Raw genomic sequence first — 144,179 nt, 5'->3', positions numbered from 1 at the left:
TCTGAGGAAAACACGACACGACAGGGCGATACACAAACACAGCACGGTGAATTCTAGACAAGGAACCGACAGGACAGGAACGGAACACAAAGGAAGAAATAGGGACTCTAATCAGGGGAAAGGATCGGGAACAGGTGTGGGAAGACTAAATGATTGATTAGGGGAATAGGAACAGCTGGGAGCAGGAACGGAACGATAGAGAGAAGAGAGAGCGAGAGAGTGAGAGAGGGAGGGGGAGAGAGAGGGATAGAAAGAGGGAAAGAACCTAATAAGACCAGCAGAGGGAAACGAATAGAATGGGAAGCACAGGGACAAGACAAGATAATAAATGACAAAACATGACAGTAGACCTCTCTGTTTACATCACATACACTATCAAGCATTTCACACATTATTTAGGTACTGACTGTTAGCACTTGGTGGCCTATAGCAACATCCCAAAATAAAAGGCTTTAAATGTGCCAGGTGAACCTGCAACCACAACACTTCAAATACACTTGACATAAGATTTTCTCTAAGCATTACAGGGATATGGCTCTGAATGTATACAGCAACACCTCCCCCATAAGCATTTCTGTCTCTTCTACAGATGTTATATCCTTGTATTGCTACTGCCGTATCATCAAATTAAATATCTAAGGGAGTCTCAGAAATGGCTAATATATGAATGTTATCTGATGTTAGCAAGTTATTGATTTCATTAACCTTATTTCTAATTCTACATATATTAATATGGATTATTTTCAGCCCTTTCCTTGGTAGCTTATTAGAGATAGACATAAAACTAAAAAGAGCAAACAAAGCTAAATAGAAGAATATACATACATTCAGCAGTCCATTGATCAATTGGTTTTGTGTGTGTGTGTGTGTGTGTGTGTGTGTGTGTGTGTGTGTGTGTGTGTGTGTGTGTGTGTGTGCGTGCGTGCGTGCGTGCGTGCGTGCGTGCGTGCGTGCGTGCGTGCGTGTGTGCGCGCTGTGAGGTTGAAGCTACGAACCCATAGGCTTGGCTCTCTCATCCCTTCCAGGCTTCTGGGAGGGAGGGTGGACAATGAGCCTGTCCTAGCGGACGTAAGCAATGTTCCCACGCGCTCTGGCGTGGTGGGCATTACCAGTCGTTAGTTTAGTGTTCTAGGTGGTGGCCTCTACCAGTCATTAGTTTAGTGTTCTAGGTGGTGGGCTCTCCCAGTCGTTTGTTTAGTGTTCTAGGTGGTGGGCTCTACCAGTCGTTAGTTTAGTGTTCTAGGTGGTGGGCTCTCCCAGTTCGTAGTTTAGTGTTCTAGGTGGGGGGCACTACCAGTCATTAGTTTAGTGTTCTAGGTAGTGGGCTCTCCCAGTCGTTAGTTTAGTGTTCTATTTGGTGGGCTCTACCAGTCATTAGTTTAGTGTTCTAGGTGGTGGGCTCTCCCAGTCGTTAGTTTAGTGTTCTAGGTGGGGGGCACTGCCAGTCATTAGTTTAGTGTTCTAGGTGGTGGGCTCTCCCAGTCATTAGTTTAGTATTTTAGGAGGAGGGGCACTACCAGTCATTAGTTTAGTGTTCTAGGTGGTGGGCACTACCAGTCGTTAGTTTAGTGTTCTAGGTGGTGGGCCCTACCAGTCGTTAGTTTAGTGTTCTAGGTGGTGGGCTCTACCAGTCATTAGTTTAGTGTTCTAGGTGGTGGGCACTACCAGTCGTTAGTTTAGTGTTTTTGGTGGTGGGCACTACCAGTCGTTAGTTTAGTGTTCTAGGTGGTGGGCTCTAACAGTCATTAGTTTAGTCTTCTAGGTGGTGGGCTCTCCCAGTCGTTTGTTTAGTGTTCTAGGTGGTGGGCTCTACCAGTCGTTAGTTTAGTGTTCTAGGTGGTGGGCTCTCCCAGTTCGTAGTTTAGTGTTCTAGGTGGGGGGAACTACCAGTCATTAGTTTAGTGTTCTAGGTGGTGGGCTCTACCAGTCATTAGTTTAGTCTTCTAGGTGGTGGGCTCTCCCAGTCGTTTGTTTAGTGTTCTAGGTGGTGGGCTCTACCAGTCGTTAGTTTAGTGTTCTAGGTGGTGGGCTCTCCCAGTTCATAGTTTAGTGTTCTAGGTGGGGGGAACTACCAGTCATTAGTTTAGTGTTCTAGGTGGTGGGCTCTCCCAGTCGTTAGTTTAGTGTTCTATTTGGTGGGCTCTACCAGTCATTAGTTTAGTGTTCTAGGTGGTGGGCTCTCCCAGTCGTTAGTTTAGTGTTCTAGGTGGGGGGCACTGCCAGTCATTAGTTTAGTGTTCTAGGTGGTGGGCTCTCCCAGTCATTAGTTTAGTATTCTAGGTGGAGGGGCACTACCAGTCATTAGTTTAGTGTTCTAGGTGGTGGGCACTACCAGTCGTTAGTTTAGTGTTCTAGGTGGTGGGCCCTACCAGTCATTAGTTTAGTGTTCTAGGTGGTGGGCTCTACCAGTCATTTGTTTAGTGTTCTAGGTGGTGGGCTCTACCAGTCATTAGTTTAGTGTTTTAGGTGGTGGGCTCTACCAGTCGTTAGTTTAGTGTTCTAGGTGGTGGGCTCTCCCAGTCGTTTGTTTAGTGTTCTAGGTGGTGGGCTCTACCAGTCATTAGTTTAGTGTTCTAGGTGGTGGGCTCTCCCAGTTCGTAGTTCAGTGTTCTCGGTGGTGGGCTCTACCAGTCATTAGTTTAGTGTTCTAGGTGGTGGGCTCTCACAGTCGTTAGTTTAGTGTTCTAGGTGGGGGGCACTACCAGTCATTAGTTTAGTGTTCTAGGTGGTGGGCTCTCCCAGTCCTTAGTTTAGTGTTCTAGGTGGGGGGCACTGCCAGTCATTAGTTTAGTGTTCTAGGTGGGGGGCACTGCCAGTCATTAGTTTAGTGTTCTAGGTGGTGGGCTCTCCCAGTCATTAGTTTAGTATTCTAGGTGGGGGGGGGCACTACCAGTCATTAGTTTAGTGTTCTAGGTGGTGGGCACTACCAGTCGTTAGTTTAGTGTTTTTGGTGGTGGGCACTACCAGTCGTTAGTTTAGTGTTCTAGGTGGTGGGCTCTACCAGTCATTAGTTTAGTGTTTTAGGTGGTGGGCTCTCCCAGTCGTTAGTTTAGTGTTCTAGGTGGTGGGCTCTACCAGTCATTAGTTTAGTGTTTTAGGTGGTGGGCTCTACCAGTCGTTAGTTTAGTGTTCTAGGTGGTTGGCACTACCAGTCGTTAGTTTAGTGTTCTAGGTGGTGGGCACTACCAGTCATTAGTTTAGTGTTCTGGGTGGTGGGCACTACCAGTCATTAGTTTATTGTTCCAGGTGGTGGGCAGTACCAGTCATTAGTTTAGTGTTCTAGTTGGGGGGCGCTACCAGTCGTTAGTTTAGTGTTCTAGGTGGTGGGCACTACCAGTCGTTAGTTTAGTGTTCTAGGTGGTGGGCAGTACCAGTCGTTAGTTTAGTGTTCTAGGTGGTGGGCAGTACCAGTCGTTAGTTTAGTGTTCTAGGTGGTGGGCAGTACCAGTCGTTAGTTTAGTGTTCTAGGTGGTGGGCAGTACCAGTCGTTAGTTTAGTGTTCTAGGTGGTGGGCACTACCAGCCATTCACTTTATTTGATTTCAGAAACGCATTGATTTAAAATATTCGAACAACTGTCATGTTTTGGTATTAATATATTTACATCCTTTCAGATGTATGATGACCAAGGTGATTAAAGTTTTTTTTAAAGACGAAAGGTATTGAATTATCTTAAACAAAAACACTCAGACGTGATTATGCTCCAAGAGACCCACCTGCTGGAAAATGATGCTTCTCGGGTGGGAGACAGATGGCTGGGCAGTGCTTACCATAATAAATTCAACCAAAAAAAAGAGGTGTCTCTATTCTATTTTCCAAAATTATACATGTTCAAGTGGAAAAATAGTTTAAGGACAAAGATGGACTAATCTTGATTTTACTTGTAAAGATTTCAGGACAAAATATAATATTGGGAAATATTTTTGCTCCAAATAAGGAGGACCCAGACTTCTTCCTTCAGCTTAACAAAATAATACTGGATTTCGGTGATTTTCCTCTGGTACTAGGGGATTATAATCAGGTCCCTGATGCTTTTTTAGGCAAATCCAAAACTGGTCTAACCAGGACCTCAAAAACTCAAGAAGCAATTAAAAAACTGTGTAAAAATGCTGGTCTTTATGATATATGGAGATTGATCAATCCAACTGCTCGCGATTATGCATTCTTTCGAATAGGCACACATATATTCACACATCGACTACTTCCTGATCTCACACTCGCTCATAGATAAAGCGTGTGTTTGCAGTGTGGGCACGATAGCTATGACAGATCATGCACCCATTGATCTGACTGTTGGAATAGGAGAAGAAAGAGACATTTAAATGTTGTTGCGAATGAACACCAGCCTCTTACAGGACAAGGTGGTTTGTGAATTTCTTAAAACACACATGACGCTGTTCTTTGAAACAAACAACAATAGTGCGAAACAGGTATATGTCTGGGAAGCTTTTAAAGCTTACATACGCAGAGTAATGATACAACGATCAGCTACTATTAAGAAATTCGATAAACAGAAAATTGATCAACTTGAAACAGAGCTCAAAACGCTGGAGAGGGAATATTGGTCCAATCCTAACAACATTTCTCTGGTAAATCTGATGAAAACCAAGTACGAGCTGAACACCTTATTTAGTAAAAAAGCTGAATATTCCCTATACAGGCTGAAGCAGAGATGGTACGAATTAGGTGAAAAGGCAGGAAAACTGTTGGCCAGTGGGTGGAATCAGAAATAAGACAGGCAAGCTGATTACCAGTCATAAAGAAATAAACATAATGTTTCGAGACTTCTATCAGGAACTTCTATCAGACGGTCCTTCTATGCCCAAATTTCAGAATTTGAACCTTCCTAAACTAAGAGGAAGACCGGAATTGGCTCGACCGCCCTATTAATTTGGAGGAATTGACCGAAACTACAAAACAGGCACCCAGTGTTAAAACTCCAGGTTTGGATGGGATACACAGTGATTTCTATAAAACGTTTGTGTCACAAACGTCGTAAGAAGCGGACCAAGGTGCAGCGTGGTGAGCGTGCATATTCCTCTTTATTAGAATGTCGCCAACAAAACCAATGAACAATACAAAACGACCGTTAACAGGGGCCATGATGCCTCTAACAAAGTTAACTACCCACACTGAAAGGAGGGAGAAAGGGCTACCTAAGTATGATTCCCAATCAGAGACAGCAATAGACAGCTGTCCCTGATTGAGAACCATACCCGGCCAAAACATAGAAATAAAGAAACATAGAAAACATAACATAGAATGCCCACCCCACATCACACCCTGACCTAACCAAATAGAGAAATAAAATGGCTCTCTAAGGTCAGGGCGTGACAGTTAGCAGAGCAATATTGAAAACATTTAACACATCGATTGACACAGGTGAGCTCCAGCCTTCTATGAGTGATGCAGTAATTACCCTAATCCTCAAAAAGGGAAAGGATCCCTATGAGGCTGGGAGCTACTGTCCGATTTCTTTGATAAATTGTGATGGAAAATTGTTTACAAAACTTCTGGCCATGAGGGGGAAACATATCATGAAGAAAATCCTCAATCCAGACCAGGTGGGATTTGTGAAAGGCAGAACTTCATCTGATAATCTTAGACGCCTATTGCATGTCATCTGGAAGGCAAAATATTTGGACTGGGACTACCTGCGTTATATAATACATTAATTTGGGTTTGGACAGGGCTTTAAGAATACTATTAAACTTATGTACAACAACACCAAGTCCATAGTATTCACTAACAGACTACGATCATCTCCATTTTCAGTGGGACAAGGCACGAAACAAGGGGACTGTCTCTCGCCTCTCCTTTTTATTATAGCATTAGAATCATTAGCTGAAGCCATTAGGCTGCATCAGTCAATCAAAGGGGTTAATATGAGAGGTACGTGGGGATCGCTTTAAATCCTGGTTTAGAGAACATGATTTCTGAAAACCTTGACCCACTATTGAACAAAATTGAACTCCATTTTAAGAGCTGGGATAAACTACAAATCTCATTATGGGGTAGGATACAAGTTATAAAGATGGTCATAGCTCCTAAACTGAATTACTTCGTCAACATGTTACCACTATCCGTACCTGTATATACTTTTAAATCCAAAGACAAAATGATTACTGGGTTTATTTGGGCCGGTAAAAGGGATGAATCTAGAGAGATTACAGGCAAAAGCCTGAGAAGGGAGGATTAAAGCCCTCTAACATGCAATTATATCAAGAAGCCTCTGTAGCTGCCCAAAAAGGCTCTCTATTTATTGAGAACTAGACTAGGCAAATTTGGGTGGACATGGAAGAGGAACTTAATGCCACATTCAGAGCATCAGGTTATATGAGTCAACAAAATGTGGGACTGCAGAATCCAATAATGTCCCACACAACAAAATATATGGAGTCAGATTCATAAGAGAGAGTGAGATCTGCACCTTTCTTGACAAGCTCTGCTTCAATATGGAACAACCCTAAATTGAAAATAAGGGGACACTGGAAAATAGGGACATTAGGGTTTTCTGGAAAGATTGGTATAGTAAGGGGATAAAGAACATTGGTTGTCTATATCAAGAAAACACTTTTACCTCTTTTGAAGATCTAAGGTCCAAGTATAATTTACAGAAATAATACTTTTGGAGATATCTCCAGCTTAGAGATTGTATGTTTAAGGTAGGACAGAATTCCCAGTACAGTCTGATATAAGTGTTAAGATAGAAATCCTTTGCAAATGACCACATACTGCAGGACTTATATATAGCCACCTTATAGGTGGATTTAATGGAACTTGTAAGGGCCTAAAGTCCGTATGGGAAAAAGACTTGGAGGTAACATTTGGTGAGGAGGAATGGAATATAATAGCACAACAGATGCTCCTCCCTATGAGAGATGCCCGGTCCAAGTGTTCAATAGGATTTATTGGACTCCCCTGAGGATGAACAGAATAGGTTTGAATGAATCCAACCTATGCTGGAGATGTCAGTCAAGTACATTTTCAAGGGACATTTTCTCTCAGAGATAAAAAGAGAAAACAATATGTCAACTTTTTCCGCATTTTGTTGCGCGTTGCAGCCTTGTTCTAGAATATATATATTTTTTCTCATCAGTCTGCACACACCTGAGTTGCTGTCATTGTTGGGTGTTGTGTGTGGATTGATGAAGAAGGTTTTTTATTTGGTCCGTTTTGGAGTGGGGCTGTGGGGGGGTCGGGGGTCTGGGTGCTTTCCGAATGTACTGTATACATTTATGTCTGTCAAGTTATTGTTTAATGCCAAATGTAATTAATTTGCATTGTTGTTATATATTTATGTAACCGTTACTGAGAATGTTATTGTAGTTGAAGTGGTCTGTTGGTTTATTCTGTAGGTTGGACTACTTTGAACATAATCCCTGCCTGATTTAAAAGTGAGTGAAGGTGACAGAAGTTGACAGAAGTTGAGGTGTCAGAATACTTTCAAATGCACTGTATACCGTAAATCAGTTTTTTACCTTTAACATTGTAAATTTGTGTCAATGTTTTTTTCAGTGAAAACTGTGAGAATCCCCTAAACCCAGAAAGAGAAATTATACCAAACCACTTCCCCTAATCTTCTAAATATCTTAATTTTTTTACAACTTAAAATCACAGCTTTTTAAAATGTTTTTGTGGTGAACTATTTGGCAAATTGATTTTTAATGCTCAGCAATGGGACCCAGGTGAAGCTAAAGTGAGAGCCATGGGTTCAATTATGTGGTGGGACACCGAGACACGTTTAGACGAAAAAGAATAGCTGTGGAAATCGATAATGTACTGTATCAAATGCAACTAAGCAAATAAGCTGGGTAATTCAATGACACACTTTGAAAGAAAATAAATGATAAGCAGAGAGTTCAATTGAAGTACTCTGCACAATCCAAACGATTTTCCTCCACCGACTCTCTTGTTTTTCTTTCTTCATTAAAGAGACTGTCACTCCACATCTGTGCTGGAACGACTCACTGCCTTCGAAAACCTCAGCGTAGCCGTTTCTAATTTGTCATTCCTTACATGTTTTTTAAACTTCACCAGCAGGCTCAAAGAGAATAGGGGGTAAGGAGGGTGGATTGGGCGTGGGATGGAGGATGACCCAAGGCAGTAATAAGCATCCAGTGCATGTCTTCATACTTGTTGGACTCCTCAGTAAGAAGGTTGCAGAGAGACATGTCCAGATGTTTTTTGGTTTATCCCTCTGCTCACTGCTATGCCTTTTCAGACACAAACAAGTGGTCTTATTGCGTATGTTAGTGTTTGAATTTGCCAGACCAAGGGTATCTTAGTCAAACAATGGGGCACGTGGCAATTGAATAACATTAAATGTAACATGTTTGTTAAATGTTTTAGTTGACGCTAATCACTTGCTGTTCACCTACATTTGAAGTCCTAACACACACATGTGAAGGCTACAAACAGTTATCTAAAATCCTACAAGTCCCATTCCATTACCAGTGCAATTCAAACCCTTGCCCATTGGCAATGTAAATAAAGTACATATACTGTAGGTGATGAAAAGCCATACCCAGACTTGGTGGTGAGCTGTGTAGAGTCAGTGAAGACATGTGCCTGGGTTTAAAGTTCCTGACCTGGCTGAGATACCCTTGGTCTGGCAGGTGCCTTTCCTCATCCCTCAGAGGATGTCTAGGGGCAAGCGCTCGCTCTCCCAAAACTAAACATCCTGACCATAAGTATACCAAGGGCCTATAATTTATTTGACATGGATGTCAGCAATACTATAATATCCAAAAAGAAAATTACATTGAGGGTGGAGTGCTGGACTAATTCTAGAAGTGTGAGAAAACCGCATGCACCACCAGAAGGCTTGACTACATTCACCAGGCACAGAAATCTACCTCACCTCCTGTTTTGTTAAATGTAATGTCAAAATGTAGATTGACGCCTAAACAGACATACCCAAAAGTCATTATTTATCATGAGCTGGCCATAGACATGATATAATACCTATTAATGCTTATATTTCCACCTTTCTGGTACAAATAGTTATAGATTACTGAGGTGTTGTCACTTTTGAGGACACAAGCTCAAGTACACAGTACAAATATGTGACCGACCAGCTTGATTCGGTCTTATGTAGCAACATTTTTAATTGTGTTTTTTTACATTGGATAAAATTAGAGACTCAGATCTAGAATATTGTATATCATACACTACAGTTGAAGAACAATGGGAAAGTATTTCTGCTTTGAAAGTTGATAAACTCATATCCTCACTTTTGAGAAAATGGCCTTTGAATGTGTTGGTACCTACTGGAGAGCTCTTCTTTGTCTACACTTATTCAGTATTGTTCACACTCTCTTAAGCTTTATCCCCACCAATCTTTTTAAGGGTTGATCTGGGCGTTCTGTCCTAACAACACCAGCTTGCTAGCTACTTCCAGACACAAATGAGAGAGCAGCTCACTGACCATTTTACTCGCTCTAGCAGAGCTGGTTAGGCTGTTTTTATGTTATCCAGAGCGTTGGTGACTGCAACTGTGCTGCTGACAACAATTTAAGCTTTTTTGCCAACATTTACTGACCCCGGCCATATTCAACGGGTGTTCGTAAATTCGTCAGATATTATGCGCTCTGGCACACTGACGAGAGAGCTCTAAAATCAGAGTAGACAGCCAGAGCGAATTTACCAACTTTTACTAACGTTAGCTAGCTAGCTTACAGTACAGTACACTAGCTAGCTTACAGTACAGTACACTAGCTAGCTTACAGTACACTTGAACTTGAAATGAAAAAGACTAGGTATCATAATGTAATTCCATTGATTTCAAAACTCGGTCCTCCAGAAAGTGGTGAGCAACACTTATGCAGTTCTACTAATTGCGTTAGACAGGATTACCTACACATACTGACCAGCTCAAATAGACAGAAGTGAGCTACATGGCAGAGCAATCCGAACTCATCTATCAGCATGTCCGGCCCACTCATTATCTCAGCCAATCAAAACCTCTCCTGTCATGTTGTGACACACAACATACGCTTAGTTTCCTGAAACGAGTCACATATGATATAAGTATGAAAATATGAAATATTATATATGTATTTCCTATTCAACAAAATTGTATGAATAAGGCTTGACATGACATATGCTTTCTAAATATAGTACAATTACATTATAAAATGACTAACTATAAGATTTCACCTTCCTTATAACTTAAAAAAAAACATATTTGTATCTTTAGTGTTAGAGAAAATATGCATATCTTCTAACGGTCTCTCTTTTTATTAAAACTTCTGCCTCCACCCTTCTGAACATCGGACAGGGCTCTAGCTTGGCTTCAGTGGTGTCATGCCCTTAGGGGCACAAAGGCACGTGCTACCTCAAATGTGTTCTGTTTTTATTCCGTAGATGTTAAATGAATTACAAAATAAATGTAAGCCCACTTTTTATCATAATTATTTATAAAAAGATCGGTCAACGGTATTTTGAGAAGGTGGCACACTGACTGAACCAGGGAAAGAGTACCCCCCTATTCTCCCCAGTAAGTGGTTCCTTCCAAGGTGCACAGAGCAAAGATATGCCTAGGCAGGACCCTAAATCTCTAGTGAGTGAGGCAACGTCCGTGGAGGAGGGGAGTGAGTGTAGAGTGACACACACAGCGTTTGATTTTAATTTTAGCTGTCGGTGATGGGCAGGAGGTATGTTTGTAAATTAATTTGATCAAGCTATGTAGCCTACTGATTCCTTCTTGATTAATAAAGAAAACTAAATGTTTTGTTGTTTCTCTGTAATACTAGCCACCTACAGTAGCAATTTTATGAAGTTGGAAATTCAAAGACCGTAACCAGGTTTCCATCCAATCTTTTTATGCAAGTAAAGTACGTTGGATAAAAAAATGTCACGACAGGCCCGATGTAAATTTGTCGTTAAAATACACTAGACAATGTGGGATCGTTTTGTGTCTGGAAAATAAATGATGCGAGAAATGGTGGTGGAAAAAAATGATGTGCAAATATTTATATAATAGCCATCAATATCAAAGTAAACTTGGAGTCACGCGATGCTCTGTTGTGTTAGCACATTCTGTTAGCCTGACGACTCACACTAAATTCTTCTGCTGCTATGATGTTTGCTATAGTAACGTCTGTGGGCGTGGCATAGCAATCGGCCGGAGCAAGGAGTGTGGGTAGCCAGGAAAATGTTGTGTGGTCCTCCCACTGCGAAACGGGAAAGCATGCAGTTCATTAGACTATAGATGAAATAAGCTATGATAACCTTCACAGGGTGGTGAAAGTGCACGGTGAGCTTGACGATCCTTTCCCGTATGTTTCGAAGGTCTTGTGACTTGCTCTTTTGTCCATAATAATTATCACGACTCAGGATATGACCTAGATGCAGACACAGGTGGCAGACAGTACAGTTCTCAATCATTTATTATAACACGGGGCAAAGAGCAGGTCGAGGACAGGCAGTCAGGCAGGTACAGGACAGCAAGCAGGCTGAGGGTCAGGGCAGGCAGAGATTCATAATCAGGTCAGTGTCAGGCAGGTACAGAACGGCAGGCAGGTTCGGGGTCAGGGCAGGCAGAATGGTCAGAACCGGAAAAAATGGGAAACAAACACTTGAGAAACAGGAAAACGGGAAAGCACTCTAGTAAGACCTGACAAGACGAACTGGCAACAGACAAACAGAGAACACATGTATAAATGATCAGGGGATAATGGGGAAGATCGGCGACACCTGGAGGGGGTGGAGACAAGCACAAAGACAGGTGAAACCGATCAGGGTGTGATGTCGGTAGTCTGACCGCACTGTATCTGCGAGCGCAGGTGACAATCCCAGAGTGGGCACATTCGCTATATAACAAAAAACCTTTTAGGACAAAACCATCAGTAAAAATGTGATGGAAACATATTTAACTTTTTTTTGTCAGTACATGGGAATTTAACCGCAAAAGTTATTTTTATATGCACTACATTATCACGCACTGCCTTTTATCCCCAACAAGTAAATTTGATGGAAACACATATCTGATGGGGGGGGTTGTACAGATTTTTTAAATATTTGCATGTAAATCTGTCGCCAGTTGGATGGAAACCTGGCTTGTGAAGTCAAATTCACTGTCTATGAATTCATAGTCATATTCCACTGTGTAATTCATAGACAGAGCTGTGCATACACAGATTGGCAGACATTTAGATTGTTATTTACAAACTCAAAAGACAATAAATAGGTACACAACTGACATAAATTGCTTTGAACTCTTAGTTTAAGATAGCATATACCAGTGTAGCAGTTGTACTAAACCACAAAGGCATAAAAGTTCTTAAAGAAACCATGTGCATAATTTATTAAAATGACAATTAAACAGGTAAAGAGGTATGCTTAGATAACCTATGCAGAAAAATATACATGTTCTTTTTAGGAATTGGCCGTCCATCTCAAATTTATCTTGTCCGTCAATGACAAACAAACCGTTTTTTTGTTTCAAGTGCATTCATTATTTTAGATTACTTTGATAAAGTTGGCTATAAATCGATACAACCACTCTCTCCTGCTGCGCTAGAAACCAAGGATTGCAGGCATTGTCACGCCCTGACCTTAGAGAGCTTTGTATGTCTCTATTTTGGTTTGGTCGGGGTGTGATTTGGGCGGGCATTCTATGTTCAGTTTCTATGTTTTGCATTTCTTTGTTTTGGCCGGGTATGGTTCTCAATCAGGGACAGCTGTCTATCGTTGTCTCTGATTGGGAACCATACTTGGGTAGCCTTTTCCCACCTGTGTTTTGTGGGTAGTTGTTTTCTGTTTAGTGTTCTGCACCTGACAGGACTGTTTCGGTTTTGTTTTCTCACGTTGATATTTTGTTCTAGTGTTCAGTGTCAATAAAAATCATGAACACTTACCACGCTGCGCTTTGGTCCGATCCTCCTTCATCAGACTGCCGTGACAGGCATGTACTTTATCAATGGCTGTGATGTAGCATTCGGACAGGATTTGATGGACAGTCGGAAGACATCATAGCTTAAAGTGGGTGTCAGATTTCACAGCCTGAATCACACAGGCTGAAAAGATATACTACAGAGTCCGTGAAAACTAGGGCTATCGCTGAATGCAATCCATTTCGTAAAGAGAGAGAGAGAGAGAGAGCGAAGCCAGCTCTATCTCATTGGAGTCCATGTAGGGTCGAGCAGGAATGAGTGCAGCCCCGTGACTGTCCCACCATGTAATAACGCAGAGGTTGTAATTCTGATATAAAAAAGCCCACAGCTGTTTGATAATGTGGTAAAACCACAAGGAAATAAACTACTTTTAAGCTCTCTGGAAGGTGTACTGAGTTCAGGCAAGATTTGAATTTGTTTTATATGATTGTCCTCAGAATCCTTGCATTAAGAGTATGCACACATTTTGTGCTCTTTGGTATTTAAGCATGCACGGTTGTCCAATCACAGATGTGGAGAAGTGATGTGTTCTCTCTCTGGTTCTTAATGGAGTTGCATGCTGCTATGGACAGGTTCTCACTAGCTAACAGTACAAGGTCCTCCGGACACACCGGAAGATGATTTTTAATAATTAGCCTTACATGAAACCAAACCGGCTGCGTGGTTATTTGGTCCCCCTACACCAAACGCGATCATGACATGCAGGTTAAAATATCAAAACAAACTCTAAAACCAATGACATTAATATGGGGACAGGTCGAAAAGCATTAAACATTTATGGAAATCTAGCTAGTTAGCTTGCACTTGCTAGCTAATTTTTCCTATTTAGCTAGCTTGCTGTTGCTAGCTAATTTGTCCTGGGATATAAACATTAGGTTGTTATTTGACCTGAAATGCACAATGTCCTCTACTCTGACAATTAATCCACACATAAAAACGGTCAACCGAATCATTTCTAGTCATCTCTCCTCCTTCCAGCATCACACAAGAGGGGCAACAGCGATGGTTCAAGATGGATCACAGCAATTGTCCCCGCATCACAGGAAAGGCCTTGCCTAATTCTCAACGAGAGACCAGCGCAAGAGTGATGTCCCCTCTTTCATCCTGGCTTGGTTCTATGTTGTTAGACATCTGAACTTTCCCGCTATGAATATGTCAACGTGGTAGACTGCTAGACAGGCCATTAGGTTTTTCAGGTTGTGGATCATGAACAGACCCATGGTTTCTCCTTATAGAGTAATATACACCATGGGACATAATTCCTTAACAGTGACTTATAAAGTCCAGAGATTTTCCTCAATGTACTCACATGCCAAACAAATGTGGGTCTGTAGTCAATCTAACCTAATTAGTCTTGTCATAGGTAACGCAACATCCGTTTTTAACAGCCAAACGAACACAAGCATTATACAACTACATACTAACAATACCCCCTGATGTGGAAGGAAAAGAAGTTGGTCAGCTAAACAAAGCACTGCCTCAGTGCCTCCACAGCAGGACGACAGTCCCAAAATAGTGTTTTTCACTGTAAAGGCTGTCGTGGGTTGAAGAAGGTGAAGAGGACCAAAGTGCAGCGTGGTACGTATTCATAATAATTTTAATAAAGATGAATACTGAACAAAAACAACAAACTGACAAACGAGCAGTTCTGTAAGGTGCAACAAAAACACTAAACAGAAAATAACTGCACACAACCCATAGTGGGAAAACAGGCTGCCTAAGTATGGTTCTCAATAAGAGACAACGATTGCCAGCTGCCTCTGATTGGGAACCATACCAGGCCAAACACATAGAAATAGAAAACATAGAACATAAAACATAGACTGCCCACCCCAACTCGTGCCCTGACCAAACTAAAACAGAGACATAAAAAAGGAACTAAGGTCAAGACGTGACATTCACAAATGTCTACAGTTGGGCACAACGTGACTGTAATCAATGGTCTGATTTCTCTCTTTTTTTTAGCAAGGCTTTGACCATTTATAGTACAATATTTACACATGTATATGCTCTGGAGATACACAGTAGAGTAGTGTGGGGGTAGATAACTGAGAACAGACAACACATGGAAAACACTTCCACCTCCACTCATGTCAAACCTGCAGAGCCCCTACATAGTAATGAAGTATTAACTATAGTTAAACCTGCTTGCACTGTATCCTGCTACTGGTATGACCTCAATAACGCTTTGTGTGATCTGAAGGAGCTGCATCCTGCTACTGGTGTTAAACGGATTCCCTCCAATGTGGGTACAACGTGTGTGTGTGTGTGTGTGTGTGTGTGTGTGTGTGTGTGTGTGTGTGTGTGTGTGTGTGCGTGCGTGCGTGCGTGCGTGCGTGCGTGCGTGCGTGCGTGCGTGCGTGCGTGCGTGCGGGCGGGCGGGCGGGCGGGCGTGCGTGTGTGTTTTGTGACAGAGAGAGCGAGAGGAAGAGAGGAATAATGTAGTTGCACATTTGCTCAAGCATGCATTTACAATGCATCAAACATGAGTGATACGTTGAAATAAATATATATTACGTGGGTGCAGCAGCTCACTTCACAAATACTTGTTCATCCCACAAGAGAGGTCACCCTTGCCTCTCTAAAATATACATTAGCTCATTTCTGAAGGGAGCTGGTGCCTCCTCATGCTCCTAGGGCATTCAAGATATCATCCCTTCAGAAACGTTTCAGAGTGCTGTTGTAAACATCAGATAAGTATAGACAAGTATTTATCTGAGGGCAAGCATGGCTAATTCCAGATGCCACTGTGTTCAGAAGACGCACCAGATTAAATTATTTTCAGTTATCCCTCAAGGAGATGTGTCAGCTCCAGTCAGGTAATGTTCGTAACAATGGACTGACTCATGTTAAAACTACAACATTCATATGCATCATAACGCTGCGTTTGGGATTGATCAGGTGTGAAAACATGCGATACCACTGTCCATACTTCATGGTGCACTGTGTACGCCTGAAGCAGTATCACCATTCTAGGTTAACTGAATATTTCTCTGAGGATGAGAGGCAGAGAGCAATAAATATCAAATCAAACGCTTTACTCTAATTTAGTACTGTATGAATCATACATCACTCCGTTTGATTTATTTTACAACCCAGTGTTTAAATTCACTCTGTCATCATTCTTAAACACTAATTGATACACTTTGTGTCACAGCTGGGATGCTGGTATGATGTTCTGGTACCAATGTACTCATTTAATTGGATCTAATCTTATGATTGCAATAAACGTGTATTTAGGTTTTTAGATTCCTGAATCACAAAGCCATCTGGCCATTTCAATGTTGTAATTACAAGGGTTTACAGCAGCATGGGTTCATTACATGCTCTGGATGGACCTAAGTCACTTAGTAATAAACCCTGGTATAGGGTTGTAGCACCGTAAAATGTGGTTGACAGTGGAGGGGACATCTCTTGATCCGGCTTCAAGTAAGGAAACTCTCTATTAGCTTTTATAAACTTTCTGTGGTGCCGTGGAAATCTGACCATTATGAAAACCACCCGTGGGGTTTTGTAAAAGCAATTAGACAGTCACTGGTTGGAGTCATCCATCTTGATTCAGGTGGCCGACGAGATTCATCTGCGCTCAAAGCCACAGTGGTAGTTGAGTGGTAGTTGCTACAGACAGTTGCTACAGCGCAACAGCAAACAAATGCTCCCGTCATTAAAACTGACGTGCCCTGCAATTGGAAGGATTAATCAATATCCAGTAGATATAATTAGAGAACGCAATATTTAGGATGATATCTTCCTAAATTTAAACCTGTCTCACAAAAGAGTGGAAACATATGGTTTTACTTTTGAAAGACTGCTTACCTAGTAAACAGGCAGTCTGGTGAGGCCTTCAATGTGTTGTGGCATTAATCAAGATACTCTTGCTGCAGTATGTTCGCTAAGGGCTGGATTCAATCTGTATCGCAGAAGTATCGTGGAAGATCCGCATTATAGCTTGATTGAAATTTAAAGGCTATGTTCCTGCGTTCGCGGAGACTGCATTCACGTTAAACGCTGGATATGTTAGCTCAATCGGAAATTACCTTTACATTTTTACGCAAATACGGTCCAAGTGACAATGGCTACGTACAACTGACTACAATTCCTGGCAGGCATTGGAAAGTGCTAACACACCCCACAAATGCCCTCACCAAACTTAGGCACACACACACACACACACACACACACACACACACACACACACACACACACACACACACACACACACACACACACACACACACACACACACACACACACACACACACACACACACACACACACACACACACACACACACACACACACACACACACACACACACACACACACACACTTCTATGCTCTTGCTCTCTCTCCCTCCAATAATTTCAGCGTCTGATTCAGATGCAGTTCTGCTCCTCTCCTGCTCCTTGGCTGTGCCAAATACTGTCCTAGGTGCCATCTTTCACATGCACTCTGCATCCAGGGGACAAGTGTCCTTTTGTCCTCAGGCTAACAGGGAGCACTGCTACTCACTGTGCCCTGTTAGAGATACTGCAAATACGAGTCCCAATTTGGATTTAACTTAAAGGCATCTCCGATGGACATTGAAAATGTTTGCATAGGGTCAGGTCCCCCATAGCACATGCACTACCTGATCAAACAAAGTGGCACAAACAGAACCCAGCTCAGCAACATTATTTTGCCTCTGGCTGGATAGTCATTTTAATGTGGTGGGAGCCATCAAAGAGCCCCGAGACTGAACTATACACTATTATTTGGCTGTTGGTGAAACAATGACCGCAAACTAGTCAAATGGGGAGGGATGTTTGTCTTTCTCTGACAGGGCAACCAGATGCATGAGGTATTCATACCTACTCTCAACTTGCTCAATTTTCACATGATTTATTACAAGATTTAGTTGAGGTTTAGGGATTAGTGAATGATTTGTCCCAAATACAATGCTTTTAGATTTTGAAATATGTAGGACTAACTTATTCCTTGCCACCCACTCTGAAACTAACTGCAGCTCTTAGTTAAATGTTACCGTCATTTCAGTCACTGTAGTAGCTGACGTGTATAGTGTTGAGTCATCCACATTACTCAAAGCCAGTGGAATGTCGTTAGTAAAGATTGAAAAAAAAGTAAGGGACCTAGACAGCTGCCCTGTGGAATTGCTGATTATTCATGGATTATGTTGCAGAGGCTTCCATTAAATAACACCCTCTGTGTTCTGTTAGACAGGTAAGTCTTTACCACATAACAGGGGGTGTAAAGCCATAACACATACATTTGTCCAGCAGCAGACTATGATTGATAATGTCAAAAGCCGCACTGAAGTCTAACAAAACCGCCCCCACAATATTCGTATAATTTGTGTATGTGCTGTGCTTGTTGAATATCCTTCACAGTAAGCGTGCTGAAAGTCTGTTGTCAATTTGTTTACTGTAAAATAGCATTGTATCTCGTCAAACACAATTTTTTCAAAAAGATTACCAAGGGTTGGTAACAGGCTGATTTGTCGGGTATTTGAGCCAGTAAAGGGGGCTTTACTATTCTTAGTTTCTTCTTCTTTTTATTCAGTTTAATCACATGATTTCACAATTTGCAATACATTTGCCAATCAGTTGCGCAACCAGACTTATTTGCCATTCCCTTTACCTCTTCCCTCTCAAACATAAAAATGTTAAATTCATCATCAATCCAAGGGGATTAAACAGTTTTTTACAGTCATTTTCTTAATAGGTGTATGCTTCTTAGTAGCTGGAATAAGCAATTTCATAAATGTGTTAAGTGCAGCATCTGTTTTCTCCTCATTACACACCAAGGACCAACAAATATTCTTTACATCAACAACATAGGAATCACTACAAATCATATTGTATGACCTTTTATACACTATATTAGGTCCTGTCACAAGATTCCTCCTGGGAAGGAGAGGCACACCAAAATGCAGCGTGGTTATAACTCATGGTTCTTTAATAATGAAACTATACATGAATAAACTACAAAACAAGAAACGTGAAAACCCGAAACAGTCCCGTGTGGTACAAACACTGACACAGGAGACAATCACCCACAAAACCCAACACCAAACAGACTACCTAAATATGGTTCCCAATCAGAGACAATGACTAACACATGCCTTTGATTGAGAACCATATCAGGCCAAACACAGAAACAGACAAACAAGACATCCAACATAGAATGCCCACTCAGATCACACCATGACCGAACAAAACATAGAAACATACAAAGCAAACTATGGTCAGGGTGTGACAGGTCCAGCCTTTGGAACTTGAGTTTTCCTAGATATGGCTACTATATTGTGATCACTACATCCGATGGATCTGGATGCTGCTTTCAAGCAAATTTCTGCAGCGTTAGTAAAGATGTGATCAATAAATATTGATGATTTCCTTCCTGTGCTGTTTGTAACTACCCTGGTAGGTTGACTGTTAACCTGAACCAGGTTGCAGGAACTGGTTAGTTTGAAGCTTTTTCTTGAGTGGACAGCTTTATTGAAAGCCATATCGGCTATTTTGAGCACTTTTCTTCCGGGATGATTACTTGTTTTCATTGCTTCACTGGGAAGCTTAGCAGAAGTAGATATGCTCATGTTATTTATGTTAGTGCAGGGTGAGCAGCACACAGTGCACTTCCAACTAGGGCACACCACCTTAGTGCTAACAGCATAAATCTGGTTCAAAGGCACTGCAATACAATCCCTGTAGGATAAGCAGAAGCATTTGGGGCAGTTAGAGGGACATACATTAGGTTACTTACATTGTGTCTACCAAAACCCCTGGTATAATGTACATTTGCTGAAGCATTATGACAACACAGCATCACAATGGTAGTGATTAACTGAGCTGGGTTTGGGTCATTAAGTCATTGTCTCAACGCAGCCTTAAGATGCTGTGAAAAGTGATTTGGGTGGATCCCATCCTCCTTATACGACATGTTTTGTTTCCAAAAGGTATCAAAATTGTCCACAAAAGTTACACCCATTGAGCTGCAATAATCACGTAGCCAGTTGTGAAGAGAAAAAATCCTGCTAAAGCTGTCATGTTTTGTCTTATATTGTCTTGTCATTTTGCTTTTCCTTCTGTTCGTTTTCCCCCTGCTGGTCTTTTTAGGTTCGTTCCCCTTTTTCTCTCTCCCTCCCTCTCTCTCTTCTCTCTATCGTTCCGTTCCTGCTCCCAGCTGTTCCTATTCCCCTAATCAATCATTTAGTCTTCCCACACCTGTTCCCTATCTTTTCCCCTGATTAGAGTCCCTATTTCTCCCCTTGTTTTCCGTTTCTGCCCTGTCGGATCCTTGTATATTGTTCACCGTGCTGTGTCTTTGTATCGCCCTGTCGTGTCGTGTTTCCCTCAGATGCTGCGTGGTGAGCAGGTGTCTGAGTCTGCTACGGTCAAGTACCTTCCCGAGGCAACCTGCAGTTTATTATCGAGTCTCCAGTCAGTTCTCGTGATTACGAGTGGAATTGTTTTTTATGCTTTATTTATCGCTCCGATTTGTCTAGGAGTATTGCTATTTCCTTTAACTGGATTAAAGACTCTGTTTTCGCCAAGTCGCTTTTGGGTCCTCATTCACCTGCATAACAGAAGGATCCGACCAAAGAATGGACCCAGCGACTACAGACGCTCGTAACACTGCCGTCGAGATCCAAGGAGCCATGCTCGGCAGACACGAGCAGGAATTGTCTGCTGCTCGTCATGCCATGGAGGACCTGGCCGCTCAGGTTTCCGACCTCTCTGGACAGTTCCAGAGTCTTCGTCTCGTGCCACCTGTTACTTCCTGGTCTGCCGAGCCTCCGGAACCTAGGGTTAATAACCCACCTTGCTACTCCGGGCAGCCCAAGGAGTGCCGCTCCTTTCTCACCCAGTGTGATATTGTGTTCTCTCTCCAACCCAACACATACTCTAGAGAGAGAGCTCGGGTTGCTTACGTCATTTCACTCCTTACTGGCCGGGCTCGAGAGTGGGGCACAGCTATCTGGGAGGCAAGGGCTGATTGTTCAAACAATTACCAGAACTTTAAAGAGGAGATGATTCGGGTTTTTGACCGTTCAGTTTTTGGTAGGGAGGCTTCTAGGGCCCTGGCTTCCCTATGCCAAGGTGATCGATCCATAACGGATTACTCTATAGAGTTTCGCACTCTTGCTGCCTCTAGTGACTGGAACGAGCCGGCGCTGCTCGCTCGTTTTCTGGAGGGACTCCACGCAGTGGTTAAAGATGAGATTCTCTCCCGGGAGGTTCCTTCCAGTGTGGACTCTTTGATTGCTCTCGCCATCCGCATAGAACGACGGGTAGATCTTCGTCACCAAGCTCGTGGAAGAGAGCTCGCGGTTCGGGTGTTACATGCAGTGCCTTGATAGACTCTGGGGCTGAGGGTTGTTTCATGGACGAAGCATGGGCTCGGAAACATGACATTCCTTTCAGACAGTTAGACAAGCCTACGCCCATGTTCGCCTTAGATGGTAGTCATCTTCCCTGTATCAGATTTGAGACACTACCTTTAACCCTCACAGTATCTGGTAACCACAGTGAGACTATTTCTTTTTTGATTTTTCGTTCACCTTTTACACCTGTTGTTTTGGGTCATCCCTGGCTAGTATGTCATAATCCTTCTATTAATTGGTCTAGTAATTCTATCCTATCCTGGAACGTTTCTTGTCATGTGAAGTGTTTAATGTCTGCCATCCCTCCCATTTCTTCTGTCCCCACTTCTCAGGAGGAACCTGGCGATTTGACAGGAGTGCCGGAGGAATATCATGATCTGCGCACGGTCTTCAGTCGGTCCCGAGCCAACTCCCTTCCTCCTCACCGGTCGTATGATTGTAGTATTGATCTCCTTCCGGGGACCACTCCTCATCGGGGTAGACTATACTCTCTGTCGGCTCCCGAACGTAAGGCTCTCGAGGATTATTTGTCTGTGTCTCTTGGCGCCGGTACCATAGTGCCTTCTTCCTCTCCGGCCGGGGCGGGGGTTTTTTGTTAAGAAGAAGGACGGTACTCTGCGCCCCTGCGTGGATTATCGAGGGCTGAATGACATAACGGTTAAGAATCGTTATCCGCTTCCCCTTATGTCATCAGCCTTCGAGATTCTGCAGGGAGCCAGGTGCTTTACTAAGTTGGACCTTCGTAACGCTTACCATCTCGTGCGCATCAGAGAGGGGGACGAGTGGAAAACGGCGTTTAACACTCCGTTAGGGCATTTTGAGTACCGGGTTCTGCCGTTTGGTCTCGCCAATGCGCCAGCTGTTTTTCAGGCATTAGTTAATGATGTTCTGAGAGACATGCTGAACATCTTTGTTTTTGTCTACCTTGACGATATCCTGATTTTTTCACCGTCACTCGAGATTCATGTTCAGCACGTTCGACGTGTTCTCCAGCGCCTTTTAGAGAATTGTCTCTACGTGAAGGCTGAGAAGTGCTCTTTTCATGTCTCCTCCGTTACTTTTCTCGGTTCTGTTATTTCCGCTGAAGGCATTCAGATGGATTCCGCTAAGGTCCAAGCTGTCAGTGAGTGGCCCGTTCCAAGGTCACGTGTCGAGTTGCAGCGCTTTCTAGGTTTCGCTAATTTCTATCGGCGTTTCATTCGTAATTTCGGTCAAGTTGCTGCCCCTCTCACAGCTCTTACTTCTGTCAAGACGTGTTTTAAGTGGTCCGGTTCCGCCCAGGGAGCTTTTGATCTTCTAAAAGAACGTTTTACGTCCGCTCCTATCCTCGTTACTCCTGACGTCACTAGACAATTCATTGTCGAGGTTGACGCTTCAGAGGTAGGCGTGGGAGCCATTCTATCCCAGCGCTTCCAGTCTGACGATAAGGTTCATCCTTGCGCTTATTTTTCTCATCGCCTGTCGCCATCTGAACGCAACTATGATGTGGGTAACCGCGAACTGCTCGCCATCCGCTTAGCCCTAGGCAAATGGCGACAATGGTTGGAGGGGGCGACCGTTCCTTTTGTCGTTTGGACAGACCATAAGAACCTTGAGTACATCCGTTCTGCCAAACGACTTAATGCTCGTCAAGCTCGTTGGGCGTTATTTTTCGCTCGTTTCGAGTTTGTGATTTCTTACCGTCCGGGTAGCAAGAACACCAAGCCTGATGCCTTATCCCGTCTTTTTAGTTCTTCTGTGGCTTCTACTGATCCCGAGGGGATTCTTCCTTATGGGCGTGTTGTCGGGTTGACAGTCTGGGGAATTGAAAGACAGGTTAAGCAAGCACTCACGCACACTGCGTCGCCGCGCGCTTGTCCTAGTAACCTTCTTTCGTTCCTGTTTCCACTCGTCTGGCTGATCTTCAGTGGGCTCACTCTGCCAAGTTAGCTGGTCATCCCGGTGTTCGAGGCACTCTTGCTTCTATTCGCCAGCGCTTTTGGTGGCCGACTCAGGAGCGTGACACACGCCGTTTCGTGGCTGCTTGTTCGGACTGCGCGCAGACTAAGTCAGGTAACTCTCCTCCTGCCGGTCGTCTCAGACCGCTCCCCATTCCTTCTCGACCATGGTCTCACATCGCCCTAGACTTTATTACCGGTCTGCCTTTGTCTGCGGGGAAGACTGTGATTCTTACGGTTGTCGATAGGTTCTCTAAGGCGGCACATTTCATTCCTCTCGCTAAACTTCCTTCCGCTAAGGAGACGGCACAAATCATCATCGAGAATGTGTTCAGAATTCATGGCCTCCCGTTAGACGCCGTTTCAGACAGAGGTCCGCAATTCACGTCACAGTTTTGGAGGGAGTTCTGTCGTTTGATTGGTGCGTCCATCAGTCTCTCTTCCGGGTTTCATCCCCAGTCTAACGGTCAAGCAGAGAGGGCCAATCAGACGATTGGTCGCATACTACGCAGCCTTTCTTTCAGAAACCCTGCGTCTTGGGCAGAACAGCTCCCCTGGGCAGAATACGCTCACAACTCGCTTCCTTCGTCTGCTACCGGGTTATCTCCGTTTCAGAGTAGTCTGGGTTACCAGCCTCCTCTGTTCTCATCCCAGCTTGCCGAGTCCAGCGTTCCCTCCGCTCAAGCGTTTGTCCAACGTTGTGAGCGCACCTGGAGGAGGGTGAGGTCTGCACTTTGCCGTTACAGGGCACAGACTGTGAGAGCCGCCAATAAACGTAGGATTAAGAGTCCAAGGTATTGTTGCGGCCAGAGAGTGTGGCTTTCCACTCGCAACCTTCCTCTTATGACAGCTTCTCGTAAGTTGACTCCGCGGTTCATTGGTCCGTTCCGTGTCTCCCAGGTCGTCAATCCTGTCGCTGTGCGACTGCTTCTTCCGCGACATCTTCGTCGCGTCCATCCTGTCTTCCATGTCTCCTGTGTCAAGCCCTTTCTTCGCACCCCCGTTCGTCTTCCCTCCCCCTCCCGTCCTTGTCGAGAGCGCACCTATTTACAAGGTACGTAGGATCATGGACATGCGTTCTCGGGGACGGGGTCACCAATACTTAGTGGATTGGGAGGGTTACGGTCCTGAGGAGAGGAGTTGGGTTCCGTCTCGGGACGTGCTGGACCGTTCACTGATTGATGATTTCCTCCGTTGCCGCCAGGATTCCTCCTCGAGTGCGCCAGGAGGCGCTCGGTGAGTGGGGGTACTGTCATGTTTTGTCTTATATTGTCTTGTCATTTTGCTTTTCCTTCTGTTCGTTTTCCCCCTGCTGGTCTTTTTAGGTTCGTTCCCCTTTTTCTCTCTCCCTCCCTCTCTCTCTTCTCTCTATCGTGCCGTTCCTGCTCCCAGCTGTTCCTATTCCCCTAATCAATCATTTAGTCTTCCCACACCTGTTCCCTATCTTTTCCCCTGATTAGAGTCCCTATTTCTCCCCTTGTTTTTCGTTTCTGCCCTGTCGGATCCTTGTATATTGTTCACCGTGCTGTGTCTTTGTATCGCCCTGTCGTGTCGTGTTTCCCTCAGATGCTGCGTGGTGAGCAGGTGTCTGAGTCTGCTACGGTCAAGTACCTTCCCGAGGCAACCTGCAGTTTATTATCGAGTCTCCAGTCAGTTCTCGTGATTACGAGTGGAATTGTTTTTTATGCTTTATTTATCGCTCCGATTTGTCTAGGAGTATTGCTATTTCCTTTAACTGGATTAAAGACTCTGTTTTCGCCAAGTCGCTTTTGGGTCCTCATTCACCTGCATAACAAAAGCGTTCAATGCCACAATTCAGAGGGCCAGGGCCAGATATGATGGGTCTTTTATTAGGGTCTAGCAGAGAGTCAATTAGCTCTTTGAAATCCAGTTTCAACTGTTCAGAGCTACCTTTCATAATGTCATTAAAACCCACATGGTCTACGATAGACTTGATATTCATGTCCTGACGTAGTGCATTCGGGAGCAGCTTAGTAATGCCATTTACTCAAGCTCCGGGATAGGACATTATTGTTGCACAAGGAATGGTCACATTCCTTACCATGGAGCCCCCAAAATCATGGCTGGTGAGAAGGACAAGGAAATCCACCCACTCCCACGCTTCACAGGATTCAGAGAACCTTTTATGGATGGGCGAGAGGCAGGATAACTTGAGCTCGTTGTACCTGGCGCCTTGTGAAGGCCTCCGACAGATGGAGAAGCCGGGACAGAAGGTTGTCGACATCGACTTTGAAATCGTAGGAGTAGGCATTGCTGCCACAGACACAGGTACCCTCACCGACGAAGATGCCGGAAGATCAGGCTCCAGGACAGAGAAACGATGTGTTGTTTGTATTCTCTCCGGGCCTCTCGTTATGTGTGTAGATTGCTTTGCGGGACATGCGACCATCGTTGATTACCTTGCTCCTCTTGCTGTGCTCCTTTGACTCTGCTATCAGATGGGGAAGCTCCAGGCAACAACGGCCAGTCGGATAACGACAAACAACAATGCCGGAGATGCATCCAACAAGTAGAAAAGGTAAACATTCCACTCTGCGTTTTCCAGTTTCTTCCGGACACGCAAATTAAATTTAGGAACCCATGTAATTCAATTATTGCACCCACACTGCTCGTGCGCCAACGAGCGTCTGCGACACCAAGGGCTAAAATAGAACTCATTCCTATTTCTGACGCAGATCGCGCTGAAAGTCCTGCCTCTCCCATCTCCTTATTGGTATATAGAAGCAGGTACCCACGTGCCATCTCCTCATTGGTTATACCCACGTGAGTGACTGAAAGACAAACTGTTTTGCCGGTAGTCGTGGTAATACAATGAAAGTTTAGATGCGATCACCATATAAATTAAATGATGAAAAAGCCTGGAAGGAGGAGAGATGACTAGAAACAATTTGGTTGGCCGTTTTATGTGTGGATTAATTGTCGGAATAGAGGTCCTTGTGCATTTCAGGTAAAATAACAACTCAATGTTTATATCCCAGGACAAATTAGCTAGCAACAGAAAGCTAGCTAAATAGGACAAACTAACGTTAGTTAGCAAGGGCAAGCTAACTAGCCATACTTGTTTCATGATTTTCGACCTGTCCCCATATTTGATATTTTAACCTGGGGAGGGTGTTCCGTGTTACGTAGGCTGGCGACCTGCGTGATCAAGGGAGCCACCCCAAGCCTATAAACCTCTGCAAGCAAACAGTTTGGGAACTTTAAGTGATCCGGTTTGTCCCGAAACAAAGCGTAGTAGAAACAGCTCCTACATCGCTGGAACCGTTCATTTATTTCTCCAGAAAAAGAGAACTCCATTGCAAAACTCATCTGGGACTAACTTCATTAGCTTGATGGCTAGCAGCTTAGCGGCTCTGTCAAGCAGGCTTCAACCTGTCTGTTATACGGGATTCCTGGACAAGAAATAGCGGTCCTAGCTGTTAAAAGATAACATGTCAAGGAATCCATGCAAAAAAAGTTTGATATTTATATTTAATGTTTTAGTCAAAAATAACAAGCCAAGTGTTTCCAGCATACAGTGTTCAGCTGCTGATGACGTCACAAGGGAGAGCCAACTGCCAAAGCACTCTTCATGAGAGTTGGACTTAAGGTTTTAGCCCTTAGGATGAGTCTGAGTTGTATTTCACAGTTAGTTTTACACAAAATAATTGTACATTTTCAGTTAATAAAATTGACAATTATTTATTTCAGATGATGGGTGTACTTTTGCTTGTATGCGTTCTATGCGTTCTATGCTTACTGTGACTGTCACCCTGATATTGGCTACACTAGCCCAGCTACTTCCCACACCTTTGCGGGACCACAGTGCTTGATGAGCTGGAGCGAAGATACTGTGTTCCGGTGTTGTTGCCATTCAGATGGTTATCGATATTAGTCAATTATTTAAATAAAATCAAGAGATGGAAAAATGGACCTTGTTAGCTAGCACCGGAGATACCCTGAATACAGTGAAAGAGCCAAGTCGCTGTCTGGCTTCATAACGTCCAAACTCTTGTTGTATTTCAATGGTAAATCTTGTCGCTAGCTGTATTCCCAAATAGTTTTGTATAGGCTATACTATATATGGTATAGTGTGGCCATACTATACTTTGAATAGTGTGGGTATAGCCACACCTGTAACTACAAGTATAATTTTCTAAAATGTTTGGTTAAATCACATCAGCTAGTGTTGCAATCTGTAGCTTGTGTTGATGGTGTTGGAATGCCTCTTCATTTTAATCAAACATAGGGCTAGGCATAAGCTATGCATTGGTCAACAGAATCACTATTCAGTTAACCATATAGGCATATTCCCTACTCTCCGATGTTATAAGAAACTGACTAGTCATCAGTGGTGTAAAGTACTTAAGTAACAATACTTTAATGTACTAAAGTCATTTTTGGGGTATATTTACTTTTTCATTCCTAAAGAAAATAATGTACTTTTTACTCCATAGATTTTCCCTGACACTCAAAAGTATTCGTTACATTTTGACAGGAATATGGTTCAATTCTGTAGGGACGAACATCCCTGGTCGTCCCTCCTGCCGCTGATCTGGCAGACTCACTAAACACAAATGCTTTGTTTGTAAATTATGTCTGAGTGTTGGAGCGTGCCCTTGGCTATCTGTCAATAAAAATAACAAGAAAATTGTGATGTCTGGTTTGCTTAATATAAGGAATTTGAAACGATTTATACTTTTACTTTTGATACTTAAGTATATTTTAGCAATTCCATGTACATTTGATACTTAGGCGTATTTAAAACCAACTACTTTTAGACTTTTACTCAAGCAGTATTTTACTGAGTGACTTTAACTTTTACTTGAGTCATTTTCACTTCGGTTAGCAAGGGGTTACCATGTTCCCTTTCTCATCTCAACTGTGCTCACCTAAAAATATCCTCCGCTGGTCCTGGATCAAAGGGGGCAGCAACACCGACGTGAATCCCGCCCCGCGATTTAGCCTAATAGGAGGAGCATGTAGGCAACTCTACAGTGGAGCAGAAGGCCCATGGTAACCACTTCTGCACAGAGGCGAGTGAGTGAGTGAGTGAGTGGTGAGTGGATAGGGTTTCAGCTGTTCAGCGAGTGCTCTCCGGTGATCTCGCAGAGATAGTAGTCTAGAGCCTGTCGTCTAGGACACTGCAGGACCGCTTTGAAGAGCTCATCAAATGGCAAAGCTGAACCACACGGCAACTGAATAGAGCTCCCTTTCAAATAGGAAATGACTTGTTGATTTATCCAAATCTACAGAATGCCTCACATGACTTTGATATAGACACTCACCTGAAGATAGTAAGGTGGTTGGAGAAGAAGACAGTTAGTTGCACCCCCCCCCCCCCTGTCAAAAGTTAGGTCGTAAGGATTTCTATACCTTACGATTCGCTTTTCATCTTTCTCCCGATGAATATTTACATTTCGTAGTGGATAAAAATCGAATAGACACTTACAACAAAAATGGAAGAAGATCAAAAGTGGGGACTTGTTGATAAAAGTGTGCGGATGACTTGCAGTGACCACCGTTGCAAAAAGCGCTTTTGGACGAATTGGAAAGATTTGTCCGGTATAACTGTCTGCATCGCATTATCTTTATTGTCCCTTGGATTTTGCGTTCTCGTTTACCTGAGTACATCGGAGCTGAAGTCCAGGATACTAAACCTGGAAAAACAGAGAGATACGCAGCTCTCCTCGTGGATCACACTCGAGCAGGTGGAACCCGTTGTCTTTGGACGAATAGATCAGATTCTGGAAGAGGTAAGGGTTATGGACAAATTATTCCATATGAAACACGGATTTATCCATATTATTAATTTTTGTTCAAGTGATACATTGCAAGTAGGCTTACTGTGTTGTTCAAATGATAATAGGTTATGGGAATTTCTTTTTTTTTAATACACACCTGTGGGGAAACATAAGCTATTTAAAATGTATAGCCTATTTAATCATTCCATTGGCTGCGTTAATGAAAATATTGAGTAGGCTACTTAAAAATGTATAATATCTATTTGGTTTACATGTCTTATTTTAAAGGGCATGGATAGGATGTGTAGCCTACCCCGCATATCGATGTCTCTCACTCATTCCACAAGTGGTTGAAGCAGCGACAGTTCCGATTGGTATTAGACCAGCTGCTCGTGTTAACATGCACGAGAATATAATATCCAAAGTTCAAATACGTTTGTTTATAATAGCCTACGTTTCAATTAAGCATGTAGAGCAATATATTTTATATTTTATTTCATCACATGCACACATGCACTCTCACCTTAATATATATATTTTAACTTTTTGGATTGTATGTATTGTTTGGTGTTGCTTATTGCACTGTTTGAGCTAGAAACACAAGCATTTCGCTGCACCTGCGATAACATCTGCAAATCTGTGTACGCGACCAAAAAAACGTAGATTTTATTTTATTTGTAGATTCCATGGATAAAACATGTATGGGTTGTGTGCGTCACGTCCATAGCACGCTTGCTTTAGTTCAAAGTCTATTTTTATCCCTAAATGTAAACCGAATGGCAGGATCATTTTCGTCCGTCTTTGTGGCATCGTCATGGTTTAGATAACAGGACTGTGAATGGGCCTGGGATCAAATCTGTTGTTTTAAAATATGCTTTTCAACGCGTCCTTGTGCTGGCCACTTCCACAGTTATACCAACAACCTCTTCTCTGTGATTGAAGTCCCACCGGGCCCCTATTTCCCCCCTGTTTACTTTAGGCTGTCTTTGTTGCATAACCCCGCCAGCCCTCCACTTTTACTCCGGACATCATTGTAAATGCACTTATTGTAGGGACAGCAGTGGATCTCAAAGTGGTACGTCAGAAGACTCCCTTTTTATTTATTTTATTTTACCTTTATTTTACTAGGCAAGTCAGTTAAGAAAAAAATTCTTATTTTCAATGACGGCCTAGGAACAGTGGGTTAACTGCCTGTTCAGGGGCAGAACGACAGATTTGTACCTTGTCAGCTCGGGGATTCGAACTAGCAAGCGTTCGGTTACTAGTCCAACGCTCTAACCACTAGGCTACCCTTTTGTTCATCTCAGTATTCAAGAATGCAATCTGTGTTGTTTCTTGACCTGTTATTATCAGGATATTAGCAGACTTGACATTATACATGTCTCACATAGCTAGGAATCTTATATGTTTGATTACCTTCCTTGTCCTTATTGCAGTTGTTGAATATCTGCTATTGAGCATGGAGCTAGTGGGGTCCTATAAACAAGCTGACTCCAGTCTTGCTGGAGGTATTTGTGATTCACCCCTTTGTTTAGATTTGTTTTTTAAATATATGTGGCCATTATTAATATGACGCAACAGCAGATGTGGCCGCTTCTAGCCGACTGCCTTCGCGTGTTTCTGTCCAGAACCTCCAACACGTTCTATTAATTTACTGCAAGTTGGAATCCTCTCTGGAAAATGTAAGCTGCAGAGGCCTAAGTTGTTTCCCACTATTCACATTCTGATTTTGAGGAAATATCTCATATGTTTGTTGGATAATGTTTGTGGTTCATGTTGTTGTATTCTAAACTTTGTTGACTGAATATATATTTTCTGCTCTCCATCTCTCTATTCCTCTGAAAAAGCACAGGAACTGTACACTAACTACAAACATTGGTAAAGTATTCTCCCACCTGGATAACGGCAAGAGAAAAATACAGTACAGAGTGCTGATGCCCTTGAATCTCAGCAGTCACATGTGACACGAAAAGATGCTGAAACCACACCGATGGTCCGGTTGACAACCACAGACACTTTAAATCTCACTGAATAGAGAAGCCAGCTGGGAGGAGGAACATATGTAACGAAAGGACTTCAAACAATCAATATTAACCCAACTTGTACCATCACAGACATGTTATTTCTTTAGTCTTGGAATGAATATAGTGGTGTCTTTACTAGCAGACTGACATGAGAGTGATACCAGGTATCATGACGTGGATGGATGGATGGTGAGGAGTCGAACTCCGTTATAGTCCATACATGGCAGCTGAGGCTCTCGCTCCTTTTTGGTTTAGGGGACAGAGAAAGGGAGGGTTAAAGAGGGGGGTACATTCTCCGCCTCTCTGCCTCCCCACTTTAATGGTAACCCGATGCCAGAGTTTTTGATCTGGTTTTAACATTCTATTTTAAAAGTATGACAAAACATTTTACAGTCCCAAAGTCAGATTAATACTAAGACCCTCTGACTTTGCTGCCCAGGGGCCCTGCTATGGAGGCCCTATAGTGAGTGCTGTCCCCTTGTCCTGTCCTGTGGCTACATCTCTGTTACTGGACTGAGGGCCTTTGGGGCGTATTCTCCAAAATTATGTTGTGAAACCTATACCCCACCTGACTCACCCTGATTTCTCTAACAGACGTGCCACTAACACATGGGTATCATCAATCACAATGGTCTTGAATCATTTAACACCCGGACATAAAATACATTATTGATCCCTTTGTTCTCATCAACAATCGACGTGTTATTTCCATGTGTCATTGAGAGATTCAACTCCACACTCTTGTTTGCCCTCTGTAAATTCTGATCCCCCCCCCTTTGGCCCCAACGGACACACCAAATACCCGCTGGCATTGATTGTTGTATCAGCTGTAAAGGAACTTGAACCTTGCCTTCTTTGCTTCCCGAGGGGCCCTAAATCAATACACATCTGCAAATCAAATCAAATTGTATTCGTCACATGCGCCGAACACAACAGGGGTAGTAGACCTTACAGTGAAATGCTTAATTACAAGCCCTTAACCAATAATGCAGTTAAGAAGAAATGAAGTGTTAAGAAAGTGTTTACTAAATAAACTGAAGTAAACAATAAATAAATCAATCAAAATAAATAAAGAAGAAAATGGAAAAATAACAAATAATTAAAGAGCAACAATAAAATAACAGGATCTACACATCTTCTGAGGCTGTGGTTGTTTTGAAATGACTTGGTTTCCAAAATATTGAGATACAGTACACGAGGAGAACTGTAAGGTGGTTCCATCATGCAAAAAGTTGGAGATCTCATTCTTATCCACTTGTGTTCTACAGACCTCTCAGCCCTGATCCTTCCTGAGAACTGAACCTCTCACTGCTAAATCACTGTGAGAGGTTGAGCTCTGGTCTAGGCCTCAGCCCTACCGTGCCTGGCTTTGACTCTACCAGATAACTCTACTCTGACAGAGCACAAAGGCGTCTCTGGCACTTCTAGAGTGTGTTGTTTTAATTTCCCTGATTTATTAGCAGATGTAGCGTTTATCCCCACTAGTCCACTGGTGCTTTCTGCTCTCTTGAATGGCAGCATTAGGTAACATGCCAAGAGATGGCGGGTGGCTGTGTGCTCAGCCTTGGTCTGGATGCCCAGAAAACCACATCCAGTGGGATGACAGACCAGCAGGGACCAGAGCGAGGAAACCGGGGCAAGTGGAACCCCAGAATGTGGACTGAAACACACACGAGCTTGAACAGGGAGAAATGTGCGCTAGGCCTCTGTCAAGCCCGTGGAGACCACTTTGTGGTTAATTGTTGATGTTAAACAGGCCAGTTTTTAGGTGGCATAATGATGTGTTCAGGGGAAGTCAGAGAATTTTCAAAGAATTCATGTCTCTCAAGACTTTTGATTTTGCTACATTGGATTTGACACCTGAGGTGTATTGTTGAAAGGTCAGCCTCTGGGTTTTATGAGTAGGCAGGGCTAGGCACCCCGCCTTTGTGCTGAAACTGAAGAGAAGAGTGTTTCAATCAGTGGAAGTGTCACATCTGCTCCCACTCTTCCCCCGTCACTCGAGGGTGCCAGGCTCCCCAGCATTGCGCACTCCTGCCACCATCATAAACGCACACCTGCCTTCCCCCTGTCGCGCATCAGCGGTTATTGGACTCACCTAGACTCAATCACCTCTGTCATTGCCTTCCCTATATATGTCTGGTTCCCCGCTCTGTTCCCTGCGTCAGCATTAATTGTCGTTTGTCTTTGTTTACCCGTGTGCTGACGGTGTTTCTGTTCTGTTAACTGTCTGTTCCTGATTAAATGTTGACTCCCCGTACCTGCTTCTCATCTCCGGCGTCGGTCCTTACAGGAAGACATTTTCTATTTCTACAGGAGTGGTTTAAACTGCGTAGAAATAGCAGCTCACATGTCATTTTTACTGCACAGCTACTGTGATTTGTCAGAGCAGCACAGAGATACAGAGCAGGAAAAATGTATTCGGGCAACAAAGCTTAGAGTACAAAAACATAATAATAATAATAATAAGAGATTTCCTCAAAATCAGAATTCGAATCGTGGGAAATCATTTAGGCCTCTGCAGCTTACATTTTCCTGAGAAGATTTCAACTTGCAGTAAATGAATAGAAAGTGTTGGAGGTTCTGGACAGAAACACGCGAAGGCAGTCGGCTCGAAGCGGCCACATCTGCTGGACGTTTTTAGAAAGTTCTTGGGACGTTGTGTCATGGTCCCCGTTGTGTCATGGTCCCCAGGAGGCTTTTGTCACGTGATAGTCCCAGGTGTCCCGAGCCAAAATAAAGTAATAAAATGTAATGGGGGGTTTTAAGGTAAGTGGCACGCTGTTCAGCTAAAATAGTGTAAAAGTCTTTAATCAACGACAGTATGATTACATTTGACATGATCAGTTAGCACTGACTTTTCAATATGAACCCACCTGGGATTTTAATTTAAAAAATCTGGATTTGGGTTACAAGGATATTTCTGCTGCACCACAATGTCTGTAGAATGTCAGAAGTCTCCTACACGTTCATTACCTATGATGCATCCACTGCACTTAGCAAAATAGTGCCATCTGCCCTGCTATTTCAGTTTTCAGTTAATCTGACTATTCCCTTATTGAGTTAATTTACTTATTTCAGTCATTTGAGTTTGGATTTTCAGTATAGTTGTCTAAGGTTGCTGGAGCATATTATTCTGTTTTAATGTTACTAAATCACTCCTGAATTACTATGAAAAATATAATAGTTTTTCTTCTGTGTATTTTTAACAGAGCTGAGATTTACTTTGAACAGCAAAGTGTAGGAATAAGTCATTGCTAAAGATATGGTGGCGTAGCAGGACGTTTGCAATGCTGTCAACAAAGAGGTTGTGAGTTCAAATCCCAGGTGAGAACATGTCAAATGAAAAATACTGTTTAAACAAACATACACAATGTAATCATGTACAGTACCAGTCAAAAGTTTGGACACACCTACTCATTCAAGGCTTTTTCTTTATTTGAGCATTTCTACATTGTAGAATTATAGTGAAGACAGCAAAACTAGGGGATAACACATGGAATCATGTAGTAACCAAAAAAGCTTTAAACACATGTTTTATATTTGAGATTATTCAAAGTAGCCACCCTGTGTAAAACACTTTTTTTTTGAGGGGGAGAACATTTCTTTGCGACTACCAGGTGACGTCCCCGGGAACAAACTTGGAACTAGACAAAACTTCCAGGGGACCATGACACAACGTCCTGACGACTTTAGGCGACCATTTCGTTCTAACGACTCATTATTGTTTGCAGGGGCTATAACATACACATTCATTTTAAGTTGTTGAATTAAAAGTTGATACGAAGAATGGACTCACTTTTCCATGACCAGTTTGCTCCATTCCCGAGTCTGTAGTGCAGTATCTTGGTTAGAGACCAGATAGGAACATTGAGCTAACGTACACAGTCCCTTTATTGTACCCTATGCTTAGAATTACTGAACACTCATAACTATAACATGTCAACTCCAGCACCCGTTGGAGGCCTTTAAACAGCACACTGACATGCCTCTGATAGTAAGTACTATGAATTGTCTTGACTGCTATGCAGTGGGACAGTACTGGAAATTATGTCTTGGTTCAGGGTTGAAAAACAAACCATACTCTGAATTCCTCACCATCCACAGACTAATATTATCTTCCGTTTTTTACCCACGTGCAGAAATTGGCGGCTCGACTTCCCAAAACACGAGAGACCAGAGAAGCGCCCCATAGCTGTGTCTGTCCACCAGGTAAGCCTCTGTCCCACCCACTTCTCACCTCTTACCCCACACCATCACTTTTGACTGATTCTAGCACACCCCTGCAGCTGTGCTCAGGTTTAATCAAGGGTTTTATCCACCGCGACTAATCTGTGCTGCTCAAATCCTGCTTTGGTTTCACCCCTCTGGGTGAGCACAGTTTGCCCTGTTTAAATGGGTCACTACCCTGAGTACGTAAGCGTGGGAGGAGTGTAGAGTAGACGGTTGAGTACTGATAGTGAGATCCTCTCCTCAAGACATTAGCTACCTGAGACTACCATAAAAGTAGCCAGGGTGCACATTTGTTTTCTGCTTTCTTGCCAAGGCAGCAGCTACTCTTCCTGGGGTCTGGCAAAATTAAGGCAGTTATACAATTTTACAATCCTTACAATTACATTCCTTACAGAATTCACTACACACTAAGTTTGTGCCCTAAGGCCCATACTCCACTACCAAATATCTACAATGCAAAATCCATATGTACGTGTGTGTATATTGCGTATGTTATCATGTGTGTGTATGCATGTGTCTGTGCCTATGTTTGTGTTACTTCGCTGTTCGATAAGGTGTATTTTTGCCTGCTTATTTTTGCAATCTGATTCTACTGCTTGCATCAATTACCTGATGTGGAATAGAGTTCCATGTAGTCTTGGCTCTATGTAGTACTTTGCACCTCCCATAGTCTGTTCTGGACTTGGGGACTGTGAAGAGACCTCTGGTGGCATGTCTTGTGGGGTAGGCATGGGTGTCCAAGCTGTGTGCTAGTATTTTAAACAGACAGCTCGGTAACTTCAGCTTATCAACACCTCTTACAAAAACAAGTAATGAGAAAGTCAATCTCTCTTCCACTTTGAGCCATGACAGATTGACATGCATGTCATTAATGTTAGCTCTCTGTTTACTTTTAAGGGCCAGCCGTGCTGCCCTGTTCTGAGCCAACTGCAATGTTCCCAAGTCCCTCTTTGTGGCACCTGACCACACTACTGAACAGTAGTCCAGGTGCAACAAAACCAGGGCCCGTAGGACCTGCCTTGTTGATAGCGTTGTTAAGAAGGTAGAGCAGTGCCTTATTATGGACAGACTTCTCCCCATCTTAGCTACTGTTGTATAAATAGGTTTTGAACATGACAGTTTACAATCCAGGGTTTAGTCACCTCAACATGCTCAATTTTCACATTATTCATTACGAGATGTAGTTGAGGTTTAGGGTTTAATGAATGATTTGTCCCAAATACAATGCTTTTAGTTTTGGAAATATTTAGGACTAACTTATTCCTTGCTACCCATTCCGAAACTAACTGCAGCTCTTTGTTAAGTGTTGCAGTCATTTCAGACGCTGTAGTAGCTGACGTGTATAGTGTTGAGTCATCCGCATACAAAGACACACTGGTCTTACTCACAGCCAGTTGCATGTTGTTAGTACATTTATTTTCAAATGTATTTATTTATATAGCCCTTCGTACATCAGCTGATATCTCAAAGTGCTGTACAGAAACCCAGCCTAAAACCCTAAACAGCAAGCAATGCAGGTGTAGAAGCACGGTGGCTAGGAAAAACTCCAGAGAAAGGCCAAAACCTAGGAAGAAATCTAGAGAGGAACCAGGCTATGTGGGGTGGCCAGTCCTCTTCTGGCTGTGCCGGGTGGAGATTATAACAGAACATGGCCAAGATGTTCAAATGTTCATAAATGACCAGCATGGTCGAATAATAATAAGGCAGAACAGTTGAAACTGGAGCAGCAGCACGGTCAGGTGGACTGGGGACAGCAAGGAGTCATCATGTCAGATAGTCCTAAAACATGTTCCTAGGGCTCAGGTCCTCCGAGAGAGAGAAAGAAAGAGAGAATTAGAGAGAGCATATGTGGGGTGGCCAGTCCTCTTCTGGCTGTGCCATGTGGAGATTATAACAGAACATGGCCAAGATGTTCATAAATGACCAGCATGGTCGAATAATAATAAGGCAGAACAGTTGAAACTGGAGCAGCAGCACGGCCAGGTGGACTGGGGACAGCAAGGAGTCATCATGTCAGGTAGTCCTGGGGCATGGTCCTAGGGCTCAGGTCCTCCGAGAGAGAGAAAGAAAGAGAGAAGGAGAGAATTAGAGAACGCACACTTAGATTCACACAGGACACCGAATAGGACAGAAGAAGTACTCCAGATATAACAAACGGACCTTAGCCCCCCGACACATAAACTACTGCAGCATAAATACTGGAGGATGAGACAGGAGGGGTCAGGAGACACTGTGGTCCCATCCGAGGACACCCCCGGACAGGGCCAAACAGGAAGGACATAACCCCACCCACTTTGCCAAAGCACAGCCCCCACACCACTAGAGGGATATCTTCAACCACCAACTTACCATCCTGAGACAAGGCTGAGTATAGCCCACACAGATCTCCGCCATGGCACAACCCAAGGGGGGGCGCCAACCCAGACAGGATGACCACATCAGTGAATCAACCCACTCAGGTGACGCACCCCTTCCAGGGACAGCATGAGAGAGCCCCAGCAAGCCAGTGACTTAGCCCCTGTAATAGGGTTAGAGGCAGAGAATCCCAGTGGAAAGAGGGGAACCGGCCAGGCAGAGACAGCAAGGGCAGTTCGTTGCTCCAGAGCCTTTCCGTTCACCTTCCCACTCCTGGGCCAGACTACACTCAATCACATGACCCACTGAAGAGATGAGTCTTCAGTAAAGACTTAAAGGTTGAGACCGAGTTTGCGTCTCTGACATGGGTAGGCAGACCGTTCCATAAAAATGGAGCTCTATAGGAGAAAGCCCTGCCTCCAGCTGTTTGCTTAGAAATTCTAGGGACAATTAGGAGGCCTGCGTCTTGTGACCGTAGTGTACGTGTAGGTATGTACGGCAGGACCAAATCAGAGAGATAGGTAGGAGCAAGCCCATGTAATGCTTTGTAGGTTAACAGTAAAACCTTGAAATCAGCCCTTGCCTTGACAGGAAGCCAGTGTAGGGAGGCTAGCACTGGAGTAATATGATAATTTTTGGGTGTTCTAGTCAGGATTCTAGCAGACGTATTTAGCACTAACTGAAGTTTATTTAGTGCTTTATCCGGGTAGCCGGAAAGTAGAGCATTGCAGTAGTCTAACCTAGAAGTGACAAAAGCATGGATTCATTTTTCTGCATCATTTTTGGACAGAAAGTTTCAGATTTTTGCAATGTTACGTAGATGGAAAAAAGCTGTCCTTGAAATCTTGATATGTTCTTCAAAAGAGAGATCAGGGTCCAGTGAACGCCGAGGTCCTTCACAGTTTTATTTGAGACGACTGTACAACCATTAAGATTAATTGTCAGATTCAACAGAAGATCTCTTTGTTTCTTGGGACCTAGAACAAGCATCTCTGTTTTTTCCCAGTTTAAAAGTATGAAGTTTACAGCCATCCACTTCCTTATGTCTGAAACACATGCTTCTAGCAAGGGCAATTTTGGGGCTTCACCATGTTTCATTGAAATGTACAGCTGTGTGTCATCCGCATAGCAGTGAAAGTTAACATTATGTTTTTCGAATAACATCCCCAAGAGGTAAAATATATAGTGAAAACAATAGTGGTCCTAAAACGGAACCTTGAGGAACACCGAAATTTACAGTTGATTTGACAGAGGACAAACCATTCAGAGACAAACTGATATCTTTCCGACAGATAAGATCTAAACCAGGCCAGAACTTGTCCGTGTAGATCAATAGTAAAGATTGAAAAAAGCAAGAGGCCTAAACAGCTACCCTGGGGAATTCCTGCTTCTACCTGGATTATGTTTGAGAGGCTTCCATTAAAGAACACCCTGTGTGTTCCGTTAGACAAGTAACTCTTTATCCACATTATAGCAGAAGGTGTAAAGCCATAACACATACGTTTTTTCAGCAGAAGAATATGATCGATAATGTCTAAAGCTTCACTGAAGTCTAACAAGATAGCCCCCACAATCATTTCATCATCAATTTCTCTTAGCCAATAATCAGTCATTTGTGTAAGTTCCGTGCTTGTTGAGTGTCCTTCCCTATAAGCATGTTGAAAGTCTGTTGTTCATTTGTTTACTGTGAAATAGCATTGTATCTGGTCAAACACAATTTTTTACTAAGGGTTGATAACAGGTTGGTTGGTCGGGTATTTGAGCCAGTAAAGTGGGCTTTACTATTCTTGGGTAGCGGAATGACTTTAGCTTACCTCCAGGCCTAAGGGCACACACTTTCTAGTAGGCTTAAATTGAAGATGTGGCAGTATCGTCTGCTATTATCCTCAATAATCTTACATTCAGGTTGTCAGACCCCGGTGGCTTGTCATTGTTGATAGATAACAATACTTTTTTCACCTCTTCCACACTGACTTTACGGAATTCAAAAGTGCAATTCTTGTCTTTCATAATTTGGTCAGATACAGTATACTTGGATGTGTGGTGTCAGCGTTTGTTGCTGGCATGTCATCTCTAAGTTTGATTATCTTGCCAATGAAAAAGTAATGAAATAAGTTGGCAATATCAGTGGGTTTTGTGATAAATGAGCAATCTGATTCAATGAATGATGGAGACGAGTTGTCTTTTTTCCCCCAAAATTGAATTTGAAGGTGTTTATCTTTGTTTCATAGTATAATTTATTTTTATTTAGCTTAGGCAAATGATTCCTTAACCTGTTACTCCTACCCCCTACTTTTTCGAACATTCTGTTAAAAATCGCGCAACATTTCAGCGCCCTGCTGCTCATGCCAGGAATATAGCATATGCATATGATTAGTATGTGTGGATAGAAAACACTCAGACGTTTATAAACTGGTTAAATCACAGCTGTGACTATAACAGAACGTGCGTTTCATTGAAAAGCGCAGGAAAATCTGATCACTGAAAATGGAAATATATATCCATCCGCCACTTCAACCCATTGATAAAGGCGAACCACAATAAATGGGGCTGAGGTTGCAATACCTACAGCTTCCACACGATGTCAACAGTCTTGTCATTTGCCTAGGCTTTGTTTCTTGGTCAAACGAAGAAGAGACAAGCCATTTCTTCCGGTCTCTGACCGGATATTTTAGTTGAGATTTACCCAAACATTATTTCCAGACGGACAGCTCAAGAATATACTTCGCCTCGTGATCAAATTGGTCGCTTATTAACGTGTACTAATACCTAAAGTTGCATTACAAAAGTATTTCGAAGTGTTTTGTAAAAGTTTATCGTCGACTTTTTTAATTTAAAAAATTACGTTACGTTATAAGACGCTATTTTTTTTCGTTTATCACATAGTCTTCATAGATCGATATCTAGGCTATATATGGACCGATTTAATTGAAAAAAAGACCCAATAGTGATTATGGGACATCTAGGAGTGCCAACAAAGAAGATGGTCAAAGGTAATGAATGTTTTATATTTTATTTGTGCGGTTTGTGTAGCGACGACTATGCTAATTATTTTGTTTACGTCCCCTGCGGGTCTTTTGGGGTGTTACATGCTATCAGATAATAGCTTCTCATGCTTTCCCCTAAAAGCATTTTAAAAATCTGACTTGTTGCCTGGATTCACAACGAGTGTAGCTTTAATTCAATACCCTGCATGTGTATTTTAATGAACGTTTGAGTTTTAACTAGTACTATTAGCATTTAGCGTAGCGCATTTGCATGTCCAGATGTCTAGATGGGACGCCTGCGTGTCAGGTAGGAGCAAGAGCAGTTGGGCTGCCAGACTTATTTGCCATACCTTTTGTCTCATCCCTCTCAATCATGCAATTTTTCAATTCCTCATCAATCCAAGGGGATTTTACAGTTTTTAATGGGTGCATGATTATTAGCAACTGAAATAAGGAATTTCATAAATCTGTCAAGTGCAGCATCTGGTTGCTCCTAATTACGCACTACAGACCAGCAAATATTCTTTACAACATATGAATCACTACAAAACTTCTTGTATGACCTCTTATACACTAAGAGCCTTTAGAACGTTGGTTTTCCTAGATATGGATATTATATTGTGATCACTACATCCTATTCCTGTGCTGTTTGTAAATACCCTGGTAGGTTGACTGACAACCTGAACCAGGTTGCAGCCACTGGTTATAATTCCATTTTTGTTGTTGTTGAGAGCCCGTCAATATTGACATCACCCATAAAATATACTTCTCTGTTGATATCACATACATTATCAAGCATTTCACACATATTTTTCAGATACTGTTAGCACTTGGTGGTCTATAGCAGCTTCCCACAAGAATGGACTTTAGGTGAGGCAGATGAACCTGTAGCCATACTACTTCAACAGTATTTAACATTAGATTGTCTCTAATCTTAACAGGAATGTGGTTCTTTATATAGACCGCCACATCCATCTGCTATCTGGATTTGGGTAAAGGAGAACCTGGAGTGGCTTGGGCGAGTAGCTGCGGGGGGGGGGGGAGCTGTTGGCTGAGGTTGGAGTAGCCAGGCGGAAGTTTTCGATAATCATGGATTTATCGGTGGTGACCGTGTTACCTTGCCTCAGTGCAGTGGGTAGCTGGGAGGAGGTGCTCTTGTTCCAGAACTTTTTGGAGTTGGAGCTACAGGATGCAAACTTCTGCCTGAAGAAGCTGGCCTTAGCTTTCCTGACTGACTGCGTGTATTGGTTCCTGACTTCCCTGAACAGTTGCATATCGTGGGGACTATTCGATGCTGTTGCAGTCCGCCACAGGATGTTTTTGTGCTGGTCGAGGGCAGTCAGGTCTGGAGTGAACCAAGGGCTGTATCTGTTCTTAGTTCTGCATTTTTTGAACGGAGCATGCTTATCTAAAATGGTGAGGAAGTTACTTTTAAAGAATGACCAGGCATCCTCAACTGACGGGATGAGGTCAATGTCCTTCCAGGATACCCGGGCCAGGTCGATTAGAAAGGCCTGCTCACAGAAGTGTTTTAGGGAGCGTTTGACAGTGATGAGGGGTGGTCGTTTGACTGCGGCTCCGTAGCGGATACAGGCAATGAGGCAGTGATCGCTGAGATCCTGGTTGAAGACAGCGGAGGGCATTTGGAGGGCCAGTTGGTCAGGACAGCGGAGGGTATTTGGAGGGCCAGTTGGTCAGGATGACGTCTATGAGGGTGCCCTTGTTTACAGAGTTAGGGTTGTACCTGGTGGGTTCCTTGATGATTTGTGTGAGATTGAGGGCATCTAGCTTAGATTGTAGGACTGCCGGGGTGTTAAGCATATCCCAGTTTAGGTCACCTATCAGAACAAACTCTGAAGCTAGATGGGGGGCGATCAATTCACAAATGGTGTCAGACAAGGCAAGGACATTGCTTGAAAAATAGTGTTTTGATAAAAAGCTATTTTTGTCCAGAAATGATTTGATATTGATATAAAAATGGCTGCATTGGACCTTTAAAGTTCTCTAAAAGCATAATACTGCAGTGAGGCTTTTTGTATAATGGTGTTGCTATAGCAATGTTTCATTCAACGATTGCCTTGCTAAGTGTGATATTGAATTGAATTACTTAGTTTTTTCCAGAAAGATGACAAGTTGGATAAGATAAAGAGAACAAGAGTAAACACATGACAGCAACATTCACACATGACAGATGTAAATGCTTACAAGGTATAAACAAGATAATTTCATTACAGAGACGTGCTATACGAGATAAACATATATATATACATATGTATATGTATATATATATATAATTGATTGCGGTCATTCACTGTACTTTGGTTGTCAATGGGAACAGTGTGCAACACCCATGCCATAAACGGATAATGAGAGAAGGACTTTAAATTAGGTTGCTCTCAGTTGCTTTATAACACCCTGTGAATGTAGTGACACTTGTGATTCACTGGGGATTGATGTTGGGTACTGATGACTTGTTTGTATGGTACTTCTATTGTTGAAATTGCGTAACCGACAGCCATTAACGATACAAAGCAAACGAAACAAACACTAAAGACGTCACGGCAAGGTTGGAGGGGGAAAAAACAAACATGATCAAAGCAAGTAAGGGAAGATTGTATTGATGCAGTAGCTGTGGCACTGCCGCACAATGCAGGATTCCTTGTCTGGGTTTTAGGAGGGGCGACAGATGCAAGGATCCAACAGGTTTCACTGGTATATACTAGCTGTACACCTGATCCTGTACATGCCAAATATTGCCCTCCTTTTGCACTTGTGCCCTCAGGCTAGCTTCATAATGACGACAGGTGTTTGTGTATTTCGGGCTCAGTTGGCGGTGGTCGGCAGCGCAGGCGTTTTGTATCACATTGGGTAATGGTGCAAGCTGGTGTGACGAGGTACCATCATCAAGGCATTCCTAGGCAGGGACGACAGGGCACGACAGCCCACTGATAACTAGCCACATCCGCTACACAACTAACCCTGTCGTTAAAGTATGAGTGGACTGAAAGGAACAGCAATGAACTGGCAACAAATCGCGTCTGTCTTTGTTCCATTAGAAAAAGTATGCCACAGAGAGCTTGCACCTATGGAGCCAGTATATTAGATTAGTACCACATATTCTGGAACATACATTATCTTGGGCTGTCGGGCAAGCATGAAGCATTGTGTCTGACAATGAAAACTTGTGTCCGAAAGGTTCTTCAGTCACCAAGCCCACCTGTTTCTCAGCTGTCAGTCATTAAGTAATTAGGTAGTGAAGAGTGTATCTGTGTGTTTGTGTTTGTGTGTGTGCGCGTGTGTGTGCCTGCATGCGAGTGGGCCTAAGTGGGAACAGGCCTGTGAGAACCAGTGGAGGTGAGAGCGTACACACATTTGTGCTAATTTGTCTTGTCTGTAGGATGTCAGGGTCCCGTAAAAAACATTTAAGGTGGACCCGCTGTCAGAGCTTCTGAGAGGAACCCTCTCTTTTCAGGTATGAGAGCCTTCTATCTGGAGACTGTTTTGGTCGTTCCTGGTCACACACCCCAGAAACAGGCTCTTAAATGTACATCTGAGGCCTTGTTTCATTTTTTGTGGGGGGACGTTTTTAGAATTTCTCTAAATGTATGTTTTCAAAATATTTCAGGCTAACCATTCCTGAATATACTTCATGAAACGATTTGCATTTGGTTTTTGGCTGTCAGGGTATGAATACGACAGTTCCAAATGCCATCTCACTGAAGCATGAAGAATGCCATCTTAGCCTGAGGATCTCAAGTTTTCCTTAGGGCGGGATCCATACTGTTCATCAATTGTTCTGTTCATTAACTCTCCCCCCAACATGCACCTCTCTATAAATGGCCCCTTAACAATGACAGAGGTCCCGGTTCGGTTCAGCATGGCAGGCTGCCCTCAGGACAATGATGCAGTGCATTGTCGGATATGTGTATGTATATATGGCTATACAGTGCTCCCAGTGTCTACCTGGCCTCTGCCAATCAAGGCGGAACACAGTGTTCGCATGGCTCCGATTCATTTGTTTATTTTCAGTTCCCGGTGATGACGAGGTATAGTAAGCCCTCCCCTGGTCCTCAAGAATCCCTGTACAGACACAGGAACCTAGGCACCTATTGTTCAATTAAACAGAGGAGGCGTTAGATGTTGTTGAAAGGCTGGTTTAAAGTCATGGTTGCTGTGATGCCTTTAGAGGAACGCTTTCGTTCCTCTAAAATCAACAGATGTAGTATTTGATTGATTTTGTGACCTCGTCAGCTTTGCTTGACTGAAATGAACAATGGTTGAAATATTGTAAGACTGCATAGTGTGGTGTTGAGTGGATGTTTTTAACTAGGGTCAGTGTGTGTATTTCACTTGAAGGACATCGGGTATTATTCTGAGCTTGACATGATTCATGAGAAGCTGTGAAAATGTACCTCTCTCTAGGACATGCTAAACGGAGCTGGGTAGTTAGCTAGCGTGCTTTACACATTTCAGTTTTCCTTTACACTGTGTCATGATTCTAGATTTGTATAACAATTTGTAACAAAACTCCCTCAATGTCGTTATAACACTGATGACTCTCTAATGTTGTCTCATACCAAGTTGCCGGATATAAAAAGTCAGACATGGTCATTGGTTGAGTTGTGCCCATGAACCGTCTGGGTATGCAGAGATGTGTACTGTACATCCCTGAGTTTGTAATAAGCATCACATGCTGCCATAGCTAAACATGGCGAGGGGGTGAGTAAGACCCTCTATGTGTCACCATTCAATTACCTCATGTTAATGGTCACATGTTGACCAATGCCAAATAGAACGACAGTTGTATTCTTAGCAGCATGGATTATAGTATTTCACAAAGCCTTGGGCTCGAGGACTGTTGTTTTGGTTGGCTGGAAATCAGACATGTTTAATGGCTTGGATGTTTGTGGTTTTTATCGAGAGGTAAATCAGTTTTGAGAGATGTGTTCTTCAAAGTCAGAGAGGGCTATTGCAAGAAACGACATACCATCCTTTTCAGTTAATATTCATTATTGCCCATTTATGTTAATAAAAAGAGAGTTTGGAATTGGGATCCTTTGCTCCGGACAAGAGCATTTCCGGGCATAGAGCCGACATGGAAATTAATAAAAATTGAGGAAAAAAATGAAAGTTCCAAAAGCAAAACTTTCCCCTGATAAAATTCCACTAAATGTAATCTTTAAACTCAATGAATGCAACCCCCCCACAAAATATGCCAACTATAAAATAAAGTTTCCCTGCTGGACAAGGATTGTCCCGACTTTCAAGAGTCCCTGAAATATGATTTTTTAAAATATAAAAATAAAACATTCTCAAAGGTAGGTAAATGTATAGGTAATTCAAGGAGATATCCTCATAAACATGATTATACTATGAGATGATCTTGGTAACAACGAGAGGGACATCGGGAAGAAACTATAATTAACAGTGTTTACATTGATATCTATGCCATCAGAGGAGGCACGGATGGAGAAATTGTGGCTTTTGTGCATATTTGTAGCAAATTAATGACATTCATATAAAGGCCTATTCATATTTTGCACCAAATTAATACAAGTAACTAATAATCTGTCAAAGTGTAGGAACATTTATGTGACAGGGAGATTGATCCAGGCCCATGTTGCCAGAGTTCGACTCCAGAGTTGACTTCAATCAACACATTATTGGCCGACAAGCTAAGTGGCACTTTCTTGGATCTAACGTCAGGGAAAAGAGAAAAGAGAGAGAGCGAATCCACCCCCCTCTTGTCAATTGCATTTCCGCTTCACCAAAGAAGATAACTCCCTGGATTTAGCTGCTTTGTGGCTTGATATCACAGTAGTGACCAATATTGAGCTAGGAGGGAGGGGAAGAGGGAATGGGAGGCTAAAGGGGAATGGGGGGGGGGGGGTCTATCTTTGGAAGTGTATGTCACTGGCACTGTTTGGACAACTTCCTGGGGACAGTTAGGCCAGAGTGGATCTATCCTCTCCACATTACTTTGGAAAAGAGCGGGGCGCGAGCTCACATCTCATCCATCTGGGAGGATTAATCCCAGGGAATGGGCGATAGCAGGTAGGGGGCAGGGGATAAAGGCCTTTAATACCTGCTGCCCGAGAGGGAGGAAGTGGGCTTTGGCAGTTTACCTGGCAGGGGTCCGAGGGGAAGCCATATCCAGAGACAGAGGAGAGTGTAATCAGAACCCCCTGCCACAGAGCTGGCAGCCTTGCATGGTTGGCAAAGCGGATCCCTACTCTACCCCCTATCTGCCCACGCTACCCACAGAATACTGGGCAATGAAGGAGCCAGCCAGGCAGGCAGGCGCACAGGCCCTCACACAGCCACCATCTGGCCTGAGGCTGGGCATGTGGACAGGCACACGGCACTGCATAACACAGGCAGAACTCTGTCCAACAGCACTTGTTCTCCATATGCACAATAGCATAATGCATAATTGCAATTCTTTATTTCCCCTCGAATATTATTATTTTCTTTTACAATATTTAGAGATTGTGTATTTGAATGAATGCACAGAAAGAAAGTACAGTTTCAAATACAGATTTTAAATGCACATCTTGTGTATCAAAATGTGTCAGTGTTATGAAGACCATCCATTCCCTACATTAGCAGTGAAAGAGTTCATCCGTACTTGTCCATCAATCTAAATTGGACCTGGTTCGAGGAGACGGACCGCTTGAGGAGACTACGCTATGTGCAAACATTATGACTTTTTTATTGCCCAAGGTACAAACACTTGTCAGAGTGGCTCCAGTGCCGGTTTCCCTTTGAGGATTGTGGCGCTCATTGGCCAACTGGCACTCTGGGCACTCAGAGCATAACCATAGCTTGCTTGCTGACAGATCGATGCATCACCTAGCATCGGATCAAAAGAGAGCTGGGATGTTTGTGCGTGTGTGTGTGTGAGAGAGAGGGAGACAGAAAGCAAGCAAGAGAAAGTAGGAGAGAGAGAGAGGAGAGACAGGGAGTGAGCGCACACACACACACACACAGCAGCTAAATTCACCCAGTGCAGTAAAGCCAGTTAATCCAGAGCCTCTTTTTTTATATAAATACTCTCCCTGCAGATGATAATGTAGTTCAACAAGATCCCTGTTGCCCTTGTCAACTGGGGTGGGGGTGAAGAGGTTGTGGGGCTGGTTATTTAAGGAGTCCCCAAGTTCACCTTGACATCTCTGCTGACAGGAAGAGGGGCTGGCGGATCCCCTTTCTTCGCCCATGATTAGTTTTCAGCGCAGCTGCCAGTGTGTGGCCATGCTCCGAGAGGGCTGTTGCCTGCTGCAGACAGAGAAAGAGAGAGAGAGAACTAGGGAGTGATCTTATGGGCACAGAAAGAAAGAGAGGAAGAAGAGAGGTGATGACTTAATAAGGCAGATGAGGTAGAGCACAGTAGAGCTAGCTGGCCATCTGGTTTCTAACAGTCTGGTCCTGACCAAAGAGCTTTGCTGCCACCTGATTCCCCTCCCACTGGTCCAGCTACAACATAATTCACATCCTAAACCTGTTAGCATCTTGTTTGTAGAACATTCACAGCTAACTATTCACTTCCACATTTTATTTTAAAAAAAACAAGAAATGGCATTATGGGCATTTCCTTCCTGTTGTACCGTTTTTGAATTTGAGAAAAGGTTGAGCTAATATAGAGAGTATGTTCTCTGCAATGTGTATACTGGATGTAATATCGAACGGTTTTTGTTCTGATATACAGTGCCTTCAGAAACTTTTCACACCCTTGACTTTGAGGTCCATCAATCGACTAGTCAATTCCAGTGAACAGATTCAACCACAAAGACCAGGGAGGTTTTTCAATGCCTTGCAAAGAAGCGCACCGATTGGTAGATGTGTAAAAATAAAAAATAAAACAGATGCTGAATATCCCTTTGAGCATGGTGAAGGTAATAATTATGCTTTGGATGGTGTATCAATACACCCTGCCACTAGAAAGATCGAGGCATCTTTCCTAACTCAGTTGCTGGAGAGGAAGGAAACTACTCAGGGATTTCAGCATGAGGCCAATGGTGAGTTTAAAATAGTTAGAGTTTAATTGTTGTGATAGGAGAAAACTGTAGATGGATCAACAACATTGTAGTTACTCCACAATACTAACCTAAATGACAGAGTGAAAAGAAGGAAGTCTGTACAGAAAAAACAAAACATATTCCAAAACCTGCATCCTGTTGCAGAAAGGCTCTTAAGTAATACTGAAATATTTTTGGATAAGAAATGGACTTTTGTCCTGAATACAAAGAGTTATGTGTGGGACAAATCCAACAACGCATCACTGAGTGATCTTCATATATTCAAGCATGGTGGTGGCTTCATCATTATATGAGTATGCTTGGCAAGGAGTTATTTTTTCATAAAAAGAGATACAGCTAACCACATGCAAAATCCTAGTGGAAAACCTGGTTGTCTTATTATCGTCAGATACTGGGAGACAAATTCACTCTAGCAGGACAATAACCTAAAACACAAGGCCAAATCTACACTGGAGTTGCTTACCAAAACAACATTGAATGTTCCTGAGTGTCCTAGTTAAAGTTTTTACTTAAATTTGTTTGAAAATCTATGGCAAGACTTGAAAATGGCTTTCTAGCAATGATCAACAACCAATAATGGGAAAATATTGTACAATCCAGGTATGAAAAGCTCTAAAAGACTTTTGGTAGAACAACAATTACATTGATTTTAATCTCACTTTGTAACACAACAAAATGTGGAAAGATTCAAGGGGTGTGAATACTTTTTAGAGGGAACTGTAAATACCAGTGAATCAGACACATACTGAATTAGTACTTGTGCTATGTACATATAGATATATACATATTACAGTATGTATCCAGGTTCACATTGTGTTTTCAGTCAGGCATGTTGCGTGAATTGGCTTTAGGAAATGCATGGTCATTCAGCTCGAGTTGGCCTCCAGTGAGCACTAATTTGTGCTTTTACAAATACAAGCATGATAGTGAATACATAGAGGTGAAATGATATGTAATTCAAACTGGCCTCCAGGTTCCACCTATGGGCCACCAGAACAATTATAGTTAGCCTGCTTTGGATGGAATGCAGTGGAGTCTGTCTGACTGTCTTGGCATGGATAAGTTTAATCATCGGTAGAAAACACAATACAGCACAATGCCATCCTGCTGCGGTGACCTTAGAGGATTAAGGAATTGTTTACATGAATGTATCTCTATGTTTTCTTGGAACATGCCAAGGGCTCTAGACTGTAGATGTACAATTGAAGTCGGAAGTTTACATACACTTAGGTTGGAGTCATTAAAACTTGTTTTTCAACCACTCCACAAATTTCCTGTTAAACAAACTATAGTTTTGGCAAGTCGGTTAGGACATCTACTTTGTGCATGACACAAGTAATTTTTCCAACAATTGTTTACAGACAGATTATTTCACTGTATCACAAATCCAGTGGGTCAGAAGTTCACATACACTAAGTTGACTGTGCCTTTAAACAGCTTGGAAAATTCCAGAAAATGTCATGGCTTTAGAAACTTCGTATAGGCTAATTGACATCATTTTAGTCAATTGGAAGTGTACCTGTGGATGTATTTCAAGGCCGACCTTCAAACTCAGTGCCTCTTTGCTTGACATCATGAGAAAATCAAAAGAAATCAGCCAAGACCTCAGAAAGAAAATTGTAGACCTCCACAAGTCTGGTTCATCCTTGGGAGAAATTTCTAAACGCCTGAAGGTACCACGTTCATCTGTACAAACAATAGAACGCAAGTATAAACACCATGGGACCAAGCATCTGTCATACCGCTCAGGAAGGAGACGCGTTTTGTCTCCTAGAGATGAATGTACTGGTGTAAAAAGGGCAAATCAATCGCAGAACAACAGCAAAGGACCTTGTGAAGATGATGGAGGAAACAGGTACAAAAGTATCTATATCCACAGTCAAATGAGTCCTACCTGTATATCAACATAACCCGAAAGGCCGCTCTGCAAGGAAGAAGCCACTGCTCCAAAACCTCCATTAAAAAAAGCCAGACAACGGTTTGCAACTGCACATGGGTTAAAGATCCTTATTTTTGGAGAAATGTCCTCTGGTCTGATGAAACAAAAATATAACCGTTTGGCCATAATGACCATCGTTACGTTTGGAGGAAAAAGGGGAGGCTTGCAAGCCGAAGAACACCATCCCAACCGTCAAGCACGGGGGTGGCAGCATCATGTTGTGGGGGTGCTTTGCTACAGGAGGGACTGGTGCACGTCACAAAATAGATGGAATCATGAAGGAGGAATATTATGTGGATATATTGAAGCAACATCTCAAGACATCAGTCAAGCTTGGTTGCAAATGGTTCTTCCAAAGGGACAATGACCCCAAGCATACTTCCAAAGTTGTGCAAAATGGCTTAAGTACAACAAAGTCAAGGTATTGGAGTGGCCATCACAAAGCCCTGACCTCAATCCTATAGAAAATGTGTGGGCAGAACTGAAAAAGCGTGTGTGCGAGCAAGGAGGCCTACAAACCTGACTCAGTTACAATGAATGAGCCAAAATTCACCCACTTATTGTGGGAAGCTTGTGGAAGGTTACAAGGAAGGTATGACCCAAGTTAAACAATTTAAAGGCAGTGCTACCAAATGCTAATTGAGTGTATGTTAACTTCTCACCCACTGGGAATGTGATGAAATAAATAAAAGCTGAAATAAATCATTCTCTCTACTATTATTCTGACATTTCACATTCTTAAAATAAGGTAGTGATCCTAACTGACCTAAGACAGGCAATTTTCACTCAGATTAAATGTCAGGAATTGTGAAAAACTGAGTTTAAATGTATTTGGCTAAGGTGTATGTAAACTTCAGACTTCAACTGTAAATGAGCTTGATAGCCAACTCTGGTGCAGTGTGCAAATTTTGCATGACAAAGAAAAGGAGGTGCCATTAGAAATGCAAAAACAGGTAGGGTGCCTAGCAGTAAAAAACAACGGTAACGTTTGTGGTGAATTATGCCAAAATAAATTGCTCCTTTCCCAGTATCAATTATCCTTGACAATACGTTTTTCAAACTCCTGAGTCCTGCATTCTCAGAGGATTCACTGGAATCCAGGGCTATTTTCCAGTGTTCTGGAGAACATTACAGAAGTTTGGCCTATGAACATTCATGCACTTATGTATGTGACAATCTAAAAACGTAAAACTTAGCAAGAGCAAAGAATGGATCATTTTCTTTGGATGGAGACCAACAAATACAAACATCTATGCTACAATTTCAAATTCACATGTGGGGTTTGGAGAGGGTTGAGTAGTTCTGCAGATGGCTCAGAAATTGGGAGAAACTCCTACCAATTCAATACAATGGGACCCCAGTCTAAACAGAGGGGAGATATCAGATAGAAATGCTGCAAGATTTTTTCCATTGATTGTGAAGCAGATATCTCAGTCATGTTGGAATGCCAGTATCGCAAAATAGCTGGCACTGGTTTGAGCTGAACCCACTGGGCACAAACAGGTCGAATCAACAATGTTTCAATGTAATTTGTCTACATATTGTGATGTGGAATCTACATTGAAAATAAATTGTATTTGAACTAAGTCAACTGTTGTTTTGAGGGTGAAATTTCAACCACAGGATTATTTTATCATGGTAACCAAATTTCAACATAGACAAATAAAATACACTACATTACCAAAAGTATGTGGACACCAGCTTGTCAAACATCTCATTCCAAAATGGGCATTAATATGGAGTTGGTCCCCTCTTTGCTGCTATAACAGCCTCCAATCTTCTATTAAAGCTCTCCACTAGATGTTGGAACATTGCTGTGGGGACTTGCTTCCATTCAGCCACAAGAGCATCATTGAGGTTGGGCACTGATGTTGGGTGATTAGGCCTGGCTCGCAGTCGGCGTTCCAATTCATCCCAAAGGTGTTTGATGGGGTCTGTGCTGGCCAGTCAAGGTTCTTCCACACCGATCTCGACAAGCCATTTCTGTATGGACCTCGCTTTGTGCATGGGGGCATAGTCACGCTGAAAAAGGAAAGGGCCCAAACTGTTGCGACAAAGTTGTAAGCACAGAATCATCTTGAATCTCATTGTACACCTGTATTTGGGGAGTTTCTCCCAATCCTCTCAAGCTCTTTCAGGTTGGAAGGGTAGCTTTGCTGCACAGCTATTTTCAGTTCTCTTCAGACATGTTCAAGTCTTGGCTCTGGCTGGACCACTCAAGGACATTCAAGGACTTGTACCGAAGCCACTCCTGTGTTGTGTTGTCGTGTCTGTGTGCTTAGGATCGTTGTCCTGTTGGAAGGTGAACCTTTGCCCCAGTCTGAGGTCCTGAGCACTCTGGAGCAGGTTCTCATCAAGGATCTCTCTGTTCTTTGCGCCGTTCATCTTTAACTCGATCCTAACTAGTCTCCCAGTCACTGCCGATTTAAAAACATTCCCACAGCATGATGCTGCCACCACCATGCCTCATTGTAGGAATGGTGCCAGATTTCCCCCCAGTTGTGACGCTTAGCATTCAGGCCAAAGAGTTCAATCTTGGTTTCATCAGGCCAGAGAATCTTGTTTCTCATGGTCTGAGAGTCCTTTAGCTGCCTTTTGGAAAACTCCAAGCATGCTGTCATGTTCCTTTTACTGAGGAGTGGCTTGTGTCTGGCCACTCTAGCATAAAGGACTGATTGGTGGAGTGCTGCAGAGATGGTTGTCCTTCTGGAAAGTTCTCCGATCTCCACAGAGGAACTCTAGATCTCTGTCAGAGTGACCAACGGGACCAACGGGTGTCTGACCAAAGCCCTTCTCCCCCGATTGCTCTGTTTGGCCGGGCAGCTAGCTCTAGTAAGAGTCTTGGTCGTTACAAACTTCTTGCATTTAAGAATGATGAAGGCCACTATGTTTTTGGGGACCTTCACTGTTGTAGATATGTGTTGCTACCCTTCCCCAGATCTGTGACCCGACACAATCCTTAGTTAGCCTTAGTTGGCTAGCTAGCAAGCAAGGGTCAAGAACTTGGCCAGCCAGAATGGCAATGGAACATTTAGAATGAATGACTAGGTCTCGTCCATAGATACAGAACAAAAAGACTGAACGACTGGGTCGCGTCTCTGGCAACCGAACGGATAGAACAAACAACTGACTGGCTTGGGTAGCAACCCTAGATTTGTGTTGGGACTATATCTTGTGGAAGGATGAAATAGTGTGAATAAATTAATCAAAATATTGTTTTTAATGAAAATATGTCAATCATTATTTGAACATGTTGGTAACCCGTTGTATAAAAGTGATAATGCCCTCGAAGCCTTACAACACCCGTGCCAATATCCTCCAAACACCGGCTTCTCGAACATTATCACCTAAATATTGAATTGTGTTTGGTTGTCATCGCAACCTAATATCAACATTTGAAGCAATTGTATTTTCAGTTCAAATATTTTCATCTGTGCCACTGATTTAATCTGGCTTTAATATTTGTGTGTTGGATTCACTTCTCCATCTCAACCAAAAATCTATCTTAAAGAATAGTCAAATCAAACTTTATTTATAGTGGTTGAGATGGAGACGTGAATCCAACATACCAAATATTAATTTGTAGACAAACTGGAATTAAAGCCAGACTAAGTCAGTGGCACAGATGGAACTATCCAAGCAGAAGATACATCTCCTTTAAATGTTGACATTTGGTTGCGTTGACAAGTGTAACGGATGTGAAACGGCTAGCTTAGTTAGCGGTGTGCGCTAAATAGCGTTTCAATCGGTTACGTCACTTGCTCTGAGACCTTGAAGTAGTGGTTCCCCTTGTTCTGCAAGGGCCGTGGCTTTTGTGGAGCGATGGGTAACGATGCTTCGAAGGTGACTGTTGTCGTTGTGTGCAGAAGGTCCCCGGTTCGCGCCCGGGTATGGGCGAGGGGACGGTATAAAATTATACTGTTACACAAGCAAACATGATTCAATATCACTTTTGAAATACAATAAATAGCCTATTAACTTGTCGACAAGTTAACAAATAATATTTTGGAATCTCAACTCAACCAAAAATAAAAGTTAAAGAATGGAATTAAGCCAGTGTCTCCGATGGAACTGTCCAAACAGTAGATACACCCCCTATGTTGATATTTGGTTGTCAACACAACTCAATATTAATTTTGAAATACAGTAAATAGCCTAAAGTTAAGGCTATCTTACAAACTAATGTACCATTCAACCTTAGAATGAGTAACACGTCCATGGCCACATTTTGAGGTTACTGCAACTATACATTCCTTCTTATGTAATCATATAAATCGTGCATGTTCAATTTAGCGTGCATAGGTCATCGCAGGTCTGTGGAGCTCTTCACGATTGCTGTAATAATCTGTGCAGAATCTCGAATACCATTGATCACTTGCACCATGTACTTTTAATGTATTCTCAACTGCAATCCAGCTCTTTTGGTTCTGCTATTAGATGAAGCACAGTGATATCACATGAACCGGTTGTATAAATAAACCAAATATTCTGGCATTGTATTCCCATTTGCTTTTAAATGGTTGAAAGTGCAGTGACAGACATTTGGGTTAGAAAAATCAGACATTGTTTTTTCATTGGAATTTGGTGGTGGTTTTATTTGGTTGAAAGCCTAGCGAAAACACATTGGAAATTCAATTAACATTTAGCTGTTTTTTTGGTTGTCGAGTGAGTTAAAACTATAGGTTGTAATCTCATTGATCGACGTCTCAACCAAATATTACCCAATTATCCACGTTGAAATGACGCAGTGTGCCCAGTGGGAATGTATCCATCATTTATTTGGCTCACTGAACGAGTCAGTCAAACTACAGTGTGTGTATATGAGGTCCTGGTTGAATTCCACACATTGCTGATGACACATTGTTCACAACCACATACCTCCGACATTTGACACTGATAATTAGTCCCTGTGTGTATCAAACTCAATGACAGTGTCACCTGTAACTACTGTAGCAACAGAAAATCTGTCAAATGGCAATACAACACTTCTAAAGCAAGGCCCTGATCTGACAGGATTTTTCGGAGGGTCATATGATCTATTATCTGTGTCCACGGAGAATTCCATAACTTTATACTTGGGAGTTAAGCATGAAATATAATAGACCCTGAGAACTGCTTAGACCACAGAAAAGCTGCTGCCTTGGAAAGCTAATCATGTCCCCTGTAGCCCCTGAAGCCACTTTGTGGGAAGAGGTCATACTGAGGTGTTTTTGTCAAGTAATTTTACTCTCCCTGTACAATAGAGATTATCCACATTTACCTGGCCGAAAAGTTTTTGTTTTGCTTCTTGTTGCTTTTGGCAGCTTTGATACTTCAGAGAATGTTCTGTGTCGTGATTGGAAAGTATCAACTAGCCACCTCAACAGTTAGAGGTACTTGAACGTGGCATATACTTTACAGTTGCTTTCAAAAATAACAATAGAATACGCCCTTTGTGCCTATGTAGACGTGTTGATTATACTTACCTAATTTGTCATATTAAGATACTTATTAAGACATTGTGCTTACAGGAAATATGGGCCAAAACATGATACCAGGTGTCATGTGAGCGTGTGGCCCCGGGCCCTTAGGACCCCGCTATATGTTGACACCGTCCGCAGCCTCCTCGCTCGCTCCAGACTTCCTGTGGGCATCAGAGCAGACCACAGCCATCGTCCCACATGTATGTTAACAGAGCTGGGACGCCTGCCAACAGCAACACATTTCATTGAAATTTAGCGGGGGAAACAGTATTTCTGTGTATCTCCCGTCGGCTATGGAGGGGCAACGGTAGTTGGAATTGCAGTAGCTCATTTGCTACGGTCACGTATTACCTTTAGGAGTTTAGGCGTAATTAGGGAGTTGAAAGCTTTTGGGCAAGAAGAGACATCGTACACCGTAGAATGGCACCCTGCCACTTCCCAAAGACGGATTGCGTAAATGTACGTGTTTAACTCGCTAGCAGATTGGCAAAATGACAGCACTTCGTTGCTGATTGTTAATAAGGGCTATTAGGAGCGTGGATGAGTATTCCTCTCGTCTAATGGGGCTGAAGAAGTGGGCCATCTGCTTCACATCACACTCTGATTGGGCGAGGGAGTGGAACCTTGAATAATATTATGTTCTGGTCGAAATAAAATCTCTCCAGGACTATCCTCCGATACCTCTGTGTTTGCCAGTTTCTCTCCAGCTGAAACATCAACATCCAATCGGAGGGGAATGAGTTTATTTAGCATTGTGACTTTGATGGATGTTGCCCTTCTCTTGAGGCGAGAAGGAGTTTCGCTCGAGACGTTTCTGTTTTACACTCTCTTGCCTGACACATCTTGCTAATGACAGTAGGCTAATATACAGGATGATAAGGCTGTGTCAGTGATTCTATTGAAGTGGTTTTGACCACATTATAACTGGGTTCTATTGACATGTGTAGGCCTATGGTTCATTACACATTCACCTCAAACCAAAAGTACTGTGCTTTTTTTTGCAAAACAACTTCTGGAGTACTGGATATGATGTACAGGATATGATGCTACATCTGGGCCAAAAGTACATGTCGTGACCACTGTTGTCCGTAATGCTTTCCCCTCAACAAACAAGAGATCTAATGGTTGCTAATTTGCACCATGCAGTCAATACGTACCGATTTTTTATTAACCCTCTCTCTACTTGTTTTCAGTCCATGATACAGGAGGGCCTAAGAAAGCTAGCAGCACGGGGGTTCTTTACTTCCATATTCCCAAAGATGAAGGCTTTTGAGGGGAGCTTGCTCTTATGTTGGAGTGGAAACTCGGTGGAAATGTAACTCTTCAACAAATGTGACGTGACACACTAATACCCGATGTTGACTGCACTTTAAAGGGATCCGAATCAGAGTGCTCCCTCTAATTTTAGGATTATGTTTCTTTTGAGTGACTTATTCCTGTGCCTGGCGCTGCAAATGCTCCATATACGCATACAGGCAAATGGTTTTCAAAATATATAAATGGTCAAACGTATAGGCGATGGTGGTCACATCAGAGAGCGCTCTTTACCTTTCTGAAGAATCAGACATTTTAAATCAAGGTCAAATCAATGACTGGATCATTCTTTCTTAATAAAAGCCTGGCTTTCCTCCTGTCTTTATACCAAATGAGGACTTTTCCAGATGTCAAATCTGAGAAAGGGCTCCCATAGATGGGTTACCTGTTGCTTTTGTGTTAACATCAGGCATTGATTTCGTAGACTTAGGCCTTGGGGCTTGGCTTATGCTATTCCCTCTTATGTTCAATTGCCTTTTCATATGAAACCATTACCCACCGGTTCTGTGACGCACACAGCCACTTTATAGGGGTCACTTTTTTTTAAACAGTGACATTGCCTGGTAAAAATGTGGATTTCTTAATATTACTTTAATTGCAGGGCTGCGTATTTCAACAAGAAAGTTAAGGAAACAATTTCCCGCGTTACCCGATTTGACTTGAATGAGTATTACATACTTACTTCAGCTCACTCCCAGTCTTTGTAAAGGCCAGTAATGGATTTCCGTCGAGTAGAGAAGGTATCGACAGAGTTCTCCCCCATACTGTATGTTTATATTCACAGTGACACATTGTGTCAGGAATACCAGTGACATAAGGAGTGTCTCTCCTAGGAGTTTTAGAGGCCAGCCTATCACAGTCATACAAGGGTTCCTCTCAGAACACAGGCTTTTCCTGGAACATAGCAACTAGCTAGCAGGGCCCCTGCTCCTGGAGGAGTTAAGTTGCATCACAAACAGACACCAAAGGGCTGCCGCCAGTTGAGGGGAGCGGGATCCATTTCAGGCCCAAGAATCTCTTACAGGTCGCTTTGACCTCTGCCCCTGCCCACCCCCCAGTTAAAATGACTCCCCATCACATTGGGAATGTATACTGGAGCCCTGTAGAAGGCAGAGTACACACACATTCTCCCTCTCTCTCTCTCTCTCTCTCTCTCTCTCTCTCTCTCTCTCTCTCTCAAACCCTCTCTATCTCTCACGTGTAGACATGTGTCTAAATTTTCATTTGAGTCATTTAGCAGACACTCTTATCCAGAGCGTTTGACAGATTTTTCACCTAGTCGGCTCAGAGATTCAAGCGGTATGCAGGCCTGCTCTGCTCTGCTGGGAACGGATGTTTTTGTGCTCAGGCTGACCCCCATCAGCGCTTTGCCCCCCTTCCAGTAACCCCTTACACCCCTCTTCGGGAACCTTAAGAGCTAATTAGGCCCATTAAACAGATAGGCTGCATTTCTTTCGTCTTTGTTTATGTTGGCTGCACTGCCAACACTGTCACCCTCCACCTTGTCAGTTTGGTTTACTGCTTTTAACTCACCAAGGACCCCCTCAACACATACACACAGAGACACACACACACACAGACACACGCACAGACACACATGCACAGAGACAGACACGGACGCGTACATTAACGATATCTGAAGATAATTATGATGGTTTTGTAAGTGTACCTTTGGGATGATACATTTACCAAAATATATTGTAATCGCAGAATTCAGTCAAGTTGAAAATAACTTGTTTGTCTTCTTTGTTTATGTTGGCCGCTCTGCCAAAACTGTCACCCTCCTCCTTGCCAGTTTGGTTTACTGCTTTTACCTCACCAAGGACCCCCTCAACACACACGCACACACACACACACACACACACACCCACACACATAAACGATATCTAAAGGGAATTATATGATGGTTTTGTAAGTGTACCTTTGAGATGATACATGTACCAAAATATAAAATATATTGTAATTGCAGAATTCAATCAAGTTGAAAATAGCTTGTTTTGTTGGTGATCTAAATCACTTGTGATGGTAAGTTGGTACAACTTGATGCCGTCCCCAAGCTGTTTTGTGAAAAACATCTGAAGCTTTTTTCTTTTCAGACTTCGCTAAAGGCTGGAAACGGCGTTGTTTTAGGGTGAACTGTAGCTCAGTTGGCCTATCCGTGGACTTTCTAGGGCACAGTATTAATATTTCCTTTTTGGAGTCTGGAGGAAAGGGTCAGGTCTTCGTATTTCTCTCTAATTTTGTTTACTCTGCAGGTCTGTCAGCCTTGCTCTTGAGAGTTGATCCTTTCTGGAGTTCGTCATTGCTGGAACAGAGGAAGGAAAAGGACACGGATGTTCACGTGTTTAAAAAAAAAACATTTGTCCTGCTGTCGTAATACACGGAATTGTTGTTACATTCTGAAGTACACCTATGAGGTACCATACTTAATCCAACTGAAGAGACGCTTCTTGGAGTCCTCGAAGTAGAGAGGTTCAGTTGTGTGACATCTTCAACACAAATAAATCATTGTAAGTAATTGGTTTGATTCACAACACTCAATTGACATCAAAAAAATAAATATCGAAAGGTTCGTACACAAAAAAAATAGCTTGTTTCCTGAAGAAAACAATCAGATCTCCACCTTCAAGGGAAGCTTTGCTGCTGTTTTTGACTTGGAAGTAAGTTCAGAGTGCTTTGGATTCCTCTCTGGTCAAAGAATGCTCCTGCTCCCACGTCAGGAGCTCCTTCTCCACTTTCCGCTTGTAAAGACGTTAGAGCCGCAATTCTCTGAGGTGAGGAGAAAAATGTGGAGGAGCTCTATACATTTAACAGGGACACTGGGTCCTGGCCGGGCTGTCGGTCCACCACAAGCCCAAAGCGGGGGACTCTGGTTGACTTACAGGGTTAACTGAGAAACAGTGAGAGAGGCTTTTAAATTGCTGGGATTCCATTGTTACATGAGATGCCAGTTACCTCAGAATTCTGCTCAGGCACCATTGGAGACAGACAGTTCATTCACAACTTACATATTGAGTATGGCTTATCATTGTCACCTCTGCATCATCAGAGGACCTGTTAAGGCCATTCCTGGTGCGGTCTGAGTCCATCCATCCATCCATGTCAACGAACTGAACGGGAGCCATTTGGAAAGAGGAGAGGATGGGCTGTGCGGTGGAGGTCTGGGAAAGTGTATCGTGGGAGACGAGGGTAGAGGTCAGAAACGTAGTGCGAGGCTAATCATTTGCCCCTCTCACACACAGCAGAAACGTATAATGGGCACTTATCAATTACAGGGCCTAGAAGCCCTAACCCTCGGGAGGGTTTGTCTGTCAGGGTTGCAGGCCTGTCAACACAGCTAAGGCTTCCCAGAGTCCTGCATTCAAAGGAAGGAGAAAATGTCTACCCACGCTTCTTGTTGGGAAATTACATGAAACAATAATTGAAATCTGGTGGAACGAGACAATAACGACGAAGAGACACATTGACTTCCTACTGTAGTTCCTAGTAGTCATAATGTCACATCCCATCAGATATCAGAGGGCATTGTCAGTTGTTGTCAATGAAGGTTATCTGGCTCTGTATCTCTGGGCCCTTATCGAGGGGTGAGAGGTCAGGCCTGTTGCTGTGTCCCCCTGGGGCTGTGATAGAGGGGAGATGATGACACCAGCCTGTCACAATGACTTCCCCAGCTGTGAAATGAGAGAGCCTGTGGACCAAGAGAAGGGGAGGGGGGTGAGGGGGTGGTGAGAGGGGCGATCTAACAGAGAGCCGTGCCAGGGGTTGGGAGAAAAAGGCCCCAATCCAGACAGTTGGTTTGCTCATCTAGCCGTTAAACAGACGTTTGATGCCCCCAAGATTAACAAGGTTATTTACAGTGCTGGAGAGCTGTGACAAGCCTGCAATGGTGGCCTCTCTTTACATAACAGCCCATCAGTGGGTTGTCAGGCAGATATGTGTTTAAATGTTTGTACTATCAGTGTGTGTGTGTACTATCAGTGTGTGTGTGTGTGTGTGTGTGTGTGTGTGTGTGTGTGTGTGTGTGTGTGTGTGTGTGTGTGTGTGTGTGTGTGTGTGTGTGTGTGTGTGTGTGTGTGTGTGTGTGTGTGTGTGTGTGTGTGTGTGTGTGTGTGTGTGTGTGTGTGTGTGTGTGTGTGTTGTGTTCAAGACAAAAGAAGAGTTAGTGTTCTCGATCATGGTGTCTAGATCTGAGAGCAGGGTTTAGTGTACAGGTCACATACACTGTGTAAATTAGTTCTGTGTAAATTGATTTGGTGTAAATTTGTGCGGTGACCCGAGTCTGCTCTTTTGACCTCGGGAGCCTCTGTCCCAGTGTACTTCCGATAGGCCACTCTCCCAAAACTTTCATGTTCAGAGTTGTGAATGAGAGTGTAGCTAGCTGCTTAATTGTTGGAGGTCCCCTTTAATCTGAATGATAAGGAAGTCTCTGGAGGTTTCAGGCTCTTTCCAGAGAGAGACTTGAAATGCCTCAAAATCTGTGACTGGGATAGTAAACGCATAAATAAGGACTTGAAGGTCCATGTTTATTCCCCTTTCTATGTGTGGCTCTTTAGTTGACATGGCCAGTGCTTTCCCCCTCCCTGTTTTGGTGCCAAGAGCTGGGCCTCCCGGTGAAATCTAAAAGACCCTCCAGAGAAAGCACCCCCTCTGCTCTCCCAGGCACAGACCCACCAAACCTGATACCATCATTTACTGTAGTGCTGCACCCCCCCCCCCAGCTCCGGGCCAGGCTAGGAGGGGTAGACAGGCTTTCACAGCCAGGTCGAGGTAGTGATGGTGGGGACGGGGGGGCGCAGGGCAGGGTCGGGGGGAAAGTAGTGTTTTCAGCCGGTCAAGGCCCTTCATAGTAATCCAGGATTAGACCCCTCTGCGTGTGTGTGCGTGTGTGTGTGTGTGTGCGTGTGTGTGGTGGTGGGGGGGGGGGGATACATTGGACACATTCAATTACTGAAGATGCCTAGATGGAAGAGACATGCCAAAGACAGGTATACCGTCAGATTTCTGTGTCTGAAATCATGTTGGGAAAAAAGGATGCTCTACTTTTTCAAAACTAAGGCATCATCATGAGCCCCTGTGGGCTATGTGACCAGAGGGCAGTGGAGGCAGCATGGAACAGTCTCAGGGCCTTTGTCTCAGGGCCTTTGTCCCAGGCCTGTCGGAAATGTTTGGCTGCGGTTCATGGGTGTCCATGACTCTGGAATGGAATGGACTGGGGGAGATGTGAGAAATACGCAAACACCTGTGTTTGGCAACAGGTTCATCTCCCTGGCCCAACTTGTGATGTCAGTTCTGACCTAGTTACCAAAGTTTCTGTTTCCTTTTGTGAAACAGCCCTACACTACCACCATAATATTTACTGTGTGTCTAAGAGAGCTACAAAACCCCAGTTATGTCAGTGAATTGGGAAGCTTAAAGATATGGCCTCTTTATCTGTCTTTGCTGTTCAGTATTTACGCTTGACCCTCCTGTGATTACCGATGCGTGGTGACATGGATCTCCCAGATTATGAGGTAATAACAGAGAGCTGGGTTGGACACCACTGTGTATCCATGGTGAATCGGTCTCGCTCCAGTGAGCCAAAATTGGATTTCATGACTCCCTGGCAGCACTATTTCTATGTGGCAGTAGTTTGAGGGGAGGTAGGCACTGCAGTAGTGATGGCGGGCGTTTGGTCAAGGGTTCTGCTTGGCCGGTCTGAGATGCAGGGCTGAAGAATGGGCGGGTGTTGCGTACAGAACTGTTTTGTTCTGGGGTTAACAATCAAACAGCAGATGGTTTGTGAGCCAATGTGGCCACCAGCGCCAGCCAGCACCATCAGAGAGAGGACCACTTCTATATCCTGGAGCTTCCTTTGTTCCGGAAACCTCCAGATTTGAGTTATCACCCCAAGGATTGCAATTTGGGATCGTTTTATTGGCGTCCACGTCAGGCCTGGGGTCCCGTGTTTCATGCTTTGAAGTCTATAATTCCTGGAAGTGCATGGCAAGTGATCGCCCTGCAGCCATATACCCCCATCCCTTTCAGATCATGGATGGTTTACATTGAAAGGCCTTATTTGCCACAGTCAGGGAAGATGACCGTGGCAAGATGAATGGTAGCCATGGATACGGCAGACAATTGTCATAATTTGGATCTGGTGAAGTAGGGAGAAGTAGCTGGAGCCTGATTGAACGGTCTTGGTGCAAATGTGAATGATGTAATTCTACTATTGCATGTCTAGTGGGAAGGTTGTTTTTGAGTGTAATCAAACACCAATGTGTATGTTCAAGTTAAACTAAGAATGAAATGATTCTCAATACCCTCATAATAAACAATAGGTAACATTGTTGGAAAAAAATGACCACATCTAATTCCCTAATTCCCTTTTTGGCTGACCAACCTTTTCACATGGGACTTCAATTCAGAATTCCCTGAGCTTTCCCTCCTGTTCTGTGAAAGGAGATTCCTTTTCATAAGACCATGCCTAGCCTGAGGCTGTACCAACCTGAAGTTGATCTCTTTGGCTTTTGAGTGGAGCATGTTCAGCCTTTAGAGGAGAGTGTAAGAGAGGGTCTGGACATGTTTTCTACGAAGAGCTGACTTCCCCCTGTTTTAGAATGCCCTGTTGTTCCGTAGGGGAGTGTTCCCCCGAAACGAGACGTGCCTAATTTCTTCTGTGGACTGCGAGAGAGTCCATATGCTCCAGTTAAACAGTGGAGGACAAAATAAGGCCTGTTCTCCGTTTAGCGATGTAGTGTAAGGATTTTTGAGTGTGTGTGTGTGTACATAAAGGTCACTACGCTACAGAGGTTTATTAGGGTCTGTGTACCGTGACGGGTCTCTTCACAATGGTGGGTATGTGTAAAGTCATGGTATGTGCATCCATACAAACCTGTTTGGACATCGATTTCATCCACTTTAGAACATAATGACGCACTTTCGATCGAATCGATATGTGCAAAGCATTGGCGCGTTGTGGAGAAGCTGTAAACGTGTGTGGGTCTGTGTTTTAAGGGAGCCGTTCTAGTCCGTTTCCTGTTTTCTGGCCTTTTTGTGGGTTCCCAGGAGCAAAAGGATCAGGGTCCTGTCTCCCAAAATGAGGGTGAGCTGGAGTCTATGCACCTTGGATTGACTCTCCTGGAAAGCAATATCGGATTCAAACGTCTCCACCCCTTTGTCCATGTCACCCGTATCCATGGAGCACAACTGCTGTTGGCAGGGCAGGCCTAGAGGCCCATAGCAGCTCAATCTGCCAGTCTGAGCCCAGCGTCAGCAGTGTTTTTGAGAGAGACCAGTAGGCGGGTTTAGGGCATGTTTGGTTTATGGGAGAGATGCACACTCAGGGGGACCCCTGGAATAGAACTGGTTTGGGTTTCAGGGGTTCACAGCTGGTGTTATAGGGTGACTGTACACCCAGCAGAGGGGTGAAGTTGTTTATATGTGTGTGTGTTCTGTTGGGGGTTTGGTCGGGTGAAGGGGGGTGAGGTTTACTGAGGTTTCTGTCTGAGCATTCAGTGGATGTGTAGGACATCTCTTGCAGATCACAGCAGGTCTGTCTTCTGTGTAGCAGGGGAAGACATCTGGAAAGAGAGAAAAAGAGTGAGAGTGAGTGGTGAATGTCTGTATTGACTGAGCAGGTTCTGGGAACTGACTGGTCAGTGTTGTCTGTAGTTACGGTCAGACAGGGACAGATGAGACTGAGACAAGATGTTCAGCTTTCTCCACATCTCTACGGATTTAGAATAAATGCTGCCTCCCCTTTGGCATCCCCGTGGCAATGTGACGCAAATATCGGACAAAAGATTCTGCCGTGCTGGGAAGTAGGAACACGCTACCATCCTATTTCAATTGAGTCCTCAAACTCAGAATGTATTTTTTCACCTCAAATATTTAATCCAATAATAACCGGATCATTTCTTCAGACACCTTTTCAAATCACAAATCAAATCCAATTGTATTTGTCACATGCGCCGAATACAACAGTGAAATGCTTACTTTACAAGCCCTTAACCAACAATGCTTTTTAGAAGTTTTAAGAAAAGTTAGGGGATCCTACCCACCTTCATGTTGACCAGGTCACCAGCCATATTACTCTCTGAAAATGTCCGTTTTATTTGGTCACACAGCTCAGAGATCATTACTGTGGTCCTTTACTCCAGTGTGGTTGTATAGAGTTTTATTTAGAGATGTAACGGAGAGCGGTGAAGAAAATGTTCTCATGTCCCCGGCAACAGTCCTTAATAAATAACTAAGCCGTAGGGATCGGTGCACATAGCAGTAACAATTTACAAGCAGCATTATGCATGGTTCATGATTATTTTTGTTTTCTTGTTCAGATCTCTTGTTCAAATCTCAGAGCTTCTGTTTCTGGTTGAAAGGGGAAGCGAGGAGGGAGGAAGGGAAGGGGGAAATGGGGTTCAAGGGGGTTGTGAGTTGAAGGTATGTGAGAATGTCTTGTCAGTCATTACTCCACTCTGCTGGACGTATGCTTGTGTTCGCGGCCAAGTCTGTTTTTCCCATTTAGGCTTCCACCTTCTCAAGGAAGAAACCCAATACTTTCATGAGATCCGGGTTTTCACTTTGTTTGTCTTTGCAGTGGATATGTCATTCTTCAACAGGCCTGTGTTTATTTTTGATATCCTGTTTTGTGGGGAACATAAATAGACAATTGATTGGGACACACGCTTTAATATTTCTCACGGGAGAGGCTATATGGACACGCCTGGTGCTCAAATTGATGTCGTATGCCGTGCAGCTGAGAGTCGAGTGGAGACGAATCGATTCGGTTCAGTCAGTCGTCCTGATGTGCCCTTCCCAGCTAGCTAATTTATGCTGGCTAGCTGGCAACAACAGCAGCATGGCACTAGTTAAAACTTGTAAAAGAAAGTGATGCTTATTTCGATGGGCTTGGGAGAAATAACTTGTAGTATTGGTCACCAGCTGGACTCTGGATGTCACCATGACATGTCAATTAGCTAACGTAACGACAAGCCAGTGTGAACGACCAGTGCAACGATGTTGTATCGAGGCCACTGTTGCCTCCCACTGGGCGGCAGTTGCTTCACGTTGCAACTGTATCACATGATGCTGGCGGCAGCTAACGTGGCCAATTCGTTCCATCCCACTTGATTATATCTCGAGGAAGGTAGCAGCCTACACGATAAATAACTTGTAATATTGGTAGTAGCCATCTGGATGTCACCTTGATAGTCTACTGACTTCTCAATGGGGAGAGTTGACACTGCATGCCGGAAACACAATAACACAGGGGGCACAGTGTGTCCTGAGTCCCGCTTGCCAAGCACTGCTGTCCTGTAGTAGTTTAGAGGGAAGTAGCTAGATATTGTAGCTAATACCTGGCCAGGGTGACAGCTAAAGCACAGTTGTTGCTTTTGTAGTCTGGGAAAAAAATGGAATGATTCTGAACACGTCCCAACTTCGGCAGACAAGTTTCACATTTTTCTGAAGTTTCTTGCCACAAGCATACCACTGCTTAGCTGGGGAGGGCTCATTGGGATAATTGACTGAACCGAATCCGTTTGTCCCCAGTCAACTGTCGCAGCGCGACATACTGTACGTCATACGTTTTGGGCACCAGGAGTGTCTGTATAGACTCCAATTTCTCAGAGGAAGTGCAGTGATATCCTGTGGTCTGAAGTGCTTCCTCTTGGTCTGAATGTGCTTCGTCATAATTTGAAAAAATTATATAGCGCCACTAATAAAAAATAGAAGATATATATGGAAAAAATACAGAGTGACTGAGCCAAATTGTAGACAGACAGGACATATTTCTTTATTTCTCTGAACTCACACTAGACCACTTTTCTTTGCACAGTTCCTATTTTCATTCCCTCGTTGATTATGTCTCAAACTTAGCAACACTTCACATCTCGAAAATGAAGAGTGAATCAATGAAGTGTTGCTGCATTGTTTTGAAAATGTCAGTCAAATTGTTTACAGCCATCCCAGCTCAGTGTATTTGATTCATTTGTTTGGCCACAGGATCCGCTGCTCTGACTAATGTTTCCGCTTCCAACATTTTACAACACATTGAGGTGCCCATGCTAATGACAAACAGCAGACTTCGTGCAATGGAACTTTTCTCAGCTCCTGACATTGCAACAGAAATGTGGCTGCATACCTGTGGCTTTACCTTTGGATGCTTTTCTAATTCTAGCTCCTCTCTAACTTTCAGGGGTCTCAGATTAGGTGAGGCAGGGGGGGGGGCATGAGGTAGGAATGAGGGAGGTAGAGGGAAAGGGGGATACCTAGTCAGTCGTACAACTGAACTCATTCAACTGAAATGTGTCTTCCGCATTTACCCCAACCCCTCTGAGATCAGAGAGACGGGGCAGTTTGTAGACGGGGTGTTAATTCAGAGTATCTGAAACTCAAGCTTAGCGGCGGCTCTTCTGTGAGGCAAATGGGCCCGGCAGGAGTTTAGATAGAATCACAAGCTCATCTTTCTGTTCTCCGGGCTGCAGGAACCCTTCAAGGACTCAGTGCACATTGGTGTCCAACTGGTAGAGCTCCAGCATCAGGGCCTGGATACATTCTGTTATATGTGAAGTCTACCCCAGGCAGTGGCAGTTAGCTTGATCATCACTGACAGTCTTTTCTGCTCAAATATCTAAGTGGCAAGAAAAAGTATGTGAACCCTTTAGAATTACCTGGATTTCTGCATACATTTGTCCTAACATTTGATCTGATCTTCAAGTCACAACAAGAGACAAACACAGTCTTCTTATAATAATAACACACAAGCAATTATACATTTTCATGTCTTTATTGAACACACCGTATAAACATTCACAGTGCAGAGTGGGAAAAGTACGTGAACTCTTGGATTTAATAACTGGTTGACACTCCTTTGGCAGCAATACCCTCAACCAAATGTTTTCTGTAGTTGCGGGCAGAAGGAATTTTAGACCATTCCTCTTTACAAAACTGTTGAGCTTCAATTGGTGGACAGACATTCTCCTGCAGAATGTATTGATAAATATGGGAATTCATTTTTCTGTTGATGATAGCAAGCTGTCCAGGCCCTGAGGCAGCAAAGCAGCCCCAAACCATGATGCTCCCTCCACCATACTTTACAGTTAGGATGAGGTTTTGATGTTGGTGTACTGTGCTTTTTCTTCTCCACACAGAGTGTTGTATGTTCCTTCCAAAAACTCAACTTTAGTTTCATCTGTCCACAGAATATTTTGCCAGTAGTGCTGTGGACCATCCAGGTGATCTTTTGTGAACTTCAGACGTGCAGCAATGTTTTTTTTTCTACAGCAGTGGTTTCTTCCGTGGTGTCCTCCCATGAACACCTTTCTTGTTTAGTGTTTTACGTATTGTAGACTCATCATGTTCCAGAGATTTCTGTAAGTCTTTAGCTGACACTCTAGGATTCTTCTTAACCTTACTGAGCCTTCTTCAATGTGCTCTTGCAGTCATCTTTGCATAATGGCAAGATCTAGGGAGAGTAGCAACAGTGCTGAACTTTCTCCATTTCTAGACAATTTGTCTTGCCGTGGACTGATGAACATCAAGGGTTTTAGAGATACTTTTGTGACCCTTTCCAGCTTTATGCAAGTCAACAATTCTTAATCTTAGGACTTCTGTAACCTCTTTTGTTCGATACATGGTTCACACCAGGCAACACTCCTTGTGAATTTTGTGAGTGTTTTTTTAAAGGGCAGGGCAGCTCTAACCAACATCTGCAATCTCGTCTCATTGATTGGACTCCAGGTTAGCTGACTCCTGAATCCATTTGTTTTTGGAGAAGTATAGGGGTTCACATACTTTTTCCAACCTACACTGTGAATGTTTTAATTATGTATTCAATATAGACAAGAACAATACAATAATTTCTGTGCTATTAGTTTAAGCACACTGTGTTAGTCTAATGTTGTGACACATTTTACGGCCAATTTATGCAGTAATCCTGGTAAGTCCGAAGGGTTCACATACTTTTTCTTGCCGCTGTAGAGATAAGACAAGGTAAAATATTGTTTGCACATACACTGTTTTCCCTTTCCAGATTTGTAGGCCTACAATTCGGGGCTGTTCCCCTTATAATCAAACCCAGGCTGTGTTTTGGTCTTTTAAAGCTGATAGGTTAAAGACCCAAACAGTTACAGACCTATATCCATCCTGCCATGCCCTTCTTCGAATCCCACGTACCTTCTCCACTGTGCAATCCGGTTTCTGAGCTGGTCACGGGTGCACCTCAGCCACGCTCAAGGTACTAAACAATATCACAACCGCCATCGATAAAAAACAGTACTGTGCAGCCGTCTTCTTTGATCTGGCCAAGGCTTTCGCCTCTGTCAATCACTGTATTCTTATCGGCAGACTCAACAGGCTTGGTTTCTCAAATTACTGCCTCGCCTGGTTCACCAACTACTTCTCAGATAGAGTTGTGTGTCATCGGAGGGCCTGTTGTCTGGACCTCTGGCAGTCTCTATAAGGGGTACCACAGGGTTCAATTCTCGGGCTGACTCTTTTCTCTGTATATATCAATGATGTCGCTCTTGCTGCAGGTGATTCCTTGATACTCCTCTACGCAGACGACACCATTCTGTATACATCTGGCCCTTCTTTGGACACTGTGTTAACAAACTTCCAAACAAGCTTCAATGCCATACAACACTCCTTCCGTGGCCTCCAACTGCTCTTAAACGCTAGTAAAACTAAATGTATGCTCTTCAACCGATCACTACCCTTCACCCGCTCCCCGACTAGCATCACTACTTCTGACTTAGAATATGTGGACAACTACAAATACCTATGTGTCTGGCTAGACTGTAAACTCTCCTTCCAGACTCATATTAAACATCTCCAATCCCAAATTAAATCTAGAATCGGCTTCCTATTTCGCAACAAAGCCTCCTTCACTCATGCTGCCAAACATACCCTCATAAAACTGACTATCCTACCGATCCTCCTATTCAGCAAAGTCATTTACAAAATAGCCTCCAACACTTTACTCACCAAACTGGATGTAGTCTATCACAGTGCCATCTGTTTTGTCACCAAAGCCCCATATACCACCCACCACTGCGACCTGTATGATCTCGTTGGCTGGCCATCGCTTCTATAAGTCTTTGCTAGGTAAAGCTCCGCCTTAGTCTCAGCTCACTGGTCACCATGACAACACCCAACCTTAGCACGCGCTCCAGCAGGTATATCTCCTTGGTCATCCCCAAAGCCAACATTCCAGTTCTCTGCTGCCAATGACTGGAACAAATTGCAAAAATCGCTGAAGTTGGAGACTTATATCTCCCTCACTAACTTTAAGCATCAGCTATCTGAGCAGCTTACCGATCGCTGCATCTGTAAATAGCACATCCAACTACCATCCCCATTTTGTTTTAATTTACTTTTAATGCTCTTTTGCACACCAGTATTCCTACTTGCACATCATCATCTGAACAGCTATCACTCCAGTGTTCATTTGTTAAATTGTAATTACTTTGCTACTTTGGCCTATTCATTGCCTTATCTTCTCACGCCATTTGCACACACTGTATATAGATTTTTCTATTGTGTTATTGACTGTAGTTTTGTTTATCTCATGTAACTCTGTGTTGTTGTTTTTTGTCACACTTTTGCTTTATCTTGGCCAGGCCACAGTTGTAAATGAGAACTTGTTCTCAACTGCCCTACCTGGTTAAATAAAGGTGAAATAAATAAATTGATAAAAAAGGTTATGGATTGTTGATGCCACTGGCTATTAACACTGGACACAATGTGTTGTCTGTATCTGGCCAAATGCCAATCCTTTAGCACACATGGTTAAAACATTAAGTTCTTTCCTATTTATTTCAGCAATGCAACCAATGTATGCTCTTGGAGCTTCTGTTTTAATGACGTCTAGCACAGCAAGACCCCCCCCCCTTCTTTTTACTGGTAACCCAATATGAAGAGGTATTGGCTCCACAAATCGACATCGCACCTCATTTTTGCACTTGGCAGCAGAGTGGTTGGTTATGAATTGAAGTGGCGACTGAGCCTCCAACCCGGTGGTCCTAGGGGAGTTCTGATGTCTGTGCTTTTTCACATTACCAGTGTGACATAGCTGGCCAAATGCATTTGTCTAACACAGCCCTGAAAGATGAGAGAAGTCATATATGGAAGGGGAACGTAACAAGTTTGTTTTGGTTGGTTTAAGAGCTGGAGGGATTATGAATGTGACTAATTGCCATGTAGAAGTCAAGCTGTTATTTGATTTGGACCAAATGATGATATGTGTCAGCAGCACACTGAGATATATGGACCACTGATGTCATGAACTGTAATATGCTAACTGCATCAACCCTTTGTGGTCAGAGCCAAGCAAAGGTTATTTACAGTAAATCCATCATGTAAGCTTAAATGTATGCATAACACTCATTTGCAGGCATAACAAAATATTCCAAGCCATAGATATAGGGGAAATTATATATACACTATATATACTAAAGTATGTGGACACACATTAAAATGAGTGAGTTCAGCTATTTCATCCACACTCATTGCTGACAGGTGTATAGAATCGAGCACCCAGCCATATAATCTCCACAGACAAACATTGGTAGTAGAATGGCCTTCCTGAAGAGCTCAGTGATTTTCAACGCGGCACCGTCACTGGATACCACCTTTCCAACAAGTCAGTTCGTTACATTTCTGCCCTGCTAGAGCTGCGCCGGTCAACTATAAGTGCTGTTATTTTGAAGTGGAAACGTCTAGGAGCAACAATGGCTCAGCCACAAAAGATGTAGGCCACACAAGCTCACAGAACGGGACCGCCGAGTGCTGAATCGCATAGCGCATAAAAATTGTCTGTCCTCGGTTGCAACATTCACTACCTACCGATTTCCAAGCTGTCTCCGGAAGTAACGTCAGCACAATAACTCTTTGTCGGGAGCTTCATGAAATGGATTTCCATGGCCGAGCAGCCGCACGCAAGCCTAAGATCACCATGCACAATGCGAGGGGTGTAAAGCTTGCCACCATTGGACTCTTGAGCAGTGGAAACACGTTCTCTGGAGTGATGAATCATGCTTCACCATTTGGCAATCCAATGGAGAAATCTGGGTTTGGCAGATGCCAGCAGAACGCTACCTGCCCGAATACAAAGTTTGGTGGATGAGGAGACCCCTTAGTTCCAGTGAAGGGAAATCTTAACGCTACAGCAAGGATGAAATTCTAGACAATTCTGTGCTTCCATCTTTGGGGCAACAGTTTGGGGAAGGCCCTTTCCTGTTTCAGCATGACAATGCCCCCATGCACAAAACGAGGTCCATACAGATATGGTTTGTCGAGATTGGTGTGGAAGAACATGACTGGCCTGCACAGAGCCCTGATCTCAACCCCATCGAACACTTTGGGATGAATTGGAATGCCGACTGCTAGCCAGGCCTAATCGCCAAACATCAGTGCCCAACCTCACTCATGCTCTTGTGGCTGAATGGAAGTCCCCGCAGCGATGTTCCAACATCTAGTGGAAAGCCTTCCCAGAAGATCAGAGGCTGTTACAGCAGCAAAGGGGGGGGGGGACCAACTCCATATTAATGCCCATGATTTTGGAATGAGATGTCCAACGAGCAGGTGTCCACCTACCTTTGGCCATGTAATTTATCCTGGCGACCTGTTGACATGATTTACTAACTGTACTTCACCTAGTTTGTTTTTGCTGGTCTGTTTTTACAGGGGTCAACTGTTGGTTCATTCATCAGATTTTTGAAAACAATAACACACGCCTAGTGTCTCTCAGATCAGTCTCTCAGCATGGTCAGCTGCGCATATGCATATACATTAGCCCTGAAAGGTTGAAGGAAGGAATACTAGCTTGCACAATGCGTGTTAGCACAAGCACAAGTTTTCCAATGTCAATGGTGGACTTTTTAGCCCCTCGTTGTAAAGATGTTGTTTTAACCTTACCCACATTGCCATTTGTCTTGGGTAAATAATGTGTTCATAGGTCAAGAAGTGGTGGGGTTTCCCCTCGGTGACGCCCCCTGTCTGTGCAGTAGCTAACACAGTAGCTACATGCAGTAGCTAACAGTCGTGTGCTCTATGGCCCACCATGCACACCTGCCAGGGCTATTATTAGAATCTGTAAGAGAGGAGGTACTGTAAATGCATGTCATTGTTACTAATCCAAATGTAGGTACTGGTATTGAGGTAACCTTTAGGTGGCAAACCGTTAAGACAGATTGAGTTAAGCTTTCCGAGATGATATCAAGACCGTAGACTTTTATTTGGGGAAGGGGGCATGGTAAATAATCCGATCGCAATTGCTCCATCAGACAACAGGAAATCATTAGAGCCCTAACACATAGTTTCCCTATCATCTATCATAGGCTGTTTGCTCCATTAATTTTCTGCTAAGCATTGTATTTAGCTGTACCAAGGCCAGATCCCTCCGATTAGACCCCGGCAGACAGAACTCTCCACCTCTGACAACACTAAACCCACGCGCCGCTTCGGGCCCCGGTCCAAAAACCACAGGATATGTCCAAATAACTCCTGATGATTTTAAACATAAGCAAATGAAATGTAGCTGCCACGTCCAAGCCACGTATTCAAATCACTCCACTGGGTTGTTTCCTTTGGCTGATGACGAACAGCTTAGGAAGTGCGTAGTGCATGACATATTGGTTTTCATGACAGAGGCCCGTGGACTTGTGAAGGTTATTTAACAGCTACAGTAGGGCCCTCTAGGGTTACAGTGGGAGCATCCTTGAGAAGGCGTTGAGGAGGCTTATCCGGAGTTTGCTGCTAAAAACTCCTGAAACCCAGCACGCATTTGCTCTGTGGATTTTCCCATTTTCCCGCGATCCCTCCCAGTTGTATAGTGAGTTGTAGTCTAATTCCTTTAGCGTTTGTCAGATCTGGCAGGTTTTATTTAATACATTCTTCCTCCTTTTAATCTTAGATTTATTCGTGAGATGAACTGCAGACCAGTAGATGTGGTGTTTTGAAAAGGTTGAATGTTGGAGACAAGCTGCCCTCTACCTCTCCATTGGCATTCCTGTCTGTTCAAAGGCCTCCTTGTCTGGCATTGAAGCCAAATCGTTTTTTCCCCCTGTGTCTCTTTTGTGTGCTGTTAATTCATGGCCTTAAAGTCCAACAACAGTTACATCCGTACAAAAGCGAACCATGCCAGCCTGAATGAATCTTGCAATTTGAACGCAAACCCACTACCAAAGGGATAGTTCGGGATTTTGACAATGAGGCCCTTTATCTACTTCCCCATAGTTTGATAAACTTGTGGATAACTCGTGGATAATATTTGCATACAGTTTGACAGAAGTTGCTAACTAAAGCCATTGCTAACTAAGGTTAGCTCAATGACTGGAAGTCTACACCTAGCTGTTCCTGTAGACTTCCAGTCATTGCTCGAACACTAGTTAGCACTGGCTCGTGAAATGACCTCTAACTTCCTTCATACTGGACACAGATACATAAAAATTGGATCCACGATATCATCTGTCTCTTGTGAAGTATATAAAGGGACTTGTTCTCTCCCGAGTGGCGCAGCAGTTTCATCACAGTGCTTGAGGCATCACTACAGTCCCGGGTCCGATCCAAGGCTGTGTCACAGCCGGCCGTGCCTGGGAGACCCATGAAGCGGCGCACAATTGGCTCAGCGTCGTCTGGTTTAGGGGAGGGTTTGGCTGGCTGGAATTTCCTTGTCCCATTGTGCTCTAGCAACTCCTTGTGGCGGGCCGGGTGCCTGCAAGCTGACTTCGGTTGGCAGTTTCCTCCGACACATTGGTGCAGCTGGCTTCCGGGTTAAGCGAGCAGTGTGTCAAGAAGCAGTGCGGCTTGGCAGGGTCATGTTGCGGAGGATGCATGGCCCTCAACCTTCGCCTCTTCCGAGTCCGTAAGGGAGTTACATCGATGGGACAAGACTGTAACTAGCAATTGGATATCACATAATTGGGGAGAAAAAGGGGTAAAAGTAAAAACAATTATATGGACTTGGTCTTTTACCAAATAGGACTATCTTCTGTATACCACCCCTACCTTGTCACAACACAACTGATTGGCTCTATTCTCATTCATTTCTATGTAGAAAAAACCCTTACCTTCAAATCAAATTTGTATTTGTCACATGCACCGAATACAATAGGTGTAGACCTTACTGTGAAATGCTTACTTACAATGCTTACTTACCCAACAATGCAGAATTTTTTTTAAAGTAAGAAAATATTTGCTAAAAAAAACCCAGAAACGAGGCTATATACAGGGGGTTACCGTCAATGTGCGGGCGTACAGGTTAGTCGAGGTAATTGAGGTAATATGTACATGTAGGTAGGGGTAACGTGACCATGCATAGATAGCAAACAGCGAGTAGCGGCAGCGTATAAAAGGGGGTCAATGCAAATAGTCCGCGAAGCCATTTGATGAACTGTTTAGCAGTCTTATGGCTTGGGGGTAGAAGCTGTTAAGGAACAAACCTTGACTTGGCTCTCCGTGTACCGCTTGCCGTGCGGTAGCAGAGAGAACAGTCTATGACTAGGGTGGCTGGAATCTTTGATCATTTTTAGGGCCTTCCCCTGACACCGCCTGGTATAGAGGTCCTGTAAGTAGGAAGCTTGGCCCCAGTGATATACTGGGTGGTACTCACTACCCTCTGTAGCGCCTTGTGGTCAGATGCCGAACAGTTACCGTACCAAGTGGTGATGCAACTAGTCAGGATGCTCTCGATGGTGCAGCTATAGAACATTTTGAGGATCTATGGACCCATGCCAATCTTTTCAGTCTCCTGAGGGGGAATAGGTGTTGCCGTGTCTTGGTTTTGGTCTGTTTGGACCATGATAGTTTGTTAGTAATAACGACTCTTGTGTAGCTTGTGAGCATCATAGAGCAAAACAAATAGTTTGCAACTCAAACTATTTCGGACACTTTTGTAAAAAAAGACCCGGCCCCGGGCGACTTCGGGATCCACCCGTGTCTCACAAACACCGCTCTATGTATAAAAGGATTTAGAAGTCCTAAATCACGCTAGCGTTACTGTGGCACTCATTGGGTTAAAACCAACGCTCAGTTCCAAAGGTCTGACAGTGCATTTCCAATGATTATGTGAATTAGCAATTCAGGAAAATGTAACCTAGTATCCTGCAGCACTGCTGTTTAACCTAATTCTCGAATGATATAGTTTAAACTGTATGTTTCAAATGCTCTGGGTAACGATTTCGTTACATGGGAACACCAACATTACTGCTGCTCCTTATAATGTACAGCAGCCTACATTTATAGTATTTTTTTATCACTAGACATGCAAACTCATGAATATACTGCATGTACGCGCTTAAAAGGGTACAGCTAACTGAGGGTGTTCAAATAGATTCTGCTCAAGAACCTGTCATTTTGACTGGATTCCACTGGAGACACAATTCAATTGTTGCCGTTTCACATCCATGATTTAAATAGAGGAACACATGTCAGTTGCTAAAAACAAAGGGAGATTTATGCACCCCTCCATTAAACCACTTACTGCAAAGGAGTGGAAGAGGAAGCCTTTCTTCTGCCCAGTCTGGAGGGCTGTTCAACTTTTAAATGTGTGCCTCTCCCTCCCGAGAGCAATTTGGGAGAATAATGGTAAAGTCAGGTTAATGGTGGCTTTTCTGGCACAACCACAATGGCGTCTTTGTGGTGATCTGCTGTAAGAGGCACTGCGTAATTATTTAATCTCAGGGCTTAGTGACGTTCTGTGGTCCAACAGTTGTTTGGAAAAAATATTTCAGTCTCAACCCATTTTCTCTCTTTCAGACATTCCAGGAATGGTACAAGAAGAAACAGAATGGGATCGGGTTGTGAAAGACTGAACAGAGATGTTTTATTTGTGTGCAGAAAGTGAAAGGCAGGTCGTCTGATTGGTGTTACCCAGCATTGATAGCCTGCAACATAAAGTAATGCTTATTACATTGATGATTAACACGGCATTTCATGATTTTCTCCTGATCTGGTATTGCAGTGTGTTTACATTTATCTGTTCAATGTGGTCACGTCCCTCTGCACATGGCCTCTGAAGATATTACAGTATGTAAACCACGGAAGGAGACAGTCGAAGGCATTTAAATCGCGTACAGCAGGCGGTGCCCCCACTCCCCCTTAGTTTATTGGCTCTTTTACCTAAAGCGTTTTCCCATGGCCTCCACATCCCATGGTAACTAACTAATGGAACCAGAGTTCCGGCATGCATCGACACCCATCTCTTCAACCATGAACAAGCTCATCCAAGCTAAATGACACATAGACAATGTGTCTGGATGTGTGTGTTTTGTGTTCCCATTGAAATGTATACACAATATTGTGCTTTTGTTTGACGACCAAAGCAATTTGACTCGTGGGGTTTAACGGTTGCCTCTCAGCAGTTAGTAGAGAGCATCTTTTCATGAACGTTGGCCTCCCCTCATTTCACTGTGACGTTTTCTCATATCATGACATCAGAGGCACAAGAGCCCCCCCCAAAAAAAATCATTAGCGCCTTTAAAACTATGAGTCATGTTTAACAAGGCAACAACTCTACAAGGGCTCCTTGTGAACTGGTCTGTGAACTGTCACCTTTGGGTCTGTGAACTGTCACCTTTGGGTACACTGAGAGGACCGGGGAACCTCTGCTTTGGATCTCTGTGGTTAGCATAGGCCCTCTGGCTTGCTGTCTACTGTTCTAGACATGCTGTCTTTTCACAAGGACTCTCCCCAGGACCAGTTGAAATGAGCAGAGGAAGGGGTGTGTGATGAACTAGTGATTTGTCTAGACGTGACATTTTTGTGGAGCGCTGGGAACCTGATAGGGCCGTTGTTAATCTTTATTGGTTCCCTGTGGACGGCAGAGGTGCAGGGAGAGGCCTATCCCATTCTTTCAAAGAACTCATCTGCCTCGCCTTTTGGACCAGTCATGTAGTCATATTTTTATTTGGTTATGATTTTTCCAGATTTCAATAAGAAGAGGAGGTTTTTCTCTCAGTAGCTAGGTTTTCATCCAATTGGTGACAGATTTCCATACAAATATTCTAAAATCAAATTTCTTTTTTTTTTTGCGTGAAAGAAAAACTGGGCATGATGAAGTAGTGCACATAAAAATAACTTTTGCGATTTAAATTTCCATGTACCAAATAAAAATGACAAGTAAATGGATTTTATCACATTTACAACTCTACAGATCCTTATGTCACAAAACATGTTTTGTTATATAATGAATGTGCCCACTCTGGTCTTTGCACACGCGATGTAGCCAAAAGCTCTCAGATACAGTGTGGGTAGTTTATCTACATGATGAGAATCCTATATTAAACAAAAGAGCAAGATTATTTGTCAAATGGCAGCCAAGCATTGATCATCCTGTCACCAGAATAAGACCCTCGATATTTATTGGAAAGCAGCATCAAGCTCGACACCGTGGACTTTCACCTCCCTTTGAAATTCATCATCATTTATTTCATCTGTAGCCTAATAAACTACATGCTTTCCCGAGTCATAGAGGGAGGACCGCACAACATATCGTGTGACTCCAAGTTTACTTCGATATGATGGTTATTATATGAATATTTGCTCATAAAGGCGTTTCCGCCGCCATTGCTCGCATAACACATTTTACAGACTCAAAAAGATCCCACCTTGTCTAATGTATTTTGTTTTGTCGACATTTGAAAAGTTTACCGACGATTTAGCTGTTTCCATTAGGACTGTTGTGACATTTTTTTTTATCCAAGTACTTTACTCACGTGAAAAGGTTGGATGGAGACCTGGTTAAGGACAGTAAATCCCGCCCTATGCTTGAACAACTGCAACTGAAAATCCTTTATGTGCAAAAGGAAATTGGCAGAGAGCAAAATCAATTGACTGTTATTGCAAAGTATTTGTTTCCCCTCAAAATCATGATTTTAAAACGTTTCGTAGTATGAGCATTATAGCTCCATGCGATGTATGCCCTTTAGTGCTTGTGGTAGAGCAAGTTCTGTTGATAATGAACTTTTGATAATTTTCTGCCTAAAATAGCATCATTAAATTATCACCTGGTCGTGGCACAGACCCTGTTGTACTATTGGCTATTGAAAGTAGTGCCCCCTACTGGCTCTCCATCACCACTACCGGCAACAACCTGTCCCATGCGATCTTCAATACAAATGCCAACCAACCATCCCAACACTACTTTTAGTTACTGGCTTTTAAGAATCTCAACAGCAGGAAGAGAACAAGCGTGTTCTAGTTCAGCACTAGCGCCGCTGCATTCCATTCAATAGCATGGCTCCAGACTTACCACATCGCAAAGCAGACCTTTTGAACGCTGCAAGGTTGTCAACCTAAAAATGTCCAATGAGAGTGACCCCTGGGTTCTGGCTCTATCAAGGCTAAAACAGGCAGTGTTCTTACTGTTCTGGCACAGCACACTGTAGCCTTGTCCATTTAACCCTGTGGTTTCCCCTGTCTGGTCTAGTGTATTTGGAACTATCCACTACCCTTACAGTACATTTCACATTTGTGCCGGCCACTAGTGTGTGTTTACAAGGAGAATTGGAGAAGCATGGAATCCAGGAGATTGGCTCAGGAAGAGGGGGTTGGGAGGGTATTTTCAGCACTGGAATTCCGTAGGTTATTCCTGGATCTATATCGCAGGACACGGATCGTCTTAAGATGGTAACCCACCTGCCGATAAGGCCTCAGATCCAGTGTACTCAACCGACTCAAAAGGTCATGTGAACTTAGCATCAAGCCAAGGAAATGAAAGCCTTTTTGAAGTTTTGAGTTAGTGTGGATGGTTATAAAAAAAAGGCAGGATAAAGTGCTCAATTTACTGTTCACATACAAAAAAAAGTTTGGGTTATTGGTGTTGTATGAGGAGGTGATGCTGAAACTATCATTGTGCGGAAAACAATCTTTGCATCTGTTGTGGAGTTCAAGACATACATACACTACATGTCCCAATTGTATGTGAACACCCCTTCAAAATAGTGACCTCACAAGCTCACAGAACAGGGCTGAGTGATTAATATTTTTTTGTCTGTCCTCGGTTGTTGTACTCACTACCGAGTTCCAAACTGCCTCTGGAAGCAATGTCAGCACAATAACTGTTCGTCGGTAGCTTCATGAAATGGGCTTCCATGGCTGAGCAGCCGCGCACAAGCATAAGATGCCAAGCGTCGGCTGGAGTGGTGTAAATCTCGCTGCAATTGGATTCTGGAGCAGTGGAAACGCATTCTCTGGAGTGATGAATCACACTTCACCATTTGGAAGTCCGACGGACAAATCTGGGTTTGGTGGATGCCAGGAGAATGCTACCTGTCTGAATACATAGTACCACTGTAAAGTTTGGTGGAGAAGGAATAATGGTTTGGGGCTGTTTTTCATGGTTCGGGCTAGGCCCCTTAGTTACATTGAATGGAAATCTTAACGTTACAGCATAGAATGACTTTATAGACTCTTCTGTGCTTCCAACTTTGTGGTAACAGTTTGGAGAAGGCCCATTCCTGTGTCACCGTGCCCCTGTGCACAAACTGAGGTCCATACAGAAATGTCAAGACCGGTGGAAAGCCTTCCCAGAAGAGTGGAGGCTGTTAGAGCAGCAAAGGAGGGATATAACTCCATATAACTCCATATTAATGCCATGATTTTGTAACGAGAGGTTCCACATACTTTTAACCACGTAGTGTAACTATCAAACTTAAGCTCAGTGTTGGGTAGATGCTTGCCCTCTGAATTATTATCAGTGGTGAGGGAGGGGGACACGCCCAAGAGTTTGCATGTGTAGCAGGCAACATTAGACCTCCATTTCCGACTGTCACCAGCTCAGGTCCTTACATAAGAAGGACAGCAGGTGTCAGTGGTACTTGGACAGCATTATGTCCGACTGAGGAGGAGCTCGGCGTTTGGCATGCTCGATATAAATGCCTCAAAACAACTTCCTATTTTATGTGCGTCTGTATACATGCTGAGTGTGTTGACTTTGCCCCTTAGAGTGTAAAGCTTTGGCTTCATGGCCCTTGCATTGTATAACTGGAGTCTCGTGGGCGCCATCACATGAGCTATTTTTGCAACGCCATGCCTCCCAACGTGCCTTTGGACCAAGGTTGTCTATAGATGTCCCAGAGCGGCCTGCTGGCCTAGCCAACAGGATGCGATGGTGAGCCCAGAATGCTGTTGGAATCTGAGTCTGTGCTTGCTTCCCCGTGCTTACGTGCAAGGGGTTTAGGCTTTCGCTTCTGGAGCTGCTCACCCCCACAAGAATTATTGGAGCACCCCAAAATGTTTGCTCCGCCCATCAGTGACTCAGCCTGCTCCGGGTGGGCGTGTTTTGGCGAGCACCCCGTCTCGAGCACCCTGTACATGAGCTTGCAACCCAATGCTTAGTTTCTGGCTTTTTTTTATTGAATTATGCATTTTTTGGCTGCACATTGAAGGCTGGCCAGCACTTCCACACATAGCTCAGCACAGTTTCTCTAGTTTCTAGTTTCATAAGCTGCCAATATCCCTTTCCAGGACATTCAGAGCTGCAAATACACAGTCAGCACAGATCTAGAATGACTGTGCAATATGTGATACGTGTAGGCCCAGTCTGGGTAAAGGGATATTGCTGAAGTGGGTGTGGAGTGCAACTAACTGCTGGTTGTTTTTCAACCAGGGCCTCCTGGGTCGAGGGGAAAGAGAGGTCACAATGGGGATCCAGGTAGGTTTACTGTACTGTATCTGCCCTCCACTCTACATTAGACTGTAGGCCTGTAATGGAACAGGTGAAGAAACATCATAAACCTAATACATTCAATGGAATCAGTCATCTCCTGTTATATGGTAACTCTGACAATGACCTTATTTGAGAAAGCAATTTAACACGTGTGTGGTTTTTTTTTTGTTGTTGTAGGAATTTAGTTGTTTTTTTAGGAATTGAGTTTAGTGGGGGGGTTTACTGTTTTTTTTTGGGGGGGGGGGATTTAGTTTAGTGTTTTGATTCTGTATATTATGATGAAGTAAAACGTATCTGAAAGGAACACATTCACCGCCCATTCTGGTTGGAACCAGACATCTCCTCTGGGTTTGACCCACTCAGTTTTGACATTTGCTTGTACTATAGTCTTTACTATAGGGTCGAGTCCAAAATAGCGCCTTCCCAGTAAGGAGAAGCTTAGGAAAAATGCTAGAAAAACAGAAAAATAAAAATAATGCAACCCTCAAAGGGAAGGTTTTGTCATCCCTGATTGCATCATTTTCCTGGATGTTATTGCTCATGTCAGAATGATCACAGGTCTGTAGGAGTGGCCTGACAGTCTCCCTCTGTCCGTTTGGAGAGTAATTACTTTCAGGGCTGTTTCTCTAATGTCTATGACAGCTTCTTGCAGTATAATAAGGATGTATTAAGAGTGACCTTCAGACTCTGTCCTCCTTCATTACGGTGTGGCTCCATGGGGTTCTAGGTGTCCTGAGCCCACAGGTTTTTTACTCCTCCTCACTGAGCAGACTACTTGTCCAGCTACAGACCATTTAACAGAGAAACCATCATGTGCATGCTTCCATTCCCATTTTTCACATTGTTTTTAATGCGAACAGTCTGGAAAACCCGTATGATCCGTTTTTTCTCTCTCCAGTTCCACTGCTTGGCTTGATTGTTAATGGGAACATTCCCCCCGGAACAAATTGTCCTGACAGCCATCTTTTTTTTTACTCACAGAGTCCTAAACTAGGACCAGACAAAATAAGCCTTTGAGAAGCTAATGCCGGTGATTTGATGTGACGTTAAGGGAAGTGATTTGTCATCAGTCATTTTCCTCACTGTCCTGTGATTGATGGGATGCCATCTTGTGTGACCCTACCCTGTTTGACCCCGTCTTTATTTTGGCGGTAATTGATTCTGTTTGGTGACTGAGGTCTTTCTGATGATCCCTCTAAAAGGTCAGAGGAAGGCGTGGTCATAATGTAAGAAATATACCTGCTCCTACTACTGCTGGAGTATTGCCTCTGCGCCTGCCTTGTGTATCTGATGAGAGTTTTAAAGTTTTATGTGACCCATCGGGGTTGTCCTTTAAAGAACTTCAACTCTCATTTGTTCTACTTATAGAAAGCATTGATTCCATTAGTATTTCATCACTTCTGGCATTGTGATTTGTAATACCGCTCATGGAGTCCAACATAGGAGTGAAATAAAATGCTAATTCGGGGAATCATTTTTGAAGAACCAGTTCCCAGGATTCAGTAAGCATGCTGAGAAGAGATACGCCATTGGAAGTGCTTTTTGTTCCAGGAGAAGACTTCATCTGGTTCCTGGAAAACTGCCTGTAATGTCACGTCGGTGTGGATGTCTCTCCACAATGGAAAAAGTAAATGCAATAAGTAGTGCATTCATCTCAGCTGGGTGTGGAGGAAGCTTTTGAGGAGCGACACCGGTTTGGCGTTGGGCTCAGTCTCATGCTACAGGCGGTGTAGTGTCATCTGGCATCTCCCTGGCCCAAGTTTCCCTCTCTCCATCCCTGTTCTCATCAATCCAGAAATTGCTAGGCAGACTATTTCCAACACTACCAGGGAGGGGAAATGTCTCAAGGCCAGGAAGGATTGTCTCATTGGAGGGCTGAGGGAGAGTTCGCCTCCCAAAATGAGTACTTTTATGCACCAAATTTCTTGATGTGACGCACAAAAAATATGACCTGCCTATATGCTCAGCGTATCCACAAGTTGTCTCAAGAGTGCCGATCTAGGATCAGTTTGACCTCTTAGGTCATAATAAACAAGAATTTTACGGACCGATCCTAGATCAGCACTCCCACTCCGAGATGCTTTGCGAAATACGGGCCCAGTAGTCCCTTCTGTGTCTCTGAAGGTGGTTAGGGACAAAGACACAGAGCATGAGTGAGGCAGAAGCTGTCCCGCTGGGCACAGACGTCAATTCAACGGCTATTCCACCTTAGTTCAGTGTAATTTCATTGAAATGATGTGGAAACAATGTTGATTCAACCAGTGTGTGCCCGGGTGGGGTGGGTCATGATGGTTTGGAAGAACTCCCCTTACCACTGGACTAATAAAGTCTTCTATACTTTCACAGAGCCTATTTTTTTTCTTTGTCCATGGAAGTGGTGAAAAACCTCTTCTCCTAACTAAAACTGAGATGTTTTGAGTCATGATTTTTACTGTTCTATAACTCAAATGCAGGAAGGTTGTCGAGGTGACTCATTGTACCGGTACAGAACAAATCCAAAGCAGACCGCCACCGTACTGAAACTGAACTGAAGAACACTTGAAAAACGTTCCATCTCACATTGTCCTAACTCAATTTCTGTCATGACCTGATCAATGTTTTTCTATGCTGAATGACTAATTGAATCTTTCTCTCTCCCTCTCTTTTTGCAGGACCTCCTGTAAGTAGAGCTGGTACCTTGTGTGACCATGCAGCGAGTGGTAAAGTGACTGTGTTTTTGTGTTTGGGAGTGTTTTTTTTTGTGTGTGCATATGTAAGTCCTTAAAGGTACAGTGATATCTCTGTTTGATGGCACCTACATCTTGCCTAAATGCGCCCTTTTGGTGCTGCCGTGTGGTGTGTTTGCAGAGACCTTGTAAAGAGTGGCGACATGATGGGTTTTGAAGGCATATCATTGAGCATATCAAGGCAATTCGTTAAACGTGGTCATTATAGTCGCTGTTTACTTGCGTTGTTTGTGGGGGTGGAAAAACTGTGGATATTCGTCAGTTAGTCAGTTACCCTTATTCAAATGTACATTTTAAGTGAGTCTCCATTTAGTGCTACAGCACATTAATTACAGCTGCCATCAGCTGCTAAGGATTTTAGTGGTTCAGCTCAGGGAAATATCAAGTGGTCTTGACATTATGAATAGTACATTTACACAGGGGTGTGAATGTTATTATGCCTTCAACTTAAAGTCACTCCTTGGAAAATATGAATCATAGGACCACTGAGGAGTGTTTAAAGGTACTTGCAAAGTCAGGAGACCAGGCGGGTTTTCCACTCAATCGTGTCTCTATTTGACAAGTAAGAAGCTTTCGGATGTCTGAGAGCACGTCTTCCCTGTCTCCCTTGTATCCTGCTAATACTCAGGGACCCTTAGCCATGTCAGCTTTAGACTAGCGTCTCTCGGCTTACCTGCTGGTCTTAGCCCAGGTCCTGTGGGAGGGCAGGATGTATGGAACATCTTGGGCATGGGGCTAAAATTGGGCGTAGCTGCGACAGCTGCATCCTGGTGCTGAGAGGGTGAGGAAGGTCGATGCCCAGCTTTGAGCCATAGCAGTGATTGATTGGTCAGCAGCAACCAAGCAGGGATGGATAGCCAGACCAGGGCCAGGGATAGCCAGAGACAGAAAGGCAGGCCTGGGAGGAGTGGGCTCTGTGGGTTTCCCGGAAAAACACTCACACCTGGGCGGCTGCTTTGCACACTTGATGAAAGTTAATGGCTGGTTTCCAGTCAAGTCAAAAGTAATGACTTAATTATGAAATTGTTAGCTATTACACGAGGATGAAGTTGATAGCTATTTCTTATGATAAAAATAGATGTGCGTTTCACAGGGTAGGTATTCCTGTCACTTCTGCTTTCATTAAGTCAACAAAAGGAAGGAAACTTTCCAAATTATTTAGTGGAGGTTTGAGTTGTGGTTGGAATCCTTTTGGAAGTTAAGTGCCATTATGTACTGTGGTGTAAAACCTCTCCACTTGAAATGCATTAGCTATTCATACTAGAAGCACTCGGCTATACAGTAGAGACACAATAGCGCTACCACACAGGTCTCCATGAACCTGCAAGTGAACTTTCATATAAGGAATAGCACTGGAAGTAGTTGATCAAGTTATGTTTTAAATCACTGCTTATATATGAAAAGGGTAATTTAAGACATAAATAAATCACCAACACATTTTCTTCATCCAGGTCAAGGATTAATTGAGAATCTCTCTCACTGTGACTATATGCCAGTGTTTGTTTTCAGTAGTAAGACGGAGCAATATGTCGCTTCCCCCTGTGTTTGATGAATCGCCACAGCTTTTCTTAACACGCCGGTCCAGACGATCTGTATAAATACTCTTAGCCTCTATTTACATTGGGATATTAAGCTAACACAATTACCCCATGTGATTGCAACTGTAAAATGACATGAAATTGGTGCTTTCCTGTCCCCCCCCCCCCCCCCGAAACCGAGGGCTTTGGTCCTTTTCAAAATATAATACTCCATCATTCATCATAGGTCACATCACAGGCGCTTGGCCTCGTGCATTTAACACACTCTAAAACAATCAGTGTTGATGGGAAACTCCTTCAGACTCAAATGAAACTGAACAGCATAAGAGCTCTCCATCGCTCCGCCGTCCTTACGCTCAGATTCAGTGCTGCTCAACACACGCAGTTGACATGCTATAAGTGTACATTGGTCTCCCCTTTTTGTGGCCTTTTTTGTCTGCCTTTTTGGTTCAATTATAATCAGCTCATATCTACAGTAAAACAAACCACTCTCCCACACCTCCACCCTTACTACTAAAGGTACAGGCGGGCCCCAGGGGCCACGGAAACCCCAAGGGGGGGGACCTCTCATTCGTCTACCAGCACTCGGCCCAAATGGGAGCCACATGTGCCTGACGTAATTCCAATGAGGGGTTCCTTTTGGAGTTAGGGCCCCTGACCCCTGCAGACAGCCCCCAGAGGCCCTGTAGCAGGCAGGCAAGCAGTCAGGCACCCATGTGCAGTATGTTCTCACTCAGCACCTGGCCTTGCACCTCACCTCAGCACTGACCCAGACCTCCAGGGCCATGCAAGGTGCTCCACAGAAGCGCTGATCATTATGCTTCCTAACAGCAGCAGCTTGATTCACTCCCCTGAGCTTGAACATCTATAAAATCTAGCTTCACTTAAGTAGATCAAATAGAATTATTATATGAGATGGGGGAGTGTGTTAACATCTCTTCCCTTTAGGATTGTTGATGGACTGTTGATGCAAGATTCATGACTTCCCGGCCAATAGTCGCCCACGCGCTCAGTATAGGGAGAGGACACAACCATTACTCTCGTTGGCTTTTCAGGGGAGATTAGAGTCAGAATGTCAGTCTGTAAGCCATATAACTCCTCCATAGACATAACATACTCCTCTGTGGACAAACAATGGCCAGTGACTTTGGGAAATGTCAAGGGTTCCTCTTCCCGTTTAACCAGTCGTTACCGTGGTGTCCTTTACTGATACAGCACGGATAAAAGAGATGTTGATTTCTGTTCCCTGAGCTCACCCGAAAACAAAACACTCAGTGTTGGAGGAAAGGTTCCTTTCTCCTTGACCGTGGCAATATTGAACACTGTATGGGACATCCTCATGGCTTTGTTGGTTTGTGAAAGGCGCTAAGCCAAAATCATTTTTTTCCCCATTCAACTTAGTTAGCCGCCGGCTGCATAAAGAGCTTTACGTAGATGAATCCATGGCATGCCTTCTCACAAGACCTATCTTTGCATGTGTTTACAGATCGATTGAAACAAATGGATGTCATTGGATGTTCTTTAATGTTGATGAGAATCTACCGTATACTGCAGATAATTAATAACTTAAACAGCTGTGGTATATGATTGATCCTCGACTTAAAGAAGCATGCTATCGTCTCTTTCATGTCAATGAGGTCTATCAGACCAAATGAAATGATGTCATGTTTTATTTGTTTTTTCTTTTGCTGTGGAATGCGGCCTTTGTTTTCTTTTGTGTCTGTCTGTTATAACTGAACCTGACAGAATACAATGAGCACAGACAACGACTTTTTGACATACAGTATTGGATACAATCCAAATACTCTGCAATCAATAATGACATAATACTGTCGATAATGCTCCAAAAAAAACATTTTATTCTGGCCTGGCTCAGTGTGATGTGAAATCTCTTTGTAATAATGTCACGTTCCCTTTTTATGTTGTACCCATTTCTCTCACCCCTTTTCAGGGTCCGCCCGGACGATCAGGCTTTCCGGTAACTGTCTTTTAACTTCTGTCGGTCTGTGTGTTTTGAGATCTCTCTGATCTCTCTACTGAGAAGTTGTTTTTGTCCCACAAAATTGTTTTTTCCTAATCAACGAATGATCATTGGGAAAAAAATGCATAGTTGGACAATCAACCAATGAGTGAACATGTGATTATGACAGCTTCTCAGCTGAGATACCTCAGAGATATCTCCTTAACAGAGAGACTGAGTGCATTATCTGCATACTTATACATTCCTCTTGTGTGATTGTAATGCCTTTCTAGACAAACGGTGCAGCCATTCAATAAGATGTACAGCAGTCTTTACTAATACATTTAGATTGGACATATCATTTGCATTGAAAAGGTCATGCCCCTTTTCATGAAAGAGTCCATTAGGAACCCAATTTTATAAGAATGACAGACCTCCACCTAGCGTCCCAGACACACGTGCAGTGGTTTTGTTATCACCTCAGGCCTTCTTTTGCCAAGCTCTTTGCTTTACTGTGTCCCTGTCAGCTTCCTGGTTACCCAGCTCTAACATGACTAACTCCCAACCAGTCAAATCCACATGGTCTCCATCATAGCATGGCAACAGGAGGCCGTCTTAGAGCTGACCTTTGACCCCAGCTGCCAGTTCTAACCTGTGAACCCCCCTCAGTCATGTCAGGCTCACTGGTGAAACAGGCCCATAAAACAGTTTGAAGTGGAAGAGAAAGCTCACAGGGTGAGCTTTTTCAAGGGGGATTAACTGACAGGTTTTGTCAAAGTACGGACATGATAAGTTCCAGGATTTTTGATTGATGACACTGTCAAAGAACTAGACATTTTATCACAAGTGCTCTCCTCTCTTCTTGGAAAGGATGTGGTTTTGGAGAGGGAACTTGTCTGCATATAAATCAGTAATGCCTCCCCTTTTTCCATAGAGTGTGGTATATCAGATGTGAGTTTTGAACAAAAGAACAAAACCACCTCGCGTGATGTTGGAACTCTATACAGTTCTGTCACGCTAACACTTCACTATTTTCTACTCTCCACTTCAAGCCTGCTATATATTCATTTCACAATTTCTCCATGCAGCTTCCACGAACTCATTCCCATTGATTCATTATTCTACAATGACAACCGTCACGTAATTATCACATTACGCCACAAACTCTTGACTATCATAATACTTTCAGCCCTATACATCCTCCTTCAGTCATGCCTCATCTAAAGTAATCCGCTGGTCTGAGTGTGTATATACTGAAGCAGCAGCCATGCAAGCGGTGGTGAGTGGAGCCGGTCCGTGGAGTGAGAGTGTGCTGGGCTCGAACCTATAGTCCAGCTGAGTCTCATTACTCCTGTTAATACACTTGTAAATCCTCCTGCAGGGGTGTGTGTGTGTGTGTCCGTGCGTAAGTGCACGGACATGCATCCATGCATGTTTGTTTAGTGGGGGGGGGGGGGGGGACTCAGCAGTGTGGTCAGGGACCAGTGAATTTAAGACTGCCGCAGTCCCAGCAACTCTAAATCCCAGGCTGAGAGTGACAGGTGGGAGGGGGTCAGAGGGTACAGGGGGTGGGGAGGGGGTGGGGTGGATGTGGTCGCCTAAACTCTTGTTTTTTTTAGGGCAACCGACTTCAACAATAGAAGGAAAACACAGTGGGGAATAGAGTGGGGAGTGATCCGATTTCTGTCTGAGATCTCTCGGAATGCTGCCTAGTACAATAACAGACTTGGCTCTGCGCGGGATAAAGTTTAGAGAGCCAGCAGTTCATGTGATGCTCGGGAATCAACAGTTTGAGCGAAAGCTGCATTAAGTGACCTAGGAAATGACTCGTTCTGCTCCTTATAAAGGCATAATACTGAATATAGGGAAACGTTGAGCGGTATGATATTGCAAGGCCTTGTCTTGAATCAGAACCTTGGAGAGGGCATATAGAGCCCTGCCTTACGCCATGACATCTCTAGAGACCTGATAATGATGTTCCAGCGTGGGAGTCATTGTTTTTCATCACAGCCAGATTTGAAATAGCTGCCATTCTACAGAGCTGTTGCGTTTTTTAAAAAAATTAACAATCTTTTCTTTTTTGTTGTTATGGGGCAACTATTTCTCTTTATTTTCTTAAAAATAGCCGTCACCTGTGGGACTCGCTAAAAGATATTCAGCTTTATATTGATGACCACCCATGTTAGGTTAGTACTTAGGTCCATACTATATTGAGGGGGGGGTGGAGAGAGAGTGGAAGTCCAACCCAGGCCTCTCCACCCAACATCGCTCACAGATTCAGGTATCCAGCACATGTTGTTTTCGCTGTGCGTTGTAACGACTTATGGGACTGGCCCCAAGCTGGTCAGCTGGCAAACCTCATCTCTGACAAGCATCTGATGTTTAAGTGATTAAGGGAAAGTATGCACAGTCTATTTAGTGAGTTCTGACACAATGTTTCCCTTTTATGAACCATTTGTTTCAAATCCTCTCTGATGAGGCTTGTCTTCTGACCACCGTTGGTTCACTGCTTCACTGACTTATTCCAATGTCTGGCATACAGTAGCTAACCATGAGGAAACCTACAGGTTTGAGCATGCCTGAATCAAAATAGCTCAACCTACCAGAATGTTTGTGAATAGTTCCAAAGCTATACAGTGGCTTAACTTTACCACAGTTGATCTCTAAGGCCTGACTGCCATCAATTTAAACGCACACATGGTCTGTGTTTGCTGAGAAGAGCATACTAGGACATTTTGATGGCACGATAGGATGAAAGCTATAGCTCACGATTGGCAAAGTTAACATGCAGGCTGTGATTGTCGTAGTTCTAGAAGATATCATCCTTGTTTACCCCTCTTTCCTCTTGACTTTGCGTTGCTTATTAGGGTGACAAAGGAACAATGGGAATTCCTGGAAGAATGGTGAGTGACAATGACAATGTGCAACCGAGTAATGTGTAGAAACAGTCCAAGGGACATTGACCAAATAGAGGACACTTGAGTAATGTCTTTAAACTTGTAAAGAAAAGACTGAAGGGAAAGGGCACCAAAGGTCAGGCTATAGCCAGATCAAGGTTCTTCTGAAATGTTCTGACATTTCTGACATTCTTTATTAATCAATATGTTGTTTTGTATATATGCATGTGTAATTATTATAAGGTTTAAAATTGCCCATTGCAGATTGCAACCTTTGGTGCCCGTTCGTTCATCATTTATTAAAACTGACGTATCGCAGAGTATCAAGATATATGAGGATTGGGTTGGGAATATTTTGACATAGCTAAAGATGTGTAGTTGTACTGTAACTTGACATGTTTGCATAATGCCGAGAATTCAACTTCACAAACAAGGCTCTTTTGTGCGGTCATGGCATTCATAACCGCTCATATCACCTAATATTTGCACTTATAGTGTGTGGACATGGCCTGCATTTAAAAGCGTCACGTCATGCTTATGACTGCTTCGAAAGTCATTTAACAAACATTGTATCATGTTAATGGAGCTGATCTTGTTTGCTGCGTACAAACATGCCAAATCACTGAAATGTCATACTCAAATATCTCAAAAGTCACAGATCAGAAAATGCTCTATTGTTGTGTAATGCATCATCCAATATTCCATTACTCCCCCTCCCCCTTCCCACTCTCTCTCAAACTTGTAGCTTTCAATTTATTCATTAATTTATTAGAACATAATGATGTTGTTATAAAAGCGAATCATTTTCGTATCTATTTTTTTTTGTATTAGAAACACAGCTTCCCCATATTTCATATCTGTTACGTTTTTTGGCTTGATACATATTCACATGTTTTTATTATTCCGCGTGTAAACTATATTTTGAGGTTTTTGGAATGTGGAATTGCCAAGAGACATTCACACATTTTTTTTCTTTTAAAGATGAGGAAAACAGTTTGCACTGACAAGTGAAGGCTCTCCCCCATTTTGCGTGCAGACTTTTTGTTTTCTCATTTATTTAATTTTGTTTATTTTAGTTAATTTCATGGCAATCTTAAACCGCGACATATGGATAACGGTACCTCGGCTCTCTCTGTTTTGCTGAGTCGTCGTACCGGAGGTGAATTTTCACAAATCCGACTCCTGTTTGTGGCCTGAAAATTTTGGCTTTAAAAACACTCCCTCTCCAACGTGGGTCTTTCTGCAGCATCGCTCCAGCTGTGAAGCCCATGCAGAGCACTTAATATTTCACACAGTGTAGAGGAGTTAAGCTACTATGTGGTCCTCAAGTACCTCCTCAAAGGAAGTCCTATTTTTCTGTCTTATCCCACGCTCCCAGCTCACTGCCTCTCCCTTTCCTTCAGTCACTACTACTTCTGTGAGAAAAGTACGTCTCGACACTAGACAGCTCCCCGTGGCCCTAGACTTCAGCCCAGCCAAGCCCAGCCTCCTCTCCCCACCCCTCCCTTCCCCTCCCCGCCCCTTCCCTTGACCACTTCTGAGGCTGATGCATGCCCCGTGTCTCTCTGTGCCTGTCTAACCCCGGTTCCTCTCCCTCTCTGTCTCTCTCCTCCTTCACACTTTGCATGCGACTGTGTCTGCTGTGACTGACCAGGGGATAAAAGGATACGCAGGGGAGAAGGTAAGTGTATAGGGACATCAGTAGGAACAGCCAACCTCCAAAGCCTGCTGGAGAGAAGGCAGGGAGAGAGGCTTCAACAGGCTTAGTGGTGATGGTGGTGGTTAGAAGCACACACTTGTTCACTGTACAGTAGTGTATGGAGGTAATAGTTGATTTATTTCAAGGGCCCTGGGTGTTAGGGTCACATTCTGAAAACCATTTCCCACCCTGGTTGGATTACCTGTGTTTTTTTTCACTCAATGAAACAGAGTAGCAAATAATTGTCACATAAGAGTCTCAGAGTTCTAATTTAAAGAGCAATTGCCCCTGAAAGGCCATTTTCAAAATGAGAAGTAGTTTGTCTGGCATCGATATGAGTCAGAAACATTTTATTCTAGTGTCAAAATTGTGTGTAAATAGCATAATTTTGGTCATAAAGTACTTATCGTCCCAAACAGAGATTTGTGAGGTGATAGGGGGGGAAAAGAAGGTTATGGAACAGTTTTCCTAGATGCGCCCAGCTAGATGCGCCCATAATGCCCATGGTCAATTTGGTTTCACATTCTATAAATAACCCTACGGGGCTAGTTAGGGACTATCAGTAAAATACACAATGTACATGAGAAAATATTTTTAAATGTAAATAGCTCCTAATTTCAACGACTTGAAAACCATATACAAATATTGAAAGCATTTAATGAGCAGTGGCGATTTAGCAAAATCGTGGGATGCATGTCAGCAAAGCCACTACACAACACTAAACAATACATTAATTGCACTATAACCGTGACAAACGGTGCCCACAAACTGTAAGGGCCTACATAAAGCTGTACCAACAGCAGAGCTTTCCTTTCTGCATCATGGAGTGAATCCTTACGACCGCTACACCTGGCTATCAGCGGAGCCTTGTCTGGCAGCGAAACAGTTAATTCAGCCTCATGTACTGCCTTTTAAAAAACATAGCTGATATGGCTGACTTGCTTAAACAGATGTGGTTTCTGCTGATAAGTGAGATGTACAAATTATGGCATAAGGCACTGAGGAGCAGATAAGAGGCAATCCTTAATTATTCTTTTTTTTTTTTACAATATTCAATGATTATATTTCTCTAAAACAAGCTATAGGCTACATGTGCACCTCCAAGTCAGAACAGTAGTCTAAGTTATGATGGGGAAAGGGACCAAATTATTAGGGTGAGGCACATGGGCTACTAACAGCTTACTACACAACATACACTTAGTATTACTTTCTTAGCTACAGTATACATTTTTGGACTCACCTTGTTGGGCTGTGCTCACTTGAACAGGAAGATTGCACGGTGGTCATCAAACTTTGTCATCAAAGTCTAGATTTATGGTGCTTTCAAGACAACTGGGAGCTCAGGGAAAAAACAAGGTTGAATCATTACGTCAGCGATCTTCAGGTCGGAGCTCTAGAAAAAGGGCCGAATTCCCGACTTGTAATTCTGAGTTGGACGACTGTTCAAAAGTTATTTTCCCAGTTGGAGCTCGTTTTATTGAAAGTCTGACATTTCCCAGTTCCGAGTGTCTAGTTGTTTTGAACGCGGCAGAAGTCATGCCGGATTGACAGCATGGCCAATGTTTTCAACCTTTTCTGGCCCATGGTGTTGAATGTTTATCCTTTAAAGCTTGGAAAGAGACCCTTAAACCCAGATTTGGACCACACACCCACTCCACTGAATAGCAGGCTAGCGATTGCTTTGCAACACTTGTAGTTAGCCACTGATTCCTTCTAAACCACTCATTGTTTATGTCCAATGGCCGATGAGCACTGATACATTTGATCTATAATTTCTCTTCATATGACAAGGATTGAAAGGATTTGCCAGTAGATTGTCGAGTTGATTCATGACGATGACTGCTTATCTAGCTTTCTAGCTAAGATTTTGAAAGTATGATGTTGTTGTCAGTCCAATCAAAGCTACGGTAGATATAACGTGATTTGACGTCATTATATCTGTGGCCAATGACCTTGAGCCATCTTGGATGGGCACTTCTAATGTAACTATGGCAGCACACAAGGGGGCTCGGATATTTGAGCTCCCCCTGTCGATTTTGCGGTGATGTAGTGTCCCCATGAGTGACAGAACACTGAGCCAATCACGGCGCAACTAGAGAATATTACCAACCCCTACGCTTTGTATTTTCCGCTGGCTGTCCCACCTCCACAGAAAGCACTGAACTAGGCTGAAACACCTGTCTTTTGGAGCTGCTTTACTCAAGAAAGCAAAAAAGAGATTAACTTTATTAACTCAAATGTTTTATTTATTTTTTACACAGTTTCAAACTGATATGTGACACCTATTAAAGCCAAAATAACATGCAAAAAAAGACACAAAATATATATAATATCCCACGATGTCCATGGCGATGCATTCAAAGGGCACCCCGATGATCGGTTGGGGGACCAGCGGATTTCGGAAGTGTGATTTGACTCTCTTGGCAGCTGCGACAATATTCTTCCACGCCCCTCCTCATCCCAGGTCAGTGGAACTGGGCAGTGATCCGTTCCCGGGTCTTCACCATTCCCAGTTGCGCCCCCAACAGATGGGTGTGGGCCAGTTGAAGAACAGTTCCCACGTACTGTTGGGGCAGCAACAGTACCTCTCAAAGTTCCCCCTGTTGGCGTGACACCTCATACAAAAGGTTATTCTTGATTTGGAAATGGGGTTATTGCCAGTCACTCACCCCTGGAAGTAGCTGGCCATCCACCTCTCACTTGGGCTGCGTCAGTTTTCAAGTTTGGATCCTCCCATTGGGCAGTCCCGAACTGTCCCCTCAGTTGGCCCATGGCGGGTGTCCCGGCTGGTCCCTCGAAATCGATGAGGGGGAGGATGGACTACTCCTCCATTTGTTCACCAGAAGGGTCGGGTTCCGACACCCCCTGGGACTCCAGACCCGTAGATACAGATTTCTCAACCACTTGCTTCCGGGCCGCGCAGGCGACGGGTCGTCCTCGCTCTCGTCTCCTGCCAGCTCATACCATTTTTCCTCAGCTCGTGCCTCCACAGTGCCGCGGACAATCTCGTCCCACGAGAAGGGGTACCGGCAACTCCAGGATGGCACCCACCATCATCTGGCAGCTCCCTTGTGGTGACACAATGTTGGCCTGTACGGTCAGATACCACTTGGTGTCACCGTGGACACAGGAAATGGACATCTCCCCACCACGTTCGGTCCCCTGGGCCAGCAGGTTCGTGGGTATGAACGTAATCACACTCCCACAGTCCAATAGTGCTCCGGTGTCGTGTCTGGTGACTTTCACCGGGACACCTCCATCGTGTACGTGGGTAATCAAGGGGCTGATTGCTCACCAGCTGGACTAGTCCCATAAAGGCACCAGAAGGGCAGCAGATGGAGGTAGGGACTGGGGAAGAGAGGTTACACCCTTATTGTCATGCTCAGTACCAGAGATAATGGAGGGACATCAGTTCCGTTCCCCACAGGATACAGCAAGACCCCGGAGCCCAGAAGACGGTATCCCGGAGGAGATCTCCTGGAGGAGACCTATTATTTTCTCTTTGTTTATTATTTAAATAAACACCCTTGAAACTGAGCTAATAGAATTCTGTCCATGTCTGATCTGTGTAAACGTCTTAACCAAATTGAACAGGTGCCCCACCTGCCCTGAATGACGGGTCGCCACTGTTAATGAGACAACTAAAAGTTGTGCAACATGCAAATATTGTTCCATTTACATTGTGTAATTTATTGACGGTCCCTAACTAGCCCCAGAGATAGGCTATCCAATGTAAAAACCAACTTTGCCATGGTCGCATACCAGCCCAGCTGAAGCTAATTGGCGAAAGAAGTTGGTTAGCACTATCCTAAGTGACTTCAAGACACAAGACCTGGTTGGACTTTTTCAAGTTATCTACAAGTGGAGTGACTATAACTGTGTATTTTGTTTTGGCAGAGTGAAATTACAAACGCTTGCCACGTGCGAACACACACTCAAGACACCCACATTAAACCCCCACTATTTGCTGGTTGCTAAAATTCTAATAGTCATTTCAGTTTATGTGACAAAACAAGCAAGTATAGTGTAGAGAATCATTGTACCATCGAAACCGCTGTGAAATATATTTTCCATAACCCAAAATACTGTATTTTCAGCTGTTTAAAGCTGGTGTACTAAACTGAAGGTAAAAGTCGCAAAAATTAAAGAATGGGAAGCATAGAAATAAGGCATATAGAACAGGTCTACTGCTTCTTAGACTTGCTTTCAATGCGAACGACAGATCTATAACATACATTTCTATGTGAATTTGGTCGGGTTGCCCAAAAAGTTACATATTACAACTTTAAGGCTCCCTCTAGAAAGTTGAGAGACATTTATTGAGATCATGGTATACTCCAGATACACAGCAGATTCCACTAAGATGTAGGTTTCAGAACCCTACCTGAAATGATATACACTGATGACCAATCTGCATTGGTGGTGGTGCATTGCATCACCATGAAATCTTATTTCCACCTCGAAGTTCTCAATATGTGTTCATTCCCTCAGATGGCCTATAGTAATCTGACCATGCAGACTTTTCCAGTCCACTAAATGGCCACAGTTGCAAAAGCGATCAGATCTGCCCTCTCCTTTGTTCCAATCAAAGCCAGAGGCAACAGCTTTTTGGATTCACTTTCATCAAACCTGAGGTGATATAAGATGTGCAGAGCTGAATGTGAGGCTAGAGGAGAAACATGCGTTGCATTCTTCACTGTCATACTGTAGAGAGTAGCAAGCTAGCCAAACAACTTCAATATGGCTCAGCTAGTCTGCCTGCCGGCGGAGAGCCTCAGGAGTTATGGGTGGACTTGTGAGGAAACAGAAATAGTAACCAAGACTGTAAATGTAGAACCAGACAACGGCACTGGCTTTGGGTGCTCCCAACAGATCTGGGTCCAAAACAATCCAATAGCTTAGCTCATATTTCTCTGCACCAATTGTTTTAGGAGTGTAATATTGTGGCCTGTATCCCCATGTGTGGTTAGCTCTGGCTGCCAGGAAAGAGGATGAAGAAGCACAGGGGTTAGACAGGGAGGCTTGACTGCAAATCGTCATTAAATATGAAAACATCCTCTCCAGAACAAAGACAGAGAGCCAACACAAGGGGAACCTTAAAACAAATTAGTTCTGCGGGTTTCTGGGTGGGCCGTAATGTATGGGGCAAGTGACTGGCAGGAGACCAGAGAAAAGGAAAACCATGATGAATTGGTTAAAAGCAGAGAGAGAGAAGCATTCACCCAAAGAACACTTGCTGCTGACTTCATGGGTATGGGAAGATTTAATATGGGAGGAAATTAAATCTCAAAAGGCTGTCTCTAGTCTTGGTGTTTCATAGTCCTGGGTTGTAAACGTCTGTGTTTGTTCTGAGTGGTTTCTGGTCTTAGTCATGATTTTCGGCCTCTTCACATTGACCCTTTCCAACACCAGTAATCTGACCACTCTAGAAGGGCATCTGTAGATCTTCACTTGTCCAGTCTGTTGGATCTCTGTATCATGGGAGGAACTGTAAACCCCTGAACTATAGTAGATTCGAAGACCATTTTTCTCAGTGGTTTGCCTTTTGGCCACTGTGAGGCACCATCAATCCATCTTCTCCAGTAGCGCTGCGAGGCGACAGCACCTAACCAGAGTGTGAAAACAAATACTTCCCGTCCCTAAGTAGGCATTTGTTGAGAAACATTCAAATCACCTGCATTTGTGATGGATGGTTGGGCAATCAAAGATGTCCCAGTGATAGGGTTTCTGGGGCGAAAGCTAATTAGGGAAAGTGCTGGAAACCCGAGCCGGCCCTGTCTGGCCCAAGTAGTTTCTGGGATTGTGTTGCGAGCGTCCGTAGGTCCCGTTGGACGGGCCTGACACTGTGCAAATCACCCACTTTGTGCCAGAGGAGCCCAGTGAGTTTTCTTGTGTTTGCACAGCAGTGCTGCTGACCTTCTGAGCGAGCGCTGCTGTCGAAGGTTTAAAGTATGCTTCTGAAATTTGAACTTTTGACTTTGCTGAAAACGTATAGAAATATGTTCTAAAGCCTCTTCGCCTGGAACGTGGGAAAGACTAGGTGTGCGTGTGTAGGAACTAGACTAACTGTATGTGTTACATATGTTAGTGGCTATTTTTTAAATCATTTCCCTCATTTACCATTTTATTCATGTGCAGTACATATTATACAGAATTACTAAGCAGAACATCTGGTTAGCTGGATAGGACTAGGGGAGAGGTATTATTCCATTATTTTGTTCCACTGTTGGTGCGTCTTCTCACATTCTGTTTATCTGTCCATAGGGAGCGCCAGGGGAGCCAGGCCTGTCTATCATTGGGCCACGAGGACCTCCTGTAAGTGTCTTCACCTCGTCTTACACCTAATAAACCTGTGCATTACCTGTACTGTTAACTGCTGCTTTCAATTCTCCTTTTCAATTCATACGTCTTCAGTCCAATGGCTCATGGCCTGCCACTCTGAATAAGCCTGGCATGATTGTAATGTCGTGAATTTGTCAACAGCAGTTATAAATGAAGTTATCTTGTGAACCCCAGACTCATGACCACATAGCAGAAATGTCAGAGATTCTACATGTCTGCCTGTCAGGACTTTTCCAGACCAAGTTGCTGAGCTAGTCCACCACAGAGCTAATGGAGATTGAAGACCGATAATTACAGGTTGTGTGGGAGTACTTTGGCATTGTCTGAGGATGCCATAGCTTTGATTTGCCTGTGATCTGGATCATTCCGTATTTCATCAGGATGAGAAGCGAATACATTCCCCCACCTCTTATACTGTATCCCAGACACCAGAACCCAAGGGGACCTATTGTATTAAATCATTTATTTTCCTGAGGTGAAATAAGTGTTCATCCTGCTTCAACAGCTTTCTTCCCCCTGTTTTCCTTCTTTCTTTTTATCAGTAGACAGACAATAGAGGTACTGCGTTGCACCTCAGTTGTGCAATATCCTGATGATGCTGTGAAAAATTGGACATGTTTTAATTTGAGGTTTTCTTGTTCCGCCCTGGTTTTTGGACAGCAAGGTTAAGAGTACCTTGTTGAGGAGCCAATAGACTGGCTGCTCATGAGGAGTAGACATCTGTTTTCCCAATTGACGATTAGTGACATACACTACCAGTGTTCCCACTCCCCTGGCCGGTAATAAGGCATTTATAATGAACATCAGGCTACTGAGGATGTAAAGCCCAGCAGGAGAGTGAAGGAGTACACAGAGAACCAGAAAAGCAGGGGCAATTAAAATGGGGTTTCCCCCAGCAGGTGAGGTCGACACAAGAGGCTCTCTCTTCACCTCAGGAAAGGGTGAGGAAATTGTTTTGGTGGAGAGAAAGAGCAGAAATTAAAGCAAGATAACGGTTATTCGAGGAGATGCTTATGTTCGTCCCGTTAACCACAAGGGTGTAATGGTAATGTTTTTCTTGCATATCCCTACTCCCTCTGAGACACCTGCAGGGAGTGAGTCATGGCCAGGATCACTATTGTCCAGCACCCCTGGAACAAGTGCCTTGCTCAAGGGCACATTGGCACATTTTTGACCTTGTGGGCTCCGGGATTCAAACCAGCACTCCTTTGGTTACTGGCCCAATGCTCTAACTGCCAGGGTTCCTATCTGCCGCCGTAAGGTGGCCCTTCTTATCTGTCCTTGTTCTCCACACTGTCATTTTATAGATGAGCGTAGTTCTTCTTCTGTAGTTGTTCTACTGCAACCTGACTATAAGGAAACAAAGGAGAAAGGACCCCTATGTTTATATCAGTTCTCTATATTAGTTCTCTATGTTAATGGTGATACACAATGGTCATATTGAATCATATTGTTGACGTATGTTAAGATATGTGGTCCACATGCAGAATTGACCCTACTGGTATGAATAAATAAAACTAAATATGATAGGTTACCCTTGATAAACCAACGACTGAGCCATGCATACAGCTCAATACCTTTTTGCAAGTTCAAGCGCAGAAGCCCAGCAAGAGAAAAGGGTCCCATATTGTGAATTGTATTTGATCACACTGCATTCTCAGTGTTCCAGATCCTCTGTAAGGCTCATGCGCGAGGCATGTACAAGCCATATCCTTCTGCTGTCTTTCCGAAACAGACAATCCCTTTGGGAGGGATAACATGCATATCCCCCAATAACTACTCCGGTCCCAGACATTTCATTAGGAACGTTCAACTCTCCCTAATTTTGTCTTTACGGCTCTCCCTCTCTTTTTTTCCTGGGATATTGAATGGCCTCCTCTAGTCCCACAGGCCGGGTAGCATATCCAACACTAAGTGCAGAATGTTTTCATCCAAGCATTTTCCCTAATCGTTATTGACTTTTACTCAATCGGCTTGTTTGACTTGTTCTCTTTCGCAGTCTATCTTTATTAGATCGGAAAGCGCCAACCTTTGTTTCTTTCATCCCTCTAAAACTCTTTCCAGTGTTGTGTTTCGCCCTCTTATTCCCTCCTGTTTTGAGAGTCAGTTGGTTTTCCCTCCGCAATCCACACAGATGGCTCTTCCCGTAGTCTGTGGTATCACTCTCTCTCTGTCAAGGTCTGTTATAGTTCTGCCCAAATGTATTGCTGTGGAAGAGAAAAAACGGCACCCTCTCACACTGACCCTCTTTCACCAGAGTTTCATGTCAATCTTTCAACAGAAAAAAAACATTTAACTCAACTCATCTATTTCTGACTCTCTATAGGGACAGCCAGGAACAAGAGGCTTCCCAGGCTTTCCGGTAAGACTCTGCAGCTCCCCCAGTTAAAGTCTTTATAAACAGTGTTATAATGTTAGGGTACTATTTTACAAGTGGAGCTTTATTACATAGTTGGAGCTCCCAAATGTCAGAAGGTTAGATGTTTCCTGGCTGGAAGTCTCCCGTGGGCAGAGTCTGCATAATCACGCAGCTGACCAAATTATACTAGAGTTTACTTCTGGGTAACCGAGATTACATGGCTGGTTAAGTGCATAAGTGCCTTGATCATTGGTCTTGTTTTATTCAAATCTATAGCCAGTCTACTGTCTCCTTTATGCCTCCTTATCGGGAATAGAGCCTTGTGCAATCGCAAAGCTGGCCCTTTCTGTTTTAACGTGGCCGTTTTGAAGTGTGTGTCAAGTTTGCTGCATATTAAGTCACTATAATTTCCCTTAAAGTCCCTTCAGAAATGTTAATGGATCTTTGTGACCGGCTAGACTCACCATGCCACTTACACCCGCAGAACACAAAACATGCACTATATCCTCAATTTCCTTGACCTGGAAATACCTTTCTTCCCCTTCATAAGGAGTTTCATATCATTGCTGTGGTCTGTTCAGCTATATTAGCTGCTATTAACCTGTGTTTAAATGTCTTCCCCTCTCTTTTTATCCTAGGGTCCGATTGGGTTGGACGGAAAGCCCGTGAGTTTCACCCCATTCCTGACAAATGTTGAATAATTGAGTAATTGAAGTACTTTAAAAGCCCAGAATCCACCACCTTCTGATGATGATGATGATGATGATGATGATGATGATGATGGGGATAATTAAGTTAATAATGATTAGGGTCATTATTGTAATAAAATCTCTATTAGTATAATTATTGTTATTATAGGAAGTAGGTAATAGTGTTTTGCCAAGATACTCAAGTAGAAGCTTGCTTTGATTATTTTACCACATGCATTCCCCCTTTATGCTCACACAGGGACAGAACGGCTTGAAAGGAGACTTGGTAAGTGGTGTTGTCATTCTGCACACAGTTTTACAGTTCATGTAAACAGCGTAGGCCTATTGCTGTCTGCACTCCTGTACTTGCAAAGGATGTAAACTCACACTCTTTATGTGTTTCCAATGCCCTACAAAATGTGATCACCATGAATGTGCAGGTTGGTAAATTCTGCCTATGCACCATTTGTTATCCATGTGACCATCTTAGCAAGTTGTTTACCTTGTGCCATGAGTGAAGCCACAAAATGAATTGGGAAAACACTGTTGTGGCCTGATTTATTTGGATAGTAATGGGATCAAACACATGAATGATCGGCTATGAAAAGCCAAATGACATTTACTCCTCAGGTGCTGACCTGTTGCACCCTCTACAACCACTTTGATTATTATTATTTGACCCTGCTGGTCATCTATGAACGTTTGAACATCTTGGCCATGTACTGTTATAATCTCCACCCAGCACAGCCAAAAGAGGACTGGCCACCCCTCAGAGCCTGGTTCCTCTCTAGGTTTCTTCCTAGGTTCTGGCCTTTATAGGGAGTTTTTCCTAGCCACCGTGCTTCTACATCTGCATTGCTTGCTGTTTGGGGTTTTAGGCTGGGTTTCTGTATAACTCTTTGTGACATCGGCTGATGTAAAAAGGGCTTTATAAATACATTTGATTGATTGATTGATTGATTGATTGATTGATTGATTGACAGCAGTAGTCTGTCTGTTTTAGTGACAGGCAGAACATCTGTCCGTATTTCAGTTGATGGGGTCTTCAAATGGGAGTTGGATTCCACTCTCAGGTTCTCAATCAGTCTCGAGGTAAAACTGACTGAGATAAAACACAGAGGAGCAAAGGCAAACAATAGTTAGACTTGTCCGTTTCATGCATATGGTGATTCAAATGCTTTTGAGAGTCCAATTCAGTGGAGTTCTCCAAGAATACACTGAAATACACCTCTAAATAAACAGTATAAAAGAACAATGAATAAAACAGACAGACCATAGAAAGCAGGACTGGATACATGGCAAGCCATAAAAGGCAAACCATAAAAACCTCCTTTCCAAAAGAATCACCCAAAAAAATGACTTATTTTGGCTTCCACTGAGGTGCCAGGGGATTGAGACTCCAATTTCCCCCACAACTCTGACACCTTTATAGGCCCTAGTGAATCCTGTGGAGCTCCCTGTGAGGCTTCTGAATATGACACAATGACTGTTGAACGTCCTGTACCCCTTCACCTCCGGACCTGTGACCGCTGGACAGATCTCATCTAGGACCTTGAATCCCTCTTTTAGTGATGACTTCTCTTCCCCGAAGCCTCGCCTCCTTTTTTCATCCCATTGGCAATAAAGACACATTCACTAAACACTATGTTCTTCTTGGATGATGGTTGTGGTACCCCTGGAAGCTGTTTCTTCATCTCGTACTCCGGGTCTGACTTTTATCAGCCAGCTGCCGATTTTAGAGGTCTTTGTGTCTCCGCTAGAAAGCCATTACTCTTTGTTGGATTTGTGGAGTTATCATGAGGGGCTTTGTTTTATTAGGGGGTTATTCACGTCGGCAGCCTCTCGCTCGGAGCGTGTTTGGAGCGCTGCCTTCCTACAGAAGCTCACATGCAGAGAGGCAGCCTGGGCCAATACAAAGGACATGCCTGTCCGGGGGCCATGTGGGGTGGATAATTTTCGATGTTGATTAATGTTCATTTAATGAGACCCCGTTCCTCTCCTCGCACTCCACTTCCCCCAACAACTGTTTTTAAACTTTGTTTCCACTGAACATGCCATACAAACAAAAACATTTGAATGAACTATATCAAGAGTGCCTGGATCCTCCTTTCTTTTTGATGACCAATTTACCCCTTTTGCCAAAGATCACTTCCTGTCCACCAAGATCTATTTGTGTGTACCTCAGCAGCGCTTCCCTTCCTCCTTTCCTTTTTTTGTCTACAGCTGTCAATCATCATGTTAAAGGGTACTGAAGGCCAGTCTATTAAATGCACAGATGAAATCTTTCCAGTCTCCACAATGCCTTTATGGAACTCCTATGCACCAGGGTCATAGACATGGAGTGTTCTTGATGTGTCCAACTGTGTGCCACTGACAGATGTTAGACAGCTCTCCCCAGGCCTTAGTGGGTAGTCAAACAGAGCAGAGCAGGCTATGACAAGCGATTGGTACAGTCCTTTAGTTGGTTTGCCTATCGCCTGGATCTGAACTTTATTTGAATTCTCCTCAAGTTTGTTTTTATCATTTCCATTGATCCTCTTAAAATGTATTTTAATGCATGTGCAGTAAAATCATTAATGTTGCATTTATAAAACGCAAATGATAGTTTGATGATGTGATGTTTTTACATGCTTTTAATCTCTTGATCGTAGATTGATATACCGGTACTGTTTATTGCTTTTTTTTTTAGGGTCAACGTGGTCTTAAAGGAGTCGCAGTAAGTTATTTTTTCTTTTTAGGTTTTGACAGCTTTTCTGTTATTTGACATTAGTTGATAAATTGTCTGTCTCTCTTTACGACGATCTGTTCTCTTCACTCATATCCTTTCTCCTTCTTCGCCCTTTTTTAATAAACTTACCAGGGTGAACCTGGGCTGAAAGGGGAAAAGGTGAGTTTGTGGAATAATCAACTACAATGCACCATAAAAGTGTTCATTACAAAATCAATCTTACTCACCATCCATCTCTCTCTCTCTCTCTCTCTCTCTCTCTCTCTCTCTCTCTCTCTCTCTCTCTCTCTCTCTCTCTCTAGGGCATATGTGGAGACTACACTCACAGGGTAAGTGAGTCATTAACTGTATCTCTGTGTAACTACAGCAACATTAGGGTCATATTGATTCATGTTAAAGGCCCAGTGCAGTCAAAAACGTGATTGTCCTGTGTTTTATACATTGCCTTCGGGAAAGTATTCAGACCTCTTGACTTATTCCATATTTTGTTACGTTACAGCCTTATTCTAAAATGGATTAAATAGTCCCCCCCCCTCATCAATCTACACACAATATCCCATAATGACAAAGCAAACAGGTTTTTAGAAATGTTTGCACATGTTCTTTTTTTAAACAAAAATAGACAAAACATTTACATAAGTATTCAGGCCCTTCGCTCAGTACTTTGTTGAAGCACCTTTTGGAAGCGATTACAGCCTCGAGTCTTCTTGGATATGACGCTACAAGCTTGGCACACCTGTATTTGGGGAGTTTCTCTCATTCTTTTCTGCAGATCCTCTCAAGCTCTGTCAGGTTGGATGGGGAGCGTCACTGCACAGCTATTTTCAGGTCTCTCCAGAGATGTTTGATTAGATTCAAGTCCGGCCTCTGGCTGGGCCACTCAAGGACATTCAGAGACTTGTCCCGAAGCCACTCCTTATGTTGTATTGGCTGTGTGCTTAGGGTCGTTGTCCTGTTGGAAGATGAACCTTCACCCTAGTCTGAGGTCCTGAGTGCTCTGGAGCAGGTGAAAAAAAATCCCCACAGCATGATGCGAACACCACCATGCTTCACCGTGGGGAAGGTGCCAGGTTTCCTCCAGATATGACGCTTGGTATTCAGGCCAAAGAGTTCAATCTTGGTTTCATCAGACCAGAGAATCTTGTTTCTCATGGTCAGAGTCCTTTAGGTGCCTTTTGGAAAACTCCAAGCAGTTTTGTCATGTCTCTTTTACAGAGGAGTGGCTTCCTTTTGGTCACTCTACCATAAAGGCCTGATTGGTGGAGTGCTGCAGAGATTGTTGTCCTTCTGAAAGGTTCTCCCATCTCCACGGAGGAACTCTGGAGCTCCGTCAAAGTGACCATTGAGTTCTTGGTCACCTCCCTGACCAAGGCCCTTTTCCCTCGATCGCTCAGTTTGGCCGGGTGGCCAGCTCTAGGAAGAGCCTTGGTTGTTCCAAACTTCTTACATTTAAGAATTATGGAGGACACTGTTCTTGGGGACCTTCAATGCTGCATACATGTTTTGGTACCCTCCCCAGATCTGTGCCTTGACACAATCATGTCTCGGAGCTCTACGGACAATTCCTTTGACCTCATGGCTTGGTTCTTGGTCTGATATGCACTGTCAACTGTGGGACAGGTGTGTGCCTTTCCAAATCATGTCCAATCAATTGAATTTACCACAGGTGTACTCCAATCAAGTTGTAGAACAATCTCAAGGATGATCAATGGAAACAGGATGCACCTCAGCTCAATTTTGAGTCTCATAGCAAAGGGTCTGAATACTTAAGTAAATAAGGTATTTCTGTTTAGTTAAAAAAAAATATTTAAAAAATAATAATCTAAATAACCTGTTTGTCTTTATGGGGTATTGTGTGTAGATTGATGAGGGAAAAATGTATTTAATCAATTTTAGAATAAGACTGCAAAGTAATAAAATGTGGAAAAAGTCAAGGGGTCTGAATACTTTCCGAATATACTGTATATACGCATTTCCACAATATGAGGTTGGAATAATTCTGTGAAAATTATGATAATGTCCTTTTAGTGTAAGAGCTGTTTGAAAAGACTGCCTGAAATAATAATAATAATAATAATAATAATAATAAATCTCTGCCTATTTTGGTGTTTTGGCGGGATGGAGTTTTGGCCTGCCTGGTGACATCACCAAGTGATAAATCAGTTAATAGACCAATAAAAAAGAGAGTTCCAATCCTCTCTGCCAATAACAGCTAGTTTTCAGTTTTCCCTTCCCCACTCAGATCACTCCCAGACAGTCCTAGCAAAATACTTGCTTGAGAAATTGCTCTTTTTGTTTCTTTTTGACCGTTTCAATTGAAAACAGTCATAGTACGATACTTAATTGTTACACAGAAATTATTTGACATTGAGATAAAACGGCTGCATTGGACCTTTAATAAAGTGACAATATCGTCCAGAATGACCATACTGGACTGTAATAATTTTTTGGGGGAAAAATTGCTCCTCAGTGATCTCAGTGGATGGTGCTAAAATGTGCTTGTATGTGCTTGTATGCTGACTTACATTCTCTTTGGTGTTCTCTGTAGCAAATAACATTGTATTCTTCACAGGTACAGAAGTAAAACAAAGTGAATTGTGGGTCTGCGATGTAACATCAGAGTATGTTCAAATTACAGAATAGAGGCCTGACAAATGAGTCTATGATGGGTAGCACATGCAACATTGAGGCAGGCATCCCCATGAAGCAAATCAGGCCATCTCTCAGGGGTTTGGCTGTTTGAGTTTAAACAAGGCAATTACTAACAGCATGCTGGAGCATACACTACATCATTGTTTCCCAACCCTGGTCCTCCCGTACCCTCAACAGCACACATTTCTATTGTAGCCCTGGACAAGCACACCTGATTCAACTTGTCAATTAATCATCAAGCTCTCAATGAGTTGAATGAGGTGTGTTTGAACAGGGCTACAATGAAAATGTCTACTGTTGGCGGTACTGGAGGACCAGGGTTGGGAAACACTGCACTACAAGATAAGGGTCTATGTGTGGGGATGCCAAGAATAATACTCTTCTGTGCATTAAGGGATTGTTCAGATAGCTCCTTCCATGTCCTATGTAATTCAACCTCCCACTATTCAATGGGTGCTATAAAGACCTGTTGTTGTTGTAAACTCTTGTTGCCCCAGTAAAGAATATGAATGAAAGACCTCATAACAACAACTCAAAGCATGTGAAAAATAATACTTATTTCATATACTCTGCCAAATGCTTTGGCTAAATAAACAAGTGTAGCAGAGAATGTGTAGTCGAGAGGGAGAAGGTCAGAGCATTTTGGGGTTGTTTAAAACCTTCAACCTGTGCTGGAGCCCCCGCCATGCTGTGCGTGCATTGGATTGTCTTCATACACATCTCGGAGCCCCCCCGGGCACACACTGCATGGGACGTCCCTGCCAGCTGGTGGTTCCACTCAGGTCCTCCTTGTCCTACAGAGGGAACCAGGAGGGGGGGGGGGGGGTGTAGGCTCAGGCTGGATGCTGTTCGACAGAGTGGTTTCAGGAGTGAGACTCTATATCAACAGTTATTCTATGTGGGTGTGTGTGGCCTCTGTATAGGATCTTCCAGTGAAAACCCTGGCTTCTATACGCTCCAGTCAGTTTGCGGGTAACCCCAAAACTGTGTCCCAGTTGTGTTGCAAAGATAGCCAATGTTCCACTCGCAGGAGCTCCTCCGTTCTCCCCTACTCCTCCCCTCCGTTTCTGGAGTCAACAGGCTACAGTGGAGTAATGCTGTTCTCCAAACCAGGCCTATTTCTCACACTGTCCACTGATTATCTATCTTCCGATTGGACATATTATGACAGACATCAGGCTTCAGCTTTCAACTCTTTTTTTCTTCTCAATTCGTTCTATTTCTGATTGCCATAAACTGCACCACATGCTGTCATTTACTCTATTACCACTGTATGTGGTAAACATGTTTTTGTGTCAAATTAGAGGAACTCTAAAGCTATTTTACTTCTTCGGTCAATGTTTTGGTGTAAGTTTAGCTTGGTGCATCTTGGGTGTGTGGGTGTGTATGGTGGATAGCTCTGATAGCGGTGGGGGGGATAACAACACACTTGTCTACTTTTCATGTACCTCTTCCTTCTCCCTGTCTCTACTTCTCAGTAATGACATAGAGTACTGTATATATTTCCTCATTGATACCTCAGCATACAATTTTACTTGATTTTACTTACATTTTATGTCAACTTTAGCTCCAAACGTCATTGCCACTGAAACATTGCTTTGGCAAGGTCTGAGGACATAACTTCTTTTTTTTTAACCAAAAACCTCAAGTTGGAAATGTATACCGTATGTAAAAAGTAGGCAAGTTGTACAGTGCAGATTCAATGCAGAAAGCAATGGGAAAATAGAGTCATTTTCACCTCTTTTAAAACTGTGCCTGATAATACTGGTGAATCTCAACAGAAGCGGCGTATTGTACAGCCTTGTGTTGGAGGATTGGCCACAGTAAGTCTGTGAACTGTACTCTCTCTCTCTCTCTCTCTGGCAAGACTGAATCCTACCTGGTCTCCACTCAGCTGCAACAGGACAGGGGCCAGGAGTAAAGTTGATCTGGAAGATTGATGTATAAACAACTCAACTGCTGCCCCTATGGTCTTACAAGCACTCAAATGGGCTGCCTGATGTTAAGTAAACTGACAGCATCCAATCTGGTCAAAAACCAATACCTATTCAATTACCAGTAACCAATCTGACCATGGAGGGCACATCAACCCTCCCCTTTGACACCAACTCCTGCCCCCCTAATTTGCCCTGTTGTTACTCTTTCTCACCCACCGTCTCTCTCTTCTCTCCCTGCCTTGACAATTTCTTGCTTTTCATTGTCATGTTTTGATTTCTCTCTTTCTTCTTCCCTTCCCAATACCCAACCCCCCCCCCCTTCTCATTCTGTTCTGTTTCCTTTCCTTGGCCTCCTGATGAACTTGTTGCCCTGTGACTTTCTTACACTGCTGGCCACCTCAGCAGATCTTGCCCATCCCCATGCGAAACATGCCCCCAATAAACCCTGTAATCCTAAGGCGCCTCAAGGTACATTTCTCTCTGCCCCTTCCTGCCCGTTCCCCCCCCTGGATGCTAACTGCCGTCGACCTCCGCCAACCCCCCCATAACCCACCGCTAACCCTTTATGGCACCTGTGTGTCTCAAAACTGAATTCTGTGATAGTTGGAATAGTTGATAGATGTCGTTGAAATCCAAAAAGAGAAACAAATCAGTAGTATTTACTTTGAACATATTCGTGACTATAGAGGGTTAAGAATAAAAACAGATACATGCAGTAGATTCTATAAATAGCCTGGGCTTCAAGGCCCATTGAAATTCCATTAACGTAAATGAAATGTCGAAAAAGCCCAATTTGGCTCTTACACAAACCCTGCATTGCTGTGGGAAAGAAAGCATTTTTTTTGGGGGGGGGGGACATTAAAAGCTTCTATGATTTTCATAACCTTAGCAAAGATATGAAAAGAACAGGAAAGAAAAGTGACCTTTTCTGTCAGGAAGTGAGTCTTCTCCAATCCTCTTTGTGGACTTTCACCCTGGCTCTCTGAAAGGACCTTTGTCCCTCCCTGTGCCCAAATCCCTGCCGGCCCTGTTAGAAAGAGGGCCCCTGGCACCCGGTGGACCCCTGTTGGCATGCCTCCTCTATCTTGTTTTGGCCAGGTGTGCAGTCTCACGGTGCCAGGATAGAGTACCTTGTTTGGAGACAATGCTACACACTGTGGTAGAGCCATCACTAAAGACATAGAGGGGAATTTACCACCCAGACCCAGGCCGAATTGGCTCTGTTTTTTAAATTGAACCCCTGGAATCAGTCCTGGGCAGCATAACGGAATGTGTTCATTTCATGGAAGCACATCCAGATCATAAATCATGGCCAGACACACACTGTAAAGCATGGGATGGATAAAATATGAATCTAATGTGGATGGATGTGTTCCGGATTATCAAGAGCCTCGATGTCTGGCCTGGCAACTGAGGCTCAGCTTGAGCTAAAGATGGGGTCCTTGCAAGCGTTAGTGTAGCCTACTCCACAGTGATTAGGGAGTGTTTGATTTCAAGGCCAAGATTTTGTATTGTGACTTTTCTAAAGTTAGACCACATGTACAGTAATACATCATCCGTTTGGGTATTTGTAATGTCATTTCTAGTCATTCCTTTGATTAAAAACTCAAATGACCGTGGAGATATCCAGAAATGTGGTTTTAAAGCAAATAAATACATTTTTAAGACAGTTCGCCGTTGAATATTTTTTGAGTTTGGTCAAATAAAGAAATAGATGGTTTGACATAATCAATGGGATGATGGTATAACCATGAGCTCTGCTAGACTAGGCCTCTTTCCTCTTCTTCTCCGGTTCTCGTTCTAAATACTATATTTGACTTTTGGGATTTTGTTTAGTCTTCTATTTTGTGTTGGATATTCCCCCTGGCTCACAGTTGAGTTGCCTCAGAGTAACAATAAAGAAAGATCAGTTGGAGTTTAAAAAAATATATATTTTTATTTTTATTAACATGTCACTCAAATATCCTAAGATGCCACAGAAAAGAGGACTTGTGCCCTTGTTATGTCAATGAGTTTGGTATTGTTAAAAGCAAACTGGTTTTGACAGAATAAACCATTGAAGGACACAAAAACACAAAATGTATCTTTAATTTGAATTCAAAGTGGTATTCTCTCCAAACGTGATGCCTAATGTAAAGAAACACCCCGTAGGCCTTGATTCCTGCTAATATTGCCCGCCATAAAATTCCCAGCATGTGTAGTGCTGTGATGTGTTGTGTTGGCATGGCCTGGCCTGGCAACGACTGGCAGATGGTAACTGAAGGTCTCTCAGCAGGGCGAGCCTGGAGCTCAGGGCCCACCAGGACCTCCTGGCCCCCCAGGGCCCTCAGGGACCTCTGGACTGAATGGTGCTAGTGGACCGCCGGTGAGTCCCCACAGCCAGCTGACCACCACCGTCAGCACTGGACAAGGGACTGTATTGAGGAAGAGGCTATGGCCATAGAAGTGAAAATGTTATGAGTGTTTGCCCAGAAAATGATTGTACTGTACCTGTGATGTATTTTTTTTGTTGTTAATCTGGTGTAGGGTAAACCTGGTGAACCAGGAAAACCTGGGAAAGATCTACGGGTGAGTTTGTTACGCCTCTTGCGTTTGCCGGGACGTGTGTATTTTCCGAATAGAAAAAGTTGATGGAAATCTGGTGTTGACATGCTTGTGACTTCTGAATGTTCCTTCCCCATCTTCTCCAGCTCCTACCAGGGATGAAGGTAAACATGATTTGTATTTTCCGTAATCAACACCACTATACATATACTACACACGAAAGGACATGCCACTACTTATAGCTGCACATACTGTATGAAACGCAAACGCTCCGTGATTGGCACACGTCTCTCAATTGTCCAAGTGTAGCTTCCAGTCTTTCTGTATTCAGCGGACCAATTCATGTTGGGAAGCCTACATTTGTGTTCTCTGCGTTGCTATTGGACTAGTGGACTATATTTCCCCTGATTACGTTCATTACCATGGATTATTAAGAACGGGGAATTTAGATTGTGGGCCATGGAAACAGACTATAAAGCAGCACGCCCAACACAACTTCTCCATACAAAAAATGAAACCAAGTTCATATCACAGCGGGAAGTTGAAAGAAATGTGCCCCGTAACTTTTGATTGGGCTTTCACAGCGAGGAATACCTTCCCCTCAACTGGGCTGTGTCGAAATATGGCCATCTAGTTGGAAACAAGTCTTTGAACTCCCCAAATTGAATTGAAGTTTGTTGACCCGTGCTTGTAATGAAAGAGGCGTAACTACAGTACACGTGTTGTCTGTTACTGTGATGTGAATCTTTCTGTCGTTTCAGGGTGAGCCAGGCATGGCAGGAATAAAGGTGGGTTGTGGATCTCTATTAAAGCTTAAATCCATAGATCAATTGAAATGTGTGGTCTCTGGGAATTCATCAATTGTGCATTGCACGATTTATAGGTATTCACGACAGCGGAAAAGTAATGACCGTCTGTTTTTCCTTTTAGTAGTGGGAATCTTTTATTTTTTGATGAATCCATCTGCTTTCAATCACCCGAAGCAGAAGGAAGATATATTTGATGTAATCATCCCACAACTTGATTGAAAAATCCGCTGTTAGTGGCTTGTCAGAACTGCTACATTCGGATAATGAACCAATGGGCTGCGTCCTCTGGCAGAAGTTGCAGACTACAGATAGGAACTTGCGAGATCCAGCTGAAAGGGAAGAGTTAGGTGGATTAAACAAGTCGTTGTGATCGGTCTTGCTGTCCTCTGCCGTTCTGCATCCCTTTTCACCCTCCTCCTCTCATTCTGTCTGTCTCCGTTTCACCTTTGTGTCTTTCTTCCGTAGGGCGATGTTGGCCCCGCTGGTCCTGAAGGCCCCAAGGTATTGTTATGAACAATATTACCTGTGGATCAGTCTCATTTGACCTGTTCCACTCACCACACCATCAGCAGGACCAGGAATCCACATGTAACCATTCCTGTTACCTCGGTGTACTTCCTGTGTCAATGATATAGCACAGGTTTTGTATTTAGAGCTTCAACTGCTCACAGTCAATTCTACATTGTATTTATTAACCTCAGGCCCAACTGCAGCCTGCCTCGCCCCTAGCCATGGGCCCTCTCTCCCTCTGCTGGTATCATTTCCTTTAGTATTGTACTGTACTGTATAGGACACCCAGGGATGGTCCCATACCATTATTGATCGAGGGAGCATTCCTCTCCCACACACACACACACACACACACACACACACACACACACACACACACACACACACACACACACACACACACACACACACACACACACACGCTCCCATTGGGTGGCTGTTGGAGCTAACATTGGCTTTGAAGTGCTGCAGGGGGCATGAGAGCCGTGACTCTTAAACTCTCCACGTGTCTGTCCTTCTCCACTTTTCCATGGCTTAATGGACTTCCTCTGGTGGGCTCACTCTCACAGCCGCTGCCCTTCACTGAACTTGGTTCAGCCTGCACACAGCGTGACTGCATAGAGAGAGGGAGGGGGGTGGTGTGAATGTGGCGCAGTGGTCTAAGTGGTGAGTGGCGCAGTGGTCTAAGGCACTGCATCTCAATGCTGGAGGTGTCACTACAGACCCTGGTTCGATCCCAGGCTTTATCACAACCGGCCGTGATCAGGTGTCCCATAGGGCGGTGCACAATTGGCCCAGAGTCATCCGGGTTAGAGGAAGGTTTGGCCGGGGTAGGCCGTCATTGTAAAATAAGAATTTGTTCTTAACTGACTTGCCTATTTAAATAAAGGATAAATAAGAACATTTATACAGGGAAAGAGATTGAAAAGGGGAAAGAGAGAAGAGGACAATGGGGTCGAGATAGGGGTTGAAAAGAGAGGTAGAGAGAGACAACAGCCTGCATGGCTCCCACATCCCCCAACAAAACAGGGTCACATCCATACAAGCCTCTGGAGCAGGTTAAACGTCTTAGCCATCTGGGCATTGTCAAACTGTTTGGCTGCTGCTGTCAGCAAGCCACAGCCTCTCTATGACACGATCCGCTCTCAAAGTCATTAGTACACTTCCTCAAGTGAGATATACAGATTTTTGATTCAAACTGTGAGTTTGTAAAATATGTATTTCTGTTTGGCAATTGCCATTTCATTTATGTTTGACCCCTACTTGAACCAACAGCTTCCAGCTCCAAGTTATATTATTGCCTTGTCAACTCCAGCTTTCCTCCATCTCACTGTTTTCCCATGACAGAGCCCCAAAAAGTTCAGTCTGGTTTATGAGGAGGTTGAACAACCCTACAGTAGGTTGCTCAGAGGACGACCAAGACCAAGGCTTAACTAAAGCCACGGCCATGTTTTTTTACGAGAGTAAGTTCGCCGCTCTGAAAGTTAGTATTGCACTAGACGTTCAGAGGTGTGTGAGTTACTCAAATGTGAAGGCATTGAAATACAAACTCTCCCATGTTCCCACTGCACCCTGTTCCTTATGGAGGATCCAATACCTTTTTGTAGCTGCGTCAAGAGTTTGTTCATGGGTCCACTACTATCAGAGGTTACTGCACCATCTGGTGGAATTCTGCTGTAACTCCATTGACCTCTCACCTTTTGACTGGCTGTATTTTCATATGTTGAAAAATAAATCATAGGAATGATTTAGAATATGTGACTAAATGTTCTGTGTTTCTCTTGTCTTTCTCTCTCCTTCTGTAGGGACTGAAGGGAGAGCTTGGACTGAAGGTAAGAGCCGTGTTACAACTCACCCTCTCGGTTCTATGTGAATTTCTCTGACTATCAAAAACACGACGTGGGAGTTTAGGAAACTTATTGTTTAGCCGACACCCGCTGAAGCACAAACGCACCCCACAGACCCCACACCACTGACTTTGGTCTATTAATATATTTTCTTGAATGGGATGAATTATTTTCACTGTAAGCCTCACAGGAGAGGAGCCTCCCAGTGAAACATGCGATAGTGACTGTGCAGCCACCAGACAGCAGCAGGTTGTAAATAATATTATCTAAAATAAACCGGGAGTATTTCTCTGTAGACATAGATCATAGACAAACTTTGGGCTGGTTCCTGAATCTGGCCCAGATATCATCGCAGTTCAAAAAGCCCAAGTGGTGTGGCCTTGTCCTGTGTAATTCCCTCCTGTTTTAGTAGGGCTTGATGGAATATTCATTTCCCTCACTAGGACCCCCAACCCCCCCCCCCCTTCAGTCAAGGGACCACCATGCGAGGCTCAGAGCCCAGAGGCCTAGACGTTGAAAAGGCTAGGAGACGTTTTTAGGAGATTTATGTAGCCCAGTTTCAAAATGGAAGACATCTTTCCCTTGGTAGCATTGGTTGTCTTTTGAGTCCCTCTATTTGAGTCTTTCCTCTGATGATGTCTCCATCCACACTGTAGGGAGGTGAGGGGAAGAAAGGCCTCATAGGGGAGAGGGGAGAAAAATACTGGAAGCTATATGTGGAGTATGCCATCTTAAGTTATTTTAAAGATAAATTGAGCACTGTCTGTGGCATGATTTTGTTATTGCTTGTTGGAGATAATTACCCGAATATAGTTTGTGCTGTTGAACTAGTTAATTTGAACATTGATGTTTTTTAAAGTAACTGTCCAGTGAAAATGCCACTTTTACGATGTCTTCTTCTGTTAACTCAAACCCAAATCATTTTGTTGACTCGCCCTATACTCGTATTTGTGGCCAAAGCCTAAATTGGAGACAAAAAAACCCCTTCAAAACCCCCACCTAAAACCATTTTAAAAATGCTTGCTATTTCTTCATAGAGTATGATGTCATGAGCTGGTCAATCAATGTTATAGAGGAGGATGAGCTGGCCACTCAGCGGTCTACTCCCACACCGTTCTGTTGTTGGGGTACACCCACACCATTCCAACACAAAAAAGCTGCTTTTTAACATACCTAATTACCTTCTTTTTTTTAAGGAGAACTATTTCACTCATATTCTAATTAATTACAGGTCATATTTCATACTGTGCTCACAACAGGTGCATCCACCAAAATAGAATAGAATTCCATAATTGTGTAGCTGGTCCACACTCAAAAAGGAAATTCAAGGTATCTTTTGAGTATTTCTTTAATTCAGGGGTGGGTAGATAGACACACGTTTTGGCCTTCATCAGTATCATCAGTGTCTCCTCTTCAGGTGCGCTTCTTTATTTCGAGCTTGTTAAGGTGTAACGACCGACAGGTGCGTTCGTGTGGGTGCTCCTGGAACAGGCGCACATGTCAATAAGGCATCACAGATATACAATCTAACCACCCATGAATGAAATAAATACCAAAAAGAAACCTTGAATCTCTTTTTTTTTGAGTGCCGACCAGGTCATATTTCATAGAAATCTGGAAACACTGGACAGTTACTACAAATCAGAAGGCACACGTTTATTTCAATCATCACAATATGTGGGCAAATGATCTTATACATCATGTGATTCAGACCAAACAGTCCTGGGATGAAAAACGTTGTGTCAGAGAAGGCGCCACACAGGGCGTGAGAGGAGCCTTCCAGAAGAAGTGGGGCTGTATTGCCCGTCTCTGACCGGAAAGCGTCAACAACAACAACATGGTTGCTCTCATCCTCACATTCCCCCCTGGGATTTGAACACATGTGATCCCCAGGCCTCTTCAGTCCTTTGACTCAGTCTCTCATAGACAGCGAGCAGCGCCCTCTGTGGGACGTTCTCCAGTGACGTGACTGGATGATGTGGCATAGCCACTTGTTTTCTTACCTGTCAGCTCCCGGTCATACCGACTTTGCCCTCCTTGAGTCTCGGACTCACGGCCGACCAGTTTCCATGGTGAACATTCCCGCTTCCTCGGCCTGAGCCGCCCGACACAGCAGTAGCAGCTGCCGTGTGTTTTCCCCATTAGACTCCACAGACGGAGGAGGGATTGGGAAAGAGAGGGAAAAACACTTCAAGGAAGGGCGCTTTTAGCAGAGACACGGTATCCACAGCAACAGTGGGGCTGTGAGAGTTATGGTACGAATTGTTTTATAGTAAAGAGAAAGCGCTTTTGCAGGAAAATGATCCAAAGCTACACTATATTCACCTTAGGATTTGGGATTTGCCTCTGCCCAGGGGAACTTTGTTCTATATTTGTACTCAGAATGTTGGATCAGGCTCACAGTATTGTACAACCAGATTGTAATAAAAAGAACATGTAAAGGATTGTGGCATGGGCCATAATCGTTAATGTCCACATGGTGCCGGCCACAAGTCTGACCGAGCTACTTCCACATCTCCCGCTCAGCAGGATACAGTCGCCAGGTTACAGTCGCCAGGCTACAGTCAACCAGGCTAGACATAGAGGAAGTGAACAGGATAGCCATAGACCTCCTCCTCTGCTCTGCTTTCGCAATGGTGAACTAGCTCACCATTACCGTACAGGGGTTCACCATTAGCCCTGTAATGGCGGATGTCTCTCCCCCGGTCTGGACGACTGCTTGATTTAATGAGCCTGTTAGGCTGTTAGAAAAGCCTGCTTTTGAAATGTCTCCCTTGGGTCAGACCTGTGTGGGCACTCCCAGACACTCCAGTCAGGAAAGCAGACGACAGTGACCCAGAGACAGTGGATAAGGTGACAGTGGTGCTCCGAACACAGGGGGAAAAGGTGTGTGGGGAGGTAGACTTTGCCAAGCCTAGCGTTTCAGACACCGACCGTCTGTCTGACTGAATGGAGCTCTGCCCTCACTCTCCCTCGAAATCATAGAGCCCTAGACCAGCACAGCTGGAGAGCACATTAGACCAGAGGAGAAGACAGAAAGTAGGCCTCTCTATTCACCTACCTAGTGCTATTATTCCGTTCACTTGCCTCAGATCCACTCTGGTAGTGGTAGTAGCTGCAGTGGCCATTTTAAGGCCATCTTAAAGTATCTCACACTGTTTACTCCCTCTTTACTGGTGTATCAGAGGGATCATTACAGTTTGTTTTGAACAGATGATGAATCTTTTCCCCTGCGACCGTCAGGGCATTTCCTCTGAACTGGAAAGGCCATGACGGCATCATTTCAATGAAGAGATTAGCCTATTGATAAATCAAGCACCAGGCTTATCAGTCGACAAATGACGCGCGAGCCTACACCCATGGAGTTTCATACACACATGCCGGTGTGGAAATAGAACCAGGGGGTGGGGAGTGACGCTGGCGGGATGGGATGGCTAAGTAGATGGGAGGAATGGTGTGAGCTGATTAGAGAATCAGGAGATCAAAGGGAGCTGTGCTTCCTGTTTCTTTGCTGTGTTTGCTGGGGGCCCCTCCATGCGATTAGAGCCATCGTCGCTCACCTGCCCCGATCCCTCCCTGGCCAGGGGGCCCGCTCGGCGCTTTCATCTTCCCAGAAACGGACGGACACTCTGTCCCCACGTGACAACCCCCTGACAGGTTGGTGTGAAAGCCATGGGGCAGTTGGGCATGCTGTAGCTGCGGGGGCTGGGCTCTAGCCTGTACCCCCCCACACACACACACACACACACAATGGTCCGGTACAGTCTGGACTACTGGTGCCCGCCCCCCGCCCCCCCCCACTCTCCTCCCCCTCCACCCCCCCCACCCTCCCCCACTCTCCTCCCCCCTCCACGTTGAGCCTGAACCACAGCACCTGTCAGTGGCTCCAGCAGAAATGCACTTGCTGAGTGTCTGTCGGTAGGGTGGGGGAGAGGTGAGGAGAGTTGCCAAGTTGGGCGATGCCACTTGCCCCTTCGTCAGACCTAGTGGAGTCAGACTGCCAGGGACGTTCCACCACTCCTCCCCATCTCTCTGTTCTTATTTGTTCATGTAATACGCTTTTCCTCTTGAGGATCTTGGTCATTGATCATTTGTTTTCATTACTTTGAAACATGGCAACAACAGGTTTTGTTTTGGTTGGTTGAATTGCGCCTCCAATTGATGTGTTTTTATTTGAGCTTCAGTGTGTTTCGTCAGTACTAACTGTGTGTTGTCCTGCTTGTTTGGGAACACTCTCACTGTAGTTATTGATAATCAATGTCCTCTTTTAGGGGGACTTTGGTATGCCAGGAATGCCAGGGAAACAAGGATTGAAGGTAGTCTACCCATGTGCAGCTATCCCCTGATCTTTCACCCTTGTCCTAAACCATCCTGTGCATGCAGTGTATCTGACAGTGTGCATACTGTGCATCTGAGATGAAATGATGGGAGCAGTCCAGTGATTGTTCCTCTCAGACCTTTGTTTGTCCACATTTTGGGGGGAGAATGCCTTGTATCTGTTAACTGGTAGTATACTGTATTGCCAGAGGTATTCAAATCTTACCCTACGAGGTCCGGAGCCTGCTGGTGTTCTGTTCTACCCGATAATTAATTGCACCCACTAAATCTGTCCCTGATTAGAGGGGAACAATGGCTTGGAGGTCCAGAGTTGAGTTAGAGGGCTGTATTCCAAGTATGCTGTCTGTTGAACTGCCTGTCAAAGCATTTCCTAATCCAAATGTTCCCCAAAATACAAATCAAACCAATGATGAATAGTGCATGGCCTTTTTGAGTAATACTCCCAGGTCCATGGTTGTTCTGCATCTTGATTTTAAAAACCATATCTTGACATTGATGATTAGTAAATTTGAAAATGGGGTGTAAATTGTTACGAGAGAAGTCACCCTCGTAACTTTCGGCATAAGACACGGCATTTGAGTCTCAGCAAGTCAAGTAGATACCGTATAATTGCTTATACAGTATCTACTTGAGGCACACCACGTTCCAAATGGCACCCTGTTTCATATCAAGTGCACTACGTTTGACCAGGAATAGGGTGCCATTTGGGACTCGGACCACAGCCGCCTGCTATAAACCCGTGCAGGTCCTGTGGTCACAGCTGTGACCGTACATCATCCGCCGCGTGTCTCCTCGTTAATCTAGCCAATTGAAGAGGGGAGCAAACACAGGGATGAATTAAATAACTCTCGTGTGTTCTTTACTATTTATAGCGACCAATTTCGAGGGTTAAATCGGCTTGCGGTGGGCTAGAAGCTCCTGACGGATTAGAATCTGAGACAGTTCCGTGTCCAAACCCAGACCAGCTATGTGCAAGCGTAGAATGCACCAACCCAAACATGCCTTTCCAAATGTCGATCCCAGTGCATGTTGTTTTCTTGCGCTGAGGGAATGATGTTCTTCCAAGAACACTGACAAACACGTGGATGTAAACAGGCCCCGCGCTTTTTCTGAATTTTCCTGAATGTATCGAAAATGCTTGTTAGGGATATGTGGCATGGCTACTGATTCAAAGAGGCAAGTTTACTGAATACCAATTAGCTTACTCTGTGTGCACGTGTGTGCTTTTTTACGTATTGGTTCATCAATATTTGAAAAAGGGGAGTAGGACTTTCATTCTTTCTGTCTTCTTTCTTTCCCCCCTTCCTTTGACCTTTGTGCCATCTTGGCCACCGTAGGGAGAGCCAGGTTTTCCAGGCAGTCCTGGAAGAAAGGTAATTTCCTTGGAATGGTGTGGCTAACACAGATCGTAAAAGCCTATATATATATCCAGGGTACTGAAACTCTTCTTTCCACTATAAAGGGTCAAGCTGGTATCCCTGGTGTACCTGGTTTTCCTGGAAAGAGGGGCTACAGGGTAGGCCTGGAATGGACATTGTGTTTGTGCTCTGTGTCTGTATCTGTCAATCATCAGTGTTCCCATAACAACAAGAGCTCCATCGAGTCAATCGTCTCACTGTTTGTCTTTGTGACTGACTAGAGCTGCGATTAGAGTCTCGAGTTGCTTTTTTAGCTTCCTCCTCTGTTCGGAGGCTTGGCTTGTGTAGAAGTGCTTTTATAGCTGCTTGTACTGCAGTGACGCGGCATAACAAGCCTCACGTGACAGCGGGCCATTTCAGAGAAATCGTTCACTCACATGACTCTGTTTCCGTCAAATCACAGAGATTTGCCAAATGTGTGGAAATGTCCTCTTGTTAGAGAAGGCTTTTGCAGTTCGTGCCTCTGTGTTGAGGGGTTAAGAACTAAAGCTGTGGACAAGGAGATGTGCTGTTGGATGTTTTCATGTGATTCACTTTGTGGTTCAGATCCGTATAGATCCATTGTGACCAACCTTCAGGGCTGTGTTATTCATCTCCCGTTAATGGCACAGTCAATGGGTTGGTGTCTCAGTGTTGTACAGTAGAGTGTGTTGTCCTGTACGGTCGTCGATGACACTGTCCATGTCCTGTTCTGTGGCAGGGTGACAAGGGTGAACCCAGCGCAGCAGGAACTGGCATCAAAGGAGAACCAGGGACACCAGGACTCCCAGGCCTATCAGGATCCAAGGTACTAAAAGCTATCCAACAAGAGGCTGTAAACTAGTCAGAAAAAGATACCATAGTTTAATAATATCATGCATGCCAATAAAACTTATTTTTTTAAATATTTCCCAGGGTGACAAAGGCGACCAAGGTCTCAAGGTGAGATGGGAACTTTTTGTAGCCTCGGTTGACATTTCGTCCCAACAGGAAACGTATGATCACTTCACATTGTCCTCTCATTTTGCTCAAGCAACGTTCACTCCCATCCTGTTAGTGTTGAATGCTGTGTTGAGGTTGATAAATGAAAGGGGAGAGGCTAACTGTCTAACCTTTGATCGTCCTCCAGGGGGAAGCAGGATCTGATGGTCCAGCTGGACCAAGAGTAAGTACAGGCTCTGTCACACATAAATGCCAGTGGGAGATTTACACAAATGAATGATTATGATTCTTAATATACTTTTTGTTGTTGTTGATCCCCAACTTTATAGGGTCCTCCGGGTGCGGCAGGAGAGCCAGGGAAATCAGAAATCATCAACAACGAAAATGTACGTCACCAACTATTTACTGCTTCCTGCGATGAGCCTGTGTTTGATTCATGAAGTACTGTAAATGGGTACCAGGTCTTCTAACATTGTGTTTTTTTTTCTCCTTAGGATATTCGGAATGTACCTTTGATGGTGAGTGGCGGTTTCTAAAGTCTGTCAATGATGCATTAGAAATGTATAGGCCTTCTTTATGCAGGTCTGTGGGACAAACAGACAGTCATGGGACCAGACAGACAATTTAAAGGCCTAATGTGTTTTGCCACTTTAATTCCAATATAAATGTTTGCTATTATGAATACGGTACTAGATAATAGAGTATATGTTTTCAATAAGTCATTGTGAGTCACTATTATTCTACAATGTAGAAAATAGTCCAAATAAAGAAAACCCCTTGAGTGGGTGTGTCCAAACTCTTGACTGGTACTCTCTATATATGTCTGATATATGTAAATAAACAAAACAATCTTGAACAGGATGATCTATTTTGTATGCAATTTAAATGGAACTGATAGATAGAGAAATGCTGCGAGAGTGCTCGGGCAAGCACTGATTTAAAGCAACAATATTCCAGTGATAGGCAGTTTTCTTATTTTTTTATAATGTGACCCCCAAAAGCCAGATGGAGATGTGTAAATTAGAGGTGCATTTGGTCCCTATGTTACTGTATGCTGCAGAAAATGTAGGCCTAGCAGTTTTCAATGAGTCAGTCTCTTTGTCTATCCAGGGCCCACCTGGCCCTCCAGGGGTCCCCGGAACACCAGGAACAAAGGGTGAAGTTGGCCTTCCAGGCCCATCAGGTCTTGACGGAGAGAAGGTTAGAGCACCCCCTATTGTGTATTGTCCAGTATAAATGTCCATTGTACAGCTGTTACGGATGATAAAATACAACATCAACAACAACATGGCAATGATGATGATCAAAATAAAGACAACAACGACTATGATGTCTATTTTGTGTGCCAGGGTCCTCGGGGGAAGCCTGGAGAGCCAGGTCCTGTTGGCCCAGCGGGCCCTGAAGGTCCCAGAGGGGAGAGGGGCCTGATGGGTTTCTCAGGACCCAAAGGAGACAAGGGGGACATGGGTCCCTTTGGATCACCTGTGAGTGACTGGGGAACCACAGACCCACACCACACCACTACACACACTCCCACACCAAAGCCAGAGCACTATCATTAACTAGAGGGAAGGGAGGCCCTTAGCTCTTTCTACCACCCTCATATGATCTAATAAGAGACCTTCTATAGGCTACAGTAAATGATCAACTCCAGTTCTGACACTGGTGTGGGCTACACTCATCAGACCATGTAGACAAAACATACCGCAAGACTACGCCATACTGTGGGAATGGCTTTACCCGTTGTCTTATGAGGACGCCATGCGGCGTTAATCCTATTAACAGACATATGTACTGTATTTATGTTAACCATGAAAGGATTGTTTGAAAAGAGTTTCATTCAAGTAGTCTGGGTGGTTCGACTCTGAGAAAGGATGGGCAACATTGCGTCCCTCGTCGTGGGCAGTTTCATGTCCCGACAGCCACGAGTTGGAAACTACTACCAAGACCAATCTCAAACAGCTGGTTGTAATTCATTGTATCATTTTGAGGCCTTCAAAGATCTATTTTGACCTCGAACATCGGACAAATGAGAGGTCTACATTTTCTATTTAAAAAAAATATGAAAGTTTAATATGAAAATGAACACACAAAACAACAATCCAAAACAACAAAATATTGCCAATATTTTAACGTCTATCACGATCTCCCCTTTCTTTGTTCTGTAGGGTTTAGACGGCCCAACTGGTGAAAAGGGGGTTTCTGGACCCCCTGGCCCCATTGGATTACCAGGCACAATGGTACGCAATGGTGCCCCTCAGACTGCATCTGACCATAGAGTATGACGTGTCTGACCTGGCTTTGGGGAGCAGTGAAGTACTGTTCAGAATGCTATTCATTTGTACAGTGCCGATTGGGTAGGGTTTTATTCCTGCTAACTATGACGAGAGTAGCCTAAGTTAACCTTGTATCTTGATGCTTCAGGGTCAGAAGGGCGAGTCCGGAGATAAGGGAGGAAGGTCAGACATGGTAAGGCCCCCCCACTGCTGTATATCTCATTGTTTTTAATGACCCATGCGTGTTTGAGTGGACTTGAGAGGGTCCGATTCAGAGAATTTGTTGTTAGATTGAACCCACTAATGAAGGAGTGTATCATTGATGACCTGGTGTTTGTCTTTAGGTCTTTGGACCCCCAGGGCCTCCAGGTCCCCAAGGACCAGTTGGCCCCGCGGTGAGTACACTACAGTTGGCACGCCCTTAAGCAATATAGAAATATCCATAAAACCTCCTGATAATATAATATATCGTATTGACATATCCTGACTCGAATTGTCTCTTTACCCCTCAGGGACCTGAAGGACTGGGAGGACCAAAGGTAAGAGTTGGTTGTGGTAGCCTTTGTTGTCTTACTGTACCTCCAGAATGCTTTGATACTGTAGTTAACAGTAGCTATATTTATTGATTTTAGTAGGTGAGTTTAATGCCTATGTACTAAACATCAGAAATAACTTTTCTGTGCCTCTTTTAGGGGGAGCAAGGCATAGGCATACGGGGAGAGAAGGGAGCATCTGGTTCGAAGGGCGATAAAGGGGACAGGGGCCATCTTGGACTTCCTGTAAGTACACCAATCAAGAGCGACACCATTCAATCCCCATGTAGATTGTATCCGTGCTGTGGTTTGTGTCGGTTTTTTTTCTAATTCCCTTTGACCATTTTGCCATTAGACATTTTATTTAGACCCCTGGAAACCACAGTAGGGTAGGCACACTGTTTGTTCAGACTTTTGTGTCTTAGAACCAGGCAGCATGATTGTTCTGACGTTGTCAAATGTCGCTTTGAAACTAGGCCTAACTCACCAAGGATAGTTTCCTGGCTCAGCACCTGCGTTAATGTTTTCAAAGTGCATGGATGGATGGTTGCTGCAATCCAATACACAGGGGCGATACAACCATTACTATAAAAATGAAATCTACATTACCCATTGCCATTGTCATATGATCAGATAACCTGATAATGATTTATTATGTGTTAGAAATAGTTAATGATCATTTTCTTTATTTTGCCAACTTTTTTTCTGATCATCTCTCTGAAATGTTGTTAATGTAGTCTCTTGTAGTTCTATTTTTAGTTGCATGTCAAGGAATAAGTTTGATATGTATCACTGGGGGCTCTCTTCTCCTAACTGGTTTACTTCTTGGGTGTCAAAGGTCATTGCTGACAGTCAGTACATGTACTAGTCACATCATCAATGGCACAGTAACTCCTTTTATATGGAAATGATGAGGGCTATTATGATTGTGTATGCTAATCATTGTTAATCCAAGAAGTGCTATTTGAAAATCATCAGAGACTCATATCTTCACACTTCTCTACATACAGTGCCTTCGGAAAGTATTCAGACCCCTTGGCTTTTCCCACATTGTTACGTTACAGCCCATTCTAAAATGGATTTTTTTTAAATAAATCCTGAGCAATCTACACACATTAGCCCATAATGGCAAAGGGAAAACTGTTTTTATATAAATGTTTTCTAATTTATTAAAACAAAACAGAAATAACTCATTTACATAAGTATTCAGACCCTTTGCTATAAGACTCAAAATTGAGCTCAGGTGCATCCAGTTTCCATTATCCTTGAGATGTTTCTACAACTTGATTGAAGTCCACTTGTGGTAAATTCAATTGATTGGACACGATTTGGAAAGGCACACTTGTATATGGTCCCACAGTTGACAGTGCAAAACCAAGCCATGAGGAATTGTCCGTAGAGCTCCGAGACAGGATTGTGCTGAGGCAGATATCTGGGGAAGGGTACCAAAACATTTCTGCCGCATTGAAGATCCCCAAGAACACAGTGGGTTCCATCATTCTTAAATGGAAGAAGTTTGGTACCACCAAGACTCATCCTAGAGCTGGCCACCCAGCCAAACTGAGTGATCTGGGGAGAAGGGACTTTGTCAGGGAGGTGACCACTCTGACAGAGCTCTATCATTCCTCTGTGGAGATGGGAGAACCTTCCAGAAGGACAACAATCTCTGCAGCACTCCACCAATCAGGCCTTTATGGTAGAGTGGCCAGACGCAAGCCACTCCTCAGTAAAAGGCACATGACAGCCCGCTTGGAGTTTTCCAAAAGGCACCCAAAGACTCTCAGACCATGAGAAACAAGATTCTCTGGTCTGATGAAACAAAGATTGAACTCTTTGGCCTGAATGCCAAGCATCACGCCTGGAGGAAACCTGGCACCATCACTACGGTGAAGCATGGTGGTGGCAGCATCATGCTGTGGGGATGTTTTTCAGCGACAGGGACTGGGAGACTAGTCAGGTTCGTGGCAAAGATGAACAGAGCAAAGTACAGAGAGATCCTTGATGAAAACCTGCTCCAGGGCGCTCAGGACCTCAGAATGGGGCAAAGGTTCACCTTCCAACAGGACAACAACCCTAAGCACACAGCCAAGACAACGCAGGAGTGGTTTTGGGACAAATCTCTGAATGTCATTGAGTGGCCCAGCCAAAGCCCGGACTTGAACCCGATCTAACATCTCTGGAGAGACCTGAAAATAGCTGTGCAGCAACACACCCCATCCAAACTGACAGAGCTTGAGAGGATCTGCAGAGAATCATGGGAGAAAGTCGCCAAATGCAGGTGTGTGGAACTTGTAGCATCATACCCAAGAAGACTTGATACTGACATTGCTGCCAAAGGCGCTTCAACAAAGTGAATGAGTAAAGGGTCTAAATACTTATGAAATGTGATATTTCTGTTTTTTATTTGCAAGCATTTCAAAAAACCTGTTTTTGCTTTGTCATCATGGCGTATTGTGTGTAGATCGATGAGGGGAAGAATCGAATCCCTTTTAGAATAAGGCTGTAATGTAACAAAGTGTGGGAAAAGTCAAGCAGTCTGAATACTGTGCATGATTCAAACTGCTTTGAATACGGGGCATCAACCATAGAAAGAAGTTGAACCATGCATATGTATCTGAAAGACATTGAAAACTATTTTATCAAAAGACAGGACTTAATTATTTGATAGAGATAATCAACTGCAGCTATAAACAAAGTTACTGGCAGTTACTGTTTCTCATGTCATCACAACACCATCACCCTTCATCAACAACTGGATGTGTTTTTTTGAGTCACACGAATCACTGCTTCACTCACCCCTCCCAACCCTCTCCACACCTCCTTCCCCTCTCCCACCACCTCCCTCCCACCTCTGCTCTCTAACTGTTTACACACTGTCCAGGGAGCTCATGGTTTAGACGGCAGGCCTGGTCGAGTGGTGAGTGGCGCAAGTCCTGTACCCCCAACACACACTCCTCCCCTACCCCGCCTCTCCTCCCCTATTCTGCTCCCCACACGACTTGCTTGTCTGTCTGTCTGCGCTGGTGTCTTGTCTGTCTGCCTGTCTGCTTGCTTTCCTCCATGCTTGTCCTTTTTTGTTATCTGTCTGATTGTCTGCAGAGAGAGCAGTTCTGTTTTTAGGCACTCTTCGAGGATTGCTCTGGCATAGGGATGATATTCACATGACTGTGTCCCATGTCTGTATGGCAATGGAACGTGTCGGGGTACTAAAATGGACCCTTTGGTGCGTCTGCTCTCTATACTGATGCGTCTGCTCTCAAAAAATAGTCCCCTTGTTCATTACACGTTGAATCATAGCTTGAGATTTGGCATGTATAACCTAGACTTCTGCCTAAATCATGTGTTGATGTCAATGGAAGATTTATAAGGACATTTGAGTTACGCAATCAGGTCTCAACATTCAGCCTACTTGCATAAAGTCAAGCTGTTTGAGTGTCAGAGTTTTATGCCATTGCAAATCTTCAAAAACTGGTGTCTTAACAGTGTCTCTCCTGCAGTGTAAAAGCTTTGAACTGGCGTTGTGATGTCATACCAGGAGAGCATGCTGGGATGCTCATGCTGCATGTTGATATGCATACAGGACAGTATGGCGTAATGGCTCCCCAATGCTATATGCTGTACATACTGTATTATCTGCCTGAGATGCAAGGGCCTCCTGTTGAATCCTGACTTCCACACAGAGAGAGAGAGAGAGAGAGAGAGAGAGAGAGAGAGCTGCAGCTGAACTCAATGCTTTTCTCCTTTTTTGTTACTGTTTATTCTTTAGCTCAACAAGCGTGGTGTAACATGCACAGTGGGATAACCTAGAGAAGACCACGACCTAATCAATCGGTTATGATTTGATAATGGTCAACCGAAACAGAATTGGATAACTACTCTTTTGGCACTGAAAGACATGCTCCGGTATTATTATGTTTTTAAACCCCTGCTTCGGGCCTGGATGTGTCAATGTGTCGTTCGTACATGCGTACGGTCTCACCTCAATTAGTCGCGAAATTGCCTAGTTTGAAAGCAACCCTGTGCCAGCCCCCTAGCAATTTTCAGGGACCTCTTTTGGATCGTGAGTGCTACTTTTAGAACTACTGGCTAAAAAGTATACAAAAGGTACTGGAGAATCTCTTTAAGTGCTCCGGAAGCTTGTTGAGCTATTGATGATGGAAATGAAGTAATCCATTTTTATTTCGATGTCCTCCCATTGTCATGTCTGCGTCCACTGAGGGTCTGACTTGTCATTACCTTACAGGGTTTAATAGGACCAGTTGGTGTGGCAGGGCCTGCTGGACCAAAGGGGGAGAGAGTGAGTACTCACATCACTGATCATCATCACACACCGACACATGTACGTACACACACACACGCATACGCACACAAAAGTAGCACACACACCACATAAGAGATTTCAGTCAAAACAGCTTATTTATCTATTTGAGATGAATGTTGTTGTTTTTTCAGGGTTTCGTGGGAGATTCAGGAGTCCCAGGACCAATTGGTCCTCAAGGCATCCCTGTAAGTAGTTCCCGAAGTATCAAGAACATCAAATAAATACAGTATTGCATTTATCAAGTGAACAATATCTTGACTATCTGAAAGACAATCACTGGCTACATGTTGAATGAGCCATCTTGAACATCATGTAATACTTCTTTCAGGTGACAGAGGAAAACGTGAATCTTCTCTTAAATCAAGTCTTAAGGGAATGAGTGGATCAAATTGATTGACAGCACAAAGCTATACCTCACGGTAACATCTCTGATTGCTTGCACAGGAACTCATAATGTGTTTCATTTCCCCTCCTCAGGGTTTTGTAGGACCACAAGGATTCAAAGGGAACCGGGTAAGACAGCAGCTGACAATGATGTGTCTTCCGGAGCAAAATATTATTGTTCAAACAACAGGACGAAAACATGTTCTGTGCTTAATGAAGTACATTTAGTGCTTCTGATAAACTATGGTGTTTAACATGGCTGCTGATCCTCCATGCTCCTACTCGACGCTAGATATTATTCTCCCACATATTCCTCATTGAAAAGCAGTACTCATTTTTCATTTGTCTTTTTGGGTTGTTCAAGAGACGTAATAGTTGTTCAATTGCAAGCCCATTGGAATGTCAAGCTTAAAAGCATGGTGGGCCGATATTAGGTGATATGAGCAGGACCATGGTACTGTAGGCCTGTATTCGGTGATATGAGCAGGATCATGGTAGGCCTATATTAGGTGATATGAGCAGGATCATGGTAGGCCTATATTAGGTGATATGAGCAGGATCATGGTAGGCCTATATTAGGTGATATGAGCAGGATCATGGTAGGCCTATATTAGGTGATATGAGCAGGATCATGGTAGGCCTATATTAGGTGATATGAGCAGGATCATGGTAGGCCTATATTAGGTGATATGAGCAGGATCATGGTAGGCCTATATTAGGTGATATGAGCAGGATCATGGTAGGCCTATATTAGGTGATATGAGCAGGATCATGGTAGGCCTATATTAGGTGATATGAGCAGGACCATGGTAGGCTTGTATTAGGTGATATGAGCAGGACCATGGTATCAGGATCATGGTAGGCCTATATTAGGTGATATAAGGGACCATGGTAGGCCTTAGGTGATATGAGCAGGACCATGGTAGGCTTGTATTAGGTGATATGAGCAGGACCATGGTAGGCCTATATTAGGTGATATGAGCAGGACCATGGTAGGCTTGTATTAGGTGATATGAGCAGGACCATGGTAGTGTAGGCCTGTATTAGGTGATATGAGCAGGATCATGGTAGGCCTATATTAGGTGATATAAGCAGGACCATGGTAGGCTTGTATTAGGTGATATGAGCAGGACCATGGTAGGCTTGTATTAGGTGATATGAGCAGGACCATGGTGGATTCAAAGGCTCTCTTAATTAGGCAAATCTGAATCAAAATGTTAATGTGAATATCAATAGCCTCATCTTTTGAATATCCCATTACTACAGAGGAAAAAAGAGATGTGCTCTTTGATAGTATGTGTGAGTTTATGTGATTCATATAGTGAAAGTGACCTTAATTGGTCTTTTAAGTGATGTTTGAAGACATTATATTCATATGTCCTTTACCTTTGCAGTGGCCTTTTTACCTCAGAGTTCAATGAATCTTGTTCAAATATGCAAATATGACTGAGTTCGTATAAATTAAGTCAGAGATCAAAAGAGATTGAAGATGTTCAACCTTGATAATGAGATGACTGGAACATGTGAACGGACACATCAAAGAACTTACAAAATGATATTCTATTTACTCTGAAGACCATTCAAAACGTTGTCTTATAAATTGTCCTTGGTTTACCTTGTGCCGTCGTATCTGAATATTCTGTTCTTACTTCAAGTAATAACAGAATGCTATACCCTCATTTTGTAAAATAGCCACTGCAAAATAAAACAAGAGTATGCACTTTAATTATACCAATGTATTAAATAATATTTTACACATGCCCCCCCCCTTCCCCTTGGAGAATGTTTGTTTCCTTCCTATTAACATCTGATTTAATATTCTGACTCTCTACTTAAAAGTCACAACATGTCATTGACCCTCCCAGCACTTCCAACTGGGCTCTTGACAGCGGGAAATATATAACATTGACTCTAATGTGTACTTCCTATTTGTGGAACAATTTTTTTTGCTACTTTGGGGTGTAAAAGAAAGGATAAGAGATTGATATGAGGTATTTTGCTAAACCAGTTGGAGGTGCTGTGGCCGGCCGTGGGATCCTGGTGCTGTTTTTACTGTTGTCCTGTTTTCCTTTGTTTCCGCAGGTCTTCCTATCCCCTTTTCCTCCCCTCCACCCTGCTCTGTTTCCCGCGGCTCTTTTTGCCGGGTCGTGTTGTCCTCTCTCTCCCTCTCACACACCCTGGCAACCTGCTCCTCCTGCATTCTAATGTCGTAGTCTCGGGTTAATCTTCCTCCTTCTCCTCTTCCTCATCCACCTCTTCCTCATCCTCCTCCTTTTCTCACCATTTACCTTCCCTGCAAGCATGTAATCTCCTCTCCCTTGGCTGGCAAGTAATGTTCCCACAATGTTGCCGCAACGTTAGCCAATGTTGAGGGTTTTCAGGCAAAGTTGTGAGAGGGCTTACATGTTTGCCAGGGTTTATTTTTCTTCCAATTCCAATTCCTTCTTGATAAACTCGTCCAACCCCTAATCCAACCTGTTCAAACGCCTTGATCTTGGTGAGCGGATGTTTGAATGACAATGTGGTCAGGTTTTATACGTTTTCATCACTATATAGAATTGTTTGCTTTGGTTGGAAATATTTGATCTGCTCCCAGTAGAGAACTAGGTTAATGAAATTAGAATGTATTGTAAACCATACAGTTATACCTGTAAATATAACTCTAACTTCAGCAGTAAAGGAATAACATTTCTTGAAAGAAAAATGTTAGCTTTTGAATACTCTAAGTGGCTTGTTTACTTGTAGCCAGCTTGCAGCCAGCCCAGCCACCTTCAGTGGACACAAACAACAGCATCTTTCCGTTTCATAATTTGATTCTCATTTTCGGGGAATGGAAACAGTATTTTTGGGGATTGGGATGATAAGGGAAAATAGTAGAGTGATACTATTTCTGGTATTTCTATGCCATATTTTGCAGGGTGCTGGCTTTATAGTTGGGCAACTGGACATAATCAATGGTGTCTTTACTCAAAGGAGGTTTGTGGTCATGTTCTTTGTCAGGTCTAGAGTACAGTATGTGCAGTGAAACATGATGATCAGTCACTCGCAGTACAATGCACCGCAGAGAGCCAGCTTTCTAAATGTGATATATGGCAATTAAGATATTGTTATGGTACTATGTGGGTCATCAAGTCTATGTTGTGTTAGGGCTAGTGATACCATCGTAATAATCTATACAGTGGTAGTTGATGAACCAATAAGGTGTTTCCATTCCTGCAACAACCTCCTGTGAAGGTCACATTAGGCACTTAAGGAACCCGCTCACCAATAGCATCGGCCTGTATCCCTACTCCCTAACTCCCTCCGCTTATTTTTCCCACCACAAAATTCTGAAACTTCAGTACTCTCCTTCGTAAGCCCAAAAAAGCACATCAATCTTTTAAATACCTGTAAAATGTCTAAATTGCTTAGGTAAGAATTCAAGCTTCATGATTGTGCTTTAAAAACAGAAACACATATTTGCTTACTGTGTGGATGAGCCAGCCAGTAGAAACTAAAGCCTGTCTCTTTTAATGCAATGTTGTTTTCAGGGAGAGAGGGGCAAGAAAGGCAACAGGGGAACTAAAGGGGATAAGGGAGACCAAGGAGCACCCGGATTAGATGCCCCCTGTCCGTTGGTATGTCCTGCGTTCAATGTGCAGCCAGGAGGCAAAAGGAAGGAGCGACCCTCAGAATGCCATATAACTTGCAGTGACAATCAGTAGTCTCTGAATTCTGATTCGCACTTCCTTTTGCCTCTGATGATAATCAACTCTAATAGACCCTGAAGTGGTTTTTGGTCCAAACGTCCTCTACAGTGTTAAGTCCAGCGACACAAACTACAGCAGTGATGATAATTTGGTATTCAGTGAATGCCTGGATGATTATGAGTTCTGAATAATTACCCCAGGACCAGGGACCATAAACTATCAGAGGGGGTTTTCTTTTCAGGGGTAAGACTAACAGGAACATGGCCCATTCTCTCCATTGAGTCTGTTCCTGTCAGTCTCAGGCCGCTTGCATGTTTAAGTGTGTCTGTCGTTACAGGATTCGGTCTGTTCATGGAGCGGCAGCAGGTAATCTCATTGGCCAGCAGGGGGTACTGCTCCGAAAGGAGGGGCAATGTGCAAATGTTTACAAAGTTGATTTCACAAACAGGGTTTCCGAGGCTTTAAAGGAGAAAAGGGTGAACCGGGCCTACCTGGCCTGGATGGGCTGGATGCCCCTTGTCCTGTGGTATGCTTCCTCTCTTCCTTTCCTATCCATCACTTTGGCTTCCCTAACCACCCATAACAATTCCCTTCACTCTCTTATTCGCTTTGCTGTAGGTATGAGTAAAAGCCAATATAACAGGGCTGCGTGAAAATGACATTGAGCTAACCCATTAGTACCGTTAGTTATGTAACAGGTTATTACCCCGAAAAAGCAACGCCTTTATTAACCAAGTAGGCATGCGCACACTTCAAGTTCTTGATTAAGACGTAGCTATTTACTACAAATACTGCTTAGAACACTTGTTTAGATTAACTGTGCATCATGATTTTTCACTTTTACTAACATTAGTAATTGATTTGCTGAGAATGCTGTTATTTTGTCTCGCAAGGGCAGCAGTACACCTACACTAATTAGTGGTGTGTTACAGAATCTATTTTCTTGATCACAACCCGTGATCCATTCAGTGACTTTTGTTTGAAAATGTAAAATACTCTTAATAGTTAATGGCTTTACTTTTCGTTATTTGTATCGCTGTCCCACTCGCATGGCACCCTTTTCCCACCTTGTCCCTTACCTTTTTGGCCAACAGAACTGTATTGGGAAAGATTATCTTGGAAAAACCAGCGCCTCCTCATTGATTTTCATTGAACCCTGTTTTGAGTTTGTGTATTGAAAAGGAGAAGGGGAATGGAAGGTTTGATTCATTCATAAAAGTTGCCAGATGAAAGAAAATAACAGCCCAGTGGCTGGACTTAAACCCTATTTCTAAATAAAAGTTTGAATGAGGCCTCCTGAGTGGCGCAGAGCCATAGGCATCACTACAGACCTGGGTTCGATCCCAGGCTGTGTCACGACCGGGAGACTGATGACACCTAATTGGCCCAGCGTAGTCCGGTTTAAGGGGAGAGTTTGGCCGGCTGGGATGTTCTTGTCCCATCGCGCTCTAACCTACTCCTTGTGGCGGGCCAGGTGCATGCACGCTGACTCCGGTCGCCAGTTGTACGGTGTTTCCTCCGACACATTGGCTTCCGGGTTAAGCGAGCAGTGTATCAAGAAGCAGTGTGGCTGGCGGGTCGTGTTTTGGAGGACACATGGCTCTCGACCATCACCTCTACCGAGTCAGTACGGGAGTTGCAACGATGGGACAAGACTGTAACTACCAATTGGATATAACGAAAAAAGCGGAAAAAGTACAGTTTGAAGGAATTTATACTATCAAGTATTTTCACACATACACATCTACTACTGCGCCTGAGCAATGGAGCTAATGGAGCTGCTGTATCCCCACTTTCTGGTAACTAAGTGGGGGCGCAAAATGATCATAATCCAATGGGTCATTTCTTATTTTCACTGATTAACAATGTTTTGAGCTAGTATGTATTAGAATAGATGTGTCCATTTGAAATATGCTTTAATAATGAAGCGATTGTGTCGATTGCACCCTGTCGCCTCAAGATGAATTGTTTTGACCACTCTAAAGTTTCGCTTCGCTCCCGTGCGCCACTGTTTTAGTTCAGTGCAGTTAGAAAGCACTAATTGCACCACTGGTGTATAAAATGAAAAGGCACCTGCAAAAAAAATAGGTTATCTATTTTGTTTTGCTGTTGTTACATTTGTATCGTTGTGTCATATCGAATGGTGTTGGTCCAATGGTGTTGTTACATATCATTTGAGCGGCATGTATCATTTCCCTTTGCCTGAACACGGCCCGGGCATGTCTTGGCTTTGCTGTAGCACAGCCTCTGATTCTGAGTAGCCTTCCATCAGCGTATGAGAGGTTGCACCTTTGCAGGTAGCTTGTGGGCTGTCAATAAGAAGCTCGCAATTGAGGAATAATCAGTAGGCCTAATATTACATGATTAAATCTATGAAATAATTTCACCCCCCAAGCTGTTTACAGGCATTTAACACCCTTCTGCATTTTGCCATCTATTTTCCCAACATCAATCAGTTAAAATACATTGTTCAAATGTTTTCCTTCAGTTACAAAAGTAACAGTCCTGGGTGAGCCCCATATGCGAGCGCACCATTGTCGCTTTGCAATTGCAATGCAGTCAAGCTGTGTAGGCTACATACAGTGCCTTTGGAAAGTATTCAGACCCCTTCACTTTTTCCAGATTTTGTAACATTTACATTTAATCTGAAATGGATTAAATAAATACAAATCCTCATCAACAACTACACACAATACCCCATAATGGCAAAGCGAACACCTGTTTTAGAAATGTCCTAAATGTATTAAAAACATAAATACCTTATTTCCATAAGTATTCAGACCCTTTGCAATGAGACATCCTTGAGATGTTTCAACAACTTGATGGGAGTTCATCTGTGGTAAATTCAATTGATTGGACATGATTTGGAAAGGCACACACCTGTCTATATAATGTCCCAAAGTTGACAGTGCATGTCAAAAAACAACTTTATGGTAGACGGAAGCCACTCCTCAGTAAAAGCATCACGTCTGGAGAAAACCTGGTACCATCCCTAAGGTGAAGCATGGTTGTGGCAGCATCCTGCTGTGGGGATGTTTTTCAGCGGCAGGGACTGGGAGACTAGTCAGGATCGAGGGAAAAGTGAACAGAGTTCCTTGATGAAAACCTGCTCTCACGACCTCAGCCTGTGGAGAAGGTTCACCTTCCAACAGGACAACGATCTTAAGCACAAAGCCAAGACAACGCATAAGTGGCATCTGGACAAGTCTCTGTATGACCTTGAGTGGCCCAGCCAGAGCCTGGACTTGAACCCGATCGAACATCTCTGGAGAGACCTGAAAATATCTGTGCAGAGCTTGAGGGGATCTTGAGAGAATAATGGGAGAAACTCCCTAAATACAGGTGTGCCAACCTTGTAGCGTCATACCCAAGACATCTCGAGGCTGTAATCATTGCCAAAGGTGTTTCAACAAACTACTGAGTAAAGGGTCTGAATACATATGTAAATGTGATATTTAATTTATTTGCAAAAAATGACAAACCTGTTTTTGCTTTGTCATGATGCGGTATAGTGTGTAGATTGATAAAGGGATTTTTTTTAAATTAATTTTAGAATAAGGCTGCAAAAAATGTGGAAAAAGTGAAGTGGTCTAAATACTTTCCGAATGCACTGTACAGTATGTGCCCATGCGTCACAAAGCACATGATCATTTGTATCTGGATAAAACAAACAGCTCTGCTTGGTAAGTAGAATTGACTAAATAAGCCATTTCTACCCTATTTCCATCAAATATGTAGGCTTCTGAGACAAGATCATTTTAAACATTTTCATGGTGACAAAGCTTCAAAAAACGGTGCTAAAAAAGCTCTTGTTGGAGTAAAAGCGGAACAGTCAAATAATGTGCTCGCTGAGAATACACTTTTGTTATTCCTCATGCTTTTCATTATTTACTTTTTGTTGTCAAATACACGTATATAGCCTACTCACTGTGGTTGTTGTTCAAAATGACCATTTTTGAATAATTGCGAAATAGTAGCCTATTCCTGTTACTGCAGGCTACATATTTGTTCAAATGTAAAACCTTTTTATTCTCTCATCATTTAAAAAGGAAATGTTCTACAGGTAGGCTACAGTAGAATGATTTGTGTGGTTATAAGAAACAAAACACAATTACGTTGTGTATGCTGTGCTGTTCTTTGTTTCTATTTATCAAATTAGACCTACACGATAAGAAAATATGCAGGCAGTATATGAGTCGCTCCCCCAAAAAATATTTTTGATTAAGTAGTTTTTATGAAATACATTTTTGAAGAACCCTGCTCTAGCCCAAACTGTTCGGATGTGATCAATATTATCGGAGCTACATTTGATTATTTCTGTTGCAGATTTGGGGCCGCAATTTATGAATATATAGAGTTGCCAAAGAAATTCTCATTTGATCCTGATAATGGCAAATTAATAATACATTGGCAATTTTATTTTTATGTGAACATAATCAGTGATCACATTTAAATGCAGTTGTGTTCTATTCATAAATATGGATTCCCCCGGTTATGAAACAGCATTGCAGGAACATTATTTTAATATTATAAAAGCCATAACATTTTCACTCTCCCACTTTCAGAAAAAGTCAGTTGCCCATGTGTACCACTAGTTGTTTGGCTGGTTGTTGCTGCTTTTTTAACACGATATGCATAGTACATTGCATAAATATAATACACATATACACACACTATAGTATTATCCTGTCCATAGCAGTTTTATTCAACAGTAAATTGCATTTTGTTATACGGTACATTAAGTCACATCCTACAGTTTTAGCAGTGTGGGTAACACATTATCTTGAATTTATATCTGTGTTAGAACTACTTAATGTAAAGTGTTACCTCAGAGTGTTTATGACTCACTCCCTCTCTTTCCTTAGGGGGATGACGGCCTACCAGTATCAGGGTGTTGGAATAAAGTAAGTGAAAGAGTGTCGGTTTCCTGCTGTGAACGTACGTTATCTGCATCTTGAGGTGATAAAGTGCCTGGCAGTTCTGCTTTTTAAATGATCCCCATGTTAGTATAATCAACAACCCCATCTATCATTTCTTCGTTTATACTGTAAAAAAAAGGGCTTTTTTTGTATTCATGTTCGTTATGTCCTCAATGAACATTGCATGAACTAATGTGTGGTTTGTTGCCTCTTGTTTTCTCCTTGCAGTGACGATAACTTCGAGGTGGCACGTGTGATTGTACATAGAATATTTATTTTTGTACTTTGTATGTGCTTTCTTATACTGATGGAAGAAAAAGAAAATCATAACAATATGCCAGGAGTTTTGTACAGATTGTTTATTTTTATTACTTGTAATAACGTTTATGTATTGGATTTTATTTTATAGCTATGCATTATGTCAACATGTTTGAATAAGGAAGAATTGCAATGTGGCTACATACAGCATGATATTTGTGCATAATGTGAATGGATATTGCTAATTAACTTATTGTATCATGTGATTTTGTTTTGTTGTGACCACGCTGCACTGAATTGTGGGGCTGGAAAGATGAAGTGTTGGCTTCTTGAAACATCTTAGTTGAACCCTCTTTGTAGAGATCATAACTATGAAAATGAAAGGCACCGCAAATAATTCCTGTCTAAATATGTACACAACTCAAGTCACGGTGACAGACAGCACTGTATTTAGTCTGCACTGTACAGTATAGCCATTTAAATCACTAGCACACAGATGGATCTCATCCGATTTAAACCATTTAGGATTTCTGATATCATAAACGCATAAAGTATCCTGAATACCCAGCATGCCACACAAGCACATTTTGTCGCTTTCTCTGAAAGGGGATCTCATGAAGGTGGTTTCAACTAAGATTGCCAGACCATTTCAAGCTTTAATTGTTTCCACTATGGCAAAACTGACATCTTTAAATAGAAAACAAATACTTAGCATTTGCTGCTTTTTCACTGGCTGATTAGTTATACAGCCAGAGTGACCAACCATTCTAAGCTATAGCTTCACATATAACCTGACCTCAATTTGTCCAAGTTATCTGTAAATATTTTTTGGGGACCAAATCTAAGGGGCCACCCCCTGCTTTTTCACTATCAGGCTCTCTTTAACCATAGGTGTTTGCCTTTTTGTTAGAACGTTATCAAATTGAGACCAACCCATGTTACAGGCTTTCTCTTGGATGACTGAAATATTGCTGCTCACCTTTAAGGCATGCTGCTGCAACCAGCCACATAGCCTCTACGGCCAGTGTACCTCATCCATTTATTTCTATGAAGAAAGCCATTAATGGACAATAAATAGATATTTTTTGTTAAGAAGAAACAGACTTGTTATTTACAGAGGTTTCATAGGATGTAGTAGTCTATGTCGCCTTCGCTAACTGTGTTTATGAATCAGTATTGAAGAAATGGATGAAGGGGACTGGAGTAGAGTTGCTGCTCATTGTAAAAAAAGCTCTGTGTTCTGCTCTGCCTGGAAATGTATAGCTAGATTAAGAGATTGTCAGATTACCACCCTCAATAAAGTCTTCATCAGGTTCTTATACCTCATACTAGCGTGTGCCTTGTCCCCCTGCTTTGCCCTCCTTTGTGTTAGTTTTCAACCCATAGTTCATGGGATCATTGAGGATCTGTGTTCAAATGGACATGTATGTTTGTTGACCTAATATGTTCAAAATGACTATTAGAAATAAGCATACCATTTTTACAGTACATACAGTTGTTGTGCTTTAAAAAAGAACACAGTCAGGTTCATAATTATTGGCACCCTTGATAAAGATGAGCAACAAATACTGTATAAAATATATAATACAAATACTGAGCTATATTCTACGCTCCAAAAATTGGGAAATTATATTATTTTATACTAATACAATTGCTCAGAGAAATATATCATAAAAGTAATAGTGGTCAAAAACCGATAGGGGTCAAAATGATTGGCACCCCTGTTGTCAATACTCTAGCACCCTCCCCTTGTGAGTATAACAGCACTGAGCCTTTTTCTCTAATGTTCTATGTGATTTGAACACATTTGGAGGTATCTGAGACCATTCCTCCAGACAGAATCTTTCCAGACCCTTTGTATCCTTTGTCTGCTCTTATGGACTGCACTCTTAAATAATGTATCGTTTCATTTTGCAGTCACTTTTATTGTGAATAAGAATAGAATATGTTTCTGAACAGTTCTACAGTTGTGTGGATGCAAGTCTGATGCATGCTACCATGGCATTAATATCATACCTCCCCCCCATAAAAAAAAATGCTAACCTCCCCTGTTATCGTAATGGTGAGAGGTTAGCATGTCTTGGGGGTATGATCGTTGTGCATCTGTGTCTCTATTTACAATAAAATTGACCCCGAAATGACACAATACATTATTTACCATTAATTTATATTGTGCACTGCATAATCCCTAACATAACCAAAACAAACTGAAAATGCATCCAACAAGTTTGTGTAGTCATTGCATGCTATGAACATGGGACCAAATACTTCATTTTTGACTATATGTTATGCACTACATGTGAATTTGTCTAAATACTTATGAGACATTAAAATGGGGGGACTAGATACTGTACACAAAGTGCAATCATTTCGTAACAGTGAAACATGTATGAAAATACCCTCAAATAAAAGGTGACATTCTGTACTGTCTCTTCATATAAAACATTTCACCTCAAATCCAAAACGCTGGAATATAGAGCCAAATTAAAGGTGTTGGCTTCACTGACCCAATAGGGGAGTGAGTGGACCTCCTTTTGTGTTGCATCACTTTGCATCGAATACCATGCCATCTAGGGATGCCTTTGATATGCAAATGTTCCATTTCACATGAATTGTGGGAAGTGTGCATTTAAGTCTCTTAAATTGCTCTGCTCTGGTTTGTAGTGACCTGAATGTGTGTGTGTGTGTGTGTGTGTGTGTGTGTATGCCAAAAAAGCATGGATTGTGCCGTTTGAGGTGGGGTCTTTGAACTGACATACACAGTACACTACAGTACACATGAATGGGGGAAAGGCATATAGATTGGTAGTATGGAAATAGTTATCCATTGACATGATCCTCTTTTTCCTTAAAAGGGTCAAAATCCTTTCCAACTGGCCAAGTAGTAGAGGTTCAAGAGATCTGCTCAGTGACATTTTGCTCAAAGCCACAGAATGGAAACTTGAAGACATTTGGAGATATCTTTGAGTTTTGACCCGACCTGTGGTTGCTATTTTACTCAAAGATTTTCCAGCCGACTGAAGACAGAGCCAGTAATGTTGGGGGGCTCCAGTGGCAGCAATGAGCAGACTGACTTCAATAAGACTCAGAAACAAAAGGATTTCAGTTTCCTTTGCAGTTTTTGTTGTTGAAGGATTCTCAGGCTAGAAAAGCCGTCAAAGCCACAGAGAGACACAAGATGCATTTCTTTGAGATGAATATGCTTGATTTCCCATCGGTCTTTATTCACTATGTGAAAGTAAGACATGAACCTTTTATAGTGTACACTTCCCTGTGTTTTATTTGACACCAACAACTGTGATTCAAGAATTCAGAGCAGCTCACAGAACATACAGAAATATTCTCTCCCTGTTCATGTGTTTCCAAGACTAACCAAAAAAACAAATGGAAACACTTTCGATGATTCCTGATATCAAACTCACTGCCTTCTCTACTATCCTGGGAGCTGCAGGTGTATAACAAACTGTTTATGTAGCTATGTTGCCTGACCTGTGCCCAAGGAAGAACTTTATTAGGAGCACTATACTGTTGGTATACATTATATACATATACTAAAGACATAGTATATTACATTTATTCACATTCTTGTACTGAGGTGTAATACTCACCATATCAATGCTGAAAGAGTAAGTATTATACAGTAGGAGAGGGTTCACACACTGTATAAAGTGCTCCCTCCATGTTATTCACATTCTTGTATGTAATACTCACCATATCAATGCTGAAAGAGTAAGTATTATACAGTAGGAGAGGGTTCACACACTGTATAAAGTGCTCCCTCCATGTTGTTGTTGTATATATATATATATATATATATATTACATTGGTGTGACATGGTAGCCTCAAACAAATGGCATCGGAACATATCAAGCATATGAATTACTCATCGATATATATACATTTTTAGCAGTCATACATACTGTCCGCTTTCAATGAGTATTCTAGAATAACTTGATTCATATTCCTGAGAAATGCCATACCTAATGCAAGACGTCGTGCACCATTTGGGGCAGTTAATTTCAACTGGAATAATTTTAACACGTGTGCATCCTGTCTGTATGAATCAGTTGGGCTTTACGGTTACTGTTTGTTGCCCTTAAATATCGATTTGAACTATAAGAAATCTTATTTCTATTGTAGGCTAATCTTTATGTAAGATTCTAACCTTGAACAGCTCCTCCAAACAATTTTCTTCTTGAATACTGATGGAAGAAAGATCCCCTGATTTTTGTTGTCGTGGCTGGAGGCACAAGACCAGTTTTGGAGTTATTGGACAGTTGACAACAGACGCTGAGATTATTTTGAATCGAATGAGTTGCTTATTGAGGTAGCCTATGACGTTTTCATCGGAGCTGATCGACAATTTAATGACGTTCTTGGGTGAAAACAACGTCTGAACTCTGAACTGCCGGTATGTCCATCTTGTCAACGACTGTGATATCTTGTGCCTTTTATCTGTGTTTCACACAAGCTTCCCTGTTTCCTAAAATAATCTAATGCACAGAAGCATTCCTTATGTCATATTGACAGCTGCCTTCTACCCTTTCGCACAACTCAATCCAAATGCGCATAAGATAATTATTTGAATATTCAAAGTGGTGAATACAGAACCGTGCTTAGCTAGAGTCCATATTCATATCCAAATTGTGTATTGCGAACAAGGGGCAGTTATTGTGGTTGTTCTTTCGAGTTCATGAAAGCCACATCAAGTCTGACAACTCGGCTTACTCTGCACTTGTTGTTCATACTTTACACGCAGTTGATTCTGAATGTATTTAAATTCACATGAACTGCTCCTATAAAACCTCTGTGGAACATGGTCCTTATAAGAGTGGATCAAGTCAAGTGCTGTTACTGTATTACAGTAACTACTGTAAATGTCACTTAAAGTTAAGTGTTGTCACTGTATTAAAGTAACTACTGTAAATGTCACTTAAAGCAACGTGTTGCCCACAATTGTTGTTTTAACAATTGATGAATGTTTCCATTTATTTTGAATGCTCTAAACAATAAGTTGTCCTCCCAAAGATTAAAATTCGTATTCATTTAGTGGTGCCCGTTTGTGCAATGATACATAATACATGTGTAATTTGGGCGAATTTGATGCTTTTCATTTGATTAATAGATGATTTAGTTCACCTCAAATATTTTTAACAAGAGAGTCCATCGTCCCCAATTACAGCCCACAGTCCTTAATGAATTAACCAGAGTAATCATATGAAGATTGAATATAAATATAATAAGAATCATTCATTATTTTGCAGCAATTCATTCAAAACAGCAGTCACTTTAGGGCATTGACTGTAGGGTCATCTTTGAAAGTTTGTGTGCATTTCATTTCAGCTTTTTCTCACTTATGTTTTGCACAATGATGGCAGTACTCTTTAGTTTTACCAGATATTTTCTGGACATTATTATTACATGTATCATTTGTATTATGTTTCTTTGGTATACATTTCCCAATTGGTACAACTTTACTGTGTCTTGATCTTACATTGTGTTAATATATTAAGTGTACTCGTCATGTAATTTGCATATAACTATTTACCACATTATATATGAGAACCAGTGATTCATGAACAACACCCATTAACTGACGATGCGTAATTATTTCTTGGAACTGAGCACAAAATTGGTCCTTCGTGTGTATTTTTGTTGCCTCCTGCAAAAACGCAAATGAAGTCCTCGATTCATTATTCATTTTTTTTGTCAATGCCACTTTGCAATTCATTCACTCTCACTTTTTTTACATGACGAGTACACGGATTTGTTTTAGGACTGGTGTTGTATCAACTGTAAAGTTGTGCGGTTCATCACTGGTTGACATTACCGATATGTTTATGCCAGTCTATGCTCAATGCATTCTGTTTTGTATAAAGTGGATGTATCTCTTCTTGATGCCGTCACCATTCTGAGCTTTTAAAGAA

General features: G+C 43.2%; 1 protein-coding gene across 18 annotated transcripts; it reads left to right on the top strand.

Annotated features, from left to right (window-relative positions):
• Positions 1-28,233: 28,233 nt before the first annotated feature.
• Positions 28,234-141,895, top strand: LOC124038215 (collagen alpha-1(XIII) chain-like). 18 transcript variants are annotated; one of them, XM_046353790.1, is made up of 43 exons: positions 28,234-28,974; positions 35,129-35,198; positions 81,899-81,943; positions 84,610-84,617; positions 88,174-88,200; positions 91,050-91,085; positions 92,734-92,760; positions 99,043-99,093; positions 101,447-101,482; positions 102,118-102,144; positions 102,428-102,454; positions 104,858-104,884; positions 105,029-105,055; positions 105,199-105,225; positions 109,888-109,953; positions 111,758-111,850; positions 112,012-112,053; positions 112,176-112,193; positions 112,791-112,817; positions 113,304-113,339; positions 115,154-115,180; positions 119,467-119,511; positions 120,871-120,906; positions 120,996-121,049; positions 121,652-121,738; positions 121,846-121,872; positions 122,060-122,095; positions 122,202-122,258; positions 122,367-122,390; positions 122,983-123,072; positions 123,222-123,356; positions 124,041-124,112; positions 124,297-124,341; positions 124,493-124,543; positions 124,661-124,687; positions 124,841-124,927; positions 127,563-127,598; positions 128,925-128,978; positions 129,134-129,187; positions 129,480-129,515; positions 133,524-133,601; positions 137,941-137,979; positions 141,108-141,895. In XM_046353790.1, exons 1-43 carry the CDS (start codon positions 28,678-28,680, stop codon positions 141,135-141,137), a joined length of 2,241 nt encoding a protein of 746 aa, XP_046209746.1. In that variant the 5' UTR covers positions 28,234-28,677; the 3' UTR covers positions 141,138-141,895. The 18 variants fall into 18 exon arrangements, with proteins under 18 accessions (XP_046209746.1, XP_046209745.1, XP_046209744.1 ...); XM_046353789.1 differs by lacking the exon at positions 133,524-133,601 and adding an exon at positions 132,917-133,003 and having other exon boundaries at positions 109,891-109,953; positions 141,108-141,894; XM_046353788.1 differs by lacking the exon at positions 133,524-133,601 and adding an exon at positions 132,917-133,003 and having other exon boundaries at positions 141,108-141,894.
• Positions 141,896-144,179: the final 2,284 nt, after the last annotated feature.

This window comes from Oncorhynchus gorbuscha, linkage group LG06 (genome assembly GCF_021184085.1).
Source record: "Oncorhynchus gorbuscha isolate QuinsamMale2020 ecotype Even-year linkage group LG06, OgorEven_v1.0, whole genome shotgun sequence".
Taxonomy (NCBI): Eukaryota; Metazoa; Chordata; class Actinopteri; order Salmoniformes; family Salmonidae; genus Oncorhynchus; species Oncorhynchus gorbuscha.
This window is presented reverse-complemented; position numbering and strand designations above follow the sequence as displayed.

Bases quoted from the DNA above. Each gene is read 5' to 3' on its own strand.
- LOC124038215 (XM_046353788.1), top strand. From the start codon at position 28,678: ATGGAAGAAGATCAAAAGTGGGGACTTGTTGATAAAAGTGTGCGGATG. The intron at 92,761-99,042 runs GTAAGTGTATAG...ATCTGTCCATAG, and splicing joins AAGGATACGCAGGGGAGAAG to GGAGCGCCAGGGGAGCCAGG. The intron at 99,094-101,446 runs GTAAGTGTCTTC...GACTCTCTATAG, and splicing joins TTGGGCCACGAGGACCTCCT to GGACAGCCAGGAACAAGAGG.